This window comes from Poecilia mexicana, unplaced genomic scaffold (genome assembly GCF_051168715.1).
Source record: "Poecilia mexicana isolate PSO_F unplaced genomic scaffold, ASM5116871v1 scaffold_2, whole genome shotgun sequence".
NCBI lineage: Eukaryota > Metazoa > Chordata > Actinopteri > Cyprinodontiformes > Poeciliidae > Poecilia > Poecilia mexicana.
In genome coordinates this window covers 25,270,845-25,414,007 of record NW_028263371.1, presented here as the reverse complement: position 1 = coordinate 25,414,007, position 143,163 = coordinate 25,270,845, and the positions used below count along the sequence as shown (strand labels likewise).

The 143,163-nt window shown below is 38.4% G+C and overlaps 9 protein-coding genes across 12 annotated transcripts; 4 read left to right on the top strand and 5 right to left on the bottom strand.

Moving 5' to 3' along the window:
- Positions 1-29,226: 29,226 nt before the first annotated feature.
- ptger2a (prostaglandin E receptor 2a (subtype EP2)) lies at positions 29,227-48,762 on the bottom strand. Its single transcript, XM_015008397.2, has 3 exons — positions 48,575-48,762; positions 45,579-46,543; positions 29,227-32,719 (listed from the first exon to the last, which is right to left on the bottom strand). Exons 2-3 carry the CDS (start codon positions 46,455-46,457, stop codon positions 32,432-32,434), a joined length of 1,167 nt encoding a protein of 388 aa, XP_014863883.2. The 5' UTR covers positions 46,458-46,543; positions 48,575-48,762; the 3' UTR covers positions 29,227-32,431.
- Positions 48,763-53,011: 4,249 nt separating this feature from the next.
- nid2a (nidogen 2a (osteonidogen)) lies at positions 53,012-101,173 on the top strand. Of its 3 annotated transcripts, none has more exons than XM_088013240.1 (50): positions 53,012-53,297; positions 54,352-54,537; positions 54,716-54,832; positions 63,288-63,389; positions 63,493-63,632; positions 64,336-64,468; positions 64,550-64,798; positions 65,695-65,806; positions 70,245-70,284; positions 70,358-70,467; positions 70,612-70,745; positions 71,075-71,186; positions 71,478-71,678; positions 72,092-72,322; positions 77,846-77,989; positions 78,986-79,114; positions 81,062-81,187; positions 81,273-81,388; positions 82,477-82,582; positions 82,679-82,812; positions 83,578-83,683; positions 84,550-84,674; positions 84,758-84,860; positions 85,518-85,651; positions 85,742-85,844; positions 86,177-86,307; positions 86,379-86,481; positions 86,935-87,068; positions 87,159-87,261; positions 87,869-87,993; positions 88,392-88,497; positions 88,709-88,842; positions 88,950-89,052; positions 90,285-90,418; positions 90,509-90,611; positions 90,944-91,074; positions 91,146-91,248; positions 91,425-91,558; positions 91,645-91,750; positions 92,463-92,587; positions 92,686-92,791; positions 93,941-94,061; positions 94,128-94,228; positions 94,594-94,766; positions 95,916-96,045; positions 96,120-96,291; positions 97,510-97,667; positions 97,741-97,864; positions 97,931-98,043; positions 100,053-101,173. In XM_088013240.1, exons 1-50 carry the CDS (start codon positions 53,088-53,090, stop codon positions 100,061-100,063), a joined length of 6,387 nt encoding a protein of 2,128 aa, XP_087869366.1. In that variant the 5' UTR covers positions 53,012-53,087; the 3' UTR covers positions 100,064-101,173. The 3 variants fall into 3 exon arrangements, with proteins under 3 accessions (XP_087869366.1, XP_014863869.2, XP_087869362.1); XM_015008383.2 differs by having other exon boundaries at positions 85,515-85,651; XM_088013236.1 differs by lacking the exon at positions 100,053-101,173 and having other exon boundaries at positions 85,515-85,651; positions 97,931-98,054.
- rtraf (RNA transcription, translation and transport factor) lies at positions 99,793-104,358 on the bottom strand. The gene is made up of 8 exons (XM_015008388.2): positions 104,177-104,358; positions 103,722-103,846; positions 103,547-103,646; positions 102,776-102,856; positions 102,610-102,698; positions 101,873-101,941; positions 101,754-101,802; positions 99,793-101,668 (listed from the first exon to the last, which is right to left on the bottom strand). The coding sequence occupies exons 1-8, from the start codon at positions 104,235-104,237 to the stop codon at positions 101,514-101,516; spliced, it is 729 nt and encodes a 242-aa protein (XP_014863874.2). The 5' UTR covers positions 104,238-104,358; the 3' UTR covers positions 99,793-101,513.
- A 2,143-nt stretch (positions 104,359-106,501) lies between these two features.
- On the top strand, positions 106,502-107,740 carry LOC148160731 (uncharacterized). Its single transcript, XM_088008098.1, has 2 exons — positions 106,502-107,221; positions 107,300-107,740. The coding sequence occupies exons 1-2, from the start codon at positions 106,502-106,504 to the stop codon at positions 107,738-107,740; spliced, it is 1,161 nt and encodes a 386-aa protein (XP_087864224.1).
- A 2,665-nt stretch (positions 107,741-110,405) lies between these two features.
- On the bottom strand, positions 110,406-112,801 carry sap18 (Sin3A associated protein 18). The gene is made up of 4 exons (XM_015008376.2): positions 112,626-112,801; positions 110,948-111,057; positions 110,745-110,867; positions 110,406-110,659 (listed from the first exon to the last, which is right to left on the bottom strand). The coding sequence occupies exons 1-4, from the start codon at positions 112,695-112,697 to the stop codon at positions 110,503-110,505; spliced, it is 462 nt and encodes a 153-aa protein (XP_014863862.1). The 5' UTR covers positions 112,698-112,801; the 3' UTR covers positions 110,406-110,502.
- Positions 112,802-116,150: 3,349 nt separating this feature from the next.
- LOC106930682 (gap junction beta-6 protein-like) lies at positions 116,151-118,945 on the top strand. The gene is made up of 4 exons (XM_015008377.2): positions 116,151-116,435; positions 116,970-117,122; positions 118,499-118,647; positions 118,735-118,945. The coding sequence occupies exons 1-4, from the start codon at positions 116,265-116,267 to the stop codon at positions 118,943-118,945; spliced, it is 684 nt and encodes a 227-aa protein (XP_014863863.2). The 5' UTR covers positions 116,151-116,264.
- Positions 118,946-123,036: 4,091 nt separating this feature from the next.
- LOC106930693 (gap junction Cx32.2 protein-like) lies at positions 123,037-125,757 on the top strand. Of its 2 annotated transcripts, XM_088003954.1 has the most exons (4): positions 123,037-123,105; positions 123,304-123,863; positions 124,914-125,182; positions 125,252-125,757. In XM_088003954.1, the coding sequence occupies exons 1-4, from the start codon at positions 123,037-123,039 to the stop codon at positions 125,755-125,757; spliced, it is 1,404 nt and encodes a 467-aa protein (XP_087860080.1). The 2 variants fall into 2 exon arrangements, with proteins under 2 accessions (XP_087860080.1, XP_014863886.2); XM_015008400.2 differs by having other exon boundaries at positions 124,914-125,757.
- A 3,851-nt stretch (positions 125,758-129,608) lies between these two features.
- On the bottom strand, positions 129,609-133,298 carry hpxb (hemopexin b). The gene is made up of 10 exons (XM_015008396.2): positions 133,162-133,298; positions 132,786-132,805; positions 132,406-132,501; positions 132,179-132,321; positions 131,945-132,098; positions 131,032-131,244; positions 130,836-130,928; positions 130,329-130,459; positions 130,096-130,243; positions 129,609-129,995 (listed from the first exon to the last, which is right to left on the bottom strand). Exons 1-10 carry the CDS (start codon positions 133,227-133,229, stop codon positions 129,769-129,771), a joined length of 1,293 nt encoding a protein of 430 aa, XP_014863882.2. The 5' UTR covers positions 133,230-133,298; the 3' UTR covers positions 129,609-129,768.
- Positions 133,299-133,819: 521 nt separating this feature from the next.
- On the bottom strand, positions 133,820-136,724 carry LOC106930690 (uncharacterized). The gene has a single exon (XM_088003953.1). The coding sequence runs from the start codon at positions 136,722-136,724 to the stop codon at positions 134,121-134,123; it is 2,604 nt and encodes an 867-aa protein (XP_087860079.1). The 3' UTR covers positions 133,820-134,120.
- Between the last annotated feature and the right edge of the window lie 6,439 nt (positions 136,725-143,163).

Sequence of the window (143,163 nt, the reverse complement as noted above, 5' to 3'; positions counted from 1 at the left end):
CTTCAAGAAATCCAACTGTTTTTGGTCAGTAGTCGCAACAAGTGACATTTTCTTCAATGTACTTTTTTGTAAACTGGTACTCTCTTCCCCTTATAGTTTCTGAAATTGGACATTTATTCAGAGCTCAAGTTTTTGTGAAAAATCGAGCAAGCTAGCCTCGTGCTTACTCGTGATAAGAAGCTGCATCAAAGTCAGATCAAATCTGCTGATTTACTGGAAAAAAACTTGAACTATATAACTGGATTGGATTAGCCTGCTGTCATGGTGTAAAACAAAAAATCCAAAAATAAAGTTATTTTGTCTCAGAGAGGGATTAAACTGATCCTTCTTGTGGTTGGAAACTAATTTCAAGGAGTATAATTTTCCGAAGTCAGTTGTGAGACAGTAAATGTGTTTTTGAGCTTTAGTGGATTTCCCCCTCCATTCTGTTCACGTCTATCAGCATCAAACTTGATGCAGTGAACAGACTGCAAACACCTGGAAAACTCCAAGCACGTTGCTGTTCTGCAGACAAATTTCAGCCTGCTGGATTTGTCTCGGTTTTTCCACAGATTAGAACTGGATTAAATCAGGGGTGCCAATCAACGCTCCCTTCTGAGAACACAAGGTTTGATGTAAGAATGTTTTTTCCAGAGTTTGGAGCTGAGGGAGTTTATTAATTTTATCAAGCTTGACCTTGTTGTGCCAATCCCAGCTTGAAAGTGGGAATTCATTCCTGATGCTGCCTTGTAAAGTTTGGGATTCCTGAATCCTGGCAGAGTAACTGAGAAGGTTACTCTCGGTGTGTTTGGACTCTTGAAAACAGGACTCTGGACAGCTCAACTGTTGACTCAGGAAATGATCCTTACAGACCGTTTGAGCCATGACGGGAAACAGAAACTGCACAGCAAACTTCACAACGTGCGTACAGTCATGAGTACTGCCTTTGGTACGTTTGTTTTTGAGTCTGCTGCTGACTGAGATTAACTGGATGGTCTAGATTAGATGAAAAATTAAGATGTCAAGCTATAGTTAATGTTTTGCTTACTTTAATATGAAACATGACTTTCAACAGGTCTTTTCATTGTTTCTCTAAGGACACAAGTAATTTTACTCATTAATAAGAGCAACGAATGTTTATGTGGAAAAAAGTGAGACTTGCACAATCACTTTATGGTGAGAAAGTTGGGAAAAATTGCAATTTTTATGTGATTATTACCAGAATTTAAGTGTGAGGGATTACAGTTTTTGTTACTTTTTTAGTTGTTTGTTCTCAAACCTATGTACAATTTCTGTCATGGCTATATCTGTTAAAACCCCCCAAAATAAAACAAAACAAAACAAAACAAGAACTGGTTCGTGATTAAGGCTAAGATGTAGCTGAAATCATTTTAAACATTTTAAATCTGCCAAAATAAGAAGAAATGTAACCAGTTTTTCCGACAATCAGTTAACAAATTTTCCCCAAAATTCATTTATATGCTGCAGCCAAAATAAAACTTTCCTTCTGTTTTACTCAAGTCAAACCAAGTTTATTTGGGTTTCATTTCAGCAGCAAGGCAGTTCAAAAGTTAGACTAAATTTGTTTGTGGAACTATCAGATATTGTAAATATGGAGTTAAAACAACACTATGCCAACTAATGTGACTTTGAATAGTTATCATGGAGCCTTGCTAGCTTGTTCTGATGCTCTGTGAGCAAAACGGGGGTTTCGACATCATATTCCGGCTCCATGCGAGGTCTCATGTGCTGTACGGAGGTGCCTCTCTGTAAGAATCCACGCCAAGAGAGCAGCACATCGTGAGAAGTAAATCATTCCTGCTGTTTGGTGAGAAAATCTGGATTCAATTTTCTGCACATTCTTCAGAAAATACGGTTTATTCCTGGGGACATGCGTGAAAGAAGTCAGAGTACGTTTACAGTTTTTCTGAGCCAGGCTGGTATTTACTGACTAATAATAATAATAATAATAATGATAATGAAAAGACTACCTTTAAAGATGACTAAACTTTGAGCACAGAAACTGTTTCAGCTCTCTTTGTGGTGGATAAAACTTAGGAGAAGGAATCTTGCTGATTACAATTCTGGTTTATGCAATAATATATGCTCTGTGAGATAATGGCATGCAGATGGAAGCAGGAGTAACGCAAAAACAAGAAGATGCTACGATGGAAGAACTGCAGAGCTGACATTTTGTTTTTAAAAATTGGTTTATAAAGGTTCCTGTCTTTTTAGGGTTATTACAAGCTTATATTTATGTGTGCATTTGTGGCATCGATCCAAGACTTAATGGTATTAGTCCATTTGATGGATGTATTTTATGCAAATGTTTCTGTGGCATGATAAATTATGATCACCTTCCTGCAACCGGGTTAATGAGATAAGAAATCCTGTTGGGAATACTAACTGAAAACGACTGTGGGAATATATACTCCCTACTTCGGGAGTAGGAGACTCTCAACTATAATTATACAAAAAAAAAAAAACTCCTACGGGATGCTAGTTAATCTGGGTTCTCACAAACACAAATGCATCAAACATCTCCCTGCTAAACTAACTTTTGAGAGGCCAGTTTAACTCTGGTAAAAGTCATAATGTATTTTTTCTTGGAACAATTTTAATTCCTTTTGTTAAGTTGGATATATTACCTGACTTCTGCTAATGCTGAGTACAGTTAGTCAACAGGCGGAGCCAGTTGTATTTTTAAAACCACCCATAGATTTGAAAAAACTAGCTGTGTTCCCATTGTCAATGCTGTATCACCAAACACAAGCGGCACAAATGAGAGGAACCGTTTGTATATTAATGAAGCTGGAAATAGACTTAGAAGAGCGTTTGTGGTTGTTGATCAATAAGCCGTAGATGAGAAACTTACTGTTTGTGTCTGCATGAGGCGAAAAGAAGTGATGAACTAAAAAGCTTTTATTAGGTTTTCATGCAATTCTGGGAAAAGAAACATGAAAGCCGGCTTTAGAGAATAGCTGTTGGGAAATGTAGTGTTTTCTGTAGCAACATGGGAGCAGGAGAGTGAATAATTGACAGTAATCTTAATGGAACCTGGAAGGAAACTTTGAAGCAAAAAGACTCAAGACTCTGGCAGAGGTTTAGCTTCCAGCAGGACTATGAGCTTAAATATACAAGTCCAAAGCTGTTGTGACTCTTCAGCAGCTCCAGAATGGTCAGATTTGGTTTGAGACGGAGCAATACGTTGTGAGGACTGGTGCAGAATCTCTGTGGTGCTGACAAATCCATGTCTGATTTGAAGTTGAGTCTCTGGGGCTTTTCGTCCGTCATGATACAAAGAAACGAGCTCCCTCCTCCAGGTCCTGGCAGCAACTCAATGCCAAACCTTTCAGCACCTGTTGGCTCTGAAAGTGAAACCCTTTTCAATTGTATGTTTGTTGTTGCAGAGCTTTATAACAGGAACAGAGTGATCTCATTTCCCCAGAGATGGTAGTTCACACAAATCTTTTTACGTAACTGATCCCAAATCTAAATCACCTCATGGATATTGTTCTTGGTGAGGCTGCAGAACAGGCCAGTTAAACTTCAACAGGTTGTGAAGTTTACCTGGGAATGTCTGGCAGATGATCCTACGTGGGAGGTCCGAAACTCACTCATCCAGGAGTTTCTCTCATCTTCCAATGGAGATTAAGGAAATGTGGAAACATGAACCTGTCAATGGCCATCATGGGGGATTACAGCTGAAAAAGGAGGCATTTATGATGAAAGGGCAGCGGTACCATTTAGCCAAAAGGAGGTTACAAAAGGAAAAACTTCTGGATTGGAGGAATATGGAGAGACTATTGAGAAAATAAAAGACCTCAGAATGGGAAAACGGGTGCCATCCTACATGCTGTGGTTGGCTTTTGGGAAAGATCTGGACAGATGACATTTTTTAGAATCTCCTTACACCAATCACCAAAGTACAGGAAGAGTCTAAGGAAGAAGGAGACACCATAACCACAGCCAAGGTAGTTAAAAAACTATCTGGTGGAAGAGGAAACACTTTTAGAAAAAATCTGGATTGTTGGGCTGGTCGTGGTTGACACGCCTCTACATGCTGCATGTTTTGTAGGAATCATGAAGTGCATTCCACCTTTTGAGGGATGGCCTTCTTAAGAGAGTTAGCTCTACAAGGCTTTGACCCGTTACTGAACCGCTAGCTCAAGGTGAACAGCGGGATGTTTTTCCTGTGCATTGAACAGTAGAACAGATATTCACCCTTGTACAACTGCTGATGGGGTCATGGGAGTTTTGTTTTCCTCTCCAAATGAGGGTTTTTCTGGAATCTGGAGAACGGTCACATCTGTCTCTCAAAGTAATTTGAGAGAGATTGCTGCTGGAGTATGTGCTGCCAAGGAAGCTTTAAAAAACTCATTTGGAGTCAAAACTCCCATGTCTACGATTCTGTTTTTGGACTTCATGGACATGTTTTTAAGGCATGGTGTCATGTTTGGTCTGAACTCTCAAGATATCATCTTTAGTCCCTGACCCATAGCATGTGGCACTGGCAAATCACTGCAAAACATCCCCAGAACAAAATGGAGAGAGTGTATGTCTATTTTGGAAGACCCGGTCAAAGGAAACGTTTTGGACACTCTGCTTGGTCCTGTAGCTTTCAGCTCCACAGCTGAAAGTGGCCCAGGTCCAAATGGTATATCTATATACTGTTTGAAATATTTGTTTCGTTTTCAACGTTCTTTGCTGTGACTCTCGGGCTGTTCGGTTAGTAAACCCTGCTCAGCTGGCAAACAAGGCCGTGTGAGTGAGTACATTCTGCAATCCATCAGGGACTGTGTGTTGGACTTCACGATCCATCTTTAACCACGCGATTCCAGTTTAAGGCACAGAAAGCTGCTAACACAGTGCCAGGATCATTTTTATAAAATCATACCGCTTGAACTTTGTCAAATTACTGCAATGAACTAAACTGTAACTAAGATTGCATGGGATAATAGTGTATAGTTCCAAAGTGGAAGGAAAATAATACATGATTTTCAACTTTGTAAACCCTGAAAAGTATTGTGTGCATTTATTTTCAACTTCATGAACATAAATGGAGTTTAAAAGTTTGCAGAAAAAGCTTCAGAACAATTTCCAGCAGATCAAATCTGAAGAAAAAAGTCTGGAAGGAGTCGTTCTGACCTTACGTTGACTCTGGACAAACAGATTCCTTACCTCACCTCACCTCTCCAATCCACTCCACTCCAGCTGCTCTTAACGACCGTAGACCAGTTTTACCACATTCCCATAACATAAACGCTCTGCAGAGACTGTTATTGGAGCATTTAAGTAATGAAGTAATTACCATTAAAATCCCAGAGAAGGAGCAGCATCTCTTCCTCTAAAAGCAACCCTGCTGAGAGGTCCACTGGTCCGGGTTCATTTGTTGGTCAGTTGTTGGACGCCATTCAAACGCTTCTTTGAAAAAGATCAAAAAACCCATTAGAAATCAGTTCTGACATGGTGAGATAATTACAGATTATGTTCATAACCAATACTTACTGGACTGAAAGACGGATCCCAGTTTATCTGCTGAAAAAAAGCTGGTGTCTTCATTGCTACATGGTTACTTAAATACTAAATTACTGGTCAAAATGGGTCAAAATTATACGCAAACATCAGCCATTGCATATTTAGCCACCAATAGGCTTCTGGTTTAACTCTGTCTGGATATCTGACTATTGCTTTGGGCAAAATGTCAATTTTCCATTTTAAATTGGTTGGTTTCCACAAATACTCAGTAAGTTGGAGGTTGTGTTAAATTTCAGCCATGTAGCTGTCAATTTATTTTGTTTAGTTGATCTCATGTTTGCTGTGTCCATCACACATGAGTTATGGATCTCTGCAGCTTCTCCAGAGTCACCAGGCACCTCTGATTATTATTAGTTTTTTTGGTCACATTTGCGGTTCTGAATAATTTTCCGAGGCGTTTTGTTGTAACATTTCTCTTCTTTGGCACAAATTAGTCGGGCTGAGAAACTTTTACTTTGAAGCAAAGCGTAGTTCAGCAGACGTCCATCTGCCTTCAGCTGAAGGTGAAGTATGTGAGACTTTTAGAGCAAGAGCTTTAATGACCCATGAATGACTTTTATTGAAATTCCATGTGATTCCTCCTTTCATCTCATGACTCCCGCTAATCCTCCTTTGTAAATAAAACGCTGTTAGCTTCAAATGCTAGCAATGTCTGCTTCTGTAAAGGCGAACGGTAGAGGAAAGCCTTTCCAAATCCCAAACACAGACATGTTTTCTCCATCTGACTTCCCTCCGCTGATCTGTTTCTGCTTTCGGTGTTGATAGTCCAAGCTGCAGCCTGTCAGGAGTTTGGATGAAACACAATCCTGATTTTATTACGTCTTATCTCAGCTTCTTGTGGAGCAACCATTCCTCTGAGTGCTCCCAAAAAACCAGCAGTTAAAGTGCTGATTGATGTTGCGCCCTCAGATTGTGTATTTAGTTAAGCGGCAGATCAGGATCCGGTTTACACAAACACAAGAGGCATTAAAAAGCCCATGTTTTTATTGAAAACTAATTGAGAAGAGAAGGAAAACCAGAACGAGGAAGAGCAGAGGTCAGCATTCCTGCAGCTCCGCTGGGACTGAGAAAAACTGCCGACTGAGAATCAGGCACCAAGAAGCAGCAACCAGCACGTGGTGTCGCAACGCGTCGAGATCCAGGCGGCTCAGTCAGAGGTCAGCGTCTGCAGACGTCCCTGCTGTTCAGCTGACATTCCTGGTTAGATTGACAAACACCAGCGAAGCCATTTTGGTTCTGTTTTATCATATTCAGTGACAAATGTGTAGGATGTTGAGGCAGAAAATAGCCGCTGCGCCAAATGTTTTGGTGTCTGGATGCAGTGGTGAGTTAATTTAAAGTCTGCCTTGGAGGTATTTTGGGTCAAGTTGATACCAAAGAGCTTTTTATGAACACTTTCTCCAAAGTCTTAAATTATGACAGCACTTCACTGTTTACTATACAGTGGATTTATCATATTTAAGAGGGAAAACTGCTCTTTAATAGCTTAAATCCATGAATATTTGAGACTTAAAAATACATATTTTAATAGCTGAAACATTAAATAGACGTTAATTTGACTTAGCACCGCTGGAGAAGCTAATTTGTTGGTGGTACAACCAATCACTGTCAAGGAAAATGGATATTGCTCATTGATTGGCTGAAATGGATTTAAAATTTTATCACAATATATTGTGGTGCTATTGTGATGATGACAAAAGTAATGGTAAGAACTATTTATTGCTTCTTTTAGGCTCCTCAAACACAAATATTGCTCTTAAATCACATTAAGAAATGTGATTTGTTTCACTTCACACAGTAACTGCATTTAATCACAATTTTAAGTTTATTGATATCTATTGATACTTTCAAGAAAAAAGCAGTTGGAAAAAGTGGTAAAGTTAACAATATGAATGTGTTTGAGAAGTTTTAAACATCGTTCATTGTAATTTAATGTGACAATAAATGATAAACAATTTGACTTAATTTACCTTTGGATGGACATCCAAAGGTAAATTTTTCCACAGAAAAATATATAATGTATTCATGCCATCTATATGTATAATTTAATTGAAACTGTTTTGCATTTTCTGCTTCAGCTTCTCAGTGGGTTTCCTTCAGTCAGTTTCCGCTTGGCATAACTCTCTGTGTGAAGGTTGAGATTTATCAGATAAAAACTGAATACATATCTCCTCCTTATGTTACTTAATAAAGTTTGATCAGTGGGGATTTATGGGGCTCCAGATGTTTTCATTGAAAGCATGCTCGCCACAAACCTGGACTATTTTAATCTTTTCCAGCATTTACAAAGCTAATGTCCATCCAAAGTCAACTCCAGCAGACAAGCTGATGAATTAGTAAAATCAGATGTTGTGTTTTTAAGTAATAATAAATGATTTCTGTGTTAAATTTAAAAATAACTGTTCGTGTGTCATTGTTTCGGAGGTAAAACAGAGTTTGGGTCGATGTCACAACATTTATGTGCTTCACACGAGTTTAAACTCCACATTAAAATGGTTCTTCCTCAACATTAGATGCTATTTTTATGGATAAAGTTTTGCTTCTAGAGACAAACCCGACTTCTCTGCAGGAAAGAGGCCGTTTTGCCAAGCCGTACATGTTTGTGTGTGTTTAGGCCACGCTCGACTCCACACTGCCCAATTTGAACCTGCTGCAGGGAAAACATCCTTCCCTTTGTGCCCGGCTCAATGCGTCCACATGTACCACCAGGTAAACATCCTCTCCTGTCTCTGTCCTACAGGAATGTCCTGCTGTGTTTATGTTCTTGACTGGAAAGAGAGAAAGTCTGCTGGCTCTGATAAGAGACCCAGACTTGATAAACCCAGGACAACGTCTCTCGTTTTGACGAAAGCTTCCATCCGCAGAGTACCAGCAGCTGTCTGTCTTTCTGTTGAATATATGCACTATTAGATAGTATCTGCATGTGGTTTATGATGTGTGAGTATTGTTGTCTCCATGGCGATGTGAACAAATTTTCTAATCAGGTTGCAGATAAGCCTGTTACAATTACACATTTTGCTGGGCAATAAATTGTCCCTCAAATTATTGCGATAGACGATAATATTGTTGTTTTGAAACCATTTTCAAGTAATATAATGGTAATTCAAAGATTAACAAACTGGAAGACATTTTAAATACCCAAAACAAATAAACAAAGTCTATGTAAAGATAATTGTTCTTCTTAAATTGAAACTGAAGTTCCAGACTGAAGACTTTCATCACCCAGATTTTGGTAGAAAAAGAGAAAAACGTCAAATCCTGAGCGAGTAATTTCTTTATTTATTATTTCGACAGGCCTAGATGGAGGGAAAGAAACTGAAAGTATGAAGTGAGGTTTATAAGTCAGACCGTTTCAGCACAGTTTCATGCTTAGTGAATGTGTGTACCGTAACTGATGAGGGAGTTCAATCAAAATCAGTCAGAGCTTTGTTATTCTAAGGTTCACATCCTCCATCAGTGCCTGTATTTAGAACTGGAATCATTTCTGTAGTTTTAATGACGAATGGGTTATATCTGCAGAACTTTATAAATCATATTATCTGGGATCTGTTTCTTATGAATCTTTTAAATTATTTATCACAAGTCATCATTTTACCAATGTTATTGCATATGAATGTTTTCTTTATATTGTGCGAGTGGAACTCCTTAACGCAAAAACTAAAATATCAGTAAAATAAAATCTGATTTCACTCGAAATAATAATAATAACTTTTAAAAAAGAAGTTGGAAAAAATAAACACACAGGCTGTAAAACATCCATTTTCAAAAAATTTACAAAATGCAGTGAAAAATAAATATGTGTGGTTTTGTGTCTAAACTCATAGATTTAACCCAACGTGAACACAGATGCGGTACGGTTTACCTCCCCAGAGGACAGAAACCCCAAACCGACAGCCAGAGCTGGGATGGACCGGCTCAGATCAAAGAATCTTGATGTGTTACAACAAACCAGTCATTAATTAAAGCACAAGGATTATTGCATTAGATCCTTCTGTCACCAGACAGAAGATGATTTACTCGTGCAGAGTCACACACAGTTGAGCTTCTTTCTTTTTTCCCGTTTTTGTTAGTTGTGCGGACGTCCTCAGATAGACTGGGTAAAATGAGAAACCTGAGGCTGGAAATGGACGACGTCATCAGCGCCGTGGCAGTTTGAGTAACGCCGTGATGCGTATGGGTCGGTGTGAAAAGGGTTTTCTCTGCCAGTGCTTCGTCTTGCTAACTGGTTTTTAGACATCGCAAAAGAAAATCATTTGTTTCGTTGAACGGAAACGGAGAGAAAATGTCAGTTCTTTGAAATGTTTTCTAAATTTTATCTCGGATTTTCTTTTCTTTTAGATCTGATTTCTCGTTGTTTTTTGTACTCAGGGTAGCAAATATAAAATCTATAATCAGCTGCATGGAAGGTTTATTTGCTTCACGTCCAAATCATTAAGATTGCAGGATGTTTTCTTTGAGGGAGTGTATTGAGGAGGACGGTGATTTAAAGCAACATGAATTTTAATATACTGCATCTTTAATTCTGCAGGTTGCATAAAACATTTTACTCCATTTTGCTTTCAGTAAAGTTGCAGGGTTTCCCCCAGAAAACTTGCTGAGCCCCGTGCTCGGGGCGCTAGGCCAGGCATTAGCCCACCGCCATGTTTTTGAGTTAAAAATGTTTAATGTTGACAGGAAATTTGGAAATATCAGTTGATAGTGATGCATTATTGGAAGACTGGAAGTTTAATGCCTAAACACCAGCTATTAACTCTTTAAAAAAAGAAAATTACTTAAAAAAAAACTAAAATAAATAAACAACGCTAAGCCTGGTGGGGGAACAAGTAAAGCCTGGTGGCCCGCCAGGCTTATAAAACACTGGGGGAAACCTGGGTTGGGCTTTTTAAAAAATCTATTATCACTAATGCACAACAGTCTGTTTTCCTTGGTTATTAATACAGATAGAAAAGAGACCCACGTCTTGTTGGCACTCTTCAAAATGAGAAAGACAAGAAAACATGGCATCATACTGAGAGATAATTAGAAAATTTAAAAGCATTCATGTTTATTTTGCAAAGTGGGCGAATGACGAAAAAAACTGCAGCAATTATTGACTTTAAATCTTAATAATAACCATTTAGTTTAAGACTTTTTTTTTATTTTTTACTATGGGAATAAGTGATTGTGGAGGAGCCACAGAAATCACAGTTTGGTAAATATTTGATACAGTTAGAGTAAAACAAACACTTTTGAATAAAATATCTTCCATGATGTATTACACTGATGATCTCAAAATAAATATAACTTAGAAAAACTGAGCTTGCAGTCAGATTATTGTTTCTGTAAAGCAGCTTTATATCCTGCTCTAATGCTAACAAGAAATAAAACTTTGTAACATGTTTTCATAATATATGTGTGATCTGAAAAGGAGACTTTGAAAAATCCTTTCAGATCTGTTTCACCATATTTCCTTTAAAGTGTAAAACAGAGGTATTTATTGAAGGAAATTGTAGAATAAACATTTGCAAAATGTTACAAAGGTTGCAGTACAACCTGAAAATGAGTCCAAACTTTAAAGAAATGACGACACTGAAACTAATCAGGAAAGCTGCCAAGAGGCTGAAAGCAACACAAATTTCTAGCACTGGATGTGTTTCACATCTGACAGCGATCTCCTGTTTTCTCCAGATGTGTGGACCAAAGAGCAGGGCTGCAAGACAAAAACCCACTCTACAAAAAAAACAAAAAAAAACATTATGGAGCAATTAAAACGTCAACATCTCCTTAAAAACAGAACATATTCATGGTGGCAGTCAGTTTTGGCTCAAAACTTTCAGAAGAGGAATTTAATATTATATATTTCATCAGTCCAAGAGTGGCCAGATGAGGGAGGGAGACCAATTAACACAGAGGAAGTGAACTAACTCAATAGATATGTAAACTAAAAAAGTGAATGTGAAATAAATCCCAATGTACAAGGAACATAACACAAGAATAATCTGAGAAACAAAACAAAGAAATACACTTTAATAACAATAATGAAAATGTACAAAATTTAACATTTGCCCCACTAAAACTATAAATATGGATGTATGTTGAAAGGAAAGTCGAAGTGACAAAAGTAATCGTCAAGTTTTCTGAAACCTCTGAATAAACAACATGAAGTGTTTATTTTTATGAGCAGGAAGTGTGATGACTCAGCTGGTTTATCAGCAGTAAGACATCAGATAGAAGTTAATTGTTCTGAAATTAGTCGTTTCATTCAGCTTGCCCTGTCAACTGCTAAGCTACATCGCGGCTAATCTACGAGATGGTTTGTCCATGTTGGAGAATAAGAGATAAGCGGCACTGTCAATATTTACATGGACAGGAAGTCCTGAATACAAGCTATCAGAGGACGGAGGAACCAGAACGGGAGTGGAACAACAGCATTAAATCGAGACGGGGCAACATTTATTGTAATGAAAATATTTTTATCCGGTGTTTATCCGACTTCAGCTTGTCCACTTCCAGAAGTTGTTTTATTTGCAGCAGCTGTTTCTTGGTTTTACTCCAGGACCACCGAGTGGGGATTTATTTCATCAGACCCGCCGTCTAATCACAGCCAAGTACAACAAACATGGAGCTCGTTCCGTCGTGCCGAACGCGTCTGACTATTAGGGAAAAATCCACAATTCCCAAAGCCTTTAATGAGAAATAAATTATTGTGGTAGAAAAAAAAACACACATTTTAACTAATAAAATTAATGTGGAATATTATTATTGCAATACTGTGGTTGACACCAGTTCAACTTAAAGCTATAAAACTGGTTAATCACTTAGAAAACCAGTGATAATCATCTTCTCTGTTCTTTCGTCACCACATCATGATGCTGCCACCATTGTGGCAAAAAGTAAAAGTAATGTTTTTTTCCCCTTCAACTTAAAAGTACATCATTCATTAAAAGTTTTCTCCTCCTTTGAGGTTTTACTGTTTTTATTATTTATGAATCAGTCAGGATACAAAATGCTTTGGCTTTTTTAACTAAAAGTGTTTTAGTAAATCGTTTTGCTAGGGACGAACTGATCCACTTCTGTCACTTCCGATACCGATAAAGATATCTGAAGGTTAGTATCGGCCAATACCGATCTGATACAGAAACAATGCTGAATTGAGTTAGAATGTATATATTTTTTAAGATATATATATATAAATGTACTGAATTACATAGTTATTTGGTAATCTAAGTACAGCACACAAAAATACACCAATAGCTGTAAAAATAACTTTAATTAGTTCAGTCAGTGGAGTTAGGAGTATAACAGCAAATCTAAAATAAATGAATAAACTGACAAAAACAATGAGTTAACTTTTAATAGAAACTGCAACAAAACTTTCTTTCGAATGGTTCAGAAAGTGCAATTAGGAATTCTGGATATAAATAATAAAGCATTATGTCACTGAGCACAAAGCATAGAATTAGACTGAATAGATCCAGCACATTATCACCGATACCTGATCTAGAATATTTTTCAAAATTGGGACTGATACAGACATTAATCTCTACTTTTTGTTAATTTTATTAATGATTTTGTAAAAACAATAACAGAGTAAAACTTCTGTTATTGTGCATCTGCTGCTTTGTGTTGGTCTGACGTTACATCCCAATAAAAAACACACTTTAGGTTGAAATGTGTCGCAATCCTCAGTAGGTGTGTATTTCTATGTACTGTGATGTTAAGGAATGCAAGTGAAGAAAGAATCTCCACACACAACCTTGACAGAGTTGCAATGCCTTGCACACAGTGACACACACACACTCGGGGCGAAGCTGTGGTTTTTGTGTCATAACCCGCGACATCACCATGAAAACAGACACATCCTGCTGGTCTGAGTTTACAGTGACGTGATTCTGTTTTCCAACCAGGACGAGCGGAGCGTGGGAAGACGGAGCGGGATGTGATGATGTCCCATCATCAGGGAGATGATCTGATAAAAAAAATTCCCAGCTCTCTGCTCCTCAAATAAGTTTTGACTTATAATGAGACACAAATTAGTAGCAAATATTCTCTTATGAACCTTTAGTCACTTTTTTTCCATTCTTGTTCTTAAAAGTTGAATTTATTTTATTTTTTTTGTTTTTGTTTTGCTGTATTTGGGGCTTTTCCTCCTCTCCCCTCATTATAATGCTTAAAAAAGAAAATATCCGAAACTTAGTCAGAATTAACCACAAAACCATTATTGGGATTTTAATGTTTTAGACCAACAAAGTTATGAGAAGTACGTGATTTCAATTTCTTTTTTTCTACTTAAAAACTTTACCAGTTGTTAAGTCATTTTACACCAGATCTAATCATGTAAAATTATATGTATTTATTTATGTACTTATTTGATAAATATGAAATAGTCTTTTGTGTTACTGTGACTTCCTGAATGTTGGGAATGACGTGTTGATTTTTATTTTTTTATTTTTAATCCATTTTGTCAGAAATGGCCTTTCCTGTTCTGCAGGTCAGGCTGGTTAGAACAGAACCAATAGGCAATAAACAATAAATCAATTAATCACGTGATAAATTAAAAGAAACTCAAGAATTTTCATTTGCTTGATTTATCATTTTTTCTCTTTTCTTTCATGTTTTTACCGAATTGTAAAAGTTGTGGTTTGGTCTCAACAATCCATTTTTTGAAAGATAATTTCGTTTACAGAGATTTCATAATTCATTTTATTTATTTCTGTTGTTTTCTTTTTTTATATATTTATTTTGGATATTTCAAATGTCTTCCAGTTCCAATGTTTAAATGTTCATTAGAATTTAAAATTTAGCCTTGAAAATGTCATTATTGCTATTATATTACTTGGAAATGACCTTAAAACAACAATATTATCGTTTATCGCAATAAGTTCTGGGACAATTTATCGTCCAGTAAAATCTGTTATCGTACGATAAATAAATAGAATCAACCTCAAAACCTCTTTTTAAATGTACCTAGGTTAGTATTTATCTTACAAACATTTAAGTGATAAAAAAGCAAAAACCGATCAAACTTTTTAACCCCGTACTGTACATAAAGCACAAGCAGGAGATTCTATCTACATCTTCAAATCTCTACTGTTTACCATAGAGGCATGTGGCATGTCTTAATTCTTAGAAAATGCCAGCTTGTGTGGGCATTTCCTCGTTATTCATTACATATTCTAATTACACACATCAAGCGGATGTGGCTAGCTGCCGGTATCTACAATCTAATGACTCACTTGCAGCTGAAACTGAACATCTTTGAGTCAGTTTGTGTTTTTAATGGTGGCAACTCCTCAGTCGCATGCAAAAATAATCTGTGAATTTATAGAGAAATTAAATTTCAACTTTCTCTTAATCTAGTCTTTATCCTGAAAAATACTTTTTTAAGATGAATAAATGCCTTTAATTTCTACGACACTATTCAAATTTTTAAGTAATTTTTGTTTGCTGGTTTCTAACCCTCAATTTTGGGGCACAAATACATTTTAGCTTCAGAGAAGACAAAATAATTGTTTACAAAATAGATTTAAATTTAACCTCAAACATGCATAATTCACAGCAGATTCCACAGCGTCATCATCTACTAAAAGTGTGGAAGATTGATTCATTTAGTTATGAAACTAGCTGTGTTGTCACTGTTGCTCCGACAATATGGTGCAATATCTCTTTTCATATCCCACCACAGCTTTGTTAATCAGTGAACTTTAACTAGGTCATTGCAACATTTGTGTTTATTTCCCTGTTCTCTGTGTTTGGGATTCTGGTTGGACTGGACTTCAGCTGGCAGAAAGCCTCGTAGTTGACTCTAGAGTACTTTTGCTTTACGGAAGAGTTCATGATGGTTTCATAACCTCTGCAGAAAAACCCCCACCATCACACCTCCACCACTGTGCTTCATCTGAGATGTTTTTTTTTTTTTTTTTTTGCAATTTCTCAAAGAATTGCATTACCCATTTACTTTGACATCCACTTCTGGAAAGATTAGAAACTGTGTGAAATATTTTGCCCAGCAGATATAACTCTTTTCAGGTCGGGCAGGACCAGTTGCTTCTCGCCACTAAAGCCAAAATCTTTCCATTTTGGCAATGCTGCAATGCACATCTGAATGGCCTGAAGCAGCAAACTGTCACAGCGCCTGCTTTTCTAAAGGTTGTCACATCGATAAGAATCAAGCAATATAATTAAACATGAAAATGGCAGCGACTGCACTAAATCGAAGCAAGAGTTCGTTAGTTAAAATAGTTGTGAGCAGAAAAACTTGCACAGAACCATGTGCACAATTCTCACTAACACATCAGGGTGAGATTAATCAGAAATGACAACAGGTTCATTATGAAAGAAAACAAAAGGACTTTTTTTCAGTCTCAGTCTGATTTAAAGCTGATGTAAGTGAAAATAGTTTTCTCACCTGCATTTATTTATATTTTAAATTGCCTGGCAATGATTTTTGTTGCTGATTTGTTTCAATAAATGAGACCAGAAGACGCAGCAGTGAGATCCAGGGCTGCAACTAACAATTATTTAAGTAATTGATTAATCTATCAATTATTCTGACAATTAATCCGACGAAAAAACTGCCATATTCTTCATATTTTTTATTTAAATATCTAATAGTTTTATTAGAAATGCATTACAAGATGCAAATAAAGAAGAAAATGTTTTATCTAAAATGAAATTAACATAGCATTCCTTTATCTTTTTTTTATATCTTAAATGGAAATTGTTGTGCTGTTTTTGCTCAATTCCTGCTCCGACTGTGTTGTTGTTTCAGCAAAAGGCCATTTTTGAATCTGTATAACGATTAATCGTCTACTAACTGAATTGAAGGTCGTTTCAATAATCGATTAATCACGATTAATCGTTTCAGCTGTAATGAGTAAACAAACTTTGGAGGTCACTGGTGGATTTAACAGCAACACCTTTTCAGTCAGACAGACATGCCTGCGCCTGACAAACGGAGCCACTCGCTCCTTTGTTCTGGTTCCCATCAGCCCGACAAACATGAGGAGCGTTTGACATTTTCAGCTGCTTAAACTCTGGCGGTCTGTGAAGAGCCGCGTGAGCGTGGAGCAAATGAAGGAGGGAGTGACTACTGCAGGGTGAAACTGGATGTGTTTGGACTTGCAGTGCGGGAAGAGAAAATAAGGGAACGGCTCATTGAATTTAACTGTAAGAAATGTTGAAACTCGTCTACGAATCATTTCTTGTCTCGTTCTGTTGTTTTTTTTGTTGTTTTGCTTCTCAGATGTTGTTATTTCTCGGTCAGGGCTCATGTCAGTTGGAACAAATGAAAGATGATTTTTTTTTTGAAAACACTGTTGTTGTTGCTGCACTTTTAGAGTTTGGGTAAAGAGTCATGCTTGTCCCCTGGAAATCTTCAGTCTAGAGCAGTGACTTTTCCCCCTCAGAGCGCACACACACCTCTCTGGACACTTTACCAGCTGGTTCAGAGCCCAAAAACATATTTGTTTTGCTTTTTAATTTGGATTAAATGCAACAGAGACATCCTGGTGGGTCACAGCCAGTCCTCAGTGGGTTTACTGGTATGTTTTAGTTCAGAGGCATCAAACTCAGTTTCATTTGATCAAAAATCTGAATGTTCTTAAATGACCGGTTTTGCCAGAATAAGTGTTTCTTAAAATTAAATATTATCTATTCACACTGATCAGTCTATCCAGGATTTTGTGATTGTTTCTTTGGGTTTTTTTTTAAATCAATATCACAGATTTTGTGATATTAAGGAGTTAATTTAGAAATATTAATAAGGAATTTTAACCATATTTGCGCTGATGTATGATGTTAAATGTGACTTTTTATTATTCGCCATATTGGGCACGGACTATAACTTCACATCAGGTAAAGCTGAGGCAGCAGTCATAAACACAATGTTTTGTCAAAGATTTGCAGTAAAATAAGAAACAAAATGTGGAGATCTGTTGATTCTGTGTGAATTTTGCAGGTTTGTGAAAAACTAGAGGAACTTATTGATGTAATTTGGATGTTAAAAATGTGCTACAAACTTTGGTGGGAACGCTCTCTTTTTTGAGCTTTTGTTTTTATTAATAAAACCTTTTAGTTCGTCAAGACAACTGATTTATTCTTGCCTTAATCTTCAAAATATGTGGCAGCTTGTGATCGCATGCAGAAGAGGGGATACAAGTTAAAAAGGAATGTTCTCATGAAAGGATTTTCACACATTGCTCTACATGTTGTAGTTGTTAGACATCATAATTTATTGCCTAAAGCCGGTGATTGGAACCAGACCTTCTTCCAGCTTATTTAGCCTAAAAGTCTTTCTTAGTTAAAGTAAGTCATCAAATTAAATTTAAATAGAAAAGACAATACTTTTTGTCGAGTTGAACCTGTTTAATTTGTTGTTGTTTTTTTTTCCTGCATGCTTTAAGCTTGACTGCTTCTCTGTATTTTAGGTAAGGCTCAAATATTTCCAAAACATCTCTTATGACTAAAGTGGAAAAAAAAAAAAAAAACATAGATCATTCAAACTCTGAAGCTACTAATCTGTCATTCTGTCTTGTCTAGACTTGCTGTTTGATGGATGAAAACTATAAAATCCAAAATATCTTCATCTGACCGCATTGCCTTCTTGGAAGGCTTTAAGTAAAGGCAGCTTAGGACATGTAGATAACTGCAGGGCAACTCCAAGGCTTCTAGTGTAAGCTGCTTAAAAATTATTTAGCCCTTAATTATTGCAAAAATCATTGTAAGTTTCATAGTACAGACATATGAGGATATATAAATAGCCATTTAAGAATAAACACAAGTACAAAGTTCATTTCTGTCCTAATATAAAATATAGTTAGATCCAGCAGATTATTCTGTGCCAGTTAAAACAGGAAGATCAAAGTATTCCCAGTGGATTGTTTTCAACCTCGTCTATATTTATCTGCGCTTTATTTTTTAAAATCTTGTTTAAGTGTTTTTTTGAAATTCTTGAGTAAAGAGTAACTCTGCAGTTGTTTGAAACATATTAGTGAACAAATTTAGATATAGTTCACAAGCTTTCATATTATAATTTTTAAAAAAAAATATGCACAGTAATTAATGTGAATATGAATTTAATTTAATTGACCTGAGTTAGTTCACAGAAAATAGTCGCAAAAACGTACAACTAACAAAACAAATACAAACAAGCAAAACAAAATGCTGCAATCACAAAGAAAATGCTGCAAATTGCAAAAACAGCAATTATGAAACTTAAAACTGCAAACTTCCTTCACAAAACTGCTCCAGACCACAAGGGGGAGTCTGGAGTCAGTAATGTTTGCGACATTAATGCGCTGCTGTTCTACATTACTGCGAAAGACATGAAGCATAACACATTTCTAACTGAGGGTTTGCTCCGATATGACCTGGTGGAACCAACTAAATCTAGAATCACTTTTCAATTTAACAACTATTTCAAATAAATCTGGTGCCACCTAGTGGTGTGGAGCACATCTGTTTTGTGGGGCGAGTTTTTAGCGTTTCGTATTTGCTGGGTTTTTTGCAGCATTTTCTGCCTTGTGCATAATTTTGAGTTTTTTAGTTGCATTTTGTAATTTGCATCATTCATGTTTCGTCATATGTTGCAATAAAAAAATATAAAAATTAACCTGAACAGTAAAAAATTAGAAGCGCAGATCAATTGAAACATTCAAGTGACCAAATCAAATTTAACAGAAGCAAATGGTTTTGATTTGGACTGAACTGACCTGAACTAGATTATACTGGAATAATTTGAATGATGTATATGTATTTCATATACCTGAAAACAAAACGTGTTTCTTTGCCCTACACATCAGTGGGGAACAATGTTTATTTTTAAATATTTTTACCAATAACTGAGAAAAAAACTAACATATTGTCTCACCACAGAAAAACTGGTTCCACATGTGCTGGAACTGTGAGAATCAACCATCAATTATCCAGCTGGAACATAAAAACTAAATCCTTTCTTCTTAATAAATATTACAAAAAAATCAATTGAAGTGTAATTGGTGGTCACCCATCTGGACTAGAGAACAATGGGAATCGCTGTGTAATATTTAATAATGTAAGTGGGTGAAGTGATGCACACAGACGTCAGCGGCTTCCTGGATTCCATGTGAAGTTTTTTTACTTTTAATTCAGATTTTGTGTTCCAGTAAGGCTTTACAAGCATCAAGCTTTGAACCACAGCTTTGGGTTTTTGTGCTGCTATTTTTATCTAGGTGTCCAGAGACTGCTTGGTGAAGGTGGACATTCATGAGTTGGGCAATCTTCCCTCATTTCTCTGGGCTGAAGGGCAAATCCGTCCAAAGCTAATAACTCCTCGCTCTCATTGACTCATTCTCCTGGAGCGCCTGTGAAGTTCTGGTTCTGTTGTTATCACTGTTTTCTGCACATGAGCCAGATCTTGGTTACTGATGCAACAGCTTCAATAGAAAACAGTGGTTTTGTTTTTCAGAGGAAGTGGCTTTATGGTGGAGGAGAAAAATGAGAGTAGAGATGCAGTTGGCATGTTTTCAAGAATCAACAGTTCTTCCGTCTGGTGTTAGTCAGTTTGGCCGAGATTCAGACTAATGGGCCCCAATGGGTGAAGAGGAATCTCCTGACTGACTAAGGAGGACCCCACGTCACATCTATCGCCCTCTCATTGGTTAAAAAATCAGTCTAAAGTAGTTTATGACTTACAGCTTCTGTAGGAAGTTTGAATCAATGTTTTGAAAAGGTTCTAAATGCCTTTGCAACGCCTCTTCTGCAAAACCTTCTACTTGTAACATTTAAAGGTCCATCATTACCAAGCTTCTTTTCTTAATAACTGCAACTTTTCTTCAGTTTATTGGGAATTTTCCCAATGGGCTTGGGCATCCCTGCAGTAAATATATTTCTAGTATCTTTATTGACAGGATATTAACACTCGTTGGGTTATGGGTGGCTCAGAGACAGTCATCCTCAAAGTGGTTATCTTGGTTTCGATTCCCTTTTGTTTTCTCCCTACTTCCTGTCCATTTACTAAAATAAAAGGTCACTAGAGCCTAAAAACATTTTAAAAAACCCCTCAAATAAACAAAAAGAAGAAATTAACACCAGATTTTGGTAACAGCCTTGGCAATCCACACAAAGAAATCAAAACTAATCAGTCTATATGTTAAGTTTTGTATTTTATGCAAAAAAAAAAAAAAAAGCCATATTATATCAAGAATCCATTTAAAATCTGTTTAGAAAGCATTCCTCATTCTACAAGCTGGTTTCAGATTAACTGATGGCCTACGAAAAGGTTTTTCACATCATTGTTTTCTGGATAAAAACAAGAAGTAATGTGCTCAACTACAATGACCTCTCCAGTGCTGAAGAAAAAGCATGTTGAAGCTTCTTGAGAGTTTGGACAAGTCAGTCAAATACTTGTGCAATCCAGGCTGTAAAGCCAATTAGAAGTGGAAGAACATAAAAGTGGCCTCAGGGTAAGAACCTAGAGTTAGAGAAACAGACATCTGAACACTTAACATGATGGGGTGATGTTTATGTTTTCAAGCCAAATCTCAAATATTTGTCTGTGGGGAAAAACAGGCTAAAGCTCAGTTTGCAATTATCAGAGAGCAGGATAATAAGTAGAGGTCTGCAGGGTTTCCCTCAGTGTTTTATAAGCCTGGCGGGCCACCAGGCTTTACTTGTGCTCCCACCTGGCTTAGCATTGTTTATTTATTTTAGCTTTTTAAATTATTGCCTCTTTTTAAGACTTTGTAGTTGGTGGTTAAGTATTAACCTTCCAGTCTTCCAATAACACATAACTATCAGGTGATATTTTCAAATTTCTTGTCAACTTTAAACATTTTTTAACTCAAAAACATGGCGGTGGGATGAATGACTGCCCCAGCGCCCCAAGCACAAGGCTTAGCAAGTTTTCTGGGGGAAGCCCTGGGTCTGCATCCCCAGAACCAGAACCAAACATTGAGAAGCATTTTCTGGAACAAACTTCCAGAAAATGGCAAAACAGCTGGAACACTGAATTCATTAAATCTAGACTAAAAACCCACCTGTTTGGAGTTGCTTTTGAAACATAATCAATGAAACCTTGACCAGAATATTTGATGTGTAACAATGGCACTTGACAAAATGTCAAATGTTGACTAGTTTTCTCAATTGTTGACTGTTTTATAACTTTGTATTTTTGTGTTTTTATGATGTAAAACACTTTGAATTGCCTTGTTGCTGAAATAAACTTCATTGATTGATTGGTCTGGAACGGCTGATCATTGATCTGCTGGGGCAGCAGAAACTCCTGACAGAAACAATCAAATTCAGCTGTATTATAAATCTCTATTTTATTTTAACCAAAGAAGGTTTGTACTTTTGTATCATTGCTGTGGCTGTTTAAAGAAATAAATCCCTGTTGCTTCTTTGTTCATTTTAGTTGAAAAATACGACAGTGAGGAAACATCAAAGTGGCTTTTCCTGCAGTTTGGAGCGAAAAATGTTCCTCTGACTCTTCCAACAGCTTTGATGGTGAGTTCAGTTGAGGCGAGTCACATATTTGTTTGTGGTTTCTAACAGGATCGCTGCCAGGTAATTTACATTTCTAGAAAAATATGTATTCAAATTTCCGAGGTGTTAGTGACCATTAAATATTTGAAATCTGATATCTGTGTGCTTATATAGAATATGCAAAAGGAGAAAAACAAGAACCTTAAGACATTCATGTGTTTCACAATGACTCTTCATTTCATTGCTTACCTCATATTGCTAAATACAGTCAGTGTCCAGAAATAACTTGCTGGCAAACTACAGACATGAAAAATATGATTTAACGGAATTTTATGATTCATTGATACATAGTTGTTCATAACTGTAAGGGAAATATGGTGTGTGTTTTTTAGCATAATTTTAAAAGTAATCTGAAACACCTTTTCCTTTTAGTCAAAGAACCAAACGTCAGAAAAGTCTTATCAAACATCCACACTCTTACCTAAACACGATCTAGAAATCATGTTTTTAGACATTTAAACAAGCAAGATAATTTCTGTAGGTTTCTCAGATTAAAATGTGTTCAACATATTTCAACAGAAACAAACAGTCAAAAAATTTGCAGGAACAATTAGATGAAAGTAGCATAAAACAAAAGTAAAACTGATTCTTGGGAGGCTGATCATCTCCAAGCTGTTCTCAGAAGATGAAGCTTCTGGGGAAGGAGTAATCAAGCGGACTGATCAGCCAATCAGAGGAAGACTTTTAGGGAAACAAGAACAACTTTAGGTTAGACGGGCAAAAATAAATCAGATTATATTTTTCCCCATTTTCTTTGGACAAGTGAGACCAAGAATCCTTGTAATCCGTCTTTGTAGATAGAATAGCATCTAGTTATTTTATTACAGACGAGATCAAATCCAGTATATTTAAAGTTTTTGAATTAATTTGTGCTTATGTCAGGGCTTTCTGAGCAAATGATGGATTCTTTTCCCTGTATGGAGAGGCATTTAAACCATTTCTATATTTTTGGGAATAACCGTTGCCTAGATCTTAGAAAAAACAAATATCTTTGAAGATTCTGGGTTCCTGTCAGCATAGGAAAAGACATTTGCTATAACTCTTCTGGTCAGTCTGATGATTTGATTTGAAGGACATCAGTGTATCTTGTGTGCACTGCATATTTACCAAACACTTTAAAGAGCGTAGACAAGGTTAAAAGGAACGTCAGAACAGCAGACTTTACAGAAAATAACGAAAGAGTCCAGACTGGGTTTCTCATTTGCTGTAATTTAATTTCAAGGCTTCTCTACCAGTAATTCTGTCTGTGTTTCATCATGCAGCTACTAGGATATGTGCTTGGATGTTTCTTTTACATTTATGTGACTTGCAGCAAGATATGAGCCTAACTAGATTACAGGAAGACACATTACTGGCAACCGCTAGTGCAAGGTTAAAGACAATTTAAACGATGAGGAAATCAGATAATTAGTTTACTTTTAGCCAGCCAGTGGGAGGAAAGTGAAACGAAGTTTCCCCAGTAACAATCCAAGCAGCAGGATGACCCGAATGTCCTTCAGAAAGTCCATAATTGCAAGCAGACCATCGTAACGTATCGTACATGCATCACCTCCCAGGGGCCTTCAGTTGTTGAGGCTGTGATCAGTTATGCATCTCTCTGTACTTGCTCTCTCAACGTGGAACTTCACACAAATGCCTGCAGGCAAGTTTGAAAATGGAAAACAATTTGCATTTTTATTATCTGTTGTTTTTCATAGCTACATTCATGGAATACAGATGGTGTTTCAAGAACTGTAGCCTGAGGCGGTTCTTCTTTCTTTACTCCTTTCCACTGACTGCCCCGATACATAAACAACGCCACTCTAATAAACTCACTTTTTATGTTGTAACTTATCGAAAACATTAAATTAAACCTTAAATTCAATCCAAAGTTGTGCTGATACCAGCAAAACATTTAAAAGATTACTGTAAAAACTTTTATCCTCTCTTTTTTGAACAAATTGTGTAAAACTGTGTGAGTTGGCACAACTTTTTCTTATTTTTTTCTGTTCAATAAAGGATCTTTTTTTCTCAAATACAATTAAGATTGTGGATGAATAATCGTTTTAGTGTAGAACAATACACTATCGGTTTACCTGAGCTAAATATTTTGGATTGTGAACGAGAAATGAATAAATGTGACCCTGTCTTCAAAAACTGTTCAAATTGGTGTTTGAGAGACTAACGTCACATTTTTGGTGTCAACAGGAAGCTGTACGAGGCACCGGTCCAAATTAATTGGACGTGCAAACAAGCACAAGACATTAATTTACGGTACAACATAAATTTTTTGCTGTTGTTTTTTTAGAGTTCCCAGAAATCAAACCGATGACATTTTATCGCCAGTATGCTTAATCTGTTCATTACATCATGACTTCCTACATGAACTGTTACATATGTAGCTGTTTTTAGAAGACGGCTGACGAACTTCACACCTCTGCGTTCGTCTTCAACTGCACTATTTAAAGAGAATGGCCCGTTTCTTTTATTTATATACAAGTAAACACAAATCCTCACAAAACATTATAAAAACTTTAGATTTGTCACGTTCTCGTCATGGTACGCCGACAAATGTCAAGCAACCCCCAAAATTTCCAGAGCATCATACTGTCACCAATGTAGAAGGGCCTTGCTTTTACAAGCGAACAGAGGAAACCTCATCTGCAAATGAGAATGTAGAGTAGTCGTGTTGGTCGTCATTTGACAGGTTTAGAAGCTATTCTGGAATTAGTTGTGGTTAAAAACAGGAAGTTTTGCTTGTTTTACTGCAGAGGTTTCATGCAAGACTTGAAGGGTCTGAAAATCACAAGATGAACAGCAACTCGTATCTTGCAGATTTTCTGTCAAAAACTAAGTACAACCGCTGAGAACTCCACATTTTTAGCATTGAGGCACATTGTGTTATTCACTGGCTGACGGTGAACCAAGCCTTAAAGAAACGGCAACACAAAAACAGCCACTTACTGTCATCAGAGGCAGCAACCTGCTCATATAAGCACTGTACGTACCTTGAGTTTTTCCTTTAAGTAAAAAAATAGTTATTGATTTTTTTATTATCTAACCGTCTTTACTATAAACAAAATTGTGGATGAAAAAAGCTCTTTTGTGTCAAGACATCTGTGTACTAGCTAAAAATGGATAAGCAGAGTTTGAACCCTCCTGTAGTCCTAAGAGGGATCAAGTGAACCCTGCTTGAGATTTATGAAGTGTTTGTGGTTCTGGTGGGTCACTGGTTTACCCTTTTTTTTTTTTTGTGGTTTCTTGAACTGAAGAGCTCACCCAGTTGGCCAACCGTGACATCTGCTGTGCTCTTCCTGAGCGTCACGCTAAAACGGTTAAACAGTTAAATTTAGTTGAAACTTTGCCAAAAAGAATCGAAATGAAGCAAAAATTGTTGGAAGTCTTACACTCTACCTGAGTGTGGGATTCTCCATCCTCCACCTCCTGTGGATCACACGGGTAAGCTGTGCTTCCCTGTCTTTACTATTTAGTATAATATGTAAAAATTTACATGATTTGTTGTTTTTCTCTTTTCTCTTTTTCTACCACTGCCACTTGTGGGGGTTTTTTTGGCCACTAGAACAAAAAGAAACCTTACAAAAGAGTGTTTTGCTCTGTATTATTGACATTTTAGAAGGTTTTATAGACGACTCTGTGGAATAGTCTTAACAAGCGATTAAACTCATAACTGAACAGTATCATGTTCACCTCATGTTGTATTTAAGAGTGAGATTCTTACAGATACTATTTACATACGTAAAATTAGAATGTTTTTACTTCTACTTGATACTCTGATGTTTTTAGCAATCTATTTTTGCTGTAGTTTTAATCACCTTATTCACATCGTACTCATTAAATAGACGAGTGACGAGACTTGTCTAATGAAAATCAGACAAATACAAACTCTGTCACACGAAGCTATTGCTTTTTTAGGGATTAACTTGTAAACTGGTTAATCAACTTTTAATTAAATGTTAGATTGTGACTTATACTTTGTCACAGTAGGTGTAGTGTTTTCAGAAGCAGATAAAACAAAACGTTCAAGGGATGAATGTTCACAGGAGAAGGTTGGACTTTCTAAGTGACTAAAGAGAAAATTTTCTAATCTGGAAATACGATTTTACAGTCATAGGAAGAAAGTACAGCCTTTTTCGGTTCAAGTGTTACATAGAACATATTAAAATGATCAGGTCTTTACCAGATTATGACATAATTTGCATCAAACCTCAACTGTAGAAAAACACCCAACCAGTTCCATTGTAATGATTCATGATTTCAAGAAATACATTTATGCTAAAACAGGACAGTGACTGGAATAAATATATTTTTATACAGTGGATGTAAATATTCGTTTTCAACTGAATCTGACGAAACTTCAATCTAAATCAGTCATTTGGTGACTCTACATTTGAGGGAAAACGTCATTTTCCTTCCCCTTATTCTCGGCTGTGGAAAGGTTGCACATCAGATTTCATTTTAATTGCTGTCATTTCCCGCTCATTTGTGTGCCATTTACTGCCAATCGCCCTGTGATCCTGTTAGACTGCGTTCACTCCCGGCTCTGTCTCTGCTTGGGTTTTGGTTCACTACAAAGATATTTGCTGGTATGACTCTATACATGGACAAACCTTGTCAAACGTATTATAGTGGATGAATATTCTCAACACACGTGAGGTCCTTTCATCCTGCTTCCCTTCCTCTGACCTAATCAAAACTTCATTATCTAATTAACCTGGCAGGGTTAATTGATCATCTAATCAATAATGTGGATAAACTGAGTTAGGCTTCTCTGTTCCAAATGTCTGGTCTGTCATTTAAGACGCTAAATATTTATCAATGGGGCATTGTAATTGTTAGAAAGCAGATAAAGTAAATTTCATGTGGGGGAAATGACATTTGTGCTCATAAAATTTAACCAATATCAAGATTTCAGCGATAAATGTATTAAAAACATTTATTTCCAGCTATTAACCTGTTACATCCCGTAATATGTTTACCGATAGTGACAAGGTCAGTCTGCAATCCTGAAACACAACCAGAAAAATGAGGGGAAATGTTTCAGAGATTGCTAATGATTATTGCATATTTAAAGTGTTGAATACAACGAATCATTGTCCTTTCACTTTATAATTTTCTGCTACTTTGTGTTAATTTATGAAGAAGAAATCAAATATAAATTTTTTAGAGGCGTGTAGTTGAAAAATGTGGAGAATGTTTTAGCAAGTACAGCATATGTCTGCGGTCCAGCTCACAAAGAATGTGGTTATCCTTTACTCACATAGTGGATATATGTAGGTGTAAAGATGTCTTTGTGCTACTGTTACTGGAAACTGAATGTAGGTCATGATTCAGCAAACAAAAGAAACAGAAAACCACAATACTAAGGCCTTACGAGAAAGAGAGTGTTGTTTTGTGAGGTCCTTTCACTGATCCTCTATCTGCCGTGAAAGCAGAACCCAACAGACATGCTCTCTAATCCAGCTGAAGTAACGTAATGATGTTTCTTGAAAATACAGAATTCCAGAAACAAGGATTCCAAAAATAATTGGTGAAAACTTTAGACTCCCTCTAAAAACGCTTATATCAGTCTATTTTAATAGTTCAAACACCAAATATACTGTAATCTGCTTTTGTGCGCATAATGGCATCCATCTTTGCACTGCTTCCTTCTATCCGCACTTGGAGGTTTAGCCAGTCAATCCCCTCAGATTGGGTTCTTTGCAATGCCAGCCAATAGCATGTCAAGTAGCATTGCACCAACTTACTGCTGCTTTCTAAGCTTTCAAATATTTTACATATTGTCACCTTCCTAAAATAATGGCCAGTCATTTTTTGCCAAAAGAGATTACCAAAAATGCACCACAGAAAAATCCTCAAATAGGTAAAATCATAAATACTAAACCATGACTAGACAGCACCAAGACCAAGTTAGACGTAATTAAAAATCATAAAAGATGCATGACTGAAATATTTTTAAATGGTAAACACAATCACAACCATCGCAAACTTTCCAGGGTTCCTGTCTTGAGAAATACTTTAATCTCCATGGCAACCATTCAGCTGTTCAAAACGCCTGGGTGGACTTAGCTCCACCTTCGAGGCACAGCTCTTCCTCTGAGCTAAAGTTTTTAAGCTTGCAAGCTTCTGCCTCACAGAGCACCCCTCCCTCATAACTTCCCCCAAAGCTCCTTCAGACTAGCCAGCAGCAATTAGCAAACACCTGGTGGAACTGTGCACCAATTAGTTCATTATAGGAGCTACTTCTCAGTGAAACATTGATAAAAATGTTGTTAAAGGGTTAATAAAGGACCCATGTTGTGATGACTTCCTGAAGACGGAGTTTCAGAGAGAGCAGGAGAGAAGTTTCTTAAAGAGACAGAGGCCCAATTTCAAGGTGTTAAATTACAAAGTCAAGTTTCTTTCAAGTCATATTTGAAATATGTAGCATTTTTATAACAGTTGAATGTAACATTACTGATAATAATAAAATGACACTATGTGTTTGGAAATACATGACACTGCCCCTTTAAATGTATATTTAGAATCCTGTTATAGTCCTATTATACTAGAATGATTACCAGTTTACTTAAGTGATTGTGAGAATGTCTGTAATTTATATGCAGGCTCCCTATTGTTGTTTTATAATGGCAGTAAGGTGAGTCATTCAATTCTCACAGAAAGTCTCTGTTGCATCAGGTTATAAAGATTCAGCTTTCACTAGAGCCCTTCAGGTTCATTCAGATTGTTAAAGTAAGATCATCTCTACTACTGTTTTGTTGCTTTGTTTACTTGTACGTTTTTTCTTTTCTTTGGGAATACTTTTCACAACAACACAAAAGCCCATCTGCAGTTTCTGATGCCAAGAGACTTTCTACTTATTCCAGCCAGACTGGCATCTGCAATAAATACAGAAATAAACGACAGGAGGTCTTTAAACAAAGGGATTTAAAAGACTGACATATTGGTGACATTTATTGTCTGGAGTAAAATTTGTTAAATTGAACTATGGCAAAAGATGAGAAAATGTAGGAAAAGCTGAATATAGAGAAAAGATAAAGATGTAAAATCCATAATGTGGATAAAAGTTTAACTGAAAACATGCTAAAAAAAAGTCCATGCTTCCTCCCCTTTCAAAATAAAATACAAAAAATTTAGGGGATTTTTTTAAAGGAAGTGTGCAGTGCTGTTTGAGTAAAGGTGGGTAAATAAAAATAGAAATCGACGCCACACTTTTCAGATTTTTATTTTTCTTCACTTATACACTGTAAAAAAAAAAGACTGCCACAAGGTTTCCTTCACGAAGCAAAAACTGGCAAACGGTTGCTTAATTTTTATTATTCAAAGCTGGAACTGCCCTAAACAAAGAATTCAAACACAATCAGGAAACATTTTTCAAAGTTAAAGAGTGGAAACTGAAACACAATTCAGCGTTTCCTTTCCATCTGGAACTCATCTTCAAACTCCGTTAAATCTTGTTTTTCTACATTTTTGGGGGGACTTTCCACTAATTCAGCGTCTATTGGGATGCTAACCAAAACTTAATTGTAAGGTTGAACATTATTAGGTTGAGGTTAAGGAACCAGAGTTGTTGAGGGTACAGAAGCCAGAAAACAGGGATAAGTGTGTGTGTGTCCTCCGGTGCATTGCGGGTTCCAAGCAGGTTAGACAGAATATTTTCTAGATGAGATGTTTATTTACACAAGCCATAAAACTCATCCGAACATGCTTGTGTGCTCAGTGCATTAATTTTTCATCTTACAGTACTTGGAGAGTACAGACAACCAGATAGGCAGCATTATGGTTTGACACTGTTCATTCACATTACAATTGCTCACATACATCCACACACACACACACACACACACACACACACACACACACACACACACACACACACACACACACACACACACACACACACACACACACACACACACACACACCCACACACACACCTACACACACACACACGTTAAATGGATATTTGCAAGCTTAAACACAGACTCACAAAATCACTGACATTTAGAGCAAAAACCATCCATATTTACTGACAGGAAGCAGTAGGTCATGATAGTAAACGCTGAACATTTAAAAAATAGAGCAACAGAAACAATAACGTTCATACAGATACAGTAAGCTCACTTTTCAGCACTACAGAATCTACTTTCACGCATTGCTGAGAACCGTCTGTCATGTAATTAAAGCTGCTAAAATGTAAATTGTTCTGCTTTCAAGAAACATCAGAAACTCTTGCTCATGTTGATGACAGATTTATGGAAGAAACGCCCGCAAAAGATGTGTTGTTGAGGATTTTTGTGCCAAAGCAGGGGCTGGTATTTAAACTTTCGAGGAAGAGACACATTGATTATAAGCAAAAGTCTTTAGTCTTTTAGAAGTTAACTGTGAGAATCTGCAACATGAAATATTTTACCACATAAAAACACAAAGAAAATGTAACAAGTATTCACTTTAATCTGACATTAATCTTATGTAATTATGAATATTATTGATGGGTATATAATAAGCTCCACCATGTCTTTACAGCCTGACATTTGCAGTCAATGCCAGGAAAAAATGTCACGGTTTTGAAAGAAAACTGACATTTTTATGATTTTTCCCCACTTGGTAGATGAATTTTTGAGGATTTAAAAGTTTTTTTTAAGGTCTTTATTTCCTTTTGAAGAAGACTTAAAAAAAAAAACATTTCAAGATGTTCCTTTAAATTCCTAAAGCAGTTTGAATGACAGTTTTGTATTTATCCTAAATTAAAGCAAGATGTGGATGAAAATGATGAAAGTCAGTGATGCACCAAGAAGCTGACTGGTGGGAAGAGTTGACAGATTTTTAGCTTGACAATCGGTGAAAAACTCAAAAACGTCATCATTTTACAATTGAATGCAAGAAAGGGAGAGAGAGAGTAGTAGATAACAGGAAGGCCGAACAGATTACATAAAGATTGTGTTTATAATTTTGAGCTTTCTGGGGAACAAATAAGTTGTTTCAATTATCAGTAAATCAGTAAACCCGTTTTACAGTGACACAACATATAAATAACCGACTGATAGATGACGTCTTTAAATTTGAACTGTATTTTGTCATTTGTCAGGATGTTTATTTAAATAAAAGTGAGGTAGGTTGAGGTACAGTCGATGCATGCTGCAGAGGAGACGCTCCACACAACCTCTCAACAAAAAAGAAGTGAGTTTTCATCCAGCATCAGTGCTGAAGTTATTTGCAGCGATTTAGCTAATCGCAACACAGTTACACAAACATTATAGGACAAAACTGACTAACTGCGGTTCAACAAGGCATTTTACAGTGTTTCTCACTCACTCACACACAAAAAAACCCAGTGGAGCTGCCATGCAAGATGGTGGCCTATCTGGAGAAACTTGCTCCAAGACACTTCAGGATGAGGAAAGTTCATCTTCCACATGCCTGCTACCACCTGAGTCACAGCGGCCCCAACACTGTTTCAAACACAGGATTTTTTTCAAGTCAAACCACAATGGAAACTCACGAAAAACTGTTTCGTTAAACATATTTATGCTTCATAATAAACATGTGAGCAAAAACGAAATAAGAGAAATGTTTTAGAAATGTTCACTCATTCCCTGAGTGAAAGTTTGGACCCCAAAAAGTCTCTGAGCTTTTTGTGGCCTTTGACCTTTCCAACTGTGAAAAACCAATTTGTCAGTTTTTTTCTGCTCTCATTGGTCAAATGTCACGCTACATGCTCAGATGAAAGCGTATTGTCTTGGGATTTTATGTGGTAGACCTACACAAACTAGCAGGTGGAGATAAGGGAAGTTGGCGCATTCTGCTGCAAATGTGTGGAAGAAGATGCTCTGAAAAACATTGAACATCCACAGAGTGGTGCATTGTAGTGGCAGCACATGGTGGTGGGGATGCGTTGCCTCAGCAGGGGCAAGAAAGGAGGTTTGCATTTTCTTCCACCTCAGAATAAAGCTCTACTTTCTGTTTGTCTGCCACAGACAGTCAGACGTGTGGTTGTAATCTGAGAACGCCTGCTGTGATATTTATCTTTGCGTTTAGTTTAGTTCACTTCAGCGTCTTCAGTTTAGTTCGACCCATCAAAGACAAAGCTGCGCCATCTGTCTGATTATCTGCTGAGCAAATTGGCTTTTACTGGTAAATTAATTCACTGACAGTAAATAGTAGAAGCAACCTTACATGACAGTGTCAGAAAAGTCTTTGTGGATTCAACAGTAATACGCTGGAAACCACAAAGTGAGTGGGAGTGGTCTTTAATTGGCCGATGGAGCTGTTATTACGGCCATAATGAAATGGAAACACCCAGGAAAATGATTGCAGTCCGTCAGACTTCTCCAGCTTGTATGTGCCCTGCAGGCAGGCAGGATGCACACTTCCAATAAATAGAAACGTGGAGTCACAAGCAACACCGCTGCGATCAAACGTTGTCCTCCGTGGGAGGACAGTTGGTCCACATGGTCGGGCGAGACAGTTCCACAGGCGCGCGGCAGTTTTCTTTGGCCAGCATCGTCTCGCTCACGGAGCCTCTGAATTTCCCCAGCCGGGTCTTGCAGACCGACAAACAGAAGAAGTGCAGCACGCTGGGGGAGAGCAGGATGAAGACCCACGGATCGATGATGGAGTTGATGGAGAGGAACCGGAGGGCCAGCAGGTCATATTCATGGGACTCCTCCTGGGCTCTGATAGAGTTGTAGAAAACTCGGATCTGTGGGATTAATGGAGAAGTTTGTGTTAAATCAGCTTTATGACGATAATGACTTTTTTCCCCCCTGCTGTTTCCAAATACTACTTTCGTGGAAACCATTTTATGCTGAGAAACTGGATGTTCCTCGTTTCTGTTCATAGTACTGACCAAATGCCTCATCGTGACTGAAAACCACAGTTCACTACGTGACAGTTCTCTCTTTTACACATTTTATTTAACAACCACAAATCCAAAGTACAGCTCTGGAAAAAATGAAGACGGCTTAAAATGATCAGTTTCTCTGATTAAATGTTTTATAGCTACATGTTTGAGTGGAATGAACATTGTTCTTTTATTCTATGAACTACAGACAACATGTCTCTAACATTTGTTTGCAGAAAAATAACGAAAAACATTCAGCGCTTCCAGACCTCAAATAGTGCAAATAAAACAAGTTCATATTCTTTTAGAAACAACAATACTAATGTTTTAACTCAGTTCAGAAATCAACATTTGGTGGAAGAACCACGAGGTTTTCAGTGCAGTGGGCTCTTCGTTTTTTCCACAGGTGGATTTAATGTGGCAGAATTTAAAGCGAATGGTTTTCAATTCTTTGTTTATTATTTACAAATAAAATCTAAAAAAAAAACTTGAATTTGTATTGATTGTTTGTAAAATAAATTAATTTAATGCAGGAAATCATTTTCTGAAATCCGTTTTTTATTGCGCGATAAATAAAGACGACTTTGGCAGTCATTGATGGTTTTAGTTCCACTTTTCTGCTGGTGGTTTGAAAACGTGATGTTCAACACGTCGCATTAATAATTTAAGGAATCAAAACTGCTTTCGACTTTCCAAGCTGAAAAGTGTTTTTATGCTGCAGCCACCTGTTGTTTATTTTTTTATTTTTTTTTGTCTTATAGGAAAAACTGAGAGCAATATTTCATGCAAATCTGCAGGAAGATAAAGGGCTTAGATTCTTATCAGTGCGTCACTCTTCTCAGCTTTCTTGTCAACAAAATAACCACACAGAGAACATCTTTGTCACACGTTGTTGCATTGACATTAACAAGAACCTTCTGATTTTATCTCAGTAAAGCAGACAGTAAGGTGGCGACAGGATGTTTACAGAGCACACAGTACGTTCTCAGTTCAACAAGATATTAAAGTACATTTTCAGCCAGTGACTAGCAGATAGCTCTCATTTGTGTGTTTTGTGGCTTTATAAGAGCCGGATGTTTAATGCTGAGCCAGAAGCAAATTGACATTCCTCTGCTGATTTCCACCAACCCGGTTCACACACAAGATACACATCTAATGAAATAATTAGATGCTATAAAACAAAGATTGCAAACTGTTCTCTACTGCTATTTTTCACATTATCTTTGGTCTAGCAGACAACAAACTTCAATTTCAGAGGATTAGTGGAGAAGTGCTTCAGCGTCGCTTTGTGAAAGATTTTGTTTCTTAAATTTAAAAGATGACTGCTTAGATTGAATTTTGTAAATTTTTACAATACTTGTGCAAATCTATGACGCTAAATGTGACTTTTTATTACTCGCTGTATTGATCACAGACTATAACTTCACATCAAGAAAGGCTGAGGCAGCAGTTACTAAGCTAAACCCAAAGTCTTTGGCCAATTTTGAGAAAAATATGCAGCAAAAATCAAAACAAAAATGTGGGGATCTGTTGATTTTGTGTGAATTTTGCAGATTTGTGAAAAACTAGAGGGACTTATTGATGTAATTTGGAGCATAAAGGGCCACATAATGAGCTATGGCGGGCCAGATTTGGCTCCCGGGCCTTGAGTTTGACACTTGCTCTAGAAATTTGTAAGAAAACATCGGGTTTCCCCTTAGAAGTATCAAAACAAGTCAAGTTTATGCTGTTAAAACAAAGACATCTAATCAGTAAATCTAATCTCAACTTCTAGCCGACAGCCTGAGCTGGCATGTGGTTAAAGTAAATGCTGATAAAATTCAAACAGTAAATGTTGCAAAATCCACAGATGTAAAATGAATTTGATTGTAATTCTACCATTTATGTATTTAACTCATTTTAATGTTTTCCTTCAAAACTCACATTAAACAGATTTTTTTTTCCCCTCACCAACTCCAATACGTTGGTTTTCCTTTTGCATTCCTGTTCCCCATGACTGAGAACAGTAGGACGTACCTGACCTTTTTAAAGTAAGACACCTTTTTAAAAGGAACCATTTGATTGGTGTTCCTGGTGTGAAGACTGAGCAGCAGGTCTCTGCTTTTCCCCCCTGTTGGGTGGAATAAATCAGCAGCTTAGACAGACCAAATGAGAAGCGGTAAACTCCCGGGAGCCATGGCACCAAGGTTGGGAACCGGCTTTTTATACAATCCATGGAAGCTGTGACTAGTTCACAGGTTTAGAAAATGCCCCTACCGTCCCTCTCAGGGGGGTCGGAAAGGAACAATATAGAGTTATAAAAGCAGCTTTTGTGGAGTGAGTGTTTTCTCTAGCAAATCTTTAAATCACTTCCTGCCTTACATTTATCATCTTCTGCTTTTCCTCTGCTTACTGTCATTTTCTCTGTCCTTCTGCTTTTATCTTTGGCATTTTTTTAAATCTACCTCGTGGCGTAATGATGCACAGACATGCAGCTCATAGCTTGGCTATTTGCTGCTGTTAAACTGCTGCATTTTCCTCAGCTTAACATGCCTATTAAGTCTTGCACAGCGGCACATCAGCAGCTGTTAATGTGGAGCGTAAAAAAATTGCTCCACTGCTTTAAGAGTTTACAAGCCGCTGTAATACTGCGTAAATTTCAGAAACTGTTATGACAACAAGAATGTCCATATGCTTTAGTTTGTCTGAGTTTGGAGCAGCTTTTATTGCCACATGGCATCATTTCTCTGATTACTGTCAGTCCTCAACGTGTGGGAGAAACAAAAACTGTTTGTTTTTATCCAGGCTGAGCCATGACATCTGCTTCACACCGCGAGACTATTTTCCCCTCCGCTTTGAGCAGCAACAGGAAGCGTAATAAAGACGTTAATGTGAAGAGGCTGATCACAGCTCTTCAGTTTGAAGGACTGGCCCTGAGAAAGCAATACTAACACATTCTCCAGCTCTCCATGAGCGAGTCCTTCTTTCTCTGTCTGGAGCGCTGCTGTTTGGCATTTTCAATCGTTGATGCGATCAAATATGACCGCTGGCTCTTCACATTTACACACGTCACCATGCTGCAGCTTCATATTGGAAGAAAAATGTAATATAATCCAGGAGTCTAGTCAGTGTGTAGACTGTGGTGTCACTTTCTTAAGCCCCCAGGAGTGTTTATATAAGGCTCTTAGTAAATTATTCATCTGCTGTAGTAGGTTTAAATGCGCCACCCTGGGGCAGCTATGAAACATCATGACTGAGGTCTGTCAGCTTTAAAGCTTGAAAAATGCAGAGCTATGCTTTGGATTCAGAATGTGTGCTAAAACCAGATATCTACAACAATTTTTCAATAAGTCTCTCCTCCTGGAACCTGTTCACATTTTGTCAACCTTTCACCAAAAACTTGAGCTTATCTACAGGGAATGTATTTGGGCTACACAATATTAGGATTGAATGATGAAAACAGCTTCAATTAACCCAAAACAACATTTCTTGGAGCTGTAGCTTCAGATTTGGGAATCAAGGACACTGAAAGTCCATCCAGCCGACCAAATCTGGTAAGGACAGAGTTTAGATGCATAGTCCTCGAAATACAATAATCTATCAAATCAAACATCCAAGCAGTTCTTCACATATTCAGATATTGCTCACGTTGACATTTGAATATATGCGATGACTATTTACATTCAATATAATATGTAGTTCTAGAAAGTAGTCTGAGCAAGTTTACCTAATAAAAATCTGAAATATATGGCATGCACACGTGGAGAATGTCCTTAGGACAGATGAGACAAAACTGTAGCGCTTTGCCGAAGCACATCAGCTCTATGTGCACAGATGCAAAACCGAAGCATGCCAAGAAAAGAACACTGTCCCTACTGTGAAACATGGAGGAGGCCTGGTCATGTCCTGGAGCTGCTTTACGTCATCTGGCACAGGGTGTCTTGAATCTGTGCAGGGCACGATGAAATCCCAAGACTATCGAGGCATTCACTGCAGGCTATGGGTCTTCCAACAGGATAATTATAGCTAAAACATCGAAGAATGGCTAAGAGCAAAGCACTGGACTGTTCTGAACTGACCTTCCACAACTCAATATCGGTGAAGGTTTCCTACATCCTGGTGTTTGGAAACCAATGCAAACAGGTTAATGGAACGGTTTCGTGAACATATTATCAGATTTATACGGATGACCTGAAACTATCATTACATGACGAAATGTGACAATAGACAGGATATAAGCCAGACATGAAGGCTCTCCTGTGTATAAACTTGTAATCATCAGTGTGTAAATAGTGAAACAGGCCGATGGGAATGTCTGCTGTTTGTCGAAGGCCTTGCCAAAGTCCAGTCTATTCCACTTTACTGAACCTCGTCACTAGAAGCTTTTTGTTTATTAGGCCCGAGCAGCTATCGCTGCGAGAGCCTATTGAAACTGTACTGTTTATTATTATTATGCTTCCGCCAAATAAATTGGCTTTTTGGGGGCTTTATCATATTCAAAAACTCACCAAACTTGGCGGACGCGTCAAGTCTGCCTCAAAATTACGTATTTTAAGGTCCTCAGAAAAATCGCAACAGAAACGGCTCAAGGGCGCCACCTGGCAAATTTCAAAGGACCCTTTCCTATTCACTTACTTTATCGTAGAGACTTGAAACTTGGTACACTTGTAGAGCTCCCAAAGACACTCAGAATTTACAATTAATGTCATAGTGCAAGTATCACAGAATGTCGGCCATTTTGGATTGAAGTTCCGATTTTGACCCGATTTTGGCCGTTTACAGGGTTCGCATTTTTTCGAACTTGTCCTAGGGATTTCGATCGATCGGCTTCAAACTCGGTCAGATCGTTCATAAGGCATGGCCAATCCAAAGTTATCACAGAGTTGCGTTTTTTTTTTTTCTAAGCGGAGTTACCTGGGGTCAAAGTTCACCGAGTTGCCATGAAAATGAAAACGGTTATAACTTTTACAAAAAAACTCACGGCAGCACCAAACTTTCAGTGATTTATCATCATCGGGTCCCCTACAATATCCAATGGTCAAATGATGACGTCACTTAGGCCACGCCCCCTGAGACCAGGAAGTGTCATGTTTTACTGTGAACGGTCGCTATCTGACCCCTTTGACCTCATCAACATGAAACTGTGTCCAGAGACAGAAAACATGTTGGTGTGTCATGGATTCCACCCCTGCTTGGTTTTGATGGAGCAGGTGGGCGTGGCGGCATGGCGAAGTGACCTGTAACGCCGTGTCCATACGTTTGGCTGCAGATTCCACAATTTTGAGGGCAGCTGCACAAAACTTGACGTGACTGATCCTGGTGGGATGCCTGACGATCCTATGTCGTCATAGTCTGACGTCATCTAAGCCCCGCCCCCTCAGAACAGGAAGTGCCTTTTTTTGACTTGTAAAGCTCCATCTCTGGCTCTCTCAACCTAATCAAGATGATTCTGTGTTGGATGACAGATAACATGTTGGTCTCACTTGCTTTAAAGCGCCAAGAGTTTTCAGTAGAGGGCGTGGCCGTGGCAGCGCGGCGAAGCAGAGGGAACGCCGCCGCCATACGTTTGACTCTCGAATCCACATCGTTCAGCCCAGCTGCACCAAACTCACTAGGATGCATCCTTATTGGTCCCCGAACAGGAATCCATAACAGTCGTTGATGGGCGTGGCCTAATTTCTCTACAGCGCCCCCTAGAATTTTTTGAATAAGCAGCCCCAAGCCATTCTTTAACCTAGAATTATGAAACTTGGTACACATGTGTATAATGTCAGGACCTACAAAAAAGTCTCTTGGAGCCATGGTGCAAACCCAACAGGAAGTCGGCCATTTTGGATCAAAATCCGCCATTTACTGTTTTTCATAGACGTCGCATCTGATCTATCTCCTCCTACAGCTATCAAGATACAGACTTCAAACTCAGTCAGCAGAGAGTTGAGACATTAAAGGTCAGAAGTTATCACAGGAATTTCTGTGTGTCAAAGCATGTGGGCGTGGCTTAGTCCCAAACTTTGACTATTCTCCAATAATCATCAAAGTGACATAACATGCACATACAAGGTCACAGCTGCATCAGACTTTCTATGTCTCATTATAGACCAGTCCTCATCACAGTTAGGTGTTCAATTGATGACATCACCTTAGCCCCGCCCACTTCCGACAGGAAGTCACCTGTTTTTTCCACTGTATGTCTGACTGTTACACTCTAAAAGATGTTGGTGTGTCATGGATTCCAACCCTGTGCAGACTGACATAAAATGAGATGATGATGAACTCTGTAAATGCCTACTGACCCGTGGGGGTGTGGCAAAATGGCTGTCCCTCGCCATATGCATACGATCGTCTCTTATTGACAAACGCATCATCCGATTTACACCAGACTATTTATCAGTGACACTTGTGAACCTCTAAGAAGCCCAATAGAGTTTAATTGCAATTTGACTCCACTGCGCCCCCTAGGTTAATAAAACAGCTGTATCTCAGTCAGCAGAGAGTGTAGACATTAAAGGTCAGAGGTTATCACGGGAATTTTTGTATGTCAAACCATGTGGGCGTGGCTTAGTCCCAAACTTTGACTATTCACCAATAATACATCAAAGTGACATAACACGCACAAACAAGGTCACAGCTGCATCAGACTTTCTATGTCTCATTATAGACCAGTCCTCATGACAGTTAGGTGGTCGATTGATGACATCACCTTAGCCCCGCCCACTTCCGACAGGAAGTCACCTGTTTTTTCTACTGTATGTCTGACTTTTACTCTCTAAGTCATATGGGTTCCATCCTGTGCAGACTGACATAAAATGAGATAATGACCTATGTCATGATGAACTCTACTGACCCGTGGGGGCGTGGCAAAATGGCTGTCCCTCGCCATATGCATATGATCGTCCCAAACTTTGACTATTCGCCATAAATCATGATTGTGAGATAACATGGACATATGAGGTCACAGCTGCATCAGACTTTCTATGTCTCATTATAGACCAGTCCTCATCACAGTTAGGTGGTCGCTTGATGACATCACCTTAGCCCCGCCCACTTCCGACAGGAAGTCACCTGTTTTTTCTACTGTATGTCTTACTTTTAAACTCTAAAAAATGTTGGTGTGTCATGGATTCCAAACCTGTGCAGACTGACATAAAATGAGATGATGATGAACTCTGTCAATGGCATCTGACCCTTGTGGGTGTGGCAAAAATGGCTGTCCCTCGCCATATGCATACGATCGTCTCTTATTGACAAACGCATCATCCGATTTGCACCAGACTTTTTATGAGTGACACTTGTGAACCTCTAAGGAGCCCAATAGAGTTTAATTGCAATTTGACTCCACTGCGCCCCCTAGGTTAATCGACAGCTGTATCTCCTTGCCACATGGCCCAATCTGCTCCAGATTTTGGGTGCATCGCCAGGGAACGCTGCCGAAGGCATCGAAGCGGATCGCGTGGAGGACGGAGCGCGAACGTCGGCGGTGGCCGGCGGGAGGCGGTGCTGGAACATCCGCGGTGGCTATAGGCTCGAGCGGCGATGGCTGCGAGGGCCGCTTGAGGCTCCGCGGAGCTTTAATTTGTCTTCTTTCTTCTGGCCCACGTGTGACCTGAGTTTCTTATTATTAAACTTGAACTCAGGTTTCACCTGTAGCATCAGAAAATGTATAAATCTTTCAGATGAAGTCGGTTTTGTTTTATTAAGGTTTGCTTTTTTCTGAGCTAGCCGTCTGTCAAGCTTGAGTCTGTGTTTGGATTCTGTTAGAAAGGTCAGAGGTTAATCAGACCAACGGAGTCTCACTCTCTGTTGCAACATATTTCTACAGGAACCTTATGGGAGTTTATCTGAACCCGGTCTGCAATCGGATCAGCTATCATTGGCCAGATTATCTTCTCTAGCTGTATCAAGCCTGGCCCCCCTGTGGTCTTGTCTCTTGTTTTTTTTTATTTCTGTCTTTGGACCAGTCTATGCAGGTCATGACCTCTGCAGACTGGAAAGCATCTGGAGCTGCAGCTGCCAAAATGTCCAGCTGTCTAGATATTTATCTTTGCAAGAAATCCTTACTCCTGTTCATCCTGAACTGCAGAGAATCTGATGTAACTTAGTAATCCAGACTCTCCCTGCTGCCTTTCCCCAGGCTGTCCTTGTTCCTCCTCACTGTACCCAGATCACCTGTTTTATTTTGCCTCCTGATGAGAAGGCGACGAAAGCTGATCCCTGTGTCTTTTATTTGCCTACATGGGTGTTTCCCTTGTGAGCTGAAGGGCAATTTAAATAGCAGCACTAATACTGGTACCATCTATTTAATGCTTTTTAAACAGATTCATCAAAGACGTCTTCATTCCTGCCTGCATGTTTCAGGTTATAAAATACCAAATTCTTTAACCTAAGTTTTCTCTGGACTCTTTTATAGATCTATATTTACTGATATTTACACCTTGGATGGAGTGGCTTGTCAGCATAAGCAATTTCCCATTGGGGATCAATAATCTATTCTAGAGCATGTTTTCTATTGCTTGTGATAAACTTTAAACAGGACTTTAATGGCTTTCACTTGTCGTCGTGGCGTAAACGCCTCACTTTCTGGATTACTTATAAAAATATATTTGGAAAAAATAGCACATAATTTTCCTTCCACTTTGTATTTATGTGCCACTTTGTGGTGATACAATAAAAAGTCAGTAAAATATGTTGTAGTCTGAGGTTGTACAATGAATCAGTCTGAAGACTTTTCCACTTTCTCTATAGGAAAGATATTTTTTTTTGTGCATTATCACATTTTTAAACTCTGATATCACTTTGATATTATAACATATCAAAGTGTTAATCAAATAAATTACTTTAACTGTGCTTGTTGCAGATGTGTCTGAGAGAACACAGCTTGAACAGTTGGTTCAGCCTTCCTGTGGTCTGTCTGTGGAAAATTAACAACGCCATTTAAAAAACCAAGATCGAAGCAGAATTTAGCTTTTGCTGCAGAGATGATGGTTTCCAGCAACAGCTGAGGCAACAACGCACAAGATGGCACTTTGGTCCATTACAGCTGTCCACACCTAAGTGCGCAGCATCTAACGCTGCAGGGAAAACCTTATCGATTTTGCATCTCATGTCAGAAGTGTCACTTAAAAACCAACGTGGTTCCATACAGATTACTCAGGAGTCGCACTGAGACGGCGTAATGGCTGGGTGATGAGTCATTTATGGGTACTCATTGATTGCAGCACCCAGAATCCCCTCTGTCTGTGCCAAAACCATTAGAGGTAGTCTAGGGGAAGCGCAGCGTCAGCTCTGGCATCTGCTAATCATAAGTTTGTTTCAGATATTCATTATATCTGTTTAATCAAACTGGCTGTCGGTGTACAGGGCAGCTCAGACGTTTACACTCATTATCACCATGAATGTTGTACAACTAGAGCTTTTAGTGAACCAGTTAAACAGCTGTTTGACTGAAATTGGAATCATAAATTTCACTAATGTAAACATCTGGAGGTGAATGATTACACTGGTCAACAGCCAAAACATTGTCTGGGGTTTTCCAGCTGTTTTAGGGTCATTTTGACGAGCTGAGTCCAAAAATCACGCTGGTTTTGCTCAATCGGGTCAACTTTCTGAACTAAGCTACATGCTAGTTTGGGATGCAGTCATGATGGTTGATTACTGTTGGACTCTGAAGGGAGATTTCTCTGCTGCCGAGCATACGAGGCGGTCGAAGAAACTGAAGTTCATAACCTGAATTTTGCACAATGCTCAATTTACAGAAATCCTACTTTGTATCATTTAATTAATACACACTGTTATTAAGCCTTTTTTTTCTCCAAAAACCTTCTTTGGATGAGAAATATTAACAGAAATAAACTGATAACGTCATTAAAATGTAATCAGTTTAGTCAGATAATCGTATTTCTCTAAATCAAATTATAATAAAAACCTGACCGGGTTGAATAAAATGGATGTCATTTTGGATACAGCGGTTCAAAATATTCCTAATTCAGTTGAAAAAACATAGACAACTTCCAGATTATGTTTTGTAACCCAGAAGCCACTAGAACAGGGTTTACTTGTTAGAAATCTCTGATCTCTAATGGTCAAGCATCTGGTGGCACTACTATGTTTTGAGTTTCCTGGAACATGTGCTGGTGGACTGAGATCATGAATGAAGACTACTTCAATATTTTTCCAACTTCATGTTGAAACTCAATCCAGATGGAAATTGAAATTGGATTGGAATTGTTCCAACACCCTGACATTAAGTTTCACAAATAAACCTGAGCTCATTCTTTAGAAAAACTGTTTGACTTGGCTTGAAACATGTAACCTACCAAAATAAATGGACTCTTATCAATTTTACCAATAAATGTGATCAAATTCTGAGCCACAATTAAATGATGTAAAGCCTCTAAAACCTGCTGAGGGCTATTTAACCTAACATTGAAGAGACTCTCTGCTTAATTCAGATGATTTATTATTATTTTCTGATATTCTTATATTTAAAAACCACCAAAACTGTCTCCTAATTCCACTAAAAAAAACCAAACAAACAGAAAATGTCATATTTATAATTAAACGCCCAAAAATGACACCCAGCCACTTGATGAAAGGATGCAAACGTCTTACCGCCGCCACATAGCAGTAAACAGCTAATCCTCTGCTGAGAAAAATGATATCAGGTAGATTACAGCTCCATCATCACATTTCTGTCAGCTAGCCAAACTAAACAAACCTGGTTCCTTTCAGGTTGACTCAGTGTCGACCCGGTGTCATTTAGCTAAGCCCTCCCAGGTTGTTATCAGACGCGTCACAGATGTTATATTAGTGAAATTTATGATTCCAGTTTCAAAGCCAGATACCCTTATCGTCTCATTACAGTTCCCATCCAAACAGCTTCCTGATGATATTACTGATCACATCCTGACTTCCCTAAACTTCAATTATAATCAGCCGCTGTATCTGCAGCCTGCTGGTAGCAAAGACGGTTTTCCTTTAGAACATAAAGTTTGCTTTGTGTGTCTTCTTTACTGCCATTTCAAATGGGTTATTGTTAGTTTTCATCATTAAAATTTGTGTTTTTAGGTCTTTTATTTAGGTATTAAATCTACAAATCTCACATGACATAAATGTATTTTGTTCTGGGAGCGAAATGTATCAATCTACTATTTGAACTTTTGGTATCAGCACCATCGCTGCAGCTTTGTTTCTGGCCAATATTAAACGGAAATGAAATAAAGCAGATATAAATCCTGAACCAGAATGAAGCGATAAACTGCATCTGCTTCTGCCGAGATCTTGAGTGACACAACACCAAACCACAGATCAAGTTTTTTCAGTCTTTCGCTTTTTTAGCTGATGTTGATCAGATAAGATATACGAGAGAAGACATACAGTGGAAAATGTCAAGTTTTTTTAGCCAACGTCAAAATGAGAAAATGAAAATAGTTCTGTCCACTTGAGAGTTTGTGACTTTTTCTGACATTTTCATTTAACCTTTGATGTTTAATGAAGCAGATAATGGTCGTCACTATTGCAAATATTTTCTATTTTCTTCAGTTATAGTTCTCATTCTGCACTGATGGTATATTTTTGTCACTGTCATATGATGACAAAATGAGTTCTCTCATAATAAGGAGATATTAATTTGGTTTTTGAGTTTATGACCTCACATGACTCTAAGGTTTGGTTTTTCATGTCATTCAGCGACTCTATTCTTAACATTCATAAGATACATAATTTATTCTCAATTTGCAGCAAAAGGTCAAGATTCTGCTCAATCTTAGTTTACAAACATTACATAAAGGTTAGATATCAGTCTTTAGAAAGCTAACAATCCAATATATTCTCATTTTAATGCACACACCATTCCTTAGGTTACGTTGATAACACTCTTCAGTGTAGGCGTTGTTACTGAGGGAAGATTATTGAAGGTTAGCCTTCTCTATCCATCAGGAGTTTAAAAATGAAGTTAGCGGAAGCACAAAATGTGTCTGAAGCTATTTAACAGGAAAGCAGTTTCTTCAGATGCATGCCAGGCTCTCAGTAGAGAAACAGACTTTGTCCGATCATTTTATACTTGGGATTTTTTTTTTTTTTTTTTTTTTTTTGCAGTTTTGGAACTGACTTTTTCAAGAACCAGGCTCAATATATTACATATTACATCAAAGTTGTTCTGTTTAAGGCTCATCTCGTCTGTCTTGAGCTTCAGATCTGTGACCACTATGGAAAATGTTAGATTTGTACATTTTGGCAGCATTTTGCAAACAGAAGAACAACGGCAAAGTGATTCAATGATATGAATCAGTTGTTGGAGCAGAGTATCTAAAACCTGCAGGACACCGCCTCTTCAGTTTCCAATCTTTGGTCTACAGTCTCCAGGGAATGACCTTGACAACTCTATTAATTGTTCATAAGACTAAAGACTTAAAAGTCCACTCTGTACAACAATAGCTTTCGTTATTCGTAGTAGATTGAAACTAGGTCAGAACTCTGTCTAACTCTGATTGGTCCACTTCTAATCATAGCTGCCAGAAGCTTTGTTGAACTGCTATGATTTACTAGTTTATTTCATAGTGATGCTTAATGATTATCATTGGGTAGAAGACACAAATCACCTATCTTGGCACCACAATTATCTTCTGAGCCCAAAACTAAGCATTTTTATAATGCCTTGGGAAAACTACACATCTACATTTACAGCTGGGACGGATGTTTTAAGTGATAACATCAAGATGTGTGTCGTCTGCTGTCATCTTACCACCATGGGCAATGTGCAGACGATGAAGATGATAGTCATGAAGACCAGTGGGATAAGGTGCTCCACCTCATCAGCCACGAACACCCTGCGCTCGCTGCTGGATCTCATGCTCTTCATCACTGAGCCTTGCCTGTTGCGACGGCGGTACATCTGGAACAGCTGGTACGCCACGAAACCGTTGCAGGTCACAATCGACAGGACCAACACCAGCATAATTGTGGCATATAAGTTAGCATAGACCCGGTGCTCTTTCTTATCAGGGTTCATGTCAATGAAGCACCATGTGCCAGGGCAGTATTGCACATATACACCAAATTCCACAAAGGGAAGCAAACTGAACAGGATACATACAAGAAACATAACAGAGATTGTGATATAGGCCCATTTCTTGGTGACAACCCGGTTGTACAGGTAGGGCTGTCCGATTGCAAAGCATCTGTCCAGTGCTGTAATGAAGAGGAGCGATATGGTGGCCAGGCTGAAGAAGGTCATGCTGCTGCCAAAGTAGTTACACACACTGCTAGTGCAGTTAACAGCACTGCTAGTGAAGTTGTTTGTATTATTGGTACACTTAGGAGCCATCCCAATCAAGGTCGTGTTCCATGCATAGGCAATCTGAACTAGGGGGGTGGTCAGGCATGTTCCAGCCAGGTCTGTGAACACCAGAGAAATTATGAAGATGTGGAACAATCCTCTGCGCCGCCTGTCATCGGCCCTGGCGTCCCTTCGCCGACGGATTTCCAGGATCACCAAGGCAGCAACGTTCCCAAAGACTCCTAAGCCAAACATGATGGCGCTGATCATTGGGGATTCATTAGGCTCTATATCTTTTTCGGAGTGGCATTTGGTATATTTGGTTTCTGACATGTCAGAAACCATGTTCTTCTTTCCTTTAATGAAAAACTGTTTCTGCAAATCCAGCAGAAGCTTAAAAGTGGATCTTTAAGTAGTTGTCTGGAGCCATCCTGTTAAAACAAACAAAAAATATTTTAGAGTCTGAGAGAAGCAACAATTAAACAGTTCATTAGCTAATCCAGCAGGTAGTTAATATTCAATTGCAATTTCATCTCTTCCTAAAAATCTTGTATTGTATTGTAGCTAAATACTTCAATGAATTATCAAGAATAACAGTCATAAAATCAAAACTATACATTTTATTACAAAAAGCAAAAATTAAGAATGATCTTAAATCATCAGTTACAAAAGCAACAAAATATCCAAATTATGGTCCAAACGTATTGGTATAAAAAGTCTTCTGGCAGACGCCTCCATTTGTTTCTGACATGTCTAACACGCGTTTCTTTTTCTTTTGGCATAGAAAACAAACCGGAAACATTTCTTGAAAAACAGTCCAGTCAAAATAGTCAGTAGTCAAAAAATTGTCATGATTATTTTGAATGAGAATTTATGAACAATTTGCAGACCTTTATGTTTGCTCAAGATGTTTTCTGTAAGTTTATTTGAAGTTTGATTAAAATTAGTACAATTCAGTAAAACCAATCAAATCATCAGGGCGGCTGCTTTTACGGTTTATTTCCTAGTAAAGGAGTCTAAAACATTTACCATCTAAAAAATTTTTTCTCACGCCAACAAAATGATATTAGTATAAAGTCACAAAATCTACAAGACTACTTACTGATGGAACAATAAAAAACATAGACAAAAACATGTTCTTGAATTAGATCAGCCATGTTTTAAAACGAAAAGAAAAGTTTAAGCCTAATGTGGAATAAAACAAAAAAAAATTGTAACCTCAAAATTATACTCAAAACTAGACTCACATATTTAGCCCTTTTTGACATCCTGCAGGTTGCAGAACCGTTTGATGGATATCGGATCCTTTGATTCTGCTCCAACATCAGATAACTTTGCTCCAGGATTGTAAAACCTGCTAGTTTAATGTGCTTATCTTCCGCCTTCGAACAGAGAACCTAAAAGTCTCATCTGTAAAGAATGTTTACGGTTCTCCCTGAGCTTCAGACTGTTTGGACTCACTCCACAACCGACTCACCGCACCGCTCTAATTTGATGTTTCAACACTTTGTGTAGATTAACATGCATTGTACGGAGCATTACGTTAGTACATCTGTAATTAAAGAAGGCATGCAGTGCAGCATTGCTCCAACTGTAGTTGCGAAACCAGGAGTTGTTCCTCTTATGATTTAACAGACATCAGCTGACAAGCTGAACTGTAAACTGTCATCCCACTTCCTGAGAAATGGATGATCGCATGTATGCTCAGATGTTGAAGCGTCTTGTTTCTGAAACAATTGTTGCTCGAACATTAGACCTGTAGATTCCTGCAGCCGCTGCCATGCTCAGATTACATCGCTTCGAGGAGGGATTCAAACTCAGTCAACCTTTCCAGATTTTATAGCGACAAACTTCATGGGAATTTAGTCAGAGATGCATATTTTAATTTCTTGCTAAAACAAGAAGCGAGAAAATCTAATTTTTCACAGCATTGAAAGCTCTTTTACTTCCTACTTTCCATAAAATCCCAGTAAAGGTAAAAATGGGATTTACATACCAAATTAGGTTTGTGAGCTTTTCTAGTTCTTCGAAACTCGCATGACTTTGTGGCCCTGCAACCATATATCTGACTGACTTTCTTTTTTCCTGCTGAAGATCGGGGGCATCAGATGTCACTGGATCAATGCAAAGAGGAAGAACTGCCTCCAACTTTTAGCCAAAAACCGCATCTCCAACAGATGTGTCCAGCTGTTGGCTGCGTCAAATCTACAAATGACAGCTTTTGAACAAACTCTCACTTTTAAAAATATACATATAAAAAAAATAAGGCTTAATAATGAGCATTTTGTTGACGCAGTATATGTTTAAAACCTGGAGTTTTGATTTAATTAAGGCGCTCTAGCGTTTTTATTTACATCACGGAAATATTTACACGGAGCGAAAAGAACCAGCGCGTGCCCCTTACTGTCAGATCCGCGTGGACCCCCCAGCGACCAAAAACACCCGGATGATGAAGTTCTCACCTGCTGTCAAAGTGAATCCCTCCAGCGCGTTTCTGCCTTCCGCTACTTCAAACAAACCAGGTTCGGCTCCTAAATATCCAGGCGAAGTTTGAATCCTCCGGGACGGCGCTGCTCTGAAGGTGAGCCGCCGAGAGGGGTGAGGCGCGACGCGATGTGATGAAGCGGGCATGAACTGACTGGGGCTCAGAGAGCGGGGCGGTGACGTCACACCGCGGCCACGCCCACAGCCGCTGTGCAAGTTTGAGCTGGTTAGCTGGCCGCCACGCCTTTGCATTCTGGGAAGTATCTCCATAATGTTCAGCTTTCAGTATGCAGATCTGTTTACATGGAGCTTTCAGAGGGAGTCTGGATTAAAAACAAACTAATATAAGGAAATAAATAAAGTTTTTTTTTCCTTCCCCAAGTTTTAACAATCGTTTTACCTGTTCAACTTTTCCACAGTTTGTTACAGTGAAACCATCTTTTCTTTTTCTTCTGTAGATGTGCTAATCCAAAAGAACTAATTTTATGACAAGAAAATAAGAATAAGAGGTTTGAGATGGATTAGTAAATGTAAATATTTTCTTTCAAGATTTTTTCCTCCTCCTACAGACATTCTACATCAATTATGCCTCAAAATGTTAATAGAATTTTTTTTTTCATAAAAATGTGTTATTTAAATTTTATCCAGCTGTAAGTGATCATTTTCATAAAAAATCAGCATTGCACTTGTTGCTCAAAACAATTAAAATTACTCTTCAAAAGTATCTCTTCTTTAAATTCTGAGAGGGCTACATGTGCCTGAAAACATTTTGCAAATTGGCACCATAAATTAATAATATATTATTGTAATGTTTAATACTTTGTACCAAAACTAGAAATGAATTAAGCCCAATAAAACTTTGAAAATGCCGTCCACCTGACTGTAATAAGGTCTCAAAGAGAACATATCAGTTTTTGCATTCTGGTAACATAATCTCCCAGTTTGAAACAATTCAGAGTTTTTACACTCATTTTCTCTTTAACAGAGTCGGTCATCTTGATGTGGGTTATGCACGCTCCAACCCGTTTAAGCTCCTCAGGCTGCAATTCTTTAAATAAACAGCGAAGATTGTACGTGCCGCGGCGAAACCGTCTCATATCTCCAAAAACCTTCTGCAGAAACTGCTTCCTCTTTGCTCTGCGATATTTTGAGAACGTGCAGCATTGAGTGTGTGCGTGTGTGTGCATGCGCCTACCCTCCTGGGTCAAAATGTGGAGCGTGAAAGATGTGTGTTTGCTTCCTAAAAGTGCCCCGAGGGCTTCCTCCTACAACATTTTAGATATGAGGGTCTCATTTCCCATCTGGATTAATATAACTTTCTCTTCTTTATGATGCGTCCCTTATGACCCAGAGATACAATCAGCGGCTTGGCCCCATTCCCCTATGGCCACAACAAAGTAAGGATCTAATCAACAAGTGACTAAAAATGGGCGTTTTGTTGGAAATTTTTATTTTTATTTTTCAGGGTTTGGTTCTACTGGATTCCTTTTTGACAACAGCCAGCCATCATGATGCCAGCCATGAAGACAAACATCTGCTCAGTGTTAGTGAAAACATATTAAGTGTTCCATAATGCATTGAAATGCTGTCGCATCGTTTTACCTATTAGGAAGAGTAGAAAAAACGCCTGTCTGGTCTTGAAAAGGGAAGTGATGTTCTCTGAAAGCCTTTAAATTGCAAAAGTGCTTTCATTCAGCCCCATTAATGAATCCCTAATGGTTCTGCTGTAATTTTGTCTCATCATCCCTGGTCTCTCTTCGGCTCTCGTTTTGCCCACTTTCAGTTACTTAGAATATTCAGTGCCTTGTAAAAGTATTCATAATCCCATATTTTTCATGCTTTCACCTCAATCATGATGTATTTTGATTTGATTTTATATGATAAATCAACACAAAAAAAGGGAATAATTGAGAAGTGGAAGATAATACAAGGTTTTCTCAGATTTTCCTAATTAAAAAAGAGATTTTGCACATTATCTGAGAAACACTGTCCTTTATGGTGGCAGCATCATGCTTTGGGTCGACTTCTCTTCTGCACAAACTTGCAAAAGATGGTTCTGTAAAAGTATAAAATTTAGATTTTCAAGTTGCACAATTGTAAATGCATCATTTTCATTTCACTTTACAGTCGAAATCACAATAAAATGAGAAGAATTGTGAATATATTTAGAAAGCATTCTAAGTTTGTTAGAATTATTATAAAGTCAGAGTTATATGACTCTAATTGTTCAGGTTCAGATCTCAAAAATATAAGAGGAAAATCCCGATCTTTCAACTTGTTTATCCACATCGCTGTTTCCTTTTTCCTTTGCTCCATATTCTCCATATTCGCTTCCCTTCACCTCTTTCACCTCAGTGACATGGGACCATATTTCACTTCCTTTACCTTCACTTTTCTTCCATTTCCCCCTTCTCTGCAGCTTTTATTTTTCCCTTCCTTGTTGCGTTTTTCCCAGCTCTCCCTGCCTCGGTTGCTGTGTCTCGTTAAGGTCCTTGGTTTTCCCCACTCCCTCTGTTACAGCACACATTTCAGTCCCTGCTGATTCTGAATTATTGATGGGTTCTTTGAATTTTATTGAATATCAAATGTCTCCGTTGAGAAGTGGGCAGCCATCGTCCGGTAATCACACGTCGTTTTTAGCATGACTAATGTAGTATCAGAATTATTCACAGTTTTCAGCCACCTCCGTATAATCCAGGGTGTTAGTTTTCATGTTAAGTTTAATTGAGCGAACAGTCGATACTGTATGTTTAACTCAACATGCTCAACCGCAAGGAAGATGAGTCTAAGCTTGCCTTTGGCGCCACCTGTAGGTTTATTTGAGTAATTACGTCATGAACTCTGAAATTACACATTTCAGTTATTAGTTAAATCTGCATTTGTTTTTATTGAAAACCATAAATATTTTTTTCCTAAACTTCACAATCACCTTGCATTAATTTTTGTTGATCTATCAGATGAAATCGTAATAAAGCACATGTAACATTTAGATGATGATTCTCATTTACTTTGTAGTATTTACCTTCTTTTTGGTTGTTTTATTGTTTTCCAAAGAAACCTTTTGTTTATTATTTATAACTATGATAAGTTGAAATGTATTTACTTGATTTGGAATCTGACTGTATGACTGGATTGAATAACTTTTTGCTTTTGAAGCTGCTAATAGGTTTTCTTTTCACAAATACTCTGTTTTTATATTTAGTATATTTATTGAAATATACTTACTTGTTATTTATTTATTTACACTGCCTTTGAGAGTTGCTATTTTTTTTAATTTGTTGTACTTTCTTGCACAATGACAATAAAGAGATTTTTATTCTGTGTATAAATTAAACACAAATGTGTGAGTATAACTGTATGGTGACACTGTCATAAACATGACATAACACCTGTTATGAACATGAAGCAGTCTTCGTAAATGTTTATATTGTTATGAAGTGTTATTTGGTAAATAAAGAAACTTTTAATGCAAAGCTGCATTAAAAACAGCATTGAAAGTCCATTAAAAGTGTCAATTTTGCATTATGTGGTAATTAATGACTCTTTTAATGTAAAGTTGCACTACAAGTTACATTAAAAGTCAATTAAAAGTGTCAACTTTGCAAATTTTGGTAAATAATTATACTTTTAATGCAAAATAACTGCATTAAAAGTCCATTAAAAGTCTCAATTTTGCATTATGTGGTAAATAATGACTCTTTTAATGTAAAGTTGCACTACAAGTTACATTAAAGGTCAATTAAAAGTGTCAACTTTGCAAATTTTGGTAAATAATTAATTAATAATTATACTTTTAATGCAAAATAACTGCATTAAAAGCCCATTAAAAGTTATTATTTACTGAATGACACTTCACAAGAAGACTGTAGACGATATAGGAAGGCTTCTTCATATATCGTGTTTATTCACACCCTTTTAAATAAAGTGTTACCAAATGGGGTAAAGTTTGTGATTATAACGTGACAAAATGTGGAGAAATGTTAAGGAGTGGGACGGGATTTAAAGTGAGGCTGCAGTACACCGGTGCAGACGCTAGATGGCACAAATGAGCCAGGTTGATGTCGCTGCCTTGATTAAACTGAATAAATAAAAATAAATATTAGAAATTAAAGTTTAAGATTTCTTTCTTAGTAATATGTTAACATAAATATAGATATTTTTAAAGTTTATAGTTTTTCAGTGAACCGAGTACTGTGCGTGTATTAAGATAGTTACGGAATCACATGTCTTCATGAGCACTGAGAAACAGATATTGTTACATCCGGATTAAAAATGCTCCATTTGTCCTTTTCTCTTAATTCGAGCCAGATGTTACCTCCAGCACCGGGACGCAGCGTGTCACTCAGCCCGCCTGTGACCAATCAGTGCGGGGCTAAGCTCCTCCCTCCCGCCCCGGCAGGAGCGGCTGGGTCCCGGCGGGGTTCTCCTCCTTTCCGCTGCTCCGCTCTCCGAGTCCGGCCGTTTCTGCTGCCAGAGCTGCTCGGCCTGCCCATGGACAGAGGAGCGATGCTGACCGCGGCTCTGCTGTGCTGCTGGAGCTGCACCGTGTGTGTGGTCACAGCCATCCGGAGGACGGATCTGTTCCCTTTCGGGGATTTGAACGGAGATTTAATTTTACCAGAGGGCGACGATGAGACATCCAGAGCGCTGACCCTACCGAGACCCTTTTACTTTTTTGACTCCCCTTTTTCCCAGCTCTATGTAAGTCACTTTTTAGTTTTAGTTTTTTCCTCCATTTTTAGCTTGTGATAGCTTAATTTGTTCCAATGCATTTGCAAATTTGCTCCAGTCTGTCATTCTCCTTAACATGGAAAGAGTTCATGCACTAAAAAGATGTTTAAAAAAAAGAAAAGAAAATTACTGTTTAGCTATAATTGTTTATACATTTTTTAACATTAGAGTATTATTAATGTACTTCAACAATCATAAACGAAGCAGGTGAAGGAAGCTATTATTATTGTTTTTATGTCATTTGCCGATGTAACAGGTCTCTCTTGTAAGTTTCAATAAATTTTCCTGTATAAAAAAATTATTATTACTAATTGTAATAATAATAATAATAAAAGGTAAGAAACAGGCTACAAGGTTTTCCAAACTCTACAGAATCCATCGTGTTGTAATTTATTTTTAAATTTGCGAATAAAAATATGAAAAAATGAATGAACGACAACAGGCTGTTGCCAAAACCATCTGTTATGAAGTCTATTTAACGAAGTGGAAGGAAAATTATACATTTTCTCAATTTTTACAATGATTTAATCTTCATAAATGTAGCTGTTCTGCAAGGGTTGTTTTGAAAACATTAGTGAACAAACTTCAGTTTGAACTTCAGCAAGTCATCTGAAAAACCAGTTTAAATTGGAAACATTAAGTAATTAAACAGATGTACCTAATAAAGTGAATACTAAACAGAGATGTTTCAAGTAAAAGTTCGTCAGTCTGGGCAGTAATCATTCAACGTTCTCCTGATTAAATCTGTTCATTTTGTACTTCTTTGCATCACACTTCACAGGAATTATTGGTCATGCTCTGCCATCACGGATAATATCAGACTGAAAGTCATTTAAATGTGGTTTGCTGGTTTCCTAAACATAATCAGGTCCAGGCAGGGGATCCTTGGGGCTGTTCCAGTGGTTTAGGGAGGCAATGAAGAGGTTCATTATGTGGTTCCTGGGGGTTCCAGTGGGTTATAGGGGATGTGGGTTTATTTGGAGTCATTTTTTAACACCAAAGCTTGATTTATGTCTTGGTTTAGGTGGCCACCAATGGCATCGTCTCGGCTCAGGATCTGCCAATGGAAAAGCAGTATGTTGATGATGGTCTGCCTACAGACTTCCCTGTTGTGGCTCCATTCCTAGCCGACATCGACACAAGTGGAGGACGAGGAAACATTTACTACCGCGTTACTGAAACGCCCAGCATACTTAACAGATTCGCTCAGGTATGTTGGTTTTAAAGATGTCTGGTTTTCAAACTTCAAAAATGTAAAAACCGTGCTTCAGATTTGACTTCTTCCCTTTTTGGTTCATCCTCCATTAGTGCATCTCATTGTCCTTCCCTTGTTCATTTGACATTCTCTCCCTTCTTCATCCGTTGGTTCATTCATCTTACACCTCCAGGAGGTTCACCGGGGCTTCCCAGATGCAAAATTCACTCCCACGCATGCCGTGGTGGCAACGTGGGAAAACGTCGCTGCGTACGAAGAACAAGCTCGAGCCAATGGCGCCACCAACAAGGTACAACACTCGTAACCTTTGTCCAAATTCAACCCCCTACTAGTGGGGTGGTGTTCTGGAGACACACAGTCCCAAATTCCTGTAAATCGTGTTTCGTTCAAACTAATCCTGAGGTGGGAGGTACATAACCCCCACCTTTCCCCTCCTAATCTGCCTCTTAACCTTTTTAAAGGGTCAGAGGCCATCTTTAAGTGTCATCAAAGAGTCCCCCGCCCTACCAACCCATTACTCCTTCCTCCAGTTCCCACACTAACCTTACCCACTCAAGCATAGACCAAGTCTCCCCTCTCAGTATGTTACCTAGTCTTCATAAAGTTTCTAGAAATATTGTTTCATATAGTTTGGGGGTTTTGAGAGGAATGTAGAGAGGAAATAAGTTGCTGAAACTGGGTCAAGAGTTTAGCTGTAGGCTACAACTTGAGTCATGTTTGTTTACCTTGCAAGTTCCAATAAATGCATCAACAGTCATCACTAAAGTCTTTCAATACTTCAACAAATTCTAAAACCAACGAATAGTAAGTGCACAAAGTATGTGTCTTATGTCCATATGGTTAGAACGGTCAACAAATAAAACAACCAAGTTTTCCCTGCAGGAGCTGTTTGACAGATGTGCCCAGCTCCAGCTGTTGCTCCCATGATGAATGGTGCAGTACGTGGGCTAAACTAGCTGCATGTTGTGCACCTGTTTCATTCCTTTCCACAAGATATAAGCTTAAGCTAGTTGACCGGATTTACAGTATTTCACAACTCATGCCTTGAAAATCCACGTTGTCACGTTAAAACAGCAACTTGTAATGTATTTTGTTGGGATTATGTAAATCAAGAAAGGAGTACAGCACAAGTGCCAATGGAGGGCAAAAACCTATTCACCGAAGATGAATACCATTGATTTTAGCTGTTAGCCTACCTAACCTACCAGCATAACGCACTAAATCTTAAATATACAGCATGATATATGAAAGAAACGGGACACAGTGCTTTGCTACTAATTGTCAACAATAAAGTCCAAGTGTATCACATTACACAGGTCAGGTTAATAGCTAGGGAGACGGAAGTAGTTATGCTAGCTTGACTTTGAAAACCTTAACATGTAGATGTGGTGTGGATTTATTTTACTGGGTTCAGTAAAACAAATACTTAATACGACCCACTCACCATCTCTGACAGATCATCTGCATAGCAGGTATTTAAATTATCTGCGTTCAGACGATCACTTATCAATAACATTCAATATGTCTATAGTAACTCTGGAGGAGTTACACAGATCCACAGCTGGGAATCTTTCATCCTTCCTTTCCATCACAAAAAACTCTAATTCAATGAAAAGCATAAAGTTTCAATACTTTCTGAGTCACTACATGTTTGTGAAAAATATAGGCCCTTCATTTTAAGCAAGTCACAGTTACAGGCCTGTTAGAAAAGGTTTTCTTGAACTGCATCAGAAACTTTGCTTCGGTTAAACCCTGGGAAAGTCTCCAAGTAAAGCCAGGCAGACTGAGGTGATCGATTGAACAAACATTGCTTTGTAGTTCCTGGTGTGCAGCTTGTGGGATGGTGGGATGAAGGGAGTGGCAGATTCAAGGAAAACCCCCAAGGAATCTTTCTGTGACTGTCCAACCCTCTCAGCAGTGGTTGCTCTTTGTCTTCGCTTTCCTTGTATATTTTCTTTTAGATTTATTTCTATCTTGCTGCATGATCAAAAGCCAAATATTGAAACAATTATGAAGCACTTTAGGACTTTGCTCAGTACCTTGAGCTTGGTTTGACCGCAGTGATGCCAATGTTTTAAATCAGGATCAGTCTCCTGATCTACTGGAGTTTGTAGTTTAAAGGGTCCATCCTTTTGGAACGGATTGGTGTCTCTGCTTCACTGTGTCTCCTTTGGACTGATAGCCTCTTCCTTTGAAGACATTAGCCAGAGGTGCAGGGTGGAGTGGAAGGGGGCTGGGATGGTATGTGTGTGTGTGAACTGATTAACCTGAAGTGTGTGTTTTTTAGGTTGTGTATAAGAAGTCATGGGATGGCGTTTTGGGGGAGGGGCCAGACTGTGGAGTGTTCTGGAGTTGGACGGGAAACAAGAAGTGCTTAAGGAAACAAATAACAGACATGAAGACCAATAAAGCAAGAGAGTCACCATTCACATCATTCTTTCTTAAAAAGATAGATTGACTTACATGTAGAAAAATGCTACTAGCATAACATTTATCAATTTGAACACAAAGACGTTGGTATATTAAGTTTGCTTACTTTGGTAATGATTTATGCAGGAAAGCTTTCAATTTTTGTTTTTATCAATATTTACAGAATTCTACCTTCAGTTTTAATCTTTGTAATTCTGCTTCGAATAATATTGACCAGAAAATAATGATCAGAAGTGTAGTTTAAAAGGTAAAAGTTTGATCAAAACATGGATTTTAAGCTAGCAGATGCTATTTAACTTATCTTAATTTAGCTTAATTTAGGTTAGCTTAACTTAGCTTAAAAACCAGGAAGTGGGAAATAGATCGGCTAATGCCTACTTTATTTTAACGAATGTGTTAATGGAGCAGTGTTAGCGATTTCTTTCACCACTTTAACCATCTTAGCTGCAGTGTATCTGTAAGTACTTCCAGTCTTTATGCAATAAACGTAGCTTCACCTTTATGTATTATTAAATCATATTGATAATCACTCCAAAAGTTTCATAAAAACCAACTAATCTACCCCAAAATAATCTAACAGATGCATTACTTACCTTTCCAGGGAATGTCCTCTATCACTTGAGCTTAGTCAGGAGATTTCTGTTTATTAAAGAATGAAAAAGAGGTGATTTTCATCACACCTGTGGTAATATTGAAGAGAACTGGAGAAATGCAGCTAAAACTACTAAATAATATGTAAATAATATATTTAAAGTCTGTATTCACTTTTGTCTCATTGCATCTAGAATAAAACAAACACAGCATTTCATAAAACAAACAATGTACCAACAGGGACTATTATGTTTTCTGTTATTGGTGAAAATCCTGAAGGAGACTGTCCCGCCATCCCCAATAAATTACGGTTTTGGAGTGACCTAGTTAAAGTACAGACTTAAATCTGACTGAGATGGTGAGAAAAACCCTTAAATTTAGTGGCCGACTTGAAGGAATTCAGCAAAGAATGGGTGAAAATTCTTCCATATGAATAGAAACTTAGGATTTCTACTTAAGAGGGTTTTAAGCCGATCATTTCATACGGAATGTCCCTTTAGTTTTCCCGTCTTCCTCACATGAGAGCTGCAAGTGGAAAATTCAACTTGGTTTTCGCTTTAGCACCATAGGAAGCGTTTCAGGAATATGATTTGTTGTTTCTGAGGCCCTCCAGCTGTGACGACTGGGGGTTCTTCTTGGATTATGTTCATTCAGCCTCAAAGCGTGTTCTGACCACTCTTCAACTTTAACACCATGTTATTCTGACCACATGCAGTGGGACCCTTTGAGATTTTCAGTTTTTTAAGAGGTGAGGATGACAAAAACGACATTAAATCTGGAAACCAGTCTGAAAAAATATGTTTTTTTCTCTCAACAAACCAGAATATAATCTGGAAATGTTCTTCAGTCAATCCAAACGTTTATAAACTCAGACACAAAAGTTTATAAGACATGAGTGGAGCATTGAGTGGACAGTTCCTGACCAGAAATCAGTGCGGCGGTGTGTGTTAATGTGTGTGCCTGTGTTGCCAGTTCCCACGCTGCAGCCACGCTGGTGATACTGGCAACCGGACCACAGCTGCTGTCTGCGTCTCTGCCTGTTTGCAGCTGCTCTGTGGTTAACGGGCTGAAACACCAGCAACCAAAAACACACATGTAGAACATGGATCCTGACCTCTTTTCCACATTATGCTCCAGGCTAACCACACTACACATACCTCTGACTTCAATTTGTGCAAGACTACAGCGCCGAAATGCAGCGCTTCTATGTAATTACGCAAATGGGTTTCTTTGGAGGTATTTTCAGCAGTTAGCATGCTACCTTTACTAAATGATGGTTTTTAAAAGAGTTAATGCTGCTGCGGTTATAGATGCAAGTAATTTGGGATGCTTCTCTGCCAGTTTTGCATTTAGAGACTCCAGTTTTTTCCCATTTTTCTTTGGCACGTGGTCCAAACTCAGGCAGATTTTAAAGTCTTGCCTTTGACTTTGACTGGACCATTCTAACACATAATCTATCATTCCAGTCTTCTGTTTGTGCCTAACAGGTTTTGTTCATTGTTTAAGTCCATCAATCTGGATTCTGTTTACTAATATGGTGCCTTCTTAAGGACTGGATTTTGTTTAGAAGTATTGGAATAAATTGGGTTGTATACATCTATGCTGCACTTTTTATGTTTTTAGCTATTCAGTCGAATGTGTCGGCCGAAGAGACACAAAAAAAGACAAAAAGAGAGATTATATAACATTTACAGCGATACCAGAAGCATCTTAAGTAATTTGTAGACACGTTTTCAGAGTTGTCAGCAGTTTTTGCAAGCCAGATTTGCAGTACCGTAACTCCGCGATACTTTGCGCTATCTGAAAAATACCAACGGTTTCTGAAAGGGGAGACGTTGCGCTTTCCAGCCATTATCAGGTTATTGTTATTTTAATGTGGTGAAAAACTCTTTCAATAGACTTTAAATAACTGCTAAATGTAGAATGTTCTGGATAAACGGGCAAATATATTTACTAACAGGACATTTACAGAACTCCATACAAATAAAATAAGAGAAAATATCCAGACGGAGATTTGAGACTTAGGCCTTAAGGTGTTAATGTAAAGCATGTTAAAATCAATGTATCAATCTTTTTTCTTAACGTGACAAACATTTAAAAGCTCTAGTTGTGTGAATATTATCGCAAAGTATTCATAAAGTTAGTTAGTGAGCCAAATAAAGTTTTAAATAAAGCCCTTTATATCAACTCTGATTAACACAGAGGTCTTGGGTTGTTTAAATTAAAGACTGTGACGCTCTGCGGTTTGTTACGTGTAATGTGAAACATGTGAAGCACATGTTGCAGAACAGAACACACTACATGAAGCTGTGTGATTCAAATCTAATGCAGACATTGTAATTATTTACCGGGACGTCCGGACAGCAATCAGGCAGACAACGCAACCCACATAACATAAATCATCTATAATCTCCCCGAAAAGAAAAGCAGCAGCAGAAGGTTTGCAGTAATTTATGTCTGTCTTTGTCTTTGGTCAGCACCACCAGTGTCAGCACCCTGTTTTAAAAAAGAAAAAGGTGTGCGGGAATGTCTGCAGGAAGGTTGAGTGTTGAGCTACAATTTCTGAAAGCCTTTCATCTCTGTTGGCTGTAATTTGTTTTCTTCCAGCTGTGAGTCTGTAAAGAACACCGAGAGGTCTTTGCCAAGGCAGTGAAACAGCACAAGCATTTGGCAAATAACCAAACAGATAGAGGCGGGATTGGGAGGAAGACATAACAAAATGGGCCTTTCCCAATATACTGTAGTAGGTGGAGCGAACTGAAGATTAGAGCATTAGTCATTAGTGATTGTAACAACATTAACACAATGTTTAGTCACACAGAGAAGACATTCCAAGTGAATTCAACATTTACTTAGTGCTTTTGTATCCTCCCATTCCCAACGGTAAAGACAAATCAATACCTGCTTAAAGGACAAACGAAACTCATAGGAACATATCTGCTCTAATTTATTGAATGTGACTATGTGTGTGGGGAGAGAAAAGCTCAAACATTTTTTCAAAAGAGGTATTTGGGTTTTCTTCATCATACATAAACTCAAGTAGCTGTTGACTCCCTTGGTGTTCTTGCCAGAAGATGTTCAGTTTGTTGTTCCCTAAACTTAGCAGATCTACACCGTTTCCCTCCAGTTCATCCACCCCCCAAACTCTTTAACCAAACCTTTAGAGAGTCCAGAAAGTGGAACTAGATGTGCCAGTTTTCTGCTGTCCTGCTCCACATGAGACAAATGGATGGTGGTGGAAATGTACTTTCGTTCCTTCCCAGTTTGTTGTAGTGATGTGAGAGCTGAGTGGAGGATGAGCTAGTATTTGTTTGTTTCAACATTCACCAATGGGTTTAAACTTTGTGTAACTATGAAAAAAATTATGTTGGAAATGGGATTGATATCATGTCATAGAGTAAAATTGTTATTTATCTGCCTCTAAAGAGACTGATGTTATCCTTAAGTATGCTTTGCATGCCCTCTGGGCGTCTTCTAGTGGAGTCGTTTTGACCATGCTCCATAAGGAGAAGGTCTTAGGCCAAACACAAGGCAAACAGCAATAAAGCCAACCCAGGAAGAGGATTATCTTTACATTCAAACTGTTTAGTGCTGGAGGTATTTGGCTCTTCATTGTGATCAAGTGTCCAAACTTCAATATCCGTTTCCCCCTTAGCCTTCCCTGCTGACGACTGTCTGCTTGTTGTTCCCCAACTTAAGCAGATCTACACTATGAAAGTATTAGGTCGCAACATAACTTAATGGATTCTTAACCCATAATGTGTTGGACAACCTTTAATAGGCTCTGCTCATCTAAGATGGGGTTTCCGGTGAAGTTCTTCCACACCAGACTCACTCATCCATGATTTTACAAAAACCTTAGTTTGTGTACTGGTGTTTATCATCATATTATCCAAAATACATTGGTATTCATTTCAATGGAACCAATGGGAAGAGATGTAGCTCCCGAAAAAACAGACCCTCAATCCCTTTACTAGATGTTACTCTGGACACAGTGCGGTTAGGCAAGTGTCCTTCTGGCCGTTGCCAAAAGAAGACTCATCCTGTGGATCGCCAGACAGAGAAGCAACATTCACCACTCTACAGAACAGCAGAGAACATGTTTCCAATGGCAGCATGGAAACATGTTCCACTAAAACATCACACCACGTCACCAGACGCACTGCATTGCACTTGGGGACGTAAGGGTTGAATGGAGATCCTCGATCGCTTTGGCTGCGTTGGTGTCATTTCCAATCATTTCCACTTTGTTATAATACCACTAACATTTGAATATGGGTTATTTAGTAGTGAGAAGAAAAAAATCACAAGGTACAATCCTGGACTTTCTTGACCTCCTGAGAGTAGACCATTCCTTTGGAAAGTAGTCTGCAGTCCTAGTTTCTGGATTTTTTTGTACATCTGTGGCCACAGAGGTGATTGGAATATCTGAATTCAATGCTTTAAAGAGGTGATTGAGCCAATACTTTAGGCTATAGATTATAGTATACTTCCTTTTTCTCTGATTTACTAAACCTTTTCCTCTCGCCTTTGAAAGGTTCTCCTTCCAGAGCCCCTTAATACAAGGGGGAAACACACAAATATGCACCCCAACCACCTTTTTGTACCCATCTCTTAATTGCCTTGAATACTTACATTTAATTGCACTGTTTAAACAAAAAAACTGTCTAAAGAATTCCTGTTCCTCGCTAATTAGAAAGAGTCTGGACAGTACAAAGTCCTCCCCCTCCTACAAACAACAAGACAGGTTTAAGATGTTGATGTAAACAATTAGGAGCAGGCCCACATACATTCACATGAGATGACTATAAGCAAAGGGACATCTGTGTTTGTTTGCGCCCTGTGGCTCTTTGTCTAATGAGATCTGGTTTCCAAGCTGTAACAGCACCCTGAAGGACGGTCAGACTCAGAGGGAGACAGCTGGGGAGCTCAACATCTGGGCCGGGGGTGGTCAGCACCAGCGGTGTTGTATATACATCGGTTTCTGTTTGTCTGTGTCAATGTGCATGCAGGTAACCAGGAACAGCGCCAAAGAAAAACAGCGTAGGGTTGCTCAAAGTGTTTCCCTCATTCATAAAATCTGAGTGTTTGTAGTGTGGTTTGTAGTAGGCAGAGTGGCCCACGTTTCCTCATGCGTCGGTCCGTATAGATTAAATGTTTAGAAAGGCAGATCAACAAATGGTTGTGGTGGGTGTAAGGAGCGGAAAGAGGGGTGAGAAGCCTACAATACACAGCGAAACAGGAGATGAGAGAGGAAGGGGGGAGGAGAAGTGAGAAGATTAAACATTAGAGGTGAGTGTTTGAAGCAGAGGAGGCGGCCTTGTCACTTGGGGTACAGCAGATAGCAGCACGACCTGGTATGGGATTGTTACAATTTCATAAAATACAAGATTTACATTGTAATAATGAATCTCTGTTTAGAGAGATTATTTCCATATTAACTCCAAAACAAACCCCTTTAAACCAGTATAATCACAAAGGGATGATTACGTTGTTTGCAGACGACACTGTGATCTGTAGGGAAAGTAGGGAGCAAATGGAAGATAATGATGGTGAAGCTGCATGAAGTAGAGATACTGAAGGTGGCTACAGACTTTATCTACGTCTGTTGCTTCCTACTGAGGAATAATATGTGAAGTACGACTTTATAAATAAAGTCACATCTTACACTAACATCTGTTTGAATCCTATTCAGTTTGTGTTTCTTTATTGTGTCTCTGAAGGTCAATACGTTCCAAACTGTGATTGGATACGATGAAACCGACTCGTACGTTCTCTTCCTTTATCCCGAAGATGGACTCAACTTTTATGGGACGCGACCCAAGGTAAACCTCCTGAGTCATCTGCAGTGTTATAGACATGCGGTATGTATGTATTGTTTCAGCTAAAACTGGTTTGAAATCACTTGTTTTCCATTTGTTTTCCCAGGAGTCCTACAATGTGGAGATAGAGTTTCCTGCTAGAGTTGGCTTCAGTAGAGGAGAAGTTTCTTTTCTCATCATCTCCAAAACCGATGGACCTTTTTATAGCGTTGCCCAAGATGAAAACAGTGTTAAAAGGCTTTCTCAGTAAGTAAAATTAGATTACAAGCCCTTAAAACCATCAACCTTTGGCAGCCATGGACGATATGATTTAAAAACAGTTAAGTGATTGCACAGGTAAAGCCTGGTGGCCCGCCAGGCTTATAATACACTGGGGAAACCTGCAAGATTATAAACAATCATGTAAATGACAGGGATCGTTCTGAACATCAGAAAAAAGTTACATTTTAGAAACTTTACACTGTTAGCCTCTTAAATATTTACAACAAACTCATATACAACTGAGATGGAGAGAAAAATGGTGGCTACAAGCTAAAAAATAAGTTGGCTAACACTTCTAATCTTGTTCACCTTGTAAATTAAACAGCAAATAAAACAGAAAACCTTTTAAAATATTCGGTGTATTTGCTGAGATAAATAACTCAGTTCACTGACGAGGCTAGCTATCAACCAAGAAACCTAACACTGTTGCTAGGCTAGGCATTTTAAAGTTCGTTCTGCATTGTCTGATGTTTTTACTTTTTAATTTGTACTTTTGCTCCACATGATGATGTAGTTTCCTCTTTTCAACCCTGGTATCATTGGACTATTGTCATCTATTCTCTTAATGCCAAATTAAAACAAACAATGTGAAAATTAAGTAGATTTATCAGAAAGAAAATATTGTTACTGTTACTTGATGGGAAAAACTTGACAATTGTACTTGATGAATCCTGATCTGATTCTCCAGGGTTGGGAATACTGGCGTTCCAGGTGTTTGGCTTTTCCACACTGGAAAACGGTTTTCTTTTCAAGAGATCATTCCTGCATCCATTGGTGGTCTCCTTGCTGTCCCCCCTACTGCTGGTTACGGCCTCTACCTGGTAATAATAGTTTGTTGTGCCGTCCAATGTTCAGGTCTCTCATCTCATCGTTCTGAAGTCTTCATTTGCTCTCTTTCCAAGGACTCAACCACTCCCGAATATGAGTTTGATGATTACAACTTTGAGCCAGAGAGCCAAGAGGAAGTGGATGCTGCTGGAAGTCCCGACTCTCCAAATCCTCGATCGGAAGACTCCGATCGTCAGTTATCGTACAGCAGAGAAGACGTGCCATTGACCTTGGAGCCGGTAGAAAGGCAGTATGCTCCACCTGGGTTTCCACTGACGGTTCCTGAAGGGGGCACTCAGCGGGTCGAGGAACAGCAACCACAGGTAACAAGTTTATCCTTAAGTCGTTGCTTCAAATAACTCTCCGTCATTCAATCGTCTTCCTCTTACTTTCCTTCTTGTAATCAGTAGAGACGCACCGATCCGATACTTGTATCTGTATCGGTCCAGATTTTGGAACAAATTCTAGATCGGATATCGGTGACAATGTGTCTGATCTTTTGGGTAGATCTATTCAGTCTAATTCTATGCTTCATTCTCTGAGCGACATCATCCTTTATTATTTATTCCTAACTTAATTTTCTGGAAGATTTGTTTAGTTTGACCAAGATAGTCAACGTATTGTTTTTGCCAGCCTTTATTATTGATTTTACATCCTCTGTTATTCTCCTAATTGCACTGACTGAACAAATTAAAGTTGTTTTTATATGTTTGATCAAGCTTGTGACAGTATTAGTGTATTTAAGTGCAGATTTATTAACAATAAGTTTGTTATTCATTACATTTATGTCTGTGTTTAAAAAATTAACATTTTAAGTCAGTTCAGTTGTTTTACTGTATCAGATCGATATCAGACGATGCTAAACCTCAGATATCGGTATTGGAAGGTGAAAAAGTGGATCATTCCTTCATTCCCTTGATTCATGCAAATAGGATGAACAAACTCTTGACATAAACCTTCTAAGGAGCTGAGAAGCCTAATTTCTTTCTAGTCTTTTCCTGTCTCTTCTCTCACTTCAGGGAACTTAGAGACAGAAATCCAAATAGTTTTTAGGGCAGTTTAAAGCTGTAGTGGCTTTCCTCCACATTCTGCGGCTGTGGGGAATGTTGTTGTCAACAAAACTGATTCTGCCTCCTGTACAGTCGGTACAACGTTTTCCCTCCTCATAGATTTCTGGAGATTTTGTGAGTTGATCAACTTTTATTCTCTCGTTCTGCAGCTTCCTTTGGAGGTGTTGGACGTCTACCCCCCTCTGAGAAGCAACCCGCCCCTCTCCCCTGGAGGTCATGTCGTCAGCGTGGATGAAGATGATGTTGACTTTGACACAGGAGGTGAGAGGCAAACCACACCTGGATCTGTTTTTGTTTACTGGCTAACATCATGCTAAGAATAGCATGGGAAAAATAGGTAGGGAGTTATAGGTGTGGGCTTTCTCTTTCTAAAATAAAAATATTTTTAGTTTGGTAAATTAGATCCAAAATCCTCATAGAAATTGAATGACTAGTGATTAGATTATAAAAAGATAATCCACCAAAGATTTGGTCTTTTCAAGCATGAAAAGTCGTTCCCTACATTGTTTGCTTAAAACTGCAACTTATAGGATTTTGTAGCTAACTTCTGATTTTCTTTGGGTTGCTAATTTCAAATGTAACTATTTGCTGTTTTTTCTTTATGAATTATAATACAGTAGCAGTAAGAATTGCCCAGTCTTCATGCTGTAAGTTCTCATTAATTATTTATATTAGGAGCAAGATTTTACAGCGATTAAATTAGCTAGAAAATCTAGCTAAAAATATTTTAGCTGAGATGCTGCTATTCTCTTTTTAAAGGTGCAGTATGTCACTTTTGCATAAAAAAATCTTTTTTTTTTTTTTTTTTTTTTTTACATATTTGTTAAAACTGTCACCATGTCACAACGGTTTAATATGAGACAAATAGTCTGTGAAAATCTCCTCCATCTCTTCCGTAAGCTACTATTGCCGTCTAAAGAAATGCTGCGCTCCCAACGAAAAACAACCAATCACAGCAAGGGGGAGGGTCTTACCGCTGTCCATCAATCTCATTTACGCTGTGCTAAATGAGCTAATAAAGGAGAAACAACTAGCCATTTATCCGCTGTCATTGGTGGGCATGCTAACTAGCCTTAGCATTCACAACAAACTCTGCTAGCTACAGAGGGGGTGATTGACAGCGCTAGGACTCGTCTCCTGACTCTGATTGGTTGTTTCAAGTTAGCACTGATCCGAGGAGCTTGATTTCTTTCACAGATTATCTGTTTAATATCATACTGTCACATCATACAACAAATATGTAAAAATATACATTTTTATTTTATGGAAAATAGTTAAATTCATCTATTCTTCCCACAGTAACAACTTCCTCACTGAAGAGTGTTTGTGTTAGCAAGACTTGGTAGCAAAAAATCATATCATTCCAGTTGATTTCTTTGTAGATTTTTAATATTTGTGTAAAAATCATTGGTTTCTAAACAGTTTTGTTATTTTACATTGACAAAAAAAATTACATTTCTATAGAAATTGGACACCAATTTATACCTTTATAACTAAAATCTTTTTTTTTCTTTTTGTAAGCTAGAAACTAGAAAAATATAATCTGCATTTTCAGCTTCTTTTGGGAAAGAAAAGAAACTAAATTTGGATTCAATAAGCCATCAGTTAGCCGAATTCCTTATATATCTCATAAAATTTATCTCTGTAGCGCCATGTGTTGCAGATTCCTGGTATTTCATCAGAACAAATCCAGAGCAGCTTTCAACAATGAGGCTCCATGAGGAGTGTGTGTTGCCTGGGAAGCAATCCCACAGTGAACCAGATGACTTTTGTTGTGAAATGATGCTAAACAAATAGCTGAATTAACCGAGTTTCAGATCTTTCCCCCATTGAAAATGGGAGTCGCATTACTGCGGTAATAGACTGCAGCCCTGCAGTAGCTCTGATCCTGTTGCTGCTCAATAAGTGCAGCTAAGAGGGAAAGTGATTTAACACAACCAGAAACACATGTCTCTTAAAAATGTTTTCTTTATATATCCTTTTTTGTTGTTACTGTTTGTTAGATTCGTCTATGTTTATTTATTTACACTTACTCTACTTATACTTTAAATATATATTCAAATCAAATTTAAAAATAAGAGATGTATGTTTTCTTGTGTTTTAAAAAACTTTTTTGAATTTGGTTTTGTAGATTTACAGTGTTCACATCTGGTGAATTTCTTCCCTAGTTTGTCATTTTACTGCAGCTTTAATTGGGGTGATTTTCAAAACTATTTATAAATTTAATAAAAGACTTTATGGTTTACGTATAACACACTGAGTGTGAAGGAAAATTAAACCACCTGCTGTTCAACATGGAGGGTTGAATACATATGCACACCACACTTTTCAGATTTTTTTATTATTATTATAAAACCGGTTTAAAACCATTTATATTTTCCTCTCCAGTCATACTTAAACACTACTTTGTGTTGGTTTAACTCTTAAAATTCCCTCTAAATCTGTTAAAAGTTTATTTTTGTGTTCAGCAGTGACAGTATGTATCAAATATGAGCCAATATGGAGGAACAGTGAGAAGCAGGAGGGTAACTCTACCCCTGCTTTCTGCGGCGGAGCTACTCTGCAGCTAGCAGTACAATACAGCCGTTGTGCAGCGCGACTCCTGGTGTGTGTGTGTGTGTGTGTGTGTGTGTGCACGTGTGTGTGTGTGTGTGTGTGTGTGTTCAGCACTCCCTCCTTTGCTACTGCTCTCCAAGGATTTAGTCATAAACAGAAAATGTTTTCAGTCAACCTGGTTACATAAGGTTTAACGAGTCTGTGTGGGTCGAAACTCATGAAGTCACTTAGCTTCAACGAGAGAATAATTCAGGATCTTCTCAGAAAAGATTTTACCTTAAATTACAAGAAAACTGAGTTTTTTGTTTCTTTCTGTTGTTCTTATTGTAGATATTTTAGATATATTTTATCTGAGGAAATAAGAAAACCAACCAGAAGTCATAAGATGAGACAAAACAGAGAAAAAAAACACATTACTAAACTAAAGGTTTTTCTGCATATATTGTAACTTTACAAGATAAAGTTCCAGAGAATTAAATATTACTTTTAAAAGTTTTTGCAAATAAAATTCTGAAAAGTAAGAACTGCATATTTGTCATCCCTCCTGTGTCAATCTTTGCACATTTAGAGATTTTCTCCATTTTTCTTTACAAAACTGCTTCTAATTAGTGAATGGAGAGATTGAGAATCACTTTTTAGTCATAAACTCCCAGCTGGATTTAATCTGGACTTTTACTAGGCCGTTCTAACACGAAGATTTGTTTGTCTGACTGTTTTGTCTTAAAATCAACTCACATGTTCGCCAGGAAGAAAATAAAAACAGGGACACACCCGCTCCGCCAATAAACACCCCTAAAAAATAACATTAAGAATTTAAAGATGATCATTTTTCAAAGGTTTAAAGTTTGATTTCTCCTGCACCACAGCAGATGTGCGTGCGCTGTTACAAAGAAAGAAAAGAAAGGAAAACAGTCACTTGGAAGTACTGAGTAAAGTTTGTCACTTTTAGTTTTACCCGACTTTTGGAAACTTCCAACATGGCTTCCAAGAAACCTGTTTACTCCATTTTGCAGGTTGCTACATTTTCCTTGTTTCCAGATAACTTACAAACAGTTTGCTTCACTTCTTGTATTGAAAAATTGAAACCTCAGATTGTTTAGCCTTTCCAAGCTCTTGTGATTGATTTGGGGATAAAACTGAGCTGTGAAGGTTAGATTGTTTGTCTCGTTGGTGATCTGAACCGTTTAATTGTGTCGCTAAGCGAAGCAGAAAACGGTTTTTGCAACACGTGTCCTCACGAGCAGAAAGCAGTGGGAGGTGGGACTGCAGCAGCTGGTTTCTGTCCAAGAAGCGCTTCGACATATGTTTGTGTATGTCTACATATTTCCCCAGATCCCATCCACACATCCTGCCTGGATTTCCATGCATGAATACCAGCTATGTCCAATTTGTTTTCCTCCAATTCTGTCTTTTAAGCCAGAGCAATTATAAATGTCGTAATCAAGATAACAAATATGACGCTAAAGCTAACATAGACACGACTGCACTGTCGCATTTAGCAATACAGCAGAAAATACAGAAACATGAAAATTAACCATAATGTAGCATCAGAGGTAATGAAGCGATCAATGGAGTTAAATATAGGACAAACCTAGAAAATATGAAGCATATTCATATGTTACAACCTGTTTCTAAAATTAAGGCCTTAAAACTAGAAAATATGTAAGCTGGATTTAATCAGAGTTCTTAAATTTTGTAACGGGATCTCTATTTAGACTGTTACATTCTGCAGGGACTTTTCATTTTGAGTCGTGTGATTTCAGTGACTCGAGGCAGTTGAGGCTACTGCTAATAGCTGCTAACATACCCTTGCTAACTGGCTTTTTTTGCCACTGGCTCACTTCTGTTGCCAACTTGTACAATGCCACAATCATTCTGAAAAAAAATATTCACACTGCTACTGTATAAAATATAAAACTTTCTTTTGTACATTTCGGTCGCGATTCGGGTCTCGAATTTAACGTATAATGGCCTGAAAAAGTCTTAAATTTGAGTGTTTGCAGATTTTCTCCATTCGATCTGTCTGAACTCCAAATGTTTTCCTTCCAAAACATAAAGTCACATAAAGTCAAAATGAAATTCACTGAAGTTTGGGGTTTTAACAAGCAGAGTATGGAACTATAACTCTCTTTTTCTTACTCAGTGATCCAGTACACTACAGAGAACAAGGAAACATGCGCCAGGTTAGTGAAAACTATCTTTGGCTTGCTTTCAGTAGCTTTATGACTAAATATATTGATCTATCTTGTGGTTTAGGTTCCAGCAGCAATGTTCCCAGAATGCATTCTGCTCAGATTACCCCACAGGATTTTGCTGCCACTGCCAACCGGGCTTCTACGGAAATGGCCGCCATTGTCTGCCAGACGGTAAGACGGTACATTTTAAACACAGTTCAGTTCCCAACCCTGGTCCATTTAAAGGCCACTAGTACCATTAAAACCTTTAAAAGAAGCACAAAAATGGTCTACAAGGAGACTTTTTTGTATGTTTGACGTCGTCCTGCTCTCCAGGCGCTCCTCAGCGTGTCAGCGGTAAAGTGAGCGGCACGGTGACGGTGGGTTCGACTCCGGTTGAGCTGAACAACATCGACCTTCACGCCTACATCGTGGTTGCAGATGGAAGAGCTTACACAGCCATTAGTGAGGTAGACGACTCGAAACGTAACCTTTAACCTCCAGAGACACAGTCACAACAAAATATTAAACCGAAAGAAATAAAACTACATTTTACAAATTAATAATATTAATTTAGTGAATTAGAAAGTCTCCACAGACAACTAATTGCTATAAATAATTCACCTTTAGTAGCTTGTTGTTAGTCTAATCTATAGTTATAGTTGCTACGGTAAGCAGTCATTCATTTTATTGGAAGTAGAGGCGACATCATATAAAACAAAATAATTATAAAGTTGTAGCTTTTAACTTGTCATGTTATTGATTAGCACAATTAGCAGCTTACGTTTCTGTCGTGTAGGTACCAGAACCAGTGGGCTGGGCCATGATGTCGGTGTCACCAGTCGGAGAGCTTTTCGGCTGGCTGTTTGCTCTGGAGCTGCCCAATGGCCAAGCGGGATTTAAAATCACAGGTGATCTTGTTTTTGTCCATTTCCTTGGACGACTCCAGCCACACACATGCAGATTGTTCTGTGGCGAGGACATTTTGTGCCTCGCTGACTCGTCGCCCAGCCAGATGCATTTTCTCCAGAGATGCGATGCGATATGAAGAGTCTACCTCCTCCGTTTAATAGGAAACAGCTGCATGCGTGTTTGTTTTGGAGAGCACATTTTTTCCCCCCTTGTAGACAAGAGCAGCACCAGTAAAGCAGTGTAAAAAAGCAAACCTGACAGTGATTGATTTGTTGATGTTTTGTTACCAGGTGCAGAGTTCACTCGTCATGCTGAGGTGGTGTTTAGCCCCGGCAACCAGCGCCTGTCCATCACGCAAACGGGCCGCGGCCTTGACGAACACAACCACCTCACTGTGGATACTGTCATTAGTGGCAATGTTCCCTTCGTTCCACCTGGAGCTGAAGTTACTGTGAAGCCCTTCAAGGAGACCTACCAGTACTACCCGTCTGGTAAACATTATATTACATGAGATGGTCAATTTAAACCATTTTAAAGCTACAGTATGTCACATATTTGTCAAAATTATCATTATGTTCTGCCTCTTCCCAGTACTAACCACTCAGTTAGAAACAACCAATCAGAGCCAGGAGGTGGGTTTCAGCGCTGTCAATCACTCTCATCACAACACAATATAGCCTGCTAACAATGCTAAGAGTAGTTAGCATAGCCACTGGTGAGGGTTTTCCAACTTTTTCTGCTATTAGCACATTTAGCATTGTACACGAGGTTGATTGACAGCGTTAAGACCCGCCTCCTGGCTCTGATTGGTTGTTCTTGGTCGGGAGTGGTGCATTTGTTCAGTAGCTCAAGGAGGAAGATTATCCGAATAGCAGATTATTGTTTTTGTTTTCTCGTCCTGCAGTCACCACCTCCAGCTCTGTCAGGGAGTTTTCCATCGGTTTGCCTGAAAAGGTTTCAGAGTCGTACACGTTCCATCTGAAGCAGAACATCACCTACCGCGACTGTCGCCACGGAAACCGGGCTGCCACCCCGGAGACGCTGCAGATCAACATGGAGAGGGTGTTTGTGATGTACGTCAAGGAGGAGCGGATTCTGAGATACGCCATCACCAACAAGATCAGCCCGGTCGGAGGTTAGCATCCTAAACCTCCCGCCTCATAATCCAGTTGATAATCTGTTAATTTTCGAGATGCTTGCAGGACTCGCATGCAGAGAGGTCAACAGAAGCTAAGCTAGATGTTTTAACGAGTAAAAATCCTTTAAAAAATGCTTATGTAGTAGATTTTGACATGAGTTGAGCTCTGAATTGGATTATTTTTAAGATGTACTGTTTGATAATAGCAGTAGTGAACACACTTCTGCTAATCTGCTAATTTTTTATTTTGTTTGCGCTAACCGTTTTGCTAGCTTTGAAAACGGTTAGTGCACTCAGCATCATCTAAATTTGTTTTTCCACATAAAATCTACAGCAATAATTTACTTAGCAATTCTCTAAACTTTATCAGTGATTACTGAATATCGATGGAACAAATATTAATAATCCTAGTAATCTGAAATAATATATGTGGGTAAAATGTGAATGTTAAATGAGAAACATATTGCTAAGTTATTATAGTAACTGAAATAACAAAGTGAATACGCTCAGACTGATGTTTTCAAGCCTTTATTTCTGTAAATTAGGATGATTTTCCACTGACAGCTAATAAAAATACAACATTTAGGATAATTAAACGTTCCAATAAAAAAATAATAATACAGAAATGTAAGTTTAATGACAAATATTTTCAAATTTTACCATTAGAGCCTCATCAGAACTTAATGAGTGGAACAGATTGTCTGAGTTTTTAATTCTTTCAAGGTTTCCAAGTTGGCTTTTAGCACTAAACCATGAAAAACATAAACAACAGAGAGAAAAGGCTGACACACATGGAAGCAGTTAGCACACTGATTATAGTTTCAGTTCTGGATCTTAACTGGACTGTGACCCAGATTACCCTGTGCCATAAAAGATTCACCTAGTAATGACAGTTTAGACGCATAAATAAAACTCAATACTTTAACCCGGGTTCAGAGTTAAAGTACAACTGTTAGTGTTTATGTTAAATGGTTCATGTTCTGAGTAGAATCACTTTCAGTGTTGCTTTAATTGCAGTTTGTGTCACAGTTGACATTTATTTTGCATCATCCGTGTAATTGCAGTCATGCTTTGGGTGTTTGCTAACACTTTGAGCTAAAGTGACTGGAACAGAGTTGTGTGCCAACAGGAGCCGTGTGTGAATACATATAATTTGTGTATTTTGATTGGAAATGTTTGGTTTTGTGGTTTCAAGGCTAAAATATCATGATTGAAGTGTTTGTTTTTAGGTCATTTTGCTCTTTTTACCACAGATCAACAGACTTAATCCAACAGATTATCTAATTCTATTAATATTTGTTTCAGTATTTTATTAGATTAATGACTGAAAAGTTTAAAACTCCTTCAGGATAGTTGTTTTAAACCCAAAAGTATCTACACCCCTTGATTTGTGTCATATTTTTTCAGATTCCTCCAGGGTTTACCTATTATAAGCCTGGCGGGCCGCCAGGCTTTATTTGTGCCCCACCAGGCTTAGCATTGCTTATTTTTTAAGTTCTTTTTTTAATGTTTGCTTTTTATAACACTTTATAGTTGGTGTTCAGGTATTAATCTTCCAATCTTTTAATAACATAATTATCAAGTGATATTTTCAAATTTCATGTCAACTTTAAATATTTTCTAACTCAAAAACATGGCGGATCGCTGGATGAACGACTGCCCTAGCGCCCAACCACCGGGGAAAGACTAATACGCCATTTTCTTTTGGTTTTGCCAGAGTCTCAGCTATATTTAGGTCAGGACTTTCAGGGGTTAACCCAATCAGTTTATAAAAAACATAATTGAAGATGGAGGCTGCTCAAAAGATGAAGTGGAAAAGACAGAGTTTGCGGCAGAAAGCCAGAGAAAGCCTGCTTTTTCTGGCCAGCGTTTGGACACAGACCAAGTTTCTTTCACCAGAACGTCGGCGCTCTGATTAAAAAGTCAAAGATGACACACGCTCATGCTAATACACTGAACACAGCTGGAAGAGCTTGCTGGGATCTGAGGCTCCATAAACACGGGCTAAGTGATGTGTGTGGACAGAAAGCTTTTTTTGTGTGTGTTAATTCCACTTTCTGGGAAATAATATCTCAGCCAATGACAGATTTTGTTGAAGAGGGGGGTTGCTGGGCAGAATAGCTGCCCTGTGAGGTCATGAGAATCAGGGATTGCAGACATGCTTAAGGCACTGAAGTGATAAGACAACCACACAACTAATTAACTGTATATATTCGCCTTTAGGAGGCTTTAAAAACACCACATTCTACATTTCCTGTAATGGAGTCACTGGTGGATTATTGTCCTGATGTAAAACCAAAATGGTCGTTTTCAGCCTACGGCTATAAACGTATGGATGGAGATTTTCTTATGAATTTCTAGTTGCAAGCACAATTCCTGGTTAAAGTTGTGTTGGTCCTGATAAAAATGCATCTTTTTCTTCCACATTACAGTGATGCACTGATTGGTGTTGGTGTATCACATCAAATCTAATCAAAATACAAAGAAGGTTGGGTTATAAAGTAGCAAAACGATGGTTGTCCACATCCTTAAAAGGTCTTAAATTTGTGCATCTAAAATTAAGACTCATTTTTTTAATTTATGAATTTTTTCTTCTTCTTTTAAAGTAAGTTGACTTTAAATTCATTAATAAAAAGTCTAGAGTTAGTTAATCTTGTAATTTTTTTCTCGCAGTACTTTTCTGTCAGGTAAAAGTTTGAGTTGTGCTACCGGTAGCTAGCTGCTAACATAACCTAGCTAGCTATCTAGCTAGCTTTTCTGCCTTTATCATGTTTCCAGTTGCCTAAACGACATTTGTATTCACCATTGGATCACTTTTGCTAACTCATATGAGGCTAGACACATTCTGGGTTGTCTGTAGAGCAAGGGTGTCCAAAGTGTGGTACAGGGGCCATTTATGGCCCTTGGAATGAGTTTGTGTGGCCCCTGACTGCAGATAAAAAATGGTTCAAATTTGGTCCTCTGGCATATGGAGCTGATGCAGGTGAGATGAACACTTTTTACATTTATTTTTGAGATTTCCATCCTGTGGTTTTGTTTCTCAGAAACCCATTTGGGCTACACATAACAAAGGTTTTAAAAGAACATTCTGGTTATTCCCACTGAAAATGAACCTCAAACATTTTATAGACCAAAAAAATACAAAACAATTGTCTCAAAAATTTAAAAAAATGTAATCATTGAGGCAAATTTCAGACTAATGTTGGTTTGCGTAAAAAAATGGAACTTGTTCAGTTTATTGTTATGCAGGTGACGGTGAAAGAATTCACAATAGGATGATTTTTGCAGTATTTAATAGAAAGAAAAGGCTAATTTTGACACCTGAGGATTTTAGCTTCATCACCTTCCTAAAATAATAAAAAAAAGTGAATTTGCAAACAAAAAAATCACCCCATTTTTATTTCCAAAAGATGATTTAGGCAAAATTAGTCAGTTTTTTTAGGGAGGTGACAACATGTGATGTACTGTAAATTTCTGTCTTAAATTTCATTAAAAGGCCTTAAAAAGTCTTGAATTTGAGTTGGGACCTGCAGGAGAAACCCTGCTCTGTGTGCTAGCAGTTAGCCATAACGTTTTAAAAACCGGCTCTCTCTTGTTCAGTCTGTGCTTTTGTGTTTGCTTGAGAGGAAGAGGAACCACGTAAAAAGCAACAGGTGGGAAGCTGCAGCCATCACTTTGATGGTGTGCAGTGCATGTGTGGGATGTGTGTGTTCCTCACCCCTCTGTCCTGCTCGCCTTCCTTCTCTCCCTGTCTCTAATTATCCGTCAGGCATTTTTCTCCCATCCATGTGGAGCGCTGCCTCTCATCTGCCCTCCTTCCTGGCCACATTGCACTTTGAAGAGTCTTTCTTTCCCTCTCTGATAATGAGCCAAAATTGTTCTCTGGCCCGGGGAGATGAAGGCAAGCTGTGCGTTTAGTTTATGCTGTTTATGGTAGAAAAAACCTCTGATGGTTGCTAAATCTCTTACACGTCATTAAGAACAGACATTACTATTTCTTCCTGGTTTTATGTTAAATGACCTCTCTGTGTAATATGCAACATCCTTTAAAATGTCATGTTTTCATGGGACACCACACTCATGTTGGACCAGTTTTGAGGCTCAGAAGAGCAGCATGACTTCTCGTCCTGCAGAATCTGAACCGCGTCTCTAATTCTTAGCACATTTAGACATCTTCTGACATTCTTTTCTAATGATTTCCCAGAGTTTTTTGTTCTGCCAGATTCTCTGGAAATCCGTCTGAGGTTTTTTTTATTTTATTTTTATTTGCTTTCGAAATTATTCATCTGAACCAGACGGTGGTATGAGGAAACACCACAAAGCCCTTCTCCTGTTTGTATGTCGTCTCCTCTCTAATGTCTGGGACATGTGCGCCTAACCTCATCCACATGTTTTATTTGTATTGGGAACTTGAGGGGAGTCCCCTCTTTGGAGGAAACCATCGCAAGGGAATTTAGCTGGAACTTTTTACATGTTTCCATGGATATGTTTTTCTGTAATCATCAAAATATTAACAGTAAATGTCCCAGATTGCAGTTGATCTAATGACTCGAGGTGTTATTTCTAAACGCCAGAATATGTATTTTCAACTAAAACTACTATATGAAGTTGTAATATTTGAGTTAGAGGAACAAAGCAGCACCTACCTTGTATTACAAAATGAAATAATTTCAAAATAAAAGCAGGATATTACAAAGAGCTAACTTCACAAGTCGGGTTTATCTTTAGGAAAGAACCTGAAGGTGCCACCATCACGCTAACTATAAGGCTAGTTGTGTACTGATCATAAACCTTAGTTCTGCTCATGCTAAATTGCTATAACATCCCAGTAATTAGCTGAAGCTAATGCTAAATTGCTAATTATATCTGTCTTTATAAGATTACAATATTGAGCATTTATGACGTGTAACATCAACGAAAGAGAACATGAGAGGAAACTGAACTGCTACATAAACAGCCTTCAAAATAAGAGCATGAATATACACATCTAACTACCTGACACACTCTTAACTGTTGATAACCAAAACTTCAACAGAGATATTGAACGTTATTCAATCAAAAGTTAAAAAAACAACAAAAAACAGTTTAAAAAACACTAAATTAGTTAAAACAGCTAATTTACTTGACTGTTTCCTAAGCAAGCCTTAAAATGTGTCCAGAAAAATTAATTTAGTAGTAACTAAATGTGCTCAAAAGTTAGCAAAAACACCAACACGCCAACTAAAAAAATTGGCTTCACTATTGGCGCATTAGCAGATTAGCGGACGTGTACCCACCCTACCATCATAATGTTCAGGGTGTCTCTGACGTGATCATGTTTTTGTGTAAAATGTGTGAATCAAACCCAGGACAAAACTAAATAACCTTGTGTTCTCCAAAAGCAACATGAAAAGTCCGATTAGTACAGGAGTCTAATCCAGTCTCTTTATCTAATCTCATCCAAGCTGCATTAAACTGAAATCAGTGTTTTGCTGTGACCTTTGCTGACCTGGTTCTCTTGTATTTGGCATGTTGCAACAGATTCGTCGGAGGTTGAACTGCTGAACCCCTGCTATGCCGGGAACCATGACTGCGACACCACAGCACAGTGCATCCCACTGGAGGGCCAAGCTTTCCGGTGCCAGTGCGCTACTGGCTATAGAGGAGATGGACAGAACTGTTACGGTACCTTCAGTCTTTCCACTCAAACATGGAGACTCATACTGATTGTGTTTGATTTTTGTTCTTATGGAGATGAAGGACGGATATTTTCTTGATATACAATTCGAAAATACTTTGTCAGCTATTGTAGATTTCCATGACTGAGCTTGTTCTGTGTAAATAACTCCCTGTCTCGCTCCCTAAAGACTCTTTTATTCTCGTTTTGCAGTTCCTTTAGTCACTGGTGATGCAGGGTTTGTTATTAGGGGAAGGTCTCGGTGTTCTGGTGGAGATGGTTTCATCCATAAACAAGTTTATATAGTCAGTCACGAAATTGATGTTATCTCTATGCGGCTGGCAAAGAGCAATCCGATCTGTGGCCTCAGAATAACCTTCAGCTTCCTGTAGCCACTTTCTCACAGCCATTTTATTTACAGATACAAAAGGAAAAACAAGTGATTTTTCCCAGAAGACGTCTTGGTTTGGTGTTATTTGTGCAAAACAAATCCAATCTCTTGTTTTCTCTGTTGAAGCGGAGTACTAATTACGCGTCTGTGGGATCTAAATGTACCTGGCTGAAAGTTCAAGGCAAAACTCCTGTGCTTCTTCAGCAGCTGTCAGTCTAGTGTTGAGGGTTCAGGTACAGTGTGGATGACTGGAACCAGCAGTTTTCTCCTCCTCTCTCTTTCCCCTGTAAAAAGCGACATGTAAGGCTTTGAGCTGGTGAGCGGTTTGTCATCAGGTCAGCAGGTGGTGTCTGTTTCCTGCTGACAGCACCGAGAAGGCCCCGCGGTTCCCATGGCCAGACTTCAGTGTCTCACAGATCAGCTGGTGCAGAATAATGCATTTACTGCCAAGAATTCAGGTATCAGCCGGGGCAGCAAGGAGGGAGTTACAGGTTATAGGAACAGTAAACAGTAATTACTCCTTTATTGTGCCACATGTGGCTTGGTGTTGGTTTTAGACGGGGCAGTCCTGGTTTACAGAGTGTCTGACGTTCCCTCCCTGCCTTTGATGCAGACATCGATGAGTGTGCAGAGGGTTTGAGCTCGTGTGGCGATTACTCCCAGTGCCTGAACCTTCCCGGGACGCACCGCTGCCAGTGCCAGAGCGGCTTTGAACTGAGCTACGAAAGCCGGACCTGTGTTGGTAAGACAGACGGAAATACTCTGTACTTGGCCTATTTTCCACAAGTATTTATTTATCTTGAACTTTATCACATATTTTCTCATTTTCTCATTAACAGGCAGAACAAAAATGAAATATACATGCCTGTTTTAACTCAGGAAGAGTTCAGAAACCAATATTTGGTGGAATAACCAGAAGGTTTTCAATCTGGTTCAGTGGTTTCTTAATTTTTTTCAGAGCTGTACTTATATTTTTCACTCTGAAACATTGTGGTGGCACTATCATGCTGTGGGATTTTTATTTATTTATTTATTTATTTTTTTGGCAGGGAAACAGGTGAAAATAGCTCCCAACTGGATCTATGTGACACATAATTATTAAGTGAAACCAAAATGTCTTTAAAATATAAATCTGAAAAGTGTGGCGTGCATTTACTTTCCTGCTGCAAGTCTTTTATATTATATCTGTGGTGGCTAATCTTAGAAACACTAGTTTCTAAGACTTTGACTGGACCATTCTGACTTATCCAAAGTATCAGATTGTAATTTATTGTCCTGCTAAAAGGCAAATCTACCCCTTATTCAAATCTCCCATAGCAACCAATAGATTTTCTTCCATTAAAGCCAAAATATTTTAAATGTAATGTGTCTTAACTATAGTAGCAACCAATATAGTTTCTCTATTTTGAGTTCTTTTTCTGCACTTTCTGGACTTTGGAAGTATTCCTGAAGTCCAGCTGCAAACGCTAGACTTACATTAAGAAGGAAGGAGGGATGACTAATGAGAGGACAGGTCTAGTAGGAGGAGGACAGGCTAAAGGGAAACAGCAAAGTGGAAGATAAACTGAGTAATGGGAGGTTTTTTTGGCTATGAAATGCACCGTGAACCAACATCCTTTATGTTTGTCACATTTAGATGAACTTCCAGTGAACCGTCTTCTTCACAAATGAAACTTTAACGTAAATCTTTACCTTTTATCTCAGTTTTTCCTCAATTTAAAACAAGATTAACTCAAAACTTTCACGATTAAATTATCATTTATACATTTGCGGATTTACATGGCTACGTTTCTGTTGTTTACATTTATTACCAGTAATAAGTTAACGTTTTTTTCCTCTTTTGCCTCATCATAGTACCCTTTTATACTTTCATTATTACCTGTGCTTGTTTGGTTTATTTTACTTTATTGTCTGTTATGTGAACATGTTTCAGAGGGAGAAAACGTAAATATATATATAAAAAAAACCTCATATTTCTTTCTGAAAAGTTACTTGTAAGTTAGTTTTATCTTATTTCAAATGTATTAAGATTTACACTTTGAAGTTGACCAAAAATACTTGGTAAGATTTTGTGTTTTTGTGGTGTATATGTCACTGTATTAGACCTAAACCATTAGGAGTAAACTTATGAAACAGTGAACACAATTTCACTTTATTTGGGAGAGAAAATAGCAACACTAAATTAAGAACGTGCAGCAATTGCACTGATGGGACAGTTTTTAGTTTATAACATTTATTTTTAACTGACTTTATTTTGAAAAGCTGTTAACTGGGTTCACTCCGACTGCAGGTATGACACTGACTACACTTATGTACTGCACATAGCCACACTTCAGGGTTTGCCCCAGTGTTTTTTAAGCCTGGCAGCCCACCAGACTTTACTTGCCACCAGGCTTAGCATTGCTTATTTATTTAAGTCTTTTTAAAATGTTTGCATTTTTTTGAGATTTTATTGTTGGTGTCCAGGTGTTAATCTTCCAATCTTTCAATAACATAATTATCAAGTGATATTTAAAAATTTCCTGTCAACTTTAAACATTTTTTAACACAAACACACGCTGGATGAATGGCTTGTTTTCTGGAGGAAACCTTACCCTTGAAGAAATCAGGCTACCTCTCTAAGTGAATTAAACCAAATTAGGTGTGGTTAGATATCCAGACGGAAGTTTTATCTGTCTTTGTTTTTCAGACATAGATGAGTGCAGCTCGTCTCCATGCCACATCAGTGCCCGATGTGTCAACGCCCAGGGCTCCTTCCAGTGTCAGTGCCTGCCTGGGTTTCACGGCGACGGTTTCCTCTGCTCCCCTCAGGCAGGTTGGTGCAACACTTACCCTCTCAGCTCCTGATTACGTTTCCTTTGTTTGTTTTTGTTGATTTCTTCTCTGAAATGTCAACACAGTCCACCTGAGGAGCCAGTGTGAGGAGCACAGAGACAGTTTACAGAGTGGAGGACAGCCGAGTGTTGGAGCCTACATCCCTCAGTGTGATTCTGATGGGCAGTACCGACCGCGCCAGGTGGGCTTTTTACACATTTACCTTTGGATGATCGCTAATATTTATATCAGAGGATGAGGTGGACTTAGAAAATGGCTGACTTTGTCTCTGGTGACTCGTTTCTGAATTCATCTAACCAAATGATCCCTGTTTAAAAGCCCAGTTACAACAAAATTTAGTTTCCTGGCATTTAAAAAGCTTAAAATATAACACGTCAACCAGAGCTGGGGAGTAACTGCATTTACTCACATTTAGCTGGGTACTTTTTACTTTACTTGAGTGATCTTATAATGAAGTATTTCTACTCTTACTTGAGTAAAATATCAGAGTTTTCTACCCACTGAATGAAAACCAAACATGTTTTAACTAAAAAAATCACCAAACAAAGACACACACCTGCAGTTTTTGTTAAAGTTTTTAATGCCTGATTTTTTTTTTTTTTTGTTACTTACATGAATTATTGTCTGTTTAGTCCAAAAAATACCAAATGTTCAACTTAACTTTATATCTTGGTCCAACTGATGATGTAATCTTTAAATATTAAATGATAATTTGATCTGTTACTCGGCACTTTTTAGCAGGTACGTTTTGACTCTTACCTGAATAATTTCTTGGATGGCTACTTTTTACTTTTACTTGAATACAATTTTTGGGCACTTTATCCACCTCTGACAATACATTTCTTTTGAATAGGACTTTGCTTCAAAATCCTGTTGATTGTATTCTTTTTTTCTGTCACAGTTTTTCCTTACACTCAACTTTCTACTGCTTACATCACTCAGTGGACCGCTGTTGAGCTATGACCGTTTTTTTTACACTTTTGTTATAAGTAAATTATAAGTGAACTAGAACTTCTTTCCCAATTTTAAGTAATTATTTACTTAAATAACCTAAGATATCTTACTGAAAAGTTACTTGTAAGTTAGTTTTGTCTTATATTTGGACTAGAAAGGAGACCAAAATTGTTGGTGAGATTTTATGTTTTTCACTATAATAAGCTCTGTAATGAGAGTTTTCTTATTGAATTAAGATTCTGACATAAACACACTTTTTGATGATGAAATCTGAGTAACCTCATTACTAAATGATTATTAAACGGTTCTGTGCAGTGCCATGGTTCTACAGGACATTGTTGGTGTGTGGACAGTAGAGGACAGGAAAAACCAGGAACCAGGACTCCACCCGGTACCGCACCTCCAGCCTGTGATTCTTTAGGTAAAACCTGACTGACCTGGAGGAGCTTTTGAAATTATAAAAAAAAAATCCTCTGGGTGTGTTAATCTTAGATTTTGTTTGTTTTTACATCAACAGATAAACCAGAGCGTCCAAAGACTCAGTGTGAGCGCCACAGAGACCGAGTCCAGACCAGCAGTGCAGATGGATTCCCTGCAGCTGGAGCCTACGTACCTCAGTGTGACGAAAATGGACAGTACCGGCAACTGCAGGTCAGCAGATAACGAGCGATAAGCAGGTTGATCTCTTAAGTTTAAATAATATAGTTTTACAGGTTGAAGAGTTCAAAACTAACGAGAGGATGCTTAAACATTTGTTTTTTCCAAATTTGGAGATTATCATAAGTCAAAAGAAAATTAGACAAAAAAACGTAACATTTCTAGAAAGTATCTTAAAGTGGCAGTATTATATAAGCTCAGCTCCTTCAGACTAGCCAGCAGCAATTAGCAAACACCTGGTGGAACTGCACATCTCATTATAGGAGCTACTTCTCAGAGCAACGCTGGTAAAAACGCTGCTTAAATGATTAATGTAGGAGCCATGTTGTGATGACTTAATGAAGGCAGAGTTTTAAAGAGACAGAGGCACAATTTCAAGCTGCTAAACTGCAAAGTCCAATTTATTTTGAGTAATATAATAACTGAAGGTAACATAGTTACTTGATTGTGCTGTAAAACGGCACTATATACTTAGAAAACACATAGTATTGGCCTTTAAACTCAACCCTCGGAGAGAAAAGATGTGTGTCCAGTAAATGATGTTTGGACTCAAAAGAAAAACATTACAACAACTACCCGTGCAGGTGATTAAAGCATTTTTTAAGTGAAGGAATCCTGCCTTTGTTATGGTTCTAATGTGTTTGAAATTAGCTGTGAATCTAAAATAATAAAATCAACACCGTTTTGTCCTGATTGAGCTCAATTCTTTCGTATAAAAAAAGACAAATATCATCTGCATAATGATGCCTCTTTTTCTAGTGCCACAGCTCTACCGGATACTGTTGGTGTGTGGACAGCCAGGGAGAAGAACGCCCAGGAACCCGAACCCCGCCTGGTACGCCCCCCACAGACTGCGACAAACCGGGTGAGTGACACAAACCTTCCCATGACCCCAGCGTTCGCCGGCGTGAGCAGGTGCATCGTGTCACGTCTTTTTTAAGCTTTCTTGTTAACCGGTGACCTGTGAACCTACTAATTCCTCGAATCGCAGGCAACTCAGACAGCTTGTTTATGTGAGCTTGTGAGTTGTATGCTGCTGAGGTCACGGGGTCGTAGGCTTGGAATGCCTGGAAAAACAGGTGGGTGGTAAAAACCAAGCTTCCCCAAAGCGAAGGTAAAACTTAACGAATGAAGAGAGTCTGAGTGGTTTTCTGTTTGGCTTCAAAGCCCCTGAGTGGATATTTATGGGTTAATAAATGTAATAAGTGCTATGTTCTGGAAAAGTAATGGATGCCCTGAGGCAGGGGAGTCCAAACTGTGGAGCGTGGGCCATTTGTGGTCCTGGGATGGATTTTTTGTGGCCCCCAACTGCAATTTAAGACCCGTCTAGAACCGATATAATTTTCTGATCTTTGTAAAATCCTGACTTTTTCTTAAAATCATCCTTTATTTATTTTATTAAAACATTTTGAACGATCCTGTTCCCATAACTGAGGATAAATTTGTTAACCGAGCTCAACATCAGATTGAAAACTAATCTTCTTCCTTTTAATGCTGCAAAATCCTTTTTCTGTTTGGCTATATGATGAAAAACATCCATTTTCCACAAAAAACAAGAGCAAGATTTTGGTGTAATTCTTTATTTTCTTGACCTGCCAATGCTTTTACCTGAACAATTTTGGCCCATGTGACAAAAAGAAAACTGAATTCTTACATATTATGTCAATTTCATGAATTATTTGAAGGTTCCCATCATGTTTGCTTTTGTAAACTCTCAACTTTTTAACTTAGAGCGTCCAAGGACTCAGTGTGAGCACCACAGAGACAGCGCCCAGAACACCGGTCCACTTGGACCTCCTGTAGTTGGAGCCTACATACCTGAGTGTGATGAAAACGGACTCTATGTACCAAAGCAGGTCAGGATCCATTGAGATTGCTCCACTGTTAGCATTTATTTCTGTTCTATTCCAACAATAAAGTGTTTATTTACTGGTTCCAGTGCCATGATCTTTCGGGATATTGTTGGTGTGTGGACAGCAGCGGACAGGAGAGAAGCGGAACCAGAACTGGACCTGGTTCACCCAGTATAGACTGCAGAATAAGTGAGACTGGAAGTGTTAATTTAATTTTAAATCAACGCACATTTCAACCAGAAAAGTTATTATTTACAACTGATTTAGGTTTTGAAGTGTGTAGATGTTTAGTTTCATAATTTATAAAACATGAGATTTGATTCTCCTTATGTTTAATAACTCTGAATAAAGTCTGATTTCTGTGCATTTAGGTGAGTTGTGGTGCTTTCTAGTTTGTTATTGTTGCATTGCTGCAAGGCAAGCTGAAAAATTGTCCCAGATTATTGCGATAAATGATAATATTGTTGTTTTGAGACCAATTTCAAGTATTGTAATGGTAATGGCATAAACTTTAAAATCTGATAAACATTGAACACTGGAACTGGAAAACATTTTAAATATCCCAAATAAATAAATAAAACAAGAAATAAAATGAATTATGAAGTCTCTGTCAACAAAATTGTCTTTCAAAACACCAACCTGAAGACTTTGGTCATCAAGTCTGAAAATGAAAATTGTTAAGCTCGTTTAATTTGATTTATTGCTTATTACAACACAACGTTTTTTGTTTTACTTGTGAGTAAAATGTTGCACTGCAGATTTTTTGAGCATTTGCATCATTTAATATCCAGAGATACTTAAGATTCCAAATAAACCGTGTAAATGTTTGTCCTGTTCATCCAGTAGACTACGTACAGACTCCAAAGTCTCCCTGTCAGCGCCACAGAGACAGCGTCCAGACCACCGGTCCAGATGGACTTCCTGTTGTTGGAGCCTACGTACCTCAGTGTGATGAAATTGGATCCTATCTACCACAGCAGGTTGGACTTCCTTACTTTGCCTTTATATTGATAAATTTAGCTCTAAATTACCATTGAATACGTCTATATGGTGTGTTTTACTGGTTCCAGTGCCATGGTTCCACTGGATATTGCTGGTGTGTGGACAGCAGGGGACAGGAGAGAGCCGGAACCAGGACTGGACCTGGTTCACCCAGTGTAGACTGCACATCAGGTGAGACTATCTACTGGTGACCCATCCATTCTTATTTTATCGCTACTGTTTGCTGGTTTCTGGAAGTGAGTTGGGATGTGGGAAGTTTCCTGAAATGTCAATGTTCTGATGTTTGGTGAACATTTACCTTAAGCCATTGCCACCATTCTAGTTTGCCACTGGCGTTTTTCTTGGGCAGAAGAAGGTTTTTGCCCCCTTTCTTTGGTTCATACCCTTGTTGACCAAACTCTGCGCTGGTGACAACACAATTATGTCCAAACCACGTCTGCTGTGGTCTGCTAAACATCTCAGGTTAATTGATGATGTAAATGTTTGTCCTGTTCGTCCAACAGAGGAACTAGAGCGTCCAAAGACTCTCTGTGAGCGCCACAGAGACAGCATCCAGACCAGCTCAGACGGATTTCCTCCTCCTGGATCCTACGCAGCTCAGTGTGATGAAAACGGACTCTATTATCCAAAGCAGGTCAGGATCTACTGAACGTTTCTGCTTTAAGACTGAATTATCACTGTTTTACATGTGTTTACTGTTTCCAGTGTGATATTTCCCTTGGACAATGTTGGTGTGTGGACAATAGGGGACAGGAGAGAGCCGGAACCAGGACTGGACCTGGTTCACCCAGGGTAGAATGCAGAAGAGGTGAGAGTCCAAATACTGAGTTCACAGGAAAACTGGGATATCTAACATAACACACTGCAAAAACACAAAATCTTACCAAGTATTTTTGGTCTAGTTTTAGTGCAAATACCTCAATTCACTTGAAATAAGATAAAACTAACTAAAAAGTAACATTTCACCAAAAATAATAGCTTGTTTTAAGTGAACAATTCCTTAATACCAATGAAAAATTACTAGTTTCATAGGCAGATTATTTAATTTATGGGAAAATGTATTTTATAATCTATAATAGTAATTTCTTCTGGACCTTTAAACAGTTTATGCAGAGACTAACTGATCATTTGAACTGCTAATTTGGAAACTTAATTATTTTTAAAGCTGTGGAGTTTGATTGTGGGAACATCCTGAGTCATTAAGTTTTTGTGGATAATGGTGCTTTAAAAAGTTATGCAATCTGTGACTCACATTACCCAGATGAACCAGAGCGTCCAAAGACTCACTGTGAGCACCACAGAGACAGCGTCCTGTCCTCCAGACCAGATGGACTTCCTCTAGTTGGAGCCTACGTACCTCGGTGTGATGAAAATGGACTCTATGTACCAAAGCAGGTTAGACTTCCTTACTTTGCCTTTATATTCATTTATTTAACTCTAAATTACCATTGAATACTTATATAAGGTGTGTTTTACTGGTTCCAGTGCCATTTTACTACTGGATATTGCTGGTGTGTGGACAGTAGTGGACAGGAGAGAGCCGGAACCAGGACTGGACCTGGTTCACCCAGGGTAGAATGCAGAACAGGTAAGTCTCTGTTGTTTCATCTAAATAACACCTGGTATATTTATCATGATGAAGATTAGTCCCTGCTCGGACTCTGCTTGCTTTTGAAAACGCCTTTTGGCACCGTCGCCTGGCAACCTCTCAGCCAATAGAATGAAAGTGTTGTACTGGGTGTGTTTGTTTCCTTCTAGCGGATGTGCCTGTGTGGCTACTATCGATTGTAGCAACCTGCGCCATCCACTGGATGTAAGGAGTTGGTTGGGTGAACAAACTGCTGTCTAAGATCAGTAGCTGTTAGCGATCAGTAGCTGTTAGCGACCAGTAGCTGTTAGCGATCAGTAGCTGTTAGCGATCAGTAGCACACAGCTGGCAGATGTTTAGTGTAACACGGAGCAGAAAGCTGAGGTCTTTGTTTTTGTCCAGCATAATTTGGCCTAATGAGGCCCATTTGTCCTGTGACTTTGCTTGACAGTTGGCAAAATTTGACTGCAAATAAAACATATCCAGTATCACCAGAACATCTCCGCTTTGTTGTAATCTGTCCAAAGAAGCTTTTCAGACCAGCTCTTCTGCCAACGTCTTGTATGTTTCCTAATAAACTGTTTAAATATGTCATATTCTCTCTCAGAGCGTCCAAAGACTCACTGTGAGCATCACAGAGACGGCGTCCAGACCACCGGTCCAGATGGACTTCCTCTACTTGGAGTCTACGTACCACAATGTGATGAAAATGGACTTTATGTATCGCAGCAGGTTAGGCAGACTTCACTGATCTTTTCTGTGACCTTTCACCTAATTTTAAGTTTATTAGAGATTCACTGAGCAGAATATTTGTGTTAGATTTCAGTTTTCTTAGGAGAAAAGGCAACATCACCCCAAGAGTAAACAAGCTGTTGCTGTGAAACAAACAAAACTCTTATAGAGTTTGTATTTAAATTGTGTTTTATGTGTTATATTAGCACAATTAACCCAGCTAGCATTAGTGAACGATACTATTTTTTATCAGTGTTACCTTGTAGCATTTGATTCCTGTGTGTTTACCAATCTGGGAAATGTTAGATTTCACTGGTAACAATTTCATAGTGTTTTTCCACTGTTTACCCTTCATTTGAGACTTTCTATACCGACTTAACATTTCTTCACTGTTCCAGTGCCATGGTTCTACTGGATACTGCTGGTGTGTGGACGATAGAGGACAAGAGCTCCCAGAAACCAGGACTGCACCTGGTGCACGTCGTGTAGACTGCAGCAGAACAGGTACGGTTTCAGATTTACCATAACATTTCATGTGTGTGTTCCTCCAAATATTAACAGAGTCTGGAGATGATTTAGTTGGGAACACAGAAGATGAAACAGAGTCTAATTGTTGAGTTTAATGACTTAAGAACATTGGGATTTCGTGACCCATGTATTCTGTTGACAATATGTCCCTAATAAACTGTGTGACTGTGACTCATTCTTCCAACAGAGGAACCAGAGCGTAGAAAGACTCTCTGTGAGCATCACAGGGACAGCGTCCCGACCACCAGTCCAGATGGAGTCACTTTATTTGGAGCCTATGTACCTCAGTGTGACGAAAATGGACTCTATCTCCCAAAGCAGGTAAAACTTTCCTTAATGATCCTTCTCTTTTTGCTTTCATCTAACTGGAACTTATAATGCTTTGGGTTTTTCAGTGACAGCATTTAATGTTTGTTTACTGGTTCCAGTGCCATGGTTCCTCTGGATATTGCTGGTGTGTGGACAGTAGGGGACAAGAGAGAACCGCAACCAGGACTGGACCTGGTTTACCCAGTATAGACTGCAGATTCGGTGAGACTTTAAATCTCATCAGATCTATAATCTAAATACTGATTCACTGCAAAAACACAAAATCTTACCAAGTATTTTAGTTTTCAGTTTAGTTTCTAGTGCAAATGATACACTTGAAATAAGACAAAACTAACTTATAAGCAACTTTTCAGCAAGAAATATTCACGTGTTTTAAGTTAATAATTGCTTAAAATTGGGAAAGAAGTTCTAGTTCCATTAAAACAAAACAGTTTCGCCTTGATATAAGTGAAATAATCTGCCAGTGGAACTAGTACTTTTTCATCAATATTAAGAATTTACAAGCTAAAAGGTTACTTGGATATTTTCACTTTAAACTAAACCAAAAATACTTAGATTTTGTGTTTTTTCAGTGCGAATAAACTGTAATGTTGTTAACTAAAACATTACAAAAGAGGCTGCAGGTCATTCGCATCATTTCAAACTATCTTCTTTTTCAAGAAACCAAACAAAATGCATTTCTAAAGTGTTTGTCTGTGTGATATCTTATTGTAAGCCCAATTCAGCCCAAATAAACGTAAGTTTTTAGTGTTAATTTTAATTCATTAATTACATTAACATACAACAGTTCTGAGGGGAACCTTTGTTTTTGCGTGTTTCCGGTACAGTCATAAATCTGACGCACAGGCAACATTCGCAAACAACAACAATGGACGACAAAGATGCTTCTTTTGGCAAATTTTTTACTTCACAGTCACATTTCTAAAGAAGTATTTTTTCAACAAAATTTCATAAATAATAATGGATTTCTGACACACTTGACAGCTGAATACATATAATATTACTCTGCATTAATCTGATGGTTGAATAACCTAAAACAGATTAAAGAAAATAAATGTTTTTGTTACAAGCTAATTAATTATGTCTTGTTATTTAATTAGACAACATACTCTTAATGTCTTTGTCTCTAGTAACATTAATTTTTATGCTAATGCTACCATTCTTTAAGCTAGTTTTGTTGTGTGTATTTAGAGTTTGTTTTGGGCTAACTGGCTAATAATATGGTAGTTCCTGAGGCACTTCAACATATTTTTACTCAAGTAAAAGTAAAAAAGAGTCAGAATGAGTGATCAAATTATCATTTAATATTTAGAAAATTACATCATCAGACAAACCAAATTATAAAGTTAAGTGGAAATTTTGGCATTTTAAGGAACAAAAGTCTTAAATCTCCATCAGAACTTGGTTCATTATAATGAATGGTTGTTGTTCAGAGGAACCAGAGCCTCCAAAGACTCCCTGTCAGCGCCACAGAGACAGCGTCCAGACCACCGGTCCAGATGGACTTCCTGTTGTTGGAGCCTACGTACCTCAGTGTGATGAAATTGGATCCTATCTACCACAGCAGGTTGGACTTCCTTACTTTGCCTTTATATTGATAAATTTAGCTCTAAATTACCATTGAATACGTCTATATGGTGTGTTTTACTGGTTCCAGTGCCATGGTTCTACTGGATATTGCTGGTGTGTGGACAGTAGGGGACAGGAGAGAGCCGGAACCAGGACTGGACCTGGTTCACCCAGCGTAGACTGCACATCAGGTGAGACTATCTACCGGTGACCCATCCATTCTTATTTTATCGCTACTGTTTGCTGGTTTCTGGAAGTGAGTTGGGATGTGGGAAGTTTCCTGAAATGTCAATGTTCTGATGTTTGGTGAACATTTACCTTAAGCCATTGCCACCATTCTAGTTTGCCACTGGCGTTTTTCTTGGGCAGAAGAAGGTTTTTGCCCCCTTTCTTTGGTTCATACCCTTGTTGACCAAACTCTGCGCTGGTGACAACACAATTATGTCCAAACCACGTCTGCTGTGGTCTGCTAAACATCTCAGGTTAATTGATGATGTAAATGTTTGTCCTGTCCGTCCAACAGAGGAACTAGAGCGTCCAAAGACTCTCTGTGAGCGCCACAGAGACAGCATCCAGACCAGCTCAGACGGATTTCCTCCTCCTGGAATCTACATACCTCAGTGTGATGAAAACGGACTCTATTATCCAAAGCAGGTCAGGATCTACTGAACGTTTCTGCTTTAAGACTGAATTATCACTGTTTTACATGTGTTTACTGTTTCCAGTGTCATGGTTCCACTGGATATTGTTGGTGTGTGAATAGTAGTGGACAGGAGAGAATCGGAACCAGGACTGGACCTGGATCACTTAGTGTCGACTGCAGGACAGGTGACTCTTATGGTTCTCTGAGGATCAACACAACAGAATGAAAGTTTTCATTGAACTATTTCAGTTCTCTTCTTGCAGTACTAGTTAGTCATCATCTGGGTATAAACCAATAATGATGGTAAACTGCCTCAAAGTCTCGATGTTTTAAGCCAAACAAGTGTCAAAATGTTTCACAGATCAATCGGAGCGTCTTAAAACTCCCTGTGAGCATCACAAGGAAAGAGTTCAGGCCTCTAGCTCACGTGAATATCCTGTAGCTGGAGCCTATGTGCCTCAGTGTGACGCCGATGGGCAATACATACCACTACAGGTGTGTACGCATAAAATTACTTATTTGCACTGAAGCTTCATGAGCTTTTATTGGAATTTTGCTGCTTCTCTTTGTTGATGTTTTAGTGCCACTCGTCCACTGGTTATTGTTGGTGTGTCAATGAGGACGGACAGGAGAGAGCAGGAACCAGAACCCCACCTGGTGCTCAACCAAGAGACTGTGCGAAACCAGGTGAGAGGGTTGGTTTTAGCTGCTAAAGCTACAGTAGATATTAAAAAGATATTACTTACATATTTAACTGTTTTTATGAGAGAGATAGTCTGTGAAAAGATCATTTTCTCCTTGAGCTACTATTGCTGTCTGAAGAAATGCACCACTCCCAACTAAAAACAACCACTAAGAGCCAGGAGGAGGGGCTTAGTGCTGTCAATCATCTCATGAACTTGTTGCTAACTATGTTAATGGCAGAGAAGCAACTAACGATTCGTTAGCCATGCTAATGCTGTCGTTGGTAGCCATGCTAATGCTGTCGTTGGTAGCCATGCTAATGCCACCGTCGTTAGCCATGCTAATGCCATCATTGCTAGCCATGCTAATGCCATCTTTGTTAGCCATGCCAATGCCGTCTTTGTTAGCCATGCTAATGTCATCATTCTTTGTCATGCTAATGCCATCATCATTAGCCATGCTAATGCTGTCATCATTAGCCATGCTAATGCTGTCTTTGCTAGCCATGCTAATCTGTCTCATACCAAACTATCACAACATGGTGACAGTTTAGACACATATGTAAAACAAAATCTAAAAGTCACATACTGCAGCTTTAAAGGGAATAAAAGAAAGTTGAATTATGAAAGAAAACTGATTTCTGTTAATAAATCACATAAAATACTTTTTAAAATAGCTTCATTTCTGGCTCTTTTTCTTCTTCTTTTTGGACCAGATGCTCTTAAAGCTCCATGTGAGGAGCAGAGAGACAGAGCACAGGCCAGCATTCAGGAGCGTTACCCCGTAGCTGGAGTGTTTGTCCCTCGCTGCGATGCACAGGGGCAGTTCCTACCTCAACAGGTAACCCTAGAGTTCCCTTTTGCCCTTTTGAATCACTTTCATCTGTTCATTCGTTCCTACTATGTGTTCATCCATGTTATTCCTCTTGTGTGTTCCAGTGCCATGAATCTACTGGACACTGTTGGTGTGTTGACAGCAGTGGACAGGAGAGACCAGGAACTAGGACTGCACCTGGCGCCACACCTGCAGACTGCAGGAAACCAGGTTTCTAACCTTTAACTCAAACCATTCTTTGAGATTATTTGCAGCATAAGATGCATCTGCAGCTAAAAGATACTTCTAACATCAACGTATGAGAAGCTCAAACTTATTTTGTTGATTAACTTTGAATTAATCGATTAATAATTGGATACAAAAAGGTATTTAGCAGGATTTTTTAACAGAATTTGAACCAGCTGAGGCTAAAATTGTTTAGATTAAATGTAAAATGTATGGATTTTTTTATAAAATTTTGGCTGAATTACAGACTTTTTCTGAATCTGCATACTCCAATTAACGATTAATCGATTATTTAATTAGTTGAAGATTACTTCAATAATTGATTAATCCTTTTATTTGTTTCTGTCCTAATTGCTTTATCTCAATAAAGCAATACAGACTTGTATTATTGCTCAGCCCTCTTGTGAACCCAGCACAGCATATTTAGTTTCTCCGTCTTTATTGTGCACATAATTGAAGTTTGAATTATTGGCAGAAAAGCTTACAGATTTTTCACTTTCCAAACTGGTGAACTTCTCTAGATTTTTTCCCCCCAAATAACTTTTTCAAGTGGAATTTCCTTTTTCTGTTTGCTTTTGGTTTTACATCTTCTACCGTTTTAAACTACAACTCCCTGATTTATTGTTTCACATTAAACTCTGTATTTATGAGTTAAACAGTTCAGCTCTGCGGTTTGGAACCGCCTCCATGAGCTGCTCTGAACCACCAAATTTAGTGAACTTTTTGGTTAAATGCTATATAACCTCTAAACCACATGAATCACACCAGAACCTATTAATCTGTAAAAAAAACACCAAATTTGTGTTTTTATTTCTGCACAAGCAGAAGCAGAAACATAAAGCGGTTTCAGGTTCAGTTCTATTAAAACGCATGTTGGCTGGTGAACATTTTGGAGTGTGTGTGTGTGTGTGCGTGTGTGTGTGTGTGTGTGTGTGTGTGTGTTTGTGTGCCTCTTTAAACACAGGGCATTCACACACCATTAATAAAGCACTCCAACTCAAATTGCGACATAAACTCAGAGAGCTGGAAAACAGATGCTGCATTCAGCTGAACGAATGCAGCATCAACAGAGGAGTTTCTTTATGACTCTGTTGTGTGGCTGCTGGTTTTAAACGAGGTTTGCGCTCTTCGCAGCGCCCACCAGTCGAGCCGAGAGCGTGTGTGAGAGATGGAGGGCCAGTTTGATCGAGCACTACGGAGGGAATCCCGACCCCCAGCAGTATTTGCCTCAGTGCGAGCCAGATGGAGAATTCAGGTAGATTGACGCTGAAGGTCAGAAATAATTTCAGATCTGCTGATTGTGATCGCTCTGCGCTCTCAGTCCGGTCCAGTGTTACGGGGAGTCCACTTACTGCTGGTGTGTGGACCAGGAGGGCCGGGAAGTACCTGGCACTCGCTCACAAGACGCCGTCAAACCAGCATGTAAGTCAACTTTTTATCTTTTATTCTCTCTTTGCAAAAGTAACACACCCACACAATTAATTACAATCTCAAACTTTCTTGTATTTTATTGAATATTTATCTTTTTTTTCATCCAAAGTAATTAGCTAGCTGGATGCTAATTACTAGTTTAAGTTTTAGATCTACACTGTTTTAAACTTCCCTTTCTAAGAAAGAAACTGCCTGACTTTTTTAGTTGTTTAATTAAAAATGGTTGTATATTTAGTTTATTGTTTTGTGGTTTCATGTACTTTTGACTGAAGGATGTCGTTTCACAACCATCATTAGAGTCAAAGAGGTTGAATACAATCGCATATTTTTGTTTTCGTCCATTTTGCTCGTGCCAGGCCTCCCATCGGTGGCCCCGCCCATCGTCCGTCCAGTGACCCGTCCGGATGTGACGCCTCCGGCGAAAACCGCCGTCACCCTCCTCTACGCTCAGGGCCAGAAAATCGGCGCCCTGCCTCTGAACGGGAGCCGTCTGGACGCAGAGCGCTCCAAAACGCTGCTGACGCTCCACGTAAGAACCGCTGCAGGTTAAACTTTACATGATTTAGCCTCTGTTTGTCATTTTTATTGGCTGTCTACACCCGATGTGTGAAGTGATGTAATGTGTGAGAGACATCTGTGCAACATCTGCTGTGTTTCTGACGCCTCCTCTGCAGCAGATGTGCTCATCAAAAGAAACAAACTAAATGCTGAAGGGTTTAAATTTGACCTAATAAATCACATTCTGAAGGGATTTGTATGGACATATAATGAAATAAAAATTAAATATGTGAGCAAAAACTTAGGTTAGAACCTCATAATCAGCCATTTAACTAAATGCATCAACTGTTGTGTTCTCACTTTGGCCTAGTCAAAGTTTAGCTCTCATCAAAGTGACAGACAATTGATTTTTAAGGAGGTAGTATTATGTAAAATCAACTTTTTTTTTAAGTTTGAATGTTGTTCCTTCATCCAAAACATAGATGGAGTGTTGATTTCATTATTTCATGCATGTTTGAGAAATCCTTTGATCTCCATGGCAACCATTCAGCTGTCCAAAAACGTCTGGGTGGACGTAGCCCCACCTTCAAGATACAGCTCCTCCCCCACTCAGCTCCTTCAGACTAGCCAGCAGCAATTAGCAAACACCTCATTATAAGAGCTTCTTCTCAGTGTAACGCTGGTAAAAACATTAAAGGGTTAATAGAGGAGCCATGTTTGTGCTGACTTCCTGAAAGTGGAGTTTTTAAAGAGACAGAGTCTCAATTTCAAGGCGCTAAATTACAAAGTCAGATTTCTTCTAAGTCATGTTTTCAAGGTTTTCCCCAGAAAACTTGCTAAGCCTGCTGGTTGGGCACTAGGGCAGTCATTCATCCATCGTGTTTTTGAGTTAAAAAATTATTTAAAGTTGGCAGGAAATTTGAAAATATCACTTGATAATTATGTGTTATTGAAAGATTGGAAGATTAATACCTGAACACTAACTAAAAAGTCTTTAAAAAATGCAGACATTTTAAAAATAAGCAATGCTTAGCCTGGTGGAGGCACAAGTAAAGCCTGGTGGCCCGCCAGGCTTATAAAACACTGGAGGAAACCCTCTGATTTGAATTTCCAGCTTTAAAAATTCACCTCCTGCTCCAAGCTAACCCCAGCTGAGATGCTAATGTTTGTTTACACGCAGGGCTCCATCGTTGTCGGTATCGCCTACGACTGCAAGGAGAATAAAGTCTACTGGACGGATCTGTCAGCGAGGACGATCAACCGAGCCTCAATGGCGTCTGGAGCTGAGCCGGAGATGCTCATCAACACAAGTAACGGCTGCTCTTCTTCGTCTGGAATGGTTTTATTCTGCTCTCGGTTGAACAACAGCGCCCTCTGCCTGCAGAGCTCGTCAGTCCGGAGGGGTTGGCCCTGGATGCCAAGCGCAGGCTGATGTTTTGGGTCGACTCGAACACGGATGTGATAGAAAGCGCAAGCCTGGACGGCAGCAGGAGGCGGACCCTGTTCGACTCGGACCTGGTCAACCCGCGGGCCATCGTAGTGGTCTCCTCCACCGGGTCAGACTTTTTATCCAAACTCCTTTAAGTTCTTTAGTTTGGAGAAAATTAAGATTTAAAATGTTTGATATCACCTCAAGATCAATTTCAGACAAAACAAACAGAATGATAAAAATCATCATATTTTACACTTCATGCTACTCTTTTAGTCTTAGTTTAACTAAAACCGTCTCATCTCATGAGCTGAACTCATTGATACAACATTATTTATTGCTAATTTTGCTTTTTAAATAAAAAGAGGTTGTGTTTGGAGGTTTAATCATCCAGATCTGAGCGTCTCTCCTCTCAGAGAGGAACGCATGGCTTGGCTTTTTATTAAAAGCAGGGAATTTAACACAAGCTGTGAGTCAACAAACTCTGGATCCACGCAGAGCAGAAGGTTCCGCATTTTCCCGCTCCGTTGAGTCTTGTTGAGTTTGGTTTCTAGGCTCGAGTCTCTAAACTGAACATGATAAGAAACAGAAGGAAATCTACGAGCTGGAACCTCCTTTACCAAAATCACGTCAGCTGTATTATTTAATGCAGCTGTAAATTCTGCATCCTTAATGCGCTACATCTGCGTTTTATCAAATTTCACACTGAGATGAGAGGAAGCAGAACAAAGGGGACATGCCACATGTCTTAGATTTTAATGTGTGTTACATTACCAGTAGAGCTGACACGGTTAATCATTAAGTGAAATATTTAGCCAAAACTGTACGAAAAATTTAATTATTTCACATTTAAATGAAAACAAATTTGTCTAAATTCTAAGAATTTCTTAAGTGGCATAAAATAAGAAAAAAATCTCACATTGAGCAGCGTTTTCATCCAGTTATTAATATTAGTTAATAAAATAATCTCACGTAACTTTATATTTTTGTCCATCTGGTTATGCAATTTTTAAATATTAAATGATTGATAATTTGATCAGTTAGTTTGTACTTTTTTCCAAATACTTTTTTACTCTTTCTTTAGTAATTCCTTGGATGCTACTTTTTACTTTTACTTGAATAAAATACGTTGAAGTAGTTCAATTCTTACTTGAGTACAATTGCTGGATACTTTAACCCACCTGATTTTCAATATTGATAAAAAATATTGACGAATGTGGCAATTATTTGAATAAAAATAATAGACTGAGTAATTGAATAAAATAATATAATATCAATATGCTAATTAAAATAATTGTTTCCCAGCATTCCAACTGGTTTCTGCGCTGACTGTAACTCTCTCCAGGAATCTTTTCTGGACCGACTGGAACCGAGAGGCGCCGAAGATCGAGACGTCCACTGTGGACGGTCAGGGCCGTAGGGTTGTTGTGTCCGACGGCATCGGGTTGCCGAACGCGCTGACCTACGACCTCTCATCTGGGCAGATCTGCTGGGCCGACGCAGGTAAACACCCCAGGTTTGTTCTCCTCACTTCCTGAAAGCAGCGCTGATCTGGAATCCATTCTGTTTCCGACAGGCACCAAGCGTCTGGAGTGCATATCTCCAAACGGATCCGGCCGCAGGGTGATCAACTCTGACCTGAACTACCCGTTCAGCATGGTCTACCATAGCAACCACTTCTACTTCAGCGACTGGAGGAGGTAGCCATCTTTGATGACCGGTCAGTCTGTTTCTGTCACTGGTTAGTAACCACTGGGTCGTCACAGGGACGGCGTGATCGCAGTCGACAAAGACAGCAGCAAGTTCACCGACGAATACCTGCCTGAGCAGCGCTCTCACCTCTACGGCATCACCATAGCAACCACCCACTGTCTACCAGGTGAGATGTGATGGAGAGTCTTCAAGTAGCATTTTTTATAGCTTTTCCTAAACTAGATGTAGATCTAGACCAAACACAAATTGTTTTATCTGGACGAGAGAGCAGCAGACAGATTTTTATTTTAGTCTAGATTCTAGTAAAAATATCTTGAAATGAGACAAAACTAACTTATAAATAGCTTTTCAGTAAGATATTAGAGCTTGTTTCAAGTAATTAGTTCATTAAAATTGATGGAAACGTTCTAGTTCACGGGCAGATTATTTCACTTGTAACAAGACATTTTTCTCATCTTGTAAGTGAATTTATCTGTCAGTGAAACTAGAACTTTTTCATCAGTATTAAGAATTGATTTACCTAAAACAAGCTAATATAACTTGCTGAAAGGGTAGTTAGAAGTTAGCTTTGTCTTATTTCAATGTACTAAGATATTTTCACTAGAAACTAAACCAAAAATACTTGGTAAGATTTTGTGTTTTTGCAGTGAAAGGTCTAAAAATCAACCTCTGTCCTCCGTTTCTCAACAGACTCACGTCTTCAGTTAATAATTAAGTTTAAGAACCTCAGCAACTTTTTGCCATATTTAGCAAAATAGAACATATAATATAAATGCCCTTCATGTGGTGATCTTCTGCATAGTTACCTTTAAATTTAAACATTGCTCAGTTCTTTAGCACCGCTCATAAAAGAGACCAGATCCAGCTGGCCTGCAGGCGGCCGTCCTGACTCACAGTGTGTGAACCGAGCAGCCATGATTACACCGTCGCTGACGACCCTCTGCCTGTACTTTGACTGGGTCATCATGTCTGACGTGTTAATGAGTGCAGATGTCCTCAGGGCTGTTTCTCAAACACCTTCAAAGTGTGACAGCCTCTCTAAACACAGGATAATCCCCAAAGTGGCACCCTGGCAGATGTCGCACATCTGCACAGCGCCGATCCCGATGATGTCCGCCGCTCCCTTCAAAGGCGCCTGATGACAGCTCTGAAGCACTCATGCTAGGTGTTTGGGGGAGAGAACATTAGCCGCTATTCTGTTATAAATGTGCTGCAAGACTTTGTCAAAAAAAGACAATTTCACAATTGTATTGTTTCCATTAAATACGAAATTAAATTAAAATCGCATGTGAGTAAGTTTGTTCAGAAGTCGTTAAAAACTGTCACATCATCATCCTCCTACTACTTCCTGTTGTCTTCTTTGTCGTTTCCACCAGTAGTAACTGGTAACTCGTAGTAGTGACTCGTGATTCAAAAAAGTATTTCTACTGCAGTTCATCAAATACACTAATTTGAATATAGAGAAACCACCACCTTATACACCCCATTTTTCGCTAGTTTTTAGCAAAGACCTTTTTTTTTTAAATTCACGTTTTAATTTGCACAATAACATGGTAAATGGAAACACTGCTTGTGTTGAAGATGTCAACACACTAGCAGCATTTCCAATACAAATGTGTGCAAAACTTCAACAAAATATTCAACTAATGTTGAAAAACCCAACTTTGCAATTCTATGGTTTCCATTAAATGCAAAATTAAATTAAAATCACATGAATAAATTTGTTCATAAGTCATTAAAAAACATGTCACGCAGTCATCCTCCTACTACTTCCTGTTGTCTCTTTTGTCGTTTCTGTCAGTAGCAACATTCAAACATGTGACTCATGATTTGAAAAATGTATTTCCATTGCAGTTTTGCGAAATACGCTAATTTCAATGTAGACAAAACACCACTTCATCCTAGCCCAAAAACATTTTAGCAAAAAACATGCCTTTATTTTTTTGAAATTTGCTGTGTTTCCATGGAGCAGATTTGTTTTTATATTTCCAATTTCCACACTTATTTGGTCAACGGAAGCGCAGCTGTTGTTGAAGATGTCAACACATTGAAAACTTGTTCACTAAAGGCAATAGAGGCACTAAAAACATTCAGATTTATACATGAAGGGAAACCTGACTTCCTCCTGTGGCTAATTAGACGTGACGGAACTAATCTTCTGCTCTCGTTTCACAGGGAGCCTCTAACGACGGACCAGCAGTCCTTTGATGCTACAGTCGCTGGATGGAAGCAAGAGTTACAACCCTCACTGTCCTCACCCTCAAAATATAACCCAAAGTAAATGTTTTGTAAATTTGTTTTATACCTCATTTTTTCCCACTGTTTTGAGTTATTTTGTTTTCTATCGAAGCTACAAAACGAAAGATTTTAAAAGTTCTTCACGAGTGTTTTCCAATCACTTAAAGGGAAGTAAAAAGTTAGAAGCAGTTAATAAACTTTGAATTTCACTAAACTGTGTAAAATGTTTATGCTGCTTTGTGCCGCTATCGTTTTTAAAGAGATTAATAAATGTTTCCAGAGGTCATTGAAGGTCAACAAAATCGAGCAAATTTGGTCTCAATCAGCTGTGCTACAAATATTCAAGCTACACAAACATAGCACAATTAATTTAGATCAGTTTTGTTACAATCTTAAAAATTATAGCAGCACAAACTAAAACATTTAACACCAGTTTAATTCTGCAGTAGGTATGATTCCTGCTGTCTTAATTTAGAATAAATTTTGGTCTATAGCCAGTTAGCCGCTAGCTTTAGCGACATATTCTAAATACGATGCAGGTAAGATATTGACTGCTTTTGACTCAACGGAAGCTGGGAAACAGAACAGTAACAGCATCAGGGTTTTTCTGCGTCCAGTTTCTGTCTCATGCAACTTCAGTGACTTTTTAAGTAATGTGTGTGCTTTCCTATTAATAATTATTTGGATTCAGCAGTATTAGCATTGCTCCAGAGCCACGAGACGGCAAGTTAAGCTGCATGTCAACAAGAACTAAAAGAAATGTTGGTTTTATTTAGAGTTATTTCTTCAGTTTAAAGAAACTTCGCAGCTTGGATGAAGCGCTTGAATCTGCGGTTTGGACATAAATGGTGCCAATCAGACTGATGCCAGCAGCAAACCTGTTTTATTAATAAATCTATGAACCGAAAGCAGCACGACCCCACAGATTGCAGCAGCTGCAGTCCTGGATTTCCCACAGGAGAAAATGTTGTTTTATTTTGCTGAATATTTTGACATTTTAAACCTTTTCTTGTTAACGAGATGTGATATTTATATCAATAAAATGTGATTTGATATAAGTTTGTTTTGTTTGCTGTTGTATAAATCACATACTATGTGATTTAAACCACCTCAAAATGGACATTTATTCCAAAAAAAAAAAAAAAAACAACTATCAGAGTTCAACACAATCCTCCACTTTTGAGGAATTTCATTTCTTTACCAGAACTACTACAACAGTTTCCCTTCTTTAAGAAAACAAATCTTTGCATCTCAAACTTGGACCTTTGCTCAGTTTGTCCAAATTGGCCCATTTCATGCAACAACTGAAAAAAACCCCAAAAAACATTTCCTTCAGATGTCTTTGAACAAAAATAAAGTCGCTTTTCTCTGTAAATCAACTCCAGCGACCTTGGCCTCTCATCTGCCGACCTTGCCCAGCCGGTGGTCCGTCTTGGGGTCGGCTATGATGGCCTGGACGGCGACGATGGCCTCGTTGATCTTCGTCTGCAGCTCCCGCAGCTCCTCGATGTGCAGCAGGCGCAGAATCTGGGCCGCTTCGTTCAGGGTCGCGTCTGCCCAGGGGGAAAAGAGGAGGAATGTTGTTACCGCACGGGTTTGAATCAAAACAAGAAAAACGAGGGGTTTAACCTCACTCACCTCCAGTGTCGAAACCCAGAATGTGTTTATCCAAAGCGACCGGAACACCCTGCAAAGACCCGCAGAGCGTTTTTAGTTTTAAATCAGAGTTCAGATATTCGCGCATGTCCTCAGCTCACCTCTCTGTTCTGGCTGGCCTTAGCGATGGCCTCTGGTGAAAGTCTCTCCTGGATCAGGATTCGGATGGCCTGCCAAGAACAGGAAGATGCACTGATTAGAGAGCATTGCTGCAATTCCTAATAAGGAAATCAAAATTAACCACTTAATTCTTCTGATTTGGAATTTTAAAAAATCTCCATAAAAAAAGCAATCTCAAATTAAGACCTTAAATTGTCTTAAATTCACAGAGAAACAATAAGTTGGGCCTAAATATGTTAAATGCAGGTCTTAAATTTTGTGACAGGACTATTTAATCTCATAATCTCTTTAACTATTTACATTTAGTCAATTAAATGTATTTTTAGAAGTAGTTTTACTACGGTGTACACTTTTACTTGAGTGAAATTTCTGGATTTTCTACCCACTGAATGAAAAACAAACCAAACATGACACACACCTGCAGTTCCAGGTAAAGTTTTATCATTTTTTTATTGAAAGAAACTGATTTCTTTTGCCTGATTTTGCTATTTTTTTGTTGCTCATATGAATTATTGCCATTAAAATACCAAGATTTCCACTAAACTTTATATTTTGGTCCATCTATTGACACATTTTTAAATATTAAATGATAATGTGAGTAATTTTTTTACTCTTGAGTAATTTCTTTGTTGTGCTACTTTGTGTGGGTTTATCCATTAAAACCCAACAAAATACAGATTGTAGCAGATTCATGTGGATGACATCACACTCTTCTCACCTTTAGCATGACCAGGTAATCGTCATGCCGCTGTATTTTGAGGATGTTGGCTAGTGCTGTGACTCCTGCTTTAAAATCTGGGGAGTTATCTAAAAAGAATCAGAAAAACAAACATTAAAAATAACTGACACAGTGAAAGGAAACAGAGATGGGGGGGTTAACTTACTGTCGAGGTTGACGAGAGGATCCACGGCTTTATCGCTGTTACCGGACGTGTCCAGCGGCCGGCAGTTCTTATACTTTTCAACTGCAGAACGGAAGAAAATAAGTTGTGTTGCGCCGCCATCTAGTGGTCATCCTCACTATTTCACCTGAGGAAAACTTAGGACGGGATTTGTTTTCTACTGCCTTCAAAATGTTAGCATCTAAAAATGAAAATGATTGTTTTGAGGCGAGTTTCTAATCTGGTGATTTTGTTTTAACTATTCTGTAAATACTAAAGTAAAGTAGGACTGTTTGTAAATTTGCTGCTGAAAACAGCCGGTAAAGAAACTGTGGAAACGGGAGGAAAAAAATTATTGGGAAATGTCTGAGTTTGAAAAGTTGAAAATTTACAAAAAAAATAAAAAAAAATAAAATAAAATAAACTATATTTATTATTTCCATCAAAAACACAAGTCTAAAACCTTAGACTTTGAATTTTCCATGTTTAATTCTTGAATTTTTTAGATATATCTAAAAGACTCCTTTTTTCTATCTACAATGGCGCTAATACGCTGTTGTATCAGTGTAGTAATTGTTGAAAATAAAGTTATGTACCAAACATGAAGAACTGTGTTTTTTTTTCTTCACTTTTTTGTGACTTCAGCTCTCTAATTTGGTTATTTTAAATCTACTGCAGGTGCTAAATTCTTCCAGGAAGTTTCACGAAGCAAACCTGTCTGTAAAATATGTTGCTTGATCAAATAAAACCAGATATATTTTCTTTACGTCTTACCATTGTCTCCATATTCGTAGCGTACAGCCAAACCCAGCAGCCAGTCCAGGGCCTCCTTCTTCTCCTGAACTCCAAAGGGACAGTTCAGATCCAGCAGGTACTACAGAAATAGAAGCAGAAAGCTTTAAACGCAGGCCATGGTGTCCAGATTGTCCAGAGGTCTGGACAGTCTCACCTTCTCATAAGCTTTGGGCCAGTCTGAACTGGGAATGTTCCTGAGGTTGCCTCTGTCCTCGATCTTATAGTGTCGGATCTTCTGGTCCTCCAGCCACACGATGCAATTTCTGAACTGTGTTTCATCTGAGCAAAAGAGTCGAAATGTGGCCATTAGTACAGAAATGGGCTGGTGCCTATATTAAAATCATACCAGAAATCTTCATTAATATCCTTTAACATTTTTAATGTAAGAATATTAAAGTCTACTAACATTAGTAATTATATTTGCTCAAATAGGACGCATTAAACTGCACTGATATTAATTTAAAGCGTAGAATGCCTCCACATATTCCTATTTTTAGTCTGGCAATCCGCTGTCTCCTTACAACGACACGGTTCAGAATACGTACGCACGTCAGCTAGCTCCGTGAAAACCTGAACGAAACCGGCTAACCAGTCACTTTTTCCCCTCACCTGAGCAGTCAAATCCGTTCGGGTCATGGTAGTCTAGCGCAGTCAATTTCCTGCGAAACATTTCAGAGCAAATACTTAGCGCAAAACCTCCGCTTTTCTTATTTAGACACTGTGGACTTGTGCGGCTACTGCTCTGCTAACGTCTTGTGTATGGCAGTGCGCATGCGCCCACGTCGGACCCTACTAGTTCTTAACTGACCTTTCAAAATAAAATCCTTCATAGCCAAAGAAGGAAATTTAAATATCGTCACTTTTCTGAAAAAAAACAAAAACAAAAAAAAACTAATTATTTTATGATAAGTGTTTGTCTTTTGATCTACATTTTTGGTAACGATGTGGTGTTTTGCCATAAAAGACAAAACATTTGTAAAAAATAAAGGAAAATGTATTTATTTTTTAAAAATGTATTTAAAAAATCTGGAAAATGTCTTAAACTGCTGTATTACATCAAATACAAGTATCATATAAAGAGAGTATTACAACTCACAGATATACATTTTAATTAAATCAATGCTCTTTCCAAATCATTCTCTGCCTCAAACTAATGTCTGATTGTCCTAAAACACCTGCCACTAAATTCACTAAGATTCACTCAGCAAATACTGGAATACAGTTAGAAACCAACAACCATAGCACCATTTAAAGGGTCAGTACAGTGGCGCAACTGCACATTATTCAGGTGGATGCGAAAACATAAATCGTTTTTGCATCCACCATCCTTGCACATATTTTCCTCTAAGATCCAAGACACCAATCAGCAAATATTGAAGTCAGTTTATATTTTACTTCTTCTATAATTTTATCTCTCTATTTTGTGTTCCGGAGTGAAAAAGTTGTAAAGAAAAAATAAGTGACAATCCCATCTTCTTTTTATTAACGGTTCACGTTTTTAATCATTTTATTAAAACATTAAGGTCACTTCCTAAAATGTCTCTAACTTTTGTAAATCAAGTTGTTGCAAAATGAAAAAGAAACATAATGAGGATCATTGTAACATGAATACAGGTAACATTACAAAGAATTAAACCTTATATGACTCAATGTTTGGATCTATTTTATGTCAAATATTTGCTGATTTTGTGTGTTTTAGTTTATAACAACACATCACATTTAGGGGACATAGAAACATTATAAAAGTGACAAGATGAACAACCAATAAATACATTATTTGATCTTCAGTTGAAATAAAAACTGAATATTGTCACTAGATGAAGTTTTGGCTGAATCATCCGTGTTTCTGTTTCATCTCAGCAGGTGTGGATCTGCATGATGTCGATGCGTCGCTGCTCCTCAAGCTTTAAGTCCAAAGTGTGTTTGAGCTCCGACACTGAAACCTGCATCAGGACGACGTCTCCAGTAGCTCTGATGGTTGTGTTGGGTTTTCTCACTCTGGGTCAGACTGACTTTTAAATTTAGCTGTCAAGTTTGGTTTGAACTCGTATCTATTATTGTTTTCCTTTAACGTTGCTCATTTCTCTCTTCAGCATCATCTGCCAATAATTTTCTGACTCAGTCTGAACCATCAAAGTCAGTCAGTGTTGGAGCGACTGTGACCATCAGGGAAGTTCAAATATTGGTTCTGATCTCATTGGTACCTGCAGAAACCTGGACAGCCTCTAAACTTCTTATAGATCAGGAACTCCGTCTAGATTCAGTGGCAGTAGATCTGGTTCTGATTACACTTTAACCATCAGTGGTTTTCAGGCGGAAGATGCTGGAGATTATTACTGTCTGGGTTACCATGGTAACGTGTTCACACAGTGATTTATGGTCGAAAAAAACCCTCCTTCAGTCAGCAGAGAAATGATGAGAACTGGTTCAGTGAACATGTCACAGAAGTTACCAAGTAAAACCATCAAATATCTAAGGCTCAAATCACCAACTATAGATTAATTTATAAACACAGATGTTGAAATTAGTTTATAAATATGGATTATTCATACGTTTTCTAATGTTTTGCCTCAAACACTAAAGAGTCTTCAGTTCTTACCTAAAGGCTTTTACATGTGCAGGTTTCTAAAACCTTTTATAAACTTTAAAGAAATGAAGATGAGACGTTTGAATGTAAACAAGAATAAAGAGTGAGATATGTGGTGGTGGAATGATGTCACACCACCAGCAAAGGAAGATTCTGTGATGTCACTGGCGATGCTGTCTGTGATGTCATCAACTGCAGAATTCCATGTAACACAACTCTGCATATTTTTCATTGCCTGCAATATCACTGACCAGTGCAAAGCTCTTTCAGAAAATTTCCCAATCAGCGATTTTAGTAAGTGCATTTTGGAGAAAATGTCTAATACACCAAGAAACGGCAGTGGAGAGATGGGGCCCCATCTCTCCAACCCTGAAGGCCTGTTCACACATGCATACGAGGCCTTGCTGGAGGAAATCCAACAACTCAGCTCTCGTCTGGACATGGAGATCGCCGGAAGGGCTGAAGACAATCAGAAACTGGCCCAGCTGGAGGAAGAGCTGGAAGAGACTAAGGAAGAGTTAGAAAGGGAGAAGGAAAAGTGGAACGAGAAGCTCAAGTCCAAATATGAAATTGATATCATGGTACTACAGGAACGGCTAACTGAAGAGAGAGAGGACCATCTTAAAAAAGCAGAGGAAGACATGGCGCTGATAGATGACCTGAAAACAACAAATGCTGTTCTCCAGAAAAACCATGACAAAGAAGTCCAATTCCTGCAAGGAGAAAAAAAATGTTTGCAGAGAAAGTTTAATGACATGAAACATTCATATCATGAATTTATCGGCAAGTACCAAAATGATGTTTCTGAATTGAATCTAGAAATAGAAAAATACAAGCAGGAGATTATCCAGGAGAAAGAAGCAAACTTACAGACGGTTAAAGAAAATCAGAAACTCATCACTGACCTGACAGCTGAAAAGGAGGAGCTCCAACAGAAGATGACAGAAGAGATCACAATCCTGAAAAAAAGAGAAAAATATATTCTGAATGAACTGGATCAAGTCCACTTTTTGCACAACGAGCTCGAGATCAAGTATGAGAATGATGTAATTGAACTGCAGCAGCAGGCCGAAACCTACAAGGAGATTATAAAACAGAGAGAAACTAATATTTCAGAAAGAGAAGGGAAAGAAAAGTTCATCCAGGAAGAGTTAGAGAAATTTAAATGTTTGTACCTGGAGCAATACAACCGTTATGAGACTGATATCACTGCACTTCAACAAAAAGCAGAAAAATATCAGCAGGAGATCAGTAACATAAAAGAGGAGCTAAAAAAATCAAAAGAGGATCAACTGCCAGACAGAGAGGATAAAAACAATGCCACCGTTTTAAAAGAGGAAGAGTCACAGAACCCCGTCGACCAGGTTAAAGATGCAAAACGAGACGTTTCTTATGAGGAGGAACTTTTCGCAGAATCTTTGCCTGGTTGTTCTACAGATCTGGAACCCAAAGAGGCAGAGACCAGGGGAGAAACCGTCCCGCAGGATTTCGATAATAAAACTATGGACGGCAAAAAGAAAAAATCTAAATTTTCAATATGGAAAAAGATAAGAAACACTCTCGGGTTCAAGAAGGCAAAAAAATGAAGATACTAAAACTCAGAACTAATGTTCTTAATTTTGATTAGAGAAAAGATGGAGGTTGTCGCCAGTGTGAACGGGGCGCCCTGCAACCCTCCATCAAGAGGAAATTTAAAACTTCAAGTCCCCCCCGCTTTCCACCATTGACAAACTAGAAAATAGATCCCTTCCCAACCCAACTGGAAAAAACATGGGCAGCTCGGTGGTGCAGCGGCTAGCGCTGCGCCTTCACAGAGGCTAGCGGTCTGTGTGGAGTTTGCATGTTCTCCCCGTGTTTGCGTGGGTTTTCTCCGGGTGCTCCGGTTCCCCCCACATCTCCCAAAACATGTCGGTCAGGTCAGTTGGTCACTGTAAATTGCCCCAAGAGAGTTGAAGAAACTCCAAACACGTTAAACTTGTAAAATGAGTTGAATTAGCCGTTCGTTAGCCCCGTTAGCCCCCAGTGGAAGACGGCACAGGGAAGGGAAGGGATCAATACAGGACAAGGAGAAATCTGTCACGAAAATATTAGCAGCGCCATCATTTGTTATTAGATATATCTATTAAATACGACTTAAAATAAAGATTAGAAAACTGATGTTTGATAAATTCTCCATGATAAAAAATCTATATACAGTTTAGTTTCTGTTACAACTAGGGGTGAAGAAGGGGTGAATTTCTATTTATCTTGGTCAATCGTTTTATTTTAAATATGCTGTAGAAGCCGCAGTTTGACGACTGTTATAAATATCACCACGTTTTGCGAACACAGGGGATTAGCTCAGTTTTTGTCGCTTGTTTTTAGGAACTGCAGCGGCTGCAGTGTGCCACAATAAAGCTACAATAAAGCTGATAAACAGGTGAAGAACCAAACTAGACAGAACCACTTCTGATTGTTTGCCAAGCCAAACATCCAATAAAAGTTCCACCAAGCCACTACTGAGCCACTGGGGTCAAGTTTCTGGACACGGGCAAAACAAGGTTCAATGTCCAAACTTATTGATTGATCTTGATTTATTTTCCTCTTTCACCAAACAATTACAGAGATCAAACTTTCCTCTGTTCTCATGCTACCTCTCTTGCTCTGGTAAAAACCATCGGCCCCAAACCCAAATGCCTGCTGGTCCTTCACCAGGCCCCTGCACTTATAGGAAGTGGACTGACCCACATTACTTCCTGTCTAAATTTAGAAAATAAATAAGAAAAATAATAAAACAAAAATAAAAATAAAATCAACAATTATCAACCTACAAATAAACTCTGTAAATAATACAAGAAATAGAAATGTAAGAACAAAGTAACAAAATTCAAATGGATAAAGAAACGAAGGAAAAATAGCTCCAACAACTTCTATTCCGCGTTTTCTCGCTCTGTGTGTCGGCTTTACATGGACCCGTTGCCATGGCAACCGACAAACAACAGCTCAACGAGCAGATAGAGCAGAAATTACCGATCAGGGGAATCAACATCAAAAACTAACATTTCCCACACAAAAAAAGTAGCAAAAACACTAAAACAGAACATCCAGTCTGTTACATTATGTTGTCAGGCTTAATGTCTATATTGTGATTATTAATAAGTTTTCGCCTGAACACCGCGGTGGTTGATTAACTGATTTAAACAGCTGCTCTACTGATGACTTGGCGGGTTGTTTAATGCTAACGGAACCAAAACACACCGAACTGCGCAGCACATGCTGAGGTTATCAAAGTCAATACCAGGCCAGCAGCAGTTCGGCTAGTATAACTGACCCACTGCTCACTTGTTCAGTGTTTTCTTTAAATTAAAACTTTTTCCTCACCTGTGAAATCTGAAGCCCTTATTACCATTATCTATGGTTGAATTAATAAACATTGCGTCCGTTGTTCTGATTCTTTGCGTGATTGTAGTATTTTCCTGACCACCGATATTCCTGACTCAATGGACAGCAATGGCGCATGTGTGACGTACGATAAATCACTAATGTCCAGTCCAGTAATATATACTGCTCAAAGAAATAAAGGGAACATTTCACTTTAATTTTGTGTGTGGCTCCAAATCCAGGCCTCCATTGGTGAATAAATTTGATTTCCATTGATGCTTTTTGTGTGATTTTGTTGTCAGCACATTCAACTTTGTACAGAGCAAAGTATTCAATGAGAATATTTCATTCATTCAGATCTAGGATGTGTTATTTGAGTGTTCCCTTTATTTTTTTGAGCAGTGTATATCAATGCTGCTGCTTCCCGCTACTTAGCAGTGGGTGTCAGGTTACAGTGTTGCATTCAATGTTGTCGGAAAAAAAGAGTTTCATGCGCTTACTGTCCGATTTGCCATAACTATTTGGGGTGGGAACTGCCACCCCAGTAGATCCCCCCTGGTTTTATGGGGTTTTGTTATTAAAAGGTGATTTTGAGTTTACTTTTTACTTTATTTTTCTTCTCATCTCGATAGTAATTTACAAACGGGTAAAGAAAAAAAATGATTTACTTTATTTTCTTTCTTGTGTCCTTAATACTTAGTAAAGAGTCAGTATTTGATTTATTAGAAATTATTTGCACCACAAATTTAAATTTGCTAAAATGCAGAACATATTTGTAGTCTACTTACTATTACAATTACTTCTAATTACTAAAGTTTTACAGAGAAACTCATAACAGTCAGTAAAAATGAGACTTAGTCTTTGGGGGGGAAAAAAAACAACAACAACAGGTTTATTAAACATCAAGTTTTATAAAACGAGTGAGTGAAACAAATTAAGATGAGAAAACACAAAATAAAGATCCATCTCTCAGAGTGTGAGAGGGCGCTCAGAAAGGCCTCATGCGCGGGTTGAGGGGCGGCGCTCTGTTGGGCGGCGTGATGGCTATATCCAGGTAGTCTCCGATCTGGAAACGCTGAGACTGCAGCGTCATGGCGTCATCCAGGCCCTTCCTCCCAGACACAGTGCTGCCGATCTCCTTCAACCTGAAAGTGATCAGTTAAGATCAATAACCTGCTATTCCTCTGATCAACCTGTCTAGTCAGCACAGATTTGTAGAGTTTGACTTACTTGTACATCTTTACTCTCGGATCAGGGAAGACAATGGCGAAACTGAAGTGAGTCCCCTTTTTCCTGGCTTCTGGATACACTTCCTTTACTAAACTGGTAAGCTCCTTCAATGTAGCGTCCATCCTGCAACACATACAGTCAACAGTTCAGCTCCATTTTCACTTCTGTGACAAGTAAATACAGACAAGCCAACAAAATGTTACCATGTGTATATCTGGAGCTCACTGGAGGGCACATTGCCCCGAGCAAATTCGTCTGATCTGTGGTGTCGCCCACTGTTGGTGGTAAATACTCGCAGCAGAAGGGGGCAAGTCTGCAGCAAACGAGAAAATAAAGCTTAACTTTTAACATAAGCAGTGCAGAAACAAAAGTATTCTACCCAATCAAATTATCTTCTAAATACATTTTAGTGTGGCAAGTTTACTTTAATAAACACCGTTTGTCTTTAAATAATGGTTTTGAAAGGGTTCAATCCATCAGGACTGCCATCTAGTGGCAAAACCAAGTTACTACAAGTAAACTTTTTTAATGAGAAAAACATTTTTAATCGTTCTTACATGTAAAAGGTGACAAATAAAACATGAAGATATGCATTAATATGTCCATTTATTCCTGTGCAGTGAGGGAAATTACTGATATTGATGTCAAAATACACCAATAACTTTAACAAAGCCGATCAATACAGAATTTACTGGTGCAGAGTGGGCAGGTCGGCCAGGGTAAATACCATAATAAAACACACACACACCTTACTTAAAAGTACAACCGTGTATTAGGGCCATTGCAGATACAAAAGAAAAAAAACTCGGAAATTTTCTTGGGGAAAAAAAATAATTCCAAAGTTTCAAAAGTAGAAGATTTGACAATAAATTTATATTTTTCTTACATTTTATCAGCTCTTGTTCAATCAAAGCCACTAACAATAGTCAAACTTGGAAATGCTATCTCCATAGTAACACTTGGTGGTGGCAGCATCATGCTGAGGGGCTGTTTTCATTGAGCAAGGACATCTTAGATGGATGGTATTAGATAGAGGGCAATACTGTTAGATTTGGATTGTATTATTCTAAAATGAACTAAAATGAACCTTTAAAATACAGCCTAAAGTAATATATAAATAAACATTTCTGAGTTTTGAAAAGAGTTATATTAGCATGGTTTCTTTTTGGTTAAAAAACTAAAATGTTTAGTCAACTCTGGATTATATTATTCTATATATAAAACAGAATATTAAAAGCAAAGTTTAATTTCTGATAAAGGTGTTTTGTTTTGTAATAATTCAAAAATGCCACATGAGTTATTACAAGCACCCCGTTTAATGTTTGACTAAAAAGTCTAAAGGTTTCACATATGAAAGATTATATAAGTATTTTAGAGTTTGAATCAGAAATCAGATCTACTAAAAAAGGCAGAATAACCCTTTACTAAAAAGCCCCTCATTTCAGCGTCGGACATAAAATATATCTGATAATCTGCTTGATTCTCATTTTAATTTAAAAATGGTGCAAATATAGACTTTCGAGAAGTAAGATATAACACTACATGACATCAAATCAACATATTTTTAAGATAAACATAAAATTAAACGTCCTTTGATGCTCACGCTGAATAGCCATTAGCTAGCAAAGCATTAGCTAGCACGACACGTTGACGTTTCCTTATTTACCTGCTTCTCTCTCTCCCCCTTGATTATTGAATAGCTTAACATTACCACAGCAATTTTTCACATAATTTAACTACTGTGATGCATTTTATCTAATATTACAAATACCGTTCAGTAGTTTGCTTTCTGATATTAGCATCAAATGCTAACTAGGTTAGCTCGGGGTACAGAAGGAAAACAAGGAGCGAGGGATTTCGGAGTAAAATGCTGTTATTTACCTTTTCCCGATCGATGGGTTTCTCTGGCTCCTTCTTTATTTCCTCCTGTGTAATCCGCGATTCAAGCGCCATTGTTATTTATTAATAATACAGTCATACAGCGAGGTCTGTCTCCGTCCTCTTTCTGTAGCTGCAGCAACGAACAAGGTGGTGAGCGACTTTTTCTTCTTCTTCTTGACTTTTTTGGCGGTTGGCAAACAACGTTCTGTTGCTCACTACCGCCACCACCTGGTGAGGTTTGCGGGTCAGAATGGAAATAAAATCCAAATTTGCTTAAAAATATGGATTATTATTAAAACTGTCGCTACCAATAAATATTGATAACAAAAACGGTGAGCCATGGTCGATTTTCTTCTACTTTGCAACTATGCAGTCAATTCAATAAAGATTTGTGACACAAGGTGGGAAAGTTCAAGTAGAAAAATCAATGACAATATCCCTAATCCATAAGGGCAGATCTATTCTGTCTAATTCTATGCTTTGTGCTCTGAGAGACGTCATACTTTATTATTTATTGCATTTAGAAATCCTAATCACACTTTCTGAACCATTTGAACGAAAAAACTGTTGTTTCTGCAATGACAGTATATCCAGGAAACATCTCAGTGCTTTAGATGTTCTTTTTTGTTATCCAGAATGTTTATAAATCACCTAAAACTCCTGTAGCTTGTTAGATTTTCAGTTTTTGTAGAAACTGCATCTTAGTGTCAACCAGCCAACCCTCCTACAGAAAGCTCCCATTCAGTCACATGCTTCACTCCTGCTCACTCATTAAACTATCTGTGGGTGAGTGTGTGTGTAATTCCTGTCAACATATATGTGAGTGAATGTTTGTACAGTATGTGATGGTACAGTGAGTGGTTGTTTGTGTTCTTCCTGACAGTGCCGCTCTCTGTTCTGGCTGATCAGAGACCAGGAACGTCTCTACTCTTTCACCCTGATTCCTACATTTTCACTCACTCACCAGACTGAAACGATCCTGCGAGCTTTTCTGAGCCATTTCTACTGCGGACTCGATAGAAAGATCGGACAGTGGCTCTTTGAGTCTCTGACACTGATACCCATTCAATGATGCAGGGCCTTGTTTTAACACACATTCTATCATAAAAAGGTTTTATTGAGATAATTGACAAACAGTGGAGAAATAATTTAAACTGAGACATTTTTTGGAGGGTGTAAACATAATTAATCATTAATCGGAATTTATTGTGACAACGATAAATCAAAATTCTTATCACGATAAATTATAAATGATACGATAAATTCCCAACCATAAATAAGAACATTCCTAATTTCACTGTTTTCGGATCCTTATTTCCTAGATTGTCTGTCTTAAATTTAGCATCTTCCGATGTCTTTATTCGACTTCCTCGGTTCTGCAGGTCGGACCGAGGAAGTCGCTTTTTGCTCCCACACTTCAACAAACTGTGGGAAAAGCTCATCGGTCCCAGTCATCAGCCGCACACAGAGCCGCTCTGTCCAGCCCGCCGGCCGCTGCCAAGACGTAACTCTGATCTGAGAAGCTCTTCTTCCGACTCTCTCGCTGGGTCCAGTTACAGTCACAACAATCACACACAGATACACTTTCCCACACACACCTACACACCACAATACCACTTTGTTCTCTCAGCCCTCGGACTTCCAAACTGCGGGTTCAGTAAAATTTTAAATCTGAATACATCAGTCTAAATTGACTCAAACATAAAAAATGTCTTCAAAATGATGGACGCTCTTGACTCTAACAGACTCCTATTAAAAAACCAAAAACATCTATCTGGAACTAGTAAATCTATAGTTAGAAATTATCTTAACATCTTATTAAAACCTCTTCATGTCTTCAGTTTTGCCTGCATTCTGGTAAAACTGCAACCCTTCAATATGACAGTTTCCTCTCTCCATTTCCATTTTATATCAGTAAAAGCTGTTAGCTTCACAAAAAGATGCCTTAATGCTTTTGACAGAAACATTAGACTTGCTAAGATAAAATATAATACAACTTAGTTTTACAGATTTGCTCTGAAAACAAACTTGAAGACTAATGCAACAAAGTATAAATAAAAGTGGAGATATTTTGTTGTAATGTAGCTCTGTAGTAGCTGTAACTGCACTGTAATTTCCATTTGTGGAGTATTTTTTAAAAAGTTTGTGGTCATAATATCACCAAATATGAGAATGAGTTCAAGGGGTTAGCGTGCTTTATAGCAAGGGTGTCTTTTGTGTCAGTTTGCTTCAAAACACTTTAATAAAAGCTGATTTAGGTAAAGCGAAGTCAGTTTAACTTTTTCTATTACAAGTAAATTATTTCTGTAATAATTTTACCCAGATTAAAAATAAAAATAAAAAGTTCCCATCTGCATCAATGTCCTGTGCTCAACGAGCCACATTTGTGTCATTTTTTTAATCAGAGGTGGGGGGCCGCACAAAATCAGTCCGATGGCCACAAATGGCCCCGGGACCACACTTTGGACACCCCTACTTTACAGGATGCTTGTCTGTCTTTCACTCTTACAACTTTGGATAAGAAAAAAACTCCAGACTGATTCCTGCATTTGGAAAAATACTAATATCCCCAAAAAAGCCCTGATGAGTTTTATTTTGAAAGTCCTTGGAGGAAGAGACCCTGTTGCTGTCTTTGTTGACTTCACAGTGAAGAAAGCATCTTTATGCAGAAGACTTCAGAGCTGCAGGTTTGTGTCTTGTTGCTCTCAAAGGACAAATTCAAATTTATCTCAGTCAGTTTTGTGACTTCAATTAGATGCATTTTATTTTCTTCTTGCAGGAAAAGAAAATGGAGAAACTTTTACAGCCGATAACCTGAATCACTATAAGCAAGGTGAGAAATGTGTTCCTGTTTTATGAAATTATTTTTATTTTATTTCATTTATTTGTTTATTTAAAAAAAAAAGAAAACAACTAACAAGTAGAACAAGAGAACAAAAATAATTAACTTACAAATCAATAATTATCGGAAATATGTAAGTAAAAACATTATGGTATTAATATACCTGTTTAATTTACTGTAACTAATGTTATATTAATATTAATAATATTAATAATTAGACATACAGTGTCAGAATAATTACTGACTCCTTTCCAATGTACACTTGTAAATTCTTCAAAATCTGTGTTACATAACAAATAAAGTAAAAGAAAAACAATTAATGATGATAATGATAGTAAATAATCTGCTAATAACGGTAACAGTAAGGAAGGAAAGGTATAAATCTAATATATTTAGAAACATTTCATTTAAAAATAGTTTCTGCTGTCATTATAGAGCAGCCTGGGTTGTTTATCTGAGGGTGAAACATAAATATGTTCCTACCAGTGAATGCTGATGCTTTCTTTGTACAGTAGAGTGTTTTTACAGTGTCGGTGGGCAGTGAGGTTCATCAGATGTTCACATGAATGCTGGCACGGCGCCTTCCACTTTCCTCCTCTCACTTTCATTCCTTTTCATCGCCTTCCTCTGTCAGTCGGCTTTTGTTTCTGCTTTCATCTTCTGCCACTTCTCTCCTCCTCAGAAACAGATTCACGTCGTCATGGAGTCGTTTTTATCAGAAATGCTAAACATTTACCTGTAGTTTTCTGGTGTAAATAGTAACTTTTCTGATTGTTTTGCTTGTCTGCTCTAGCAGGATGTCTTGGCCGGCTCTGTACGCTCAGCTGGTCGGCACCAACCGGCACTCCACCTCCCTGGGAAAAGTGTGGCTCTCTGTGCTGTTTATTTTCAGAGTCATGGTTCTGGTTGTGGCCGCTGAGAGCGTCTGGGGCGACGAGCAGTCCGATTTCACCTGTAACACACTACAGGTATCACATGGCCAGAGAGAAATAACCACAAACTCATTGATTAATAAAAAGAAATCAGACGCAGAGTCAAATTTATGCAAACGAGCTGAAATATTTAGATGTCTTCTGAAAAGTTGGAAAGAAACATGACATTATTTATAGATATCAACTTTTTAAAAAAAAACTTTGAATCTAAACTACTCCAGATAAATTTCTCCTAATTTTAATTCCTACTCCTCTTTCATACCTACTCACTTTTTTTCTTTTTAACTGGACTGGACCCAAATGCTTAGTACATTTTCTTACAGAAAATAACTAACTTGTTGCTTTTTTATGTGCGTGTAAAATGTCCCCAAATCAGGGCACAAAAAGACCAAAACTGTAAAGAAATGACAGGAAATGTGCAAACTAACCACCACACAGTCAATACTGACACCTACTGGCTGTATGATACCATTTAGTTTAATAAATCAAAATTAATTATTAGAAACAACCCCAATGCCAGCTGCATGGTGATGCTGATTTCCATTTCTGTTACTTCGTTTTTTCTCCCAGCCTGGCTGTGAGAACGTCTGTTATGATCAGTTCTTCCCAGTGTCCCACATCCGCCTCTGGAGTCTCCAGCTGGTCTTTGTGTCCACACCAACCCTCCTGGTCTCCATGTATGTGGCCTACCGCAACCACTGCGATAAGAGACGAATCCTTCAGGTGGATGTCCCTCTTTAATTCTGCTTATTCATTGTGATGTCATGTTTAAATATAACCAGTGCCTTGTAAAAGTATTCATACTTTTTGTGAGAAGTCTTTTAAAAAACCCACAGTCAAACATGGTAGTGGTAATGTTGTGGTTGGGACTGTTTGCTGCTTCTGGACCAACCTGGATTTTCTGACTGGTATCAATTCTGATGTAGAAAAATCCCAGAGGAGGTTGTCCAACCATTGGACCATTAATCTGGATGACAACATGGTTCCCTCTGAACCGGAAGTGATCGTCTTAGGAGAACGCAGTGCAAAACATAGCTGAACCAGAACAACAAAGAACAAAGTATAAAGTATATCAACACTCTTGACTAAAAAGAGAAATACATATCAACAAAAACGTATAAAACAGAGAATGCAAACATGTCAGACGATATGAACAAGCTGCCTCCGATCTCATACTATGACATAGAGCTATACCTAGTGAACACAAAGCGTGTTTACACCATGGAGGAGCTTCATCGACGCTTATAATCAACATTTAAACGGATTTGCAAAGGACTTATGAACTTTTCAGGTGAATAACAAGGTTCTGATGACTGGCAGAGTAAGTACACGCGTAGGCTACATGTCCGTTTTAGCTAGCAGATAAAAGCTACATTAGCTAGGCTAATTTTATAATTGTAAACGGTAGTAAATGATATTTATGTTAGTATTACACAGAGATGGGTAAAGAAATCAAAAACTGTGATCGACCAATAGTTATACTTATATTGTTTAGTTATATAGGAATGAAACGAGAGCCAGTTCTAAGCTTGTAGCTTGTTTATTGTTCTCATAGCAACTCCATAGCAACTCCCTGTCAAGACAAAGTTCACGGAAGTGTTACGTGACGTCACATGAGAATTGCGTATTGAAATTAGAGAAAATTTGATGAATTTCGTTTGTTTTCAAATCTAAATGATGCACATATATCATACTAATGACCTTGATATATATATATATATATATATATATATATATATATATATATATATATATATATATATATATATATATATATAGAGAGAGAGAGAGAGAGAGAGAGAGAGAGAGAGAGAGTGTCTTGGCAGAAATCATGCCAGGGCATTTTAAGTAAAAATATAAAGGAAGTCATAACCAAATTTGGTTATGCAGTACACCATCAAGATCACGCCTGGCTAACCCAAAGAAATAACTGGAAGTTTTTGTACTATAGCTAAATGGGAAACAAGGCACTGAACTTTGCCTAAGTTTTATGTGATTTTATGCTGCTGCATTTTTCACACTCATCTCTTCACGTCTGCGTTAATCTCAGAAGGTATTGTGTGTTTATTTTCCCATGGGCGGCCATTACTGTGCGTCAGAGTTCTGGACGGGCTAGCGTACTCAACAATAAGGGGCAAGAAGAAGAGCTGGAGACGCTAAAAAAGAGGAGACTCCCAATAGCTGGCGCCCTCTGGTGGACATACCTCTGCAGCCTGGTGTTTAAGATGATGTTTGAAGGTGGATTCATGTAAGACATGGGATTCAACTTTTCCCTCTGTCCATAATCAGACTGGTTTGGTGTGAGAACACACACTGTATGTACTTGTATTGCCAGGTACGCCCTGTACGTTGTGTACGACGGTTTCCAGATGCCACGCCTTGTGCAGTGCGATCAGTGGCCATGCCCCAACCTGGTGGACTGCTTTGTCTCACGGCCCACGGAGAAAACCATCTTCACCATTTTCATGGCTACTGCCTCTTCTATCTGCATGGTCCTTAATTTGGCTGAACTTGCATATTTGGTCGCCAAGGCTCTCAACAGGTAGAAGTGTTCATCAGACGACCAGGAGATTAATTTGATTTAATAGGTTTGCAGTTTCACATTACCTTTCTGTGTCTTTGATTTTTCAGCTAACCACTGAAAACACCTTGCTTTCAATGAAACTTTGAGGGCAGAGGGCGAAATCTGCAATTCAAGAGACAGATTTGGGTCTGAACAAACCATCTGCTCTAGGATGAAGGTGCATCACATAGCAAAGACTTTTAAGAGCAGTTTTAATTGCAGATAAATCACTTCTGTGACCCCAGAAATGGTGACGGATGTCAACAATGAATTTTTATGCACATCTTGAATGCCAATTGTTTTTATACCATTGTGGAGCCTTTGGGCCATCTACTGGGCAACAATAAAACTGCACTGGGGCAGACTGTCAGATTGTCAGAATCCTGACAACTAAATCTTTTTGCATAACCAGTTGGGCTGGATCTTAAAATGTTGGTATTATGTCAAATTGTTTACTGTAAATTTAGTGTTTATCAGTTGATGTTATTTTAAAATAGTTAAATAATATGGCACACTTACATCTCTCTGCCTTTCAAAATCTAATTTTTTCCTTGTTTACTTCTTGTGTAAGTTAAAATTAGTACCATTGTGTCATTATGTAAGCTAATTACAAATGACACTAATGATAGCAGGTATTTTACACACGTTGAGTAGGAATGATGACACATCTGGTGCTGACCGGGGTGGCCAGACTACCCAAAAATTGTACTCAAGTAAGAGTAGCATTACGTCAACATATTTTTACTCATGTAAAAGTAAAAAACAGCCATCCAAGAAATTACTGAAGAGTAAAAACGTATTTGGTAAAAAGTCTACTAAAGTACTGAGTAACTGATCAAATTATCAATCATTGAATATTTAAAAATTATATAATCAGAAGGACCAAAATATAGTTAAGTGGGAATTTTGGTGTTTTAAGAACCAAATGACAATAATTCATGAAAGAAGCAAAAAATAACAAAACTAAATCAGGCAAAAGAAAACTGTTTCTTTAAATAAAAAGCTTATGAAACTTTAACAAAAACTGCTGGTGTGAGTCTGTCTGGTGAATTTTTACTTGAAACACATTTGTTCTCCAATCTATAAATTTTACTCCAGTTAGAGTAGAAATACTTCATAATAAAATTACTCAAGTAAATGTAAAAAGTACAGCAAAGTAAAAATACTCCTAAGAGTAAATCTTTTCAGAAACATTATTCAAGTAAATACAACTGAGTAAATGTAGCTAGTTACAACCCAACTCTGGGTATTTACATACTAGTGAGGGGGGCCCTAAATGAAAATTTGCCCACTGCCCCAAAAAGGCTTTGGTCGGCCTTGCCTCAATGCTCATTTTATTCGTTCTTTTCTCGCGCTTGTTGGTTTTGGAGGAACGTGACGTCTGAGTGGCCTCTTCAACATTAATGCGCGCGCGCAAGCACCGACCACCCGCCGCCCCCCTCGTGCGCCCCAGGCACGGGGACACCAAAGTGTGCAACAGTGGCGGAGGGCCTTGGCCACGCGGGACGCAGCCGCTGCGCTTCGCGGGACGGCTTCCACACGCACCCAACTTTTTTATTTTTTAATTTTCGAAACACCAAAAGTAGTTCCGCGTGTCTTCCAAAAGGAAAAAAAAAAAAAAGAAAACTTCTCCATCTCCATCTTTCTCTCTCCCTCTCCTCGTGTTTCGAGCCCACTCGTGCCCGTGGGACTAAAATAACGAAGAAAAACGAAGAGGAAGAAGGGACGGGAAGAGAGGAGAAGCCCGCCGCCGGGAGGGAGCGGTAAGCCGGCGGATGCTGGAGTGATGGTAGTCTGAAGTGGGAGGGAAGAGGAGGGATTATCATCCTTCCTCCTGCTGGATTATCTAATCCTCTCATGCTGCGTTCATTTCCTTTTGGAAACAGGAAGCTTCTCATACTTAATAGCGCAGAGTTATTCATTTGGTTTCAATTAATTAATAGGAAATAATCAAGTAAAATGTTATGTTTTGCCTTGAAAACTTGACTGGAAGTTTTTCTTTTTGTTAAACTGCGTCTGCAAACTTTTAACAGACCAAAAAAAAAATCACAATAACAAATTTACTGGACAATAAATTGTCCCAGAAGTTATTGCAATAAATGATGTTATTGTAATTTTTGACACTATTTTCAAATAATATAATGTTAATTGCATAACAATGCAAGAACACATGCAAAGGTCAATACACTTTAAATTGTAATAAACATTTGCCTCTGGAACTGGAATACATTTTTAAAAATGCAAAATAAACTAACAAAACAATAGAAATAGCAAATAAAATTAATTATTAAGTCTCTGTAAACAAAATGGTCTTTCAAAAAAGACTTTTATCATCCAGTTTCTGATTGAAAAATAAACAATAAATCATGCAAATCGAAATTATTCAACTTGTTTTAATTTATCATGTGATTAATTGATTTATTGCTTGTTATCACAAGCTTTTCCTTAGCACAGATTTCTCCTCTCTTTTGTGTGACTTATTATTTCCTGTTTGGTAAAGCTGTGGCAGCTTAATGCTGTGGGAATGCCAACATATGTACTTTTTAAATTTCTTTAAATCTTTTCTTTCCTAGATACTAATTATGCATTTTTGTGTTTGCAAAGTGCATGTTTTTGACCAAAAGTGCGAGATCTATACATTGTTTTTGTTTACTTTACTTGTATATTTGTATACTACTATAATCTGTTGAGTCTGTATATAGATTTAATCCCTTGATTTCATCAAACTGCAGTGTGTGAATACATACAGTAAGAAGCTAATTGTCTGATAAGTGGCAGCTGCAGCTTTCATGGTGAGTACTTTGGGCTTCAGTCGGTGATCTAAGAGTTAACTGTTTGGGACGTTTGAGGACAAAGAGCCCTGATCCATCAAAAGCATGCACCAGCCTGGACAATATCCATCTGGCAGCTTCTCTATTGTCTGTCCTGACCCGTGGTATTTCATCACGTCAACACATAATGTACATCTACACACTCTGCTGTCAGACTGGTGGCCCAGGCAAGAGTGTTTGGTCAAGTTTCTATAGTGCAAATATTTTAGTACACTTTGACAAAACCAACTTACAAGTAACTTTACAGGAGCTTAATTGGAGTCAACAATTCCTTATTAATATTGATAAAAAGTACTGTTTCCACTGGCAGATAAAAGACATTTTTCCATACGGAACTAGAACTGGGTTGCTAGGTGACAACCGCCGCTTGCTAGGTGACGACCGGGGGTTGCTAGGTAACGGTGCAGTGCCAGTGAAGCTAGTATTTTTTAATCAATAATCAGGATTTATTGACTTCATATAAGCTCCTATTTCTTGCTGAAAAGTTCCTTCTAAATTAGTTTTGTCTTGTTTCAAGTGTAATAAGATATTGGTATTAGAAACGAGACCAAAAATACTTGGTAATATTTAGTGTTTTTACAGTGTATGTTCCTGGTTAGCTTCAGTAGCTTTGATCTAACTGACTTTAGTCACAGAAAACTGATGTTTGCATAACGCTTTCACCATGAGTAACTTTTAGGTATTTTTTCCATTCTCCTTTCCTTCATGACTAAAGGTCAGAGAGAGACTCTCCGCCCAAAGTCCTCTGTACTTTGACTGGGCCATTTTAACATGTAAAAATAGGACTAAATGAGGTCATGCAGTCATTTCACTTACATTACTTGTAAGTTTGTTTTCATTCATATCAGTAAATCCCAGGAAAACATTTGCTCCCCTCAGCATTCCTGGGATGTGATGAGTCCAGCATTCAACAGGGACAACCTGTCATCCACTCATTCCCACATTGTCCTCTCACCAGTCAGTCCACACAAACAGTCATGGAGGGGCATTTCAAGCAAAAATACTGTTTCAACATGCTGATAATCATGATAAATACTTTAGTGTCACAGTAGTGCAAAGAGAATAGGTCAAATAGATGCAGAAAAGACACAGAAATGTATCCTCTGGCTTAAAGACCTGGATAATTCTAGTTGGTTATTTTGGCCAAAAGGTGTTGTGCAGCCTTCTTGTAGCTTATTGCGAGTACTTGTAGCGATGATCATCAGTTTTTTATCGTCTTCCAGGGTAGAAAATCAAGGGAAGAATGGGTGACTGGAGCTTTCTAGGGCGTCTGTTGGAGAATGCTCAAGAACACTCCACTGTGATTGGAAAGGTAACTATGCATTAACATCCCTAATTCACATCTTTTATTTTTCTTTGCCATTTCCTAATGTGGCCATGATAAGTAGATCTCTAACTCCAAAAAAGGAGACACTCTTCATGAATGACAAAATGTCATTCCCAAGGCAGAAGTGCCTCAGAAATCTTTAGCTAACCGGTGTTTTGTAATTGTTTCATCTTCCCTTTTCAGGTTTGGCTTACTGTCCTATTCATTTTCCGTATCTTGGTTCTTGGCGCAGCCGCTGAAGAAGTTTGGGGTGATGAACAGTCTGACTTCACCTGTAACACCCAGCAGCCAGGTTGTGAGAATGTCTGCTATGATGAGGCCTTCCCCATCTCCCATATCCGTTTTTGGGTGCTGCAGATCATCTTTGTTTCTACGCCCACTCTCATCTATCTTGGCCATGTGCTGCACATTGTGCGCATGGAAGAGAAGAGAAGAGAGAGGGAAGAAGACCTCCGAAAATCTGGACGACATCAGGAGGACCACGATCCTTTCTATCACAATGGAGTCGGTGACGGAGGAGCAGGAGGTGGTAGAAAGGAGAAACCGCCAATACGGGATGAACATGGGAAGATCCGTATCCGCGGAGCTTTATTGAGGACTTATATTTTCAACATCATCTTCAAGACTCTGTTCGAGGTGGGCTTCATCTTGGGGCAGTACTTTCTCTATGGCTTCCACCTGAGGCCACTTTATAAATGTGGCCGCTGGCCCTGCCCCAACACTGTGGACTGCTTCATCTCCAGGTTAGAAAGTTTTATATTTTTGGTTTCTATATACATCTGAAGACACATAACCTTTTTCTCACTGTCTTACAGTAAATCAGATTCAGGTTTTCCTATTTTATGCCAATTAAGATTACCAAGTACATATATATTCACCATATATCATAACTGCAGTGGATAGAAGAGTTTGAGGATCTTCTTAATCCAGTCACGATGTCCTCTGTCCAGATGTACTCTGGGTCAGGGTCACGGTTATCAGGTTCCTGTCATAGTTGAAACAACTTTTCAATGCCACCAGAAGGACATGGTAACAGTTGGGGAGTGGCACCCAGGGTTGTGGTCCCAATTTTCTATAATGCCAACTGGTCCAACAACATGGAGAGCTTCCTTAAGAAAGCTTCCTCTAGGCTGTTGAAAAGGACAATTGACTGATTGTAAAACCTTAAATTTGATAGGGGCATTGCTTTGGAATAACGGACCAGATTTTTACCCTTGCAGATCTGCTGAGGAGATCATTGGAGTTAGGTTGTGCAGTACATGCGAGTGTTCAGAAATAGGGGAAGTATTGGGTGAGAGATGCTTTTAAGGGTTACCCTTGATTGGACAATTAAAAAAATCAAGAGTTGTGTCTACATTTAAAATACAAAGTCTAGCTTGTTTCCATTGTGTGTTAAGTTTCACCAGGGGTCTTCTCTTGTCGCGTTTCCTTTTTGTGGTGTACCTGGACAGGATCTTAATGTGTAGTCTTGGAAAGGATGGTGTTCAAGAAGCTAGGGGTCTCATAGTTTGTTTTTGCAGATGATGTTGTTTTGTGGGGACTCAGTGCATGACCCCCAGTATGTAATGGAGCAGTTCAAAGCCAAGTGTGAACCAGCTCCACTAAATCTGAGGACATGGTTCTCAGCGCCACCACAGGCGAGGAGGGGAACAGGTTTCTCAAAGGATTTGGTTTGTTTGACATTGTGCAGTGCAAAGACAACTGCAGGAGCTGAAAATGTTGCTCTCCAATTGAACAAAGTCTACTTTTTCTTGTTTTTCTTTCTTTTCCTATATTTTTGTTTGTCGTATTAGGCCTACTGAAAAGACCATCTTCATCATTTTCATGCTAGTGGTAGCATGTGTCTCCTTGGTCCTCAACCTACTTGAGATCTACCACCTGGGCTGGAAGAAAGTTAAGCACGGGGTCACGAAGGATTTTGCTCCTGACAGTCTGTCACTGATAGGCGTCAATGAGCCTGGAGACGCAGAGACGATTCCTGAACAGACCTCTCCAACAGGGCTCCAGTGTTTGCCAGTGTCTTCTAATGTGTGTGTGGTGAGAGGTGAAGCAATGAGAGGAGGTACTTACAGTCCAACCGGAACCTCCCACACAGTGATCTCCTTAAACACTAACATGGCTACAATACCAGTGTCTGAAGGACTTAATGTGGGCAGTGCTGCTAGCCACCAAGAGAACTTCCTGATGGAGTCGCTGCCTGCTTCTGTCTATGGTGAGAGTGAAGACAGCCGTGGACACCTTGCGGAAATGCAGCAGAATTATAGAAACATGGTTTTGGAGCTTCAGAATCTCAATGAGGAAAATTCCCCCACATATCCTCTTCCATCTCCATTGCCCTCTACCTCCTCCTCCTCCTCTCAGGAGGAGACGACATGTCTGGAAGAGAAGCAACGCTCCACATTTCCAACTCTTCCTCGAAATACACCTCTCTCTCTGCTCGCGCCGGAGGAGACAGCAGTGGATCCAGAAGACACTGTCACCACATCACCTAGCATAGAACCACGTGATGATTTCACAGTGATAACCAGGGCGGAGATGCATCAGCCTCCCTCTGCTGTCGGGACAGATTTAAGGAGGCCCAGTATGGTGAACAAGACCTGTGGTGCTCGAGCTCGCCCTGATGATCTTTCTGTATAGCTAAAATGTGGACAGTCACATTTATAAAATGATGCACATGTGCTTTTCTTTTACCCGTATGCCCATAAAACCAAACCACAGTATGTGCCACAATTTAAGACTAGTTCATATCAAGAAGCAAGGGGTATCATGAAAGAAACACAAGATATGAGAGTAAGATTGGAGCTTTAATACTGTTCTGGTGTCTATGTAATACTATAGAGATATGGTGCTAACTAGCATAGCATATACATGAATAATAGTTGTTAAATTTTCATTAGATGGTTTCACAGTTAGTAGGATTGAGCATCTCTGCTTTACTGCCAGTAGATATCTCAATACACTGTACCACATTAAATAATTATGAGCAGCAAACTCCAGTTTCATATGATTCAACTCGATTACCATTCTTAGCATTCATGCTAAGATAAGTTGGCCATGTGTCTATTTATTTTTGTAGAAAATAGCTAAGCATGCGAATTGGGTTGATATTTCAGTCTAACTTCCACTTAGAGATTAACTCAACTACTTTACATCCTGGTTGTGTTAACTAGTGAACAACCTTATACCTACATTTAGCATTTATGTTAGGCTAAGCTAGTCTCTAGTCTCTTTTTGTAATCAATAACCAAATGTATTGGCCTTTCAATCTAACTCTCAGAAGGATTGTTTCAATCACTTGGATCTCTAAATACTGTTTTGATATTTAACAATATCCCAGCCAGCTTATTTAACCCATTTTTAGCATTTATGCTAAGCTAAGTTAGCATGATTCTAGTTTTGTAGTTAATAACAAAACATGTTAAATGTGTTGATCTTTAAATCTAACTCTTCTGTTAGATATCAACCCAGTTCATGTTATTCTCCTCTTACTATGCATTGCTTTAAAAGTTAGCTATAACTTATTCATATAAGCTTATTCATGGCTTTCAGCATTTAAGATAAACTAGCCAAGAGATAGTTTTAGGTGTTAATAGTCAAACACCAATCTTATTTGTCAAATATAATTTGATGCTGCTGAAATGACATTATATGCCTCTAAATATGCTAACAGATGTCCTAAGTAAACACAGGACTAGCACAAACTCAAGTGCATTATGTTCCTAATGCTGAGAATTAACTGAGCTAACTAGCAAGCTTTGGATCTTGGGAGCAGCAATACTTTTTAAATGATATAAAAGAAGAGGTTTGCACTTTTATTTCTTTTTTTTTTCTTGATGACAGAGAATATCAGTCTTTTGGTCTTTTTTGTATTCATGTTTTGCTATTATGCAGCCTGTAGTTTCAATGAAGAGAGGGATTATAATCCCACCCTGAGACAAAGTCATTCAGGCTGTGCATGTGTATGGGCGTGTCTGTTCAGGTGCTTTAATTTTGTTTTTAATGTCTATAAAATAAAATCTATGCAGTTACATCAGGGTTAAACTATATAAAGTTTATAAATATGTAAATATATAATGACAAATTGTGCTTTGATGTATGGCAACTATATTTTGGAAAAGCTCATCTCTGGTGCAATTCTGAGTTTCACCAAAGAATGAAAATATTTTAGTTATTTTCTAAAAAGAAAAAAAAACAATAGCAAAAAACAAGTGTTAAAGGAGTTGTAATTATTATGTGTGCAAAGTTTATTTTGCTTATTTCTTTTGGTGAAATGTTCCGTTTTAACCTGTAATATTATGTAAATGAAGATTTAAATAGCTATAAAGTTCTGAAAATAGAATAGATGGAGTTTTCTATGTTGAGTTGTTTATTTATGGTAATTGAAAAATAATAATTTCAGGAATGGACAATATATGAAACCACAGTGGCTGATATTTCCTCTAACCTTTAGCTCTTAAACTGTAGATGTGCCTTTAACCATATTCAGATAAAAAGATTTGGAAAATGCTTTAGCTCTCTGACTTGTAGGTTCTCTTGCTTGTTTTCAAGAAACATCACTCGTTAACAACCAGATTGAAACGTGCCTTGTCTTTTAAAGCAAAGTGCTTTTCGACTGAACATTTTCTTAGCAATCATGTTGATGTAAATGTTCATTTACCTCAAATACTGACAGAGCTTTTTCTGAATAAATTTTTTGTACTGTAGCTATTGTTTGTTTTTTGTTTCGCTGCTTTATTTTTAAATAAATAGAATAAAACTACCCCACTCAAAATGTTATTTATGATAATTTTCAAAATTCCATATTATAAAAACTAATAACATTGAGCACAGAAATATAGTAAGATTAAATTTAGCAAAATTTAGTTGAACATTAATATTCTGGAATAAGATAAATTCATAGCCATACTGTTTCAAGGTTTTGCTACACTAACTCCAGCATAAAAACATCATAGTTGTTAATGCCAACACTATTTTATGAACCTTTAAACTGTCATCACGTTTGCATTGAATCGCTAATTACAGTGAATCTATGGCAGGAATTATTTCCTCTCAATAATCAGTGAGTTTACTTTGCAAACTTAAACTTAAAGGCCATTAAACTGTTTAGTATAAACTTTGAGATTGGAGTTGTTTCAAAATGGTAGAAGTTGGTTTTCATCTTGGTCCCATTTAGACCAGCATTTAATTTTATCTAACACCATCAACTAAACTGGGTTTATCCTTGATAAAGATGCTAACAAAAGTTGTTTCCTTCAGGTAAGACTCTAACGTCTCCTAACTTTTTTGTCGGTTTCTCTTCTGCTTTAAATAACTGAATGTCAGTAGTTTCCGCCGTGGCTAGCTAATCTCTTTATCCATAAAGATCGAAGAAGCTAACAGCTAGGCTAAAGCTAACAGCTAGCTAGAGTGGAACCGATGCTATTTTAACTTCTCCGTTGTTGAAAATGTGTAGCACCCAATGCTAAATCTATTTTTAGAAACCTTTAACCAATACATTAAAGGTTTGTGGTTTCTAACAAATAAAATTAATTTAGTCTATAGCCGATAAGAACGGTCCAGAATGTGTTAATTATAGTAAGTCAACAATTGGACAAATAAAAATCAATAGTATTTAACTGCTAAAGCATGATTCAAATTAACAAATATTCAATAGGTTGACATGTATGCAAATTGTTGATAATTAAATATAAAGTAATTAAGCTAAGTGACATATCAACTTCTAACTGGTTGTAATATATAATATTTCTGGGTTTATAATGATAATAGTTTGTAATGTCTGCCATTTGGGACTCGTTTTCATGTGAGTCCTCACTGTCTGGACTCTGAATCTGTGCTGAGGCCAGCGCTTCCTTTATGTCCCAGGGATTTTGAGTGAACAAAGACCTCTCCAGGGCGTGAAAAGGCCTTGAATGCCGATTATAGCTTCCCTGACCCATGCTGAAGAGTATGGGTCCATATGCTCCAATATGGACACAGGCAGTTTGTAAAACCCTGTAAGTCGAAATAGTGAGCCAGTTTTTACCAATGTTATTTGGTATTATCAAAAATAAATGCAGATATTTCAGGTCTGTTTAGTGGGGGAAGAGCAGGGCCAACATTTATCCTCACTTCAACAGAAGCTTAACTACAATCTCCTTGTTACATTTTCTGAAGTGATTTATTTATGCCTTAAAATAATGAAAATTTATATCTGTTGGGTCTAAACTCTACATTTAGTATTTAAGCTTTGTGATAGTCCTCTAAACACTGGACGGATGCACCAGCTGGACGTTTGAACAGTTTTTTCCATGCTGTATAAATTAAGATATCATTGTATCATAGTCATTGTAGAATGACTTTTCTGGAGAACCACACATGTATTTAATTCTCAATGGTCTTTTTCCAAACCTGGGAAATATTGAAATGCTTTCCCAGCCTGCATGAAGTGGACAGTGGGTCCTCTAGTGGACAAACTGTGCATTGATAACGAAAAGAACAGACTAAAGTGGTTTTCTTTTTGCTTTTTATTCTCCAAACAAAAGACAAACTTGACTGCATGACACAAGGCTTGTCCAAAGTTGCAGATGATAAATTGTCTTAATCAGGCAGTTATGTTTGAGTTAGAGATCATTTCTTTGCCGTTTCTCAGAGATATCTCCTCTCTCCTCCCTAATCCTCACATCCCATCAGCGCTGAGGTGATGTCCGAGGCCACTGGTGCGATCCTGCCCATCGCCAGTATCCTGGGGCTTTCATAGTAGTAAAACTGCGAGCCTTTAAATAGCCTTATCCCGTCATCACCGCATAGACCGGCGTCTATGTCAGACAACGGCAATGGAAAGTTTCGGCTAATAACCCTGGGTGTGGCAGTGAGGTCAACGTCACGCATGCTGTTCCCTGTTGGAGGATGTTTGTTGAGATATTAATTAATCCCTGAGTCTTCTGTCTCATCATAATTCAAAACATGTCATTAGAAATAAATATTTAGACATCTTACCTTGAATTATGTGAGCAATGTTTTCATTTGGGCATACAAACGCGGCATCCACAGTTCCCTCAATGCCCAGCTCCTCCTTGACAGTTTTAGGGTAGCCTTCGATCAAGGTGAAATGAGCGTCTGCTTTGTAGATGTAAACCTGATCGCCCTGCAAATGTTTGGAGAAATAAGCGCCATTTATTTCATATTTTACCCATTTTGAATACATTAAAGAATCTAGAGGATGAAGCTACCTTAATCAAGTAGATTTTGCTGTCGTAAGAGAAAACGGCATCAACTCCATCGTTCACCTCCCTCCAGGCTCTGGTTATTGGGAAGGCATGAAATCCGTCACGGTGTGTGTCAACACGCATGTAGATCGGACCTAGAGAGATTCAACACTTTTATTTCAGCAAAAACACTAAATCTTAGCAAGTGTTTTTGGTCTAGTTTCTAGTGCAAATATCTTAGTACCCTTTAAATAAGAGAAAACTAACTTACGGGTGACTTTTCAGTAAGATATACAGCTTGTTTTAAGTCAATGATTCCTTAATATTGATTAACAAAAGTACCAGTTCCATTGGCAGATTAATTCACTTATAACAAGACATTTTTTGGGCAAGACAAGATAAAGTGCTAAGTTTAAGACTTTCTGATCTACACTTCTTCTGCTTCTATCGTTTTGTTTCATATGACATGCATGTAATATTTTGCATTGTTATACTATGAATCTTTAGCTTTCAGTGCCATTCTTGTGTTACCTGCAAAGAAATAGGTCCTGCCTCCATCGTCTGTGGTGGCTGCGTTCAGTTTGACGTCGCTGCATTTAAGGGGTTTCCGATCTCCTCCGTGTCCTGCAGTCATACACAAAATCAAGAACAAACAAAGCCATAAAATCCACTGTTATTCCTTTCACCAAACAATGAAAGTGGTGACATTAATCCTTAAAGAACTGACCAAAGTTGGGGCAGGTCATGAAGTAATGCCGGGCGTCCTTGGGGTAGGCGCCGGTCACCTCTCCTGAGACTGGGTGGAAGCGGGTGAAGTTCTGTCCGTGGAAACAGTAGTAGTGCTCAAGCCAGCGGAAAGCCGACGTGCAGGACGGCAGGTGGGACCATGTCTTGGTCTTCACTGCTTTTGTGGCAATATCATAAACATGCACATCCTGGCCTGGAGGGGCAGATTTTTAGCTTTTTTAATCAGCAGTTTTCTGTACAACAACGTATTTAGAGTAATTGTAGATGGGAAAAAGGAGCAAATTTCTGACAAAAAATTCAGAAATTTTCTAGCAAAAACAAGGACATTTCTGAGCTCCAAAAGTAAAAAAATTGTGAGAAGAGGACTCAGAATTTTTTAGATAATTCTCAGAAAGTTTCTAAATAAAAAGTAGAAAATTTTAGACGTCTGAAACTTCAAAAATGTCCAATAATAAAACATTTTCTACTGAGAAACTGAAACTGAAAAATCTCCAAGTATTTTTTAGTAAATTTCTGAAATGAATCTCAAATTTTCTGATTTATTTATTTATTTATTTAATTTTAATTTTTTTTTTACCAAATTTATGATTTTTCAAACTCAGTAATTTCCATATTTTTAAATAGAACATTTCTGAAATTAATCTAAAAATTTCTTAATTTTTTCTTGCAAAATTTTGCTTTTCATACTCAGAAATGTTCTTTGTTTTTCCTAGAAAATGTCTAAAATTAATCTAAAGATTTCTGCGGTTTTTGGCAGAAATTTACTCCTCCTTTTATTTTCTATCGACAATGTCCCTAATAAACTTTTGTTTTTCTTAAACTTTTGTTTTTCTCTCTACTATTTTCATAACTTCAGATTGTCTTCGTGAGATAAATATTTTAGGCCAACAAACCTTTAAAGAACAGAACCGAATCAGCCATGCACTCTCCTTTGGGACACTCCACTGCAGCGTCCAGGTGAGTTGGAACTCCAGGAAAATCCTCCTGGATTTGTTTTGGATACCCTTCCTCCAGAGTTTGGTTGAAGTAACTGTACACTTTATCATCCTGGAGGTCAAGTCAGAGCTCGTTATAAGACACCACATCAGACGTCCCTATTGTTCCGTCACAGATTCATTTATTGTTACCTGGAAAAGGTAGATGTGATCGTGGTCGTCTGGGTTTTCGGTGTTGTGCATGCGGAAAGCGGCGTTGATGGGACCATTCAGTTCCTTAAAGTGCAAACTGGAGAGCTGAGCTGGACCAGTGAAGCCATTCCACACGTGATTGCCTGAGAAGAAAAACATTATGACATAAATTACAGGGTAAGAACACCATTAAAATGCAGATTTTTGGGTTTAGAAGTTTCCCACACCTTTGAAGAAGAGAGTGTTTCCTTTTTCATTAGGAGTGATGGCGTCGAACTCAACACCAGCACATCTGTCTGGAGCAGCAGGGCTTGTGCCTCCATCTGGATTACAGACAATACTGGCATTTTAAATTTGTAACATTTCAGCCAAAAATACCTCAATGTATTTCCTTTGGATTTACCGTGATGAACCACCACAAAATAAACATTTTTACAGATAATAATCCCAAAAGTGAGGTGATAGTATTCAGCCTTTCTGAGTTAATTTTGTACTTCATCCGTATTTCATCCGCCTGGAGTAACTTACACCAAAGAAATACATTGAAGTATTTGGTTGTAGAGTGATAAAATGTGAAATACTGTTAATTAAGACCAGAAGGACTCACCTTCTACTGCGGCGTCTTGTCTGTGAACGACAGAAATGAAATTACATTTTGTTCTCCAGTCCAACATTACACAACGTTACTAAGCGATGAGTCAGCAGCCGATCAATGAGACCAGCTTATTTTATTGATCCGGCTGCTGAACTTTGTGAACCATCAAACAGAGTTGCATAACAAATTGATGTTTCTTCTTCCCAATTGAGAAATTTAGCATATTTATAAAAATAAATAAGAGCATGTCTTGGATTTGTCATGACATTTGAAGAAAACAAACATAAAAAACTCACTTCATGTTACGTTTAAGCTTTAAAATATTAGATTATCTTTACGACTGTAATTTCAACAGTGGTACCAACCAGTGGGATGTATCAGTACTTACAGCGGCGCTGTGGTGGAAATGGTGACCAGCACCAGCAGAATCAGGGTTCTGGTGATCACCGGCTCCATGTTTGCTGTGCTGATGTCCTCAGATGTGGCTCCTCACGCTGGAACAGAGCTGGGAAGTGTAGCTGAGCAAGAGGTGAGCCTGTGCTTTTATAATGGATGTGTGTGTGTGGGTGTGTGTGGACCAGTTAGGAAACTCTGAGTTTGCATTGTGTGTTTGCTTGCACAGATGCAGAGGTGGAAGTTTTGTTGTTGCATAATTAGATTTTTACGGTCAGGTATTATTGTTCTCATGTTCTTTTGCAAGTTTTTGAGAATACATGTAGTAATGTATTCTAGTGACAATTTCATGCAACTGGCAAAGAAACTAACTGATCAGCTTAGTTAATATTTTACAGACTTTTTCCACACTGGTCAAGCCAAGATTTGGGACATGAAGAAACTAATAGGAGATGTCAGTAAAATGACTTTATAGTCTGATTATCAAAATAATTAACAAACACAGACGCTTAAAACCATTTTAATAATGTTTATTACTTTACATTAAAATTGAAACTACATAAAAATCATCTTTACTTTATAGTTAATCTTAAGAAAAAAAATAGAGAAAGATGCATTCCTTTAGGATTACCATTAGAGCATTAATTCAACTTAAAATAAGAAACCATTGTTCTTTTGTAAACAGACCAGTCTGGTACTTCACATTCTAAATCTGGTTAGTTTCCTTGGAGTAAAGTATGTTTTAAAGAAATATTCAGAGAGATCAACTTTAAACCTACAGCTGTCAACACTGGTATTAAATGTCCTCCTTTCTGGTACATGCAAGGTTTTTGGGAGACATTTTGTTGGTTGAACAATCAAATAATGAAGAGACAAATTCACCAGCCCACAGATTTAACCATCAACACCAGTCTCTGTGACATATATTTTTTAAAAATGTCCACCTTCTGCAGTTCATTTGTAGCGATAGATCTTAATGCAGTGATTCATGCTGTCTGATACAACCATATGGCCGTCGGGGAGAAGCGCCAGCCCCCGTGGGCTATTGAGGTTGTCTGTCACAAGAGGCCAGCCCACACCTTTCGATGGGTAGATGAGTACATGGTGGTGTTGCTTCCCCCAGTCTGCCACTAAGACGTCCCCATCATGGTCTATACAAAGGCCCCAGGGGCAGGTCAGGACGGGACCCAGGCCAGAGCACACCCCAAGGATTCTGATAGTGTTCCAGCCGGGTTCCAGGACTCGAATGCATGGAACACGACCAGTTTCATTGCCTCTTTCTGACACTGCCATAAGGCCAGTGGTGAGACAGGCTGCTACCAAATAAGGTCGGTGATACCCGGTTACAACTGTACGTTCTAACCTTGCCCCAGTTTTGGGGTCCAACTTTAAAGCAGTTAAGGTGCCACGCTTGATGTCAGCAACTACAAATTCATCTTGACATGTAACAGTCACCCCTCTTGGAGCATCCAACTCTTCATTTGTGGAACCAGTCATAGTGCCACCAAATGTTTGCAGAAGGCGTCCATGGCGGCTGAACACCAACAATGCCCGTTCAGCAGCACAGGTCAGGGCAATGAGGCCTTTTGAATTTACAGCCACATCAAAATAGTTGCAAATGCGGGAAGACCTATCTGATCCTGAAGGAGAGACTTGCTGCACAATGTTCTTCTGGAGATCTGTCACTTGGATTCGGGCATTACCACAATCCACCACAAAGAGCTGCCCTCTGGCAGTTGCATGGACACCACTTGGCAGATTGAAGTCAGTTCTGCCTGATCCTTGTTTACCAAATTGTTTGACCAGATGAGCTGAGTCCAAGGCAGCTAAACCAATGCCTTCCTCCGATTCCCTAAAAGGTATTTCAGCTTTGTCTTTGTTGTCCTTGCTGCATAATATCAAGTCCCTGTCTTGATTTATTTTATCACCATCTATGGCTGACATGGACAGAGATCTGCCAACACGGTTTACACTTAAAGTATGCATACCCCGAATTTGAGATCTTGATTGTCTTTTAGGGGTGGTGATGTTCTTGTTAGACTCTGTGAAGTTTCCTTGGCATTGTTCAAATGCTGAAGGTTCTGAGGTGAGACGCATTCTATTGACTCTTCTTAGTTTTCTGCACTCAGTCTTGTCATCGTTCATCAAAAGGTGTTCCTTTCTAGAAAGGTCAGTGGTGGAGATTGAGCAGCAGTGGTCTTGCTTAAGAGATCCGTCCCATAGAGTATCTACAGTGTATCTGTGGCAGGAATCTTCACTATCAACTGGGGATGAAGGACTTCCGCTGTCCACTGCTGTTTCGTTGAAGGTGTTCTTCTTTGAAAGGCTTTGTTGTGAAAGAGCAAGATGTTTTGTAGAAGCTTCTACAAGATTGTGTCTGGAGACTGAACCCTTGCATCTAGCCTTTGAAAATGTTGCCGCAGTGCTTCTTTTGTCATCACTTTCTCCCAGAGGACATGATAGTTCTTCACATGAGACCATAACAAGGGCTTTTTGCCTTCTTTTACCTTTCACTGTGTTGCGTCTCTTTGTTTCATTATGTCTGCAATCAGACTCATCACCTTCTGATTCTGCTTGACTGGAGACAGAGGGAATAGCAAGAAAAACATCTTGCCCTTGTGTGTCTGAGCAGATAGATTCCACCTCTTCATCCTGTGAAGATTCTGATACCTCACGATGTCTTTGAACGGGTGACTTTGTTGATTTAGGCTCATCCTCGTTCTCTGTGGAGCTTGACAGATGTAGTTTCCGGACAACACGAAAATTCCCACTCTTTGTCCTGATGTTCTCCACTGGACTGCTCCTTTGCCCACCTCTGTTTGGTTGGGGTTCCTTTCGGATTTCACGAGGATTTATGTTTGAGAAATTTGTATCACCAGAGTGCAAGGCACATTTGTGCCCCTGGCCACCACAGACTCCAATGTGGTAGATCATACCCTGTTCACGAATATCAATCTCCCCAAAATTTAACGTCTTATACAGGGAGCTTGAAAGAAAAGTGACCCTTTTCAGGGTTAGAGAAATTTCCCATGGTTGTGTAAGCTCTATCACACCTCTTTGAAGCTGATTTTTGTTTGATCCATCAGCCATAAAACCCCATCTCTGAATCTGTTCCTTCAACTGTGCAATTTTACGAATTTGCTGATCAACAAGTGACTGCACAACTCTCACAGCTGCAGAGTTTTCTCTCTTCACTTGACTAAGGTGTCGCTGGGCTTCCCTGTAGTCCTGCTCCACCTTTTCAAGAAGGCGTCGCTCTTCTCGCTGAGCTCCAATCACCGCATTGTCCAGTTCACGGTTCACCTCCTCCACTTCGGTTTGCTGTTGCTCTCTTAGAATCTGAAGTTCTTGTTCTCCTTTCTCCAGTGTTGAAAGTGCCTCTGTCACCCAAGGAGGCAATAAAGTAGGAGATTGAGATTGTGGTGTAAAGATGGAGTCCCGTGGGGTAAAGTACACGGGAGATGAGAAGGTCACATCTCTCTCTTTTGGAGTGCTGAGTGTCAGTAAGGCTGAGAAGCCAGGGAGGGCTTTTCTCTCAGAGTGAGACCTAATTAACATCGTGAATGGTAAATTTCAGAAGCCACTTTTAAAGGGGTTCACCTTTCTCTCCGTTTTTTGTCTGTGAAGACAAAGAAATGCAGCACACTAAAACAGTGCAATACAGTTGTTCTTACTAATAGCAGGGAGTAAAACATAAACTCCTCCAAGTAGTTTCTATGTCTGTACACACAAATGCCTTTGAAACATAGACTATCTCTATACCATAATGACTGAGCCACCATGCCTCATTGAATTTAAACTATTCTATGATTTGAGTTAAATACTTGGCCATCTTCTGACAAACTGTCTGCGGCCTCCTCTTCAGCCCAATTCATTTCTTTCCAACAATGGGACTTTGAGGAGGCTTATTGCCAAAAGCTTGAATTCATATAGGCATCTTCTAATTGTTACTGTACTTAGAAGTAACTGTAGCTCTGCTTTGATCACATTGGAGCTCAACATAGGCTGAGTCTTTGTCATTTTAACTATTCTTTCTGGTTTTGTTCAGTTTTAATTATTTTAAGGTAATTTTAGCCAAACTAGTGTGGTTATATACCAATAAACCATTAAAATATCTATAACATAGAAAACCCTTATCAACATTTGTAGCTAACAGGACTGTTTAAGTAACATAACTCCTCACCTACACAGTCACCCTTTGTTGTGTTGTACATTACTTTCTCAGTTCTTCAGGAACTCTACCTGACCTACCTGTTGACTGAGGTGTATCACATAAACCTCGAAAGGACGTGTGGCTGTTTTAAAACTGGGACATGGGTTTGCTTTCATTGTAACTTTACCTTGTCTGGGGAAGGTTTAGTTTCTCATGGGGACACTAATGTCATCTCAGGTTGCCAATGTTCTGTTTCTGGGAGGTTAATGAGGTATTCAGACCACCTACTGATCACTGCAACACAAAGGGATAGAGGATTTTAATCAGATTTTGCATGGATAAATCCAATTTTATTTTATGTTTCCCAAAAAAGGAGGTTAGTATTTTAAACTGGCTTACATCCTATCAATCTGACCAGCTTATTTGGTTTCCATATGTTTGAAAACCAAATATTTTTCTTCCAATTCACAGTTATGCACCATGTTGTGTTGGTCTATCACCCAGAGTACAAAGAAAATACTTGTACAATGACAAAATGTGAAAAAGTATAAGGGGTATTAATATTTTTGCATATTACTAATCTGGATTTTGGTGCCTTTTAACAGGCTGGAGGAAAACAAAAAGGCTTTTGCTCGGATGAAAGAGGCAGGTGTCAGTTTACCGCCACACGGTTACACAAAGGGACCTTTGAAAACATCCAACCTCCTACTGTCTATTGATTATTTTGGGCTCCAATTAAAAGAAAAAAAAAACATTTTATGAACAATCAAATAAAGTACATTGATAAATATGTTGGTCAGAGTGAGAAAAACTTCAGTTTACCTGTCAACAACAAATCCCTGTCAAACCTCTAGACTGGAAAAGTTATGTTGTCTGAAGTTACCCCTTTTTAATTTTGAATGAGAGTCTCTAGTTGCTAAGTTACCAGGTGAATTTATCCAGGTGTTGGGACTGCAGCATATATGATACCATTCATAATTGAGGAGATTATTCAGAATGTGCAGGAGAGAAACTCAACAATGAAGCTATTCACTGGGAATTACACAAACAAAAAAATTTAAATCCTGGAAATTACTATTCAGGTCGACTTCAGTTAGACACATAAAAGAAAATATATATGTATTGTCACATTTTTTACATTATATTTACACACAGTAACACCTATGTGTCTGTAAATACTGTAATTAAAGGTATTCATACCTGAGTTATGTGCTTCTTGGTTTCCTGCTGGCTCTGGTCTGAGCTGTAGTTGTCTATTTCTCTACCCTCCTCTCCACTCTGCCACACCCCCATCTCACCTTTTCACCCTCCTTCTCTGTGTCATTGTATATGGACATGTTGGATTACAGTGGCTCCAAAATGTCAATCCATTTTACCAGATGTTAAAGAAACCTTTGACAATACTCCTGGAAAAACAAAATCAATAATTAATCATATTTTAAGTTTCTCGGTTATAATCAGGTAGAAACAGGAGCAAGTTAAACAAACAATAGAGGAAACAAAGTGGTTTATTGAAAGTTGCATGCAGTCTCAAACAGGCTGTTGACCAGCCAATCGAAATTCGAAACCATAACCCAAATAAAAAACTCCACAACAAAACTAAAGTGGCCACATCATTCTTATTATCATTTCAGAAATATGATTAAATATGCTTGATACTAAGTAGTCAGAGGTAGGTAAAGTACCTAAAACTGTATTGAAATACAGCTTAAGTAAAAGTACAAAATAGACATCCAATGATCATAACACCCAATTTAATATTTTACAATGATGTCCTCTGACCAGGGTCGCAACTACATGTTACTCAGGTGCAATAACCCCCCGCCTCCCTCCCGAAGGAAGGTACGTCAGGGTGAAGGAGCGTAGAAAACATATGTTCGCTCAACCCTCCCTGCCCCCCACCGAGACGAAGACACGTGAAAGGTAAAGCTCGCTACATTTACATTTACATGTGTGCGAGGTGAAGGAGCGTAAGGGCGCGGTGAAGTGTATGCGAACACATCATGGGCGCGCCGCCCCCTGCAGACGGGTTTTGACGCCCCCTCTGGTACAGCGCCCCTATGCGTTGCATGCGCTGCATACCCACTTTTTGCGCCACTGCCTCTGACAGACAGAAATAAGGTTATCTGTAAATTCTAGTGTATGAAAAATATATACTAAAAAAGAAAAACTTTTTTACACATATTTTTAACAACACAACAAACCAATTATTTACAGAATGTAAGATATACAATTTAATTAGAAATACACTGAGGTGGGCAGTTACATTTACTCACATTTACTTGACTAACGTTTTGGAAAAAAAAATGTTAGTTTTTGGAGTACTTTTATTACGCTGTACTTTTTACTTTTTCTCAAGTAATTTTATTATGAAGCCCTAGGCGAAAATTCAACCTGTAAGACTCTTCCGGCATCACCTATCACCACGCCTTCACCCCAGCCAATCAGGACACACCACCTCTCTACCTCTATCCAATCAACTGGCAAGAGCTCCTTCAAAAAGGCGAAGCACATGGATCCACCCGCTTCAGCTGTGTTTCAACCCACCTCCTCCCCGTTTCCATCACCAGCTTCCCAGACGCCTCCAGGTCCCCTCAAGACTCCTCTCTCCAAGCTCCGCTCCACCACCAGTGAGTGGGCCCGGGGGAAGACCTACCTGAGCTTCGTTCGAGCCGATCATTCAAGCTCGCTGCGATTCTCAGCACACACGTCTTCCGCCGGTGTCCGAGCGCCAAATTCTCGGTCCAATAAAATTATCTAACTGCTGTTTCTCTCTCTGTGTGTGAGTCTCTACAGATTGAAATGATGTATCTTGACTCTTACTTGAGTAAAATTGAATCTCTACACACTGTGGGTAAACTTCACTGAACTAAGATCAAGCATGTTTTAATAAAACATTTACCAGACACAGAGACATAATAAAATTTCATAAACTTTATACTGAAAGAAATAGATTATGATTTTTTTTTCTTTTTGCCTGCTTTTATTTTGTAATTATGTTATTTATCTGAATTATGTAAAATGTCCATGTAATTTACAGTTTCTCCATTCAATAATGTCATTTTTAAATATAAAACCACTGATGTTTTGATCAGATACTCAACACTTGAGTATTTTTACCAAATACTTTTTTACTATTACTCGAGTAGTTTATTGAATGGCTGCTGTTTTACTTTTACTTGAGTAAAATTTACCAACCGCCGGGGGGCGGTAATGCGCCATGTTGCCAACCTCCATTAAAATACAGTAGAAGAAAACGTGTTCCGTGCTGCGCATGCGTTGCATATTAACAGGGAAATTTGCAAGTACACCTCATAGACATTAATACTAATAGTATTGATGTCTATGATTTATACAGTCTAGTAGAACGATTTCACATAGATTTTGAGTTAATGGGGGACACGATGTGGAAGCTATTGAAGAAAACATTTAATATCATTTAAAATATTGAATAAGAAGCATGACTATGAAGGATAGTGTGCCACGTTTAATAGCATGAATTACCACGTTTTTGTATTAGTTGGTCACAAGACAAAGCATTTATTTACAGGAGTGTTCGGAAAATTACGGTATCTGCACTTCCCAGCGCTTCAGGAGGCATCGGAGAGAACAGCTGGTCGAAATTGGCGTTCATAAATCGGATCGACCTTGAGCTGAATGTCTCTTACTCCGCGGAGGGCGAATATCCAGTAACCAATTTGAAAAACAACTTTGCTGCGGTCGGTAATACAATGTAAACACCGGTGTTCTGACTAGTTAGTTTTGGTCTATGGGCTGCAAACATGGCGCCGAGCGACGTAAACGTCACACGCTGTGACGTCAGCTCCAAAGCTCTGTTGATGTCTATGGTACACCTCGCTGCTGCAAACAGAAAGGGGCGAGGACGGACCAATGTCAGTCTCATACCTTATTTGGAAATGGAACCATTGCAATCCGGAAGCGAAGGGGGCGCTATTTCCTGTATTATCCGGGGTCTCCCGTTTTTATTTTCTTTTTAAATCTGTGATATATCTTCACCATTAAGAAGGAGTTTCACTCTCAGCATGTATTTGAACTTCAGTCTTTTATTCACTTAAGCGCAGCTCAGTTTTTTAACAAATTTTGTAGTTTTCGGTGTACTTCTAAATCTACTCCTTAGTCGCATCTTTTCGGGGTCCATCGCTGCCTCTAGTGGTGTGGGGGTGGTAACACAACTAATCTAATTACATTACTAAATCAGAATACCACAAAGTCTTTATTATTTATTATTAATTCCAGCATTACTGGAATAGTAAAAGATAAATTCCCTCACAAAAGAACATACCTTTCCATTTTCTTAAGGAAGTAGAGCTAACAAAATGACATAAACAAGACCTGAAAGTGATTCCAGTTTCTCTCGATGGCCAACCTGTTGAAACTGTGGCAAATTTTAAAAATCCTTGTGTCATTCCTGGTAGGTCAGCTCAACTTTGCTGAAAACACTGACTATATCTTTAAGAACTGTTCTCAGAGTGATCTGGTTTAAGATCACTGGTTCTTAAACCAGTGATCTTTAAGACTGGGTCTTAAAGATCACTGGATCCCAGTGATCTTAAAAGATCTTAATATAGATCTTGTATTACCGACCGCAGCAAGATCTATAAGATCTCTTTTAAGATCTTATAGATCTTATAGATCTTAAAAGACTCAGTGATATTAAAAGATCACTGGGTCTTTTAAGAAGACCCAGTGATCTTGAGGTTACCCAACTTGAGGTTGTGTACAACATAGTTGTATACAATTAGAGGTTGTTGAGTTAAAATGTTAAAACTTAACATTCTAACTAGAGTTTTAACTTAACTCAAGTTAAAACAACATTTTAACTCAAGTTTTAACTTTTCATCTTCTCGGCTGGTTTGGTCACATGAGCTGCAGATTTACTGACAGTCTTTTAAGAATATTTTGAATGGCATGAACAGCAGGTAAATAGTGGTGAAACCAAAAACAACTCTGTCTCAACTGTTTGCTGAAAGAACATGGAAGATGGCAGGAAATATTTTAGCAGAAAGCATCCTCATTATTAATCAGTTTAACCCTCTGAGCTCATAAAGTTGTTACTATGTTCTTTTGGCAACTAAGAACATGTATTAGAAGTCATTTATTGACAGTGCAATGATTATTCTTAACCAAACTAAATAACATTTACCTATAGCGTGCAAAGTGTTTTGCTCTATTCACAAATTGTTGATAATGTGATTCCATGAATATGATTTATCATTTTAGAGCCGAAGGAAAATTTCCACCTTGATAGATTAAATTGTTTTATCTTATTTGTTCCTATATATAAGACGCTACCAATAAAAAGTCTCTCAAAATAATATACATGGCACCGTAAAAACAAAAATGTGAATTTTTGCTTATATCTGTTTAACAACCCTGGTTGTAACAACCTGGGTTGTTATTCCTAATTTGTTTATCATTGACTGTTGCTGATTTAAATTTCTTACGTATACGTTGCACATGGTAGTTTTATTATAGTTGATCATGTTGTTTTTCATGTCTCTTTATTTCTTTTCTTCCTCCTATAATTGATGGAGATATACAGATAGTACACTGAAAGCTACAGAATTTGTTAAAAACAACTGTGAGCTGCGCTTAAGTAAATAAAAGAAGTTCAAATACATTCTGACAGTGAAAATCCTTCCTAACGGTGAAAATATATCACATATTTCAAAAGAAGATAAAAACGGGAGGCCGCGGATAATACAGGAAACAGCGCCCCCTTCACTTCCGGAGTGCAATGGTCCCATTTCCAAATAAGGTATGAGACTGACAGTGACCCGTATCCGCCCCTTTCTGTTTGCTGCAGCGAGGTCCTTCTCTGGT

Coding starts and splice junctions, on each gene's coding strand:
- ptger2a (XM_015008397.2), bottom strand. CDS start 46,457: ATGGTTTCTGACATGTCAGAAACCAAATATACCAAATGCCACTCCGAA. Junction 32,720..45,578: donor TCTGCACATTGCCCATGGTG/GTAAGATGACAG, acceptor TTAATCCCACAG/ATCCGAGTTTTCTACAACTC.
- nid2a (XM_015008383.2), top strand. CDS start 53,088: ATGGACAGAGGAGCGATGCTGACCGCGGCTCTGCTGTGCTGCTGGAGC. Junction 91,559..91,644: donor GGCAATACATACCACTACAG/GTGTGTACGCAT, acceptor TTGATGTTTTAG/TGCCACTCGTCCACTGGTTA. Junction 92,792..93,940: donor TGCAGACTGCAGGAAACCAG/GTTTCTAACCTT, acceptor CGCTCTTCGCAG/CGCCCACCAGTCGAGCCGAG.
- rtraf (XM_015008388.2), bottom strand. CDS start 104,237: ATGTTTCGCAGGAAATTGACTGCGCTAGACTACCATGACCCGAACGGA. Junction 102,699..102,775: donor TCCTCTCGTCAACCTCGACA/GTAAGTTAACCC, acceptor GATTCTTTTTAG/ATAACTCCCCAGATTTTAAA. Junction 101,803..101,872: donor AGGCCAGCCAGAACAGAGAG/GTGAGCTGAGGA, acceptor GGGTCTTTGCAG/GGTGTTCCGGTCGCTTTGGA.
- LOC148160731 (XM_088008098.1), top strand. CDS start 106,502: ATGGGGCCCCATCTCTCCAACCCTGAAGGCCTGTTCACACATGCATAC. Junction 107,222..107,299: donor TAATTGAACTGCAGCAGCAG/GCCGAAACCTAC, acceptor AAGTTCATCCAG/GAAGAGTTAGAGAAATTTAA.
- sap18 (XM_015008376.2), bottom strand. CDS start 112,697: ATGGCGCTTGAATCGCGGATTACACAGGAGGAAATAAAGAAGGAGCCA. Junction 111,058..112,625: donor AACCCATCGATCGGGAAAAG/GTAAATAACAGC, acceptor CGTTTGCTGCAG/ACTTGCCCCCTTCTGCTGCG. Junction 110,660..110,744: donor CCGAGAGTAAAGATGTACAA/GTAAGTCAAACT, acceptor GATCACTTTCAG/GTTGAAGGAGATCGGCAGCA.
- LOC106930682 (XM_015008377.2), top strand. CDS start 116,265: ATGTCTTGGCCGGCTCTGTACGCTCAGCTGGTCGGCACCAACCGGCAC. Junction 117,123..118,498: donor ATAAGAGACGAATCCTTCAG/GTGGATGTCCCT, acceptor ACTGTGCGTCAG/AGTTCTGGACGGGCTAGCGT. Junction 118,648..118,734: donor ATGTTTGAAGGTGGATTCAT/GTAAGACATGGG, acceptor TTGTATTGCCAG/GTACGCCCTGTACGTTGTGT.
- LOC106930693 (XM_015008400.2), top strand. CDS start 123,037: ATGGGTGACTGGAGCTTTCTAGGGCGTCTGTTGGAGAATGCTCAAGAA. Junction 123,106..123,303: donor ACTCCACTGTGATTGGAAAG/GTAACTATGCAT, acceptor TTCCCTTTTCAG/GTTTGGCTTACTGTCCTATT. Junction 123,864..124,913: donor GTGGACTGCTTCATCTCCAG/GTTAGAAAGTTT, acceptor TTGTCGTATTAG/GCCTACTGAAAAGACCATCT.
- hpxb (XM_015008396.2), bottom strand. CDS start 133,229: ATGGAGCCGGTGATCACCAGAACCCTGATTCTGCTGGTGCTGGTCACC. Junction 132,322..132,405: donor AAACACTCTCTTCTTCAAAG/GTGTGGGAAACT, acceptor TTTTCTTCTCAG/GCAATCACGTGTGGAATGGC. Junction 130,929..131,031: donor CATGACCTGCCCCAACTTTG/GTCAGTTCTTTA, acceptor GTATGACTGCAG/GACACGGAGGAGATCGGAAA.
- LOC106930690 (XM_088003953.1), bottom strand. CDS start 136,724: ATGTTAATTAGGTCTCACTCTGAGAGAAAAGCCCTCCCTGGCTTCTCA.